At 43.9% G+C, this 144179-nt stretch overlaps 4 protein-coding genes across 10 annotated transcripts in view; 2 read left to right on the top strand and 2 right to left on the bottom strand.

The window, feature by feature from the left end:
• LOC122923891 (zinc finger protein 432-like) overlaps nucleotides 1-55447 on the top strand; it is a 66917-nt gene extending 11470 nt beyond the window's left edge. The window contains exons 5-8 of the mRNA XM_044274744.1: nucleotides 1-78; nucleotides 191-279; nucleotides 587-698; nucleotides 52113-55447. The exon at nucleotides 1-78 is cut by the window's left edge and continues 43 nt beyond it. Coding sequence (XP_044130679.1) covers nucleotides 1-78; nucleotides 191-279; nucleotides 587-698; nucleotides 52113-54055 — 2222 coding nt within the window. The 3' untranslated portion in view covers nucleotides 54056-55447. The remainder of the gene's footprint in view (nucleotides 79-190; nucleotides 280-586; nucleotides 699-52112) is intronic.
• A 12968-nt stretch (nucleotides 55448-68415) lies between these two features.
• On the bottom strand, nucleotides 68416-91328 carry LOC122923890 (zinc finger protein 420-like). The gene is made up of 12 exons (XM_044274743.1): nucleotides 90977-91328; nucleotides 81775-81884; nucleotides 81460-81651; nucleotides 80974-81097; nucleotides 80188-80282; nucleotides 78739-78796; nucleotides 76674-76840; nucleotides 76226-76345; nucleotides 76016-76139; nucleotides 75821-75918; nucleotides 75467-75578; nucleotides 68416-70598 (listed from the first exon to the last, which is right to left on the bottom strand). Exons 2-12 carry the CDS (start codon nucleotides 81850-81852, stop codon nucleotides 68683-68685), a joined length of 3084 nt encoding a protein of 1027 aa, XP_044130678.1. The 5' UTR covers nucleotides 81853-81884; nucleotides 90977-91328; the 3' UTR covers nucleotides 68416-68682.
• Nucleotides 91279-98822, top strand: LOC122923892 (zinc finger protein 345-like). Of its 6 annotated transcripts, XM_044274746.1 has the most exons (6): nucleotides 91279-91338; nucleotides 91419-91530; nucleotides 92598-93566; nucleotides 95382-95473; nucleotides 95564-95732; nucleotides 96139-98822. In XM_044274746.1, the coding sequence occupies exon 6, from the start codon at nucleotides 96205-96207 to the stop codon at nucleotides 98659-98661; it is 2457 nt and encodes an 818-aa protein (XP_044130681.1). In that variant the 5' UTR covers nucleotides 91279-91338; nucleotides 91419-91530; nucleotides 92598-93566; nucleotides 95382-95473; nucleotides 95564-95732; nucleotides 96139-96204; the 3' UTR covers nucleotides 98662-98822. The 6 variants fall into 6 exon arrangements, with proteins under 6 accessions (XP_044130681.1, XP_044130684.1, XP_044130685.1 ...); XM_044274749.1 differs by lacking the exon at nucleotides 95382-95473 and having other exon boundaries at nucleotides 92598-92731; XM_044274750.1 differs by having other exon boundaries at nucleotides 92598-92731; nucleotides 95382-95732.
• Nucleotides 98823-131029: 32207 nt separating this feature from the next.
• On the bottom strand, nucleotides 131030-136045 carry LOC122923888 (gastrula zinc finger protein XlCGF8.2DB-like). 2 transcript variants are annotated; one of them, XM_044274739.1, is made up of 2 exons: nucleotides 135942-136045; nucleotides 131030-132757 (listed from the first exon to the last, which is right to left on the bottom strand). In XM_044274739.1, the coding sequence occupies exon 2, from the start codon at nucleotides 132648-132650 to the stop codon at nucleotides 131511-131513; it is 1140 nt and encodes a 379-aa protein (XP_044130674.1). In that variant the 5' UTR covers nucleotides 132651-132757; nucleotides 135942-136045; the 3' UTR covers nucleotides 131030-131510. The 2 variants fall into 2 exon arrangements, with proteins under 2 accessions (XP_044130674.1, XP_044130675.1); XM_044274740.1 differs by lacking the exon at nucleotides 135942-136045 and adding an exon at nucleotides 135408-135784.
• Between the last annotated feature and the right edge of the window lie 8134 nt (nucleotides 136046-144179).

The following is a 144179-nucleotide window of genomic DNA, read 5'->3' as shown; positions in this document are numbered from 1 at the left end:
AGGAGTGGGAGTATTTGGCAGGACACAGTGATCTGTATAAGGATGTTATTTTGAGCCACTACCTGTCTACATCACCGGGTAAGAGAAGACTTTCACTCAGTAAAGAAGCAGATTTAAGGGTAATACAGATACCTCCATCATCTGATCATTAATATAAAGGATTTGTTCAGACACTGTGTGTATCCTACAGATGGATCCAGTGAAATAAATCCACCAGAGATCTGTCCCAATCGGCTATATTCACAGAACTGTCCAGAGGAAAATCATTGTGTCTCAAAGGTAGATGGAGCTGAGTCATCCTAAACTTTATATGATCTGTAGAGCAGCTGTTTCAAGCTGAGTTTCAGCTTCTACTTCTGCCTTTTGATTCTGTTTTGGGTGTTTTTGTATTGCTAATGTTTACCCAGACCTTAGTCTATCACACATGTAGTTTTTGATCCTGTTTTATAATGAAAGGACTGCAAAATTAACTTCAGACTTTTGCTCATAAAACTACAACAAAAACAGCAGCAAAAACTGCGTGTGTAATTCCAGCGTCAAACTTTTGTGTCTAAATATATATATTTTTTTCCACATCTTGGATTAGGGTGAAGATATTATTGATCTTAAAGTTGAAATTATAGAAGAAGAAGAAGAAATGTTTGTCAATTGTGATGAGCAGTCAGTGGAGGAGAAAATTCCTACAGATATTAGCGCTGGTGAGTAATAACCTAAATACTGAATGACAACATGAGGCTTAAAAGAAAGCTGAGAGGTCTTAAAAATCCTTTTGTTTTTGGGTCAAGCTTTACAAAGAGTGTGTTATCCATGAAGCTGTATAATAGAGAGATTTCTTAGGCCTGGTTCACACGTCATTGTTTGATCAGTGAAGCCTACACAGAGATAAGGTATAAGAAAAAGATCTGCACCTGCTCTGTGGTTTTGACCCAAACCTGGTTTTGGCTCACAAATCACTGATGAAAATCACTGACCAAACACTGAAGTGTGAACAATGCCATAGTCTCCATATACAGCTGGTCTCCTTAACCCCTTATTGACCAGCCTGTTGTAGGCCTTAGTGACCAAGTGGATTATTTTTTTGGTCATTATCACATTCGCATAGCTATAACTCTTTTATTTTTCCATTAATATAGCTGACAAGTAGTTATAATGTAGCTTTTAATGGCACCATTTTTTGCTGCACATATCTTACTGATTAACTTTTATTAACCCTTTCTGGGGGGATGAGAAAAAAGGCAATACCACCATTGAGTTTTTATGTTATAACTTTTGCAGCGTTCATTTTCAGCATAAATAACAATTTTATTCTCTGGGTCAGTATGATTACAGTGATGCCAAATACATTAAAGGGGTTGTCCGAGTTATGAAAAAAAAATAATATAGCACTGAAAATCTGATATATAACTGAGCTAAGCAAGTTTTATGCAAAAAAAAAAATATATATATATATTTCCTAATTTTCCTGGTTCTTTTCTGGCCCTTTGTTTACATGCAATAAAAACAATCTCTGCCCCTCCCCCTGCACTGCTAAGGGAGTGGATACAAGAGCTGCCCTGAGTTACATGTCTACCTGCTGGGAGACTCTGCAGCATGTTGTATGTGTAGGACTACAAGTCCAAGCTGTATAATGACACTGCTAAAGGAGTGGATACAAGAGCTGCCCTGAGTGCTGGGAGAAACAGCAACTTGTAAGTGTAGAACTACAAGTCCCACTTGTATAATGACACAGGATCTTCCCCCTACCTTCTTGTGCAATACTCTCTCTAGTATGTCAGCTCCAGTGCCCAGCATTGTTTCCTCACTGCCTACAGAGCTAGCCAGTGTGTGCAGCTGAAGGGGTTAAGAATCCTAGCAGAGAGTAGACGGCAGTGAAGGGGGGGCGTGGCCAGCACAGTGAAGTCTTGTTTACAGGCTTGTAAACGACCTTTATCAGAGCAGGGAGAGAAGCTGACCTCACAGGTCATGTGACCCTCAGTGAAATCCGAGGAACCAGGCATTGCAGATAATTTTAAAGTGAGTTAATTGGAAAGCTGTTACATTTGCTTAGTTAGGAACATAGAAAGAACAAAAAAATAACTCGGAAAACCCCTTTAAGTGTTTTATTTTTTTTTTTATTTTTTTTTTTACGTTTTACTACATTTGCACAATTAACCACCTTTTCTCGCCCATTTTCCTTGGGGGACACAGACCTTGGGTATAGCTCAGCTCCCTAGGAGGCGTGACACTAAGTAAAACTGTTAAGCCCCTCCTCCATCAGCTATACCCTCAGCCTGGAGATAGAGGCTACCAGTTTTAGCTTAGTGTCCAAGGAGGCAAGACACCCCCTGCTACTGCAGGGCTGTTTTCTCCTTGTTTTAATTTTTTCTCTAATTTTGTTATCCCGATCTTACGCTTAAAAGATAGCCCCTGCTTCTTACTACCTCCCCGCCGCCGCCCGCTCCGTACCGTGATCGAGGGGGCGGGGCTTAGGCCCGGCATCGGCGGTTCGGTTCGGCGGGACGGGGGTCAGGTGACCACCTTACCTTCCGACGTCCGGTTATACCGCCGCGCTTTTGGGGCCTGCGGGCCCTTCTTTGACAACATATGCCTGGGAATCTCGGGCAGCACGGGGTGCGGGTGTTTTTTCGCGCGCGCGCGCGTCATGGGGGCGGAGTTTCGTTATGAAACATTCAAGCGTGGAGGGGGCGGAGCTTGTTCCCGCGTCTCTGCTCAAGCTTGCCGCGCTTCCTCACTCCGGACTGAAGTGGAGACACGTGGGAGACACCGGTGCATCGCTGGGGACGCACGCTGGTTTTCTGGCTGCCTCGCGGCTGCTGATCTGGACCTTCGCTCCTAGGGATCTGACCTGACGTTCTTCTGAGGCACTGGTAGGGCTGTTAACCCTCTCCTAACCCCACTGGTCATAGCCGCTGCAATCCCTTGTCCCTGTATCAAGGTACGACCACTTGTCAGCATGTCTGATCCCACGGGTGCCCCCAAACCCTGGTACCACGCCTGTACCGCCTGCAAGGCACTTTTTCCAAGTGGGCAATCTGAGCAGCATTGCCTTGCATGTCAGGCCCCGGTGCAGGGCCCGCTTTCTGCTGTGCCCCCTGTTGTTTCTGAACCCCCTGACTGGGCTAGGTCTCTGTCTCTGGCGGTGGAGAGCCTTACACACGTGGTGGGCCGTCTCGTGGATAGACCGCCTCTCCCGCAGACTGCCGAAATCCCTGTCGCACCTGCTGGGAATGCCGTTTCTGCCGCCCCCACTGATTCCCTGCCTCCCAGTGAATCTTCCAGGGCCCGGCGTACTCAGAAACGTTCAAGGGTTGAGCGCACATCTTCTCCTGATGTTTCGCTCTCTCCGCCATGCGTGCGAGCTCAGTCAAGCCTATCCTCTCAAAGGGATACGCCTTCTGAGGGAGAACTGGCGGATTCGGATGTGGACATGGACTCAGAGCTTCCGTCAAAATTGTCATCCGCGGTGGGGCATCTTATCACTAGTATCCGCGATACCTTTCAGATACACGATGACCCCCCCAGCTCTGAACAGGCCGGCGTGTCCTTTCTCCGACCCAGACAGGCCTCCAAGGTCTTTCCCATACATGCAGATTTTTCTTCTGTGGTATCCAAGGCTTGGACTCGGCCAAACGTCCGCTTTGTTACACCAAAAAAGCTGGACATTTGTTATCCCTTTCCGGCGGAGTCTGTGACCACCTGGACATCTCCGCCCAAGGTGGATCCTCCTGTGGCTCGCCTGTCCAAAAGCACTGCTATTCCTGTACAGGACGGATCTTCCCTCCAGTCCGCTGAGGACCGTCGGACGGAATCCCTTTCCAAGGCAATATTTTCTGCCTCTGGTTCAGCCCTTAGACCGGTTTTTGCCTCCGCCTGGGTTGGCAAAGCGGTCTCTGAATGGGGTTTGCAGCTGGAGCAGGAGTTGGGGTCGGACGTTCCTGTTCAGGACCTCCGTTCCTTAGCCCAGCTAATTATCCAGGCTGGAAAATTTATTTGTGAGGCCTCCCTGGATGCGGGGGCCCTCATTGCCCGTTCCTCTGCCCTGGCGGTTTCTGTCAGGAGGGAACTCTGGCTGAAGGTTTGGGCGGCGGACGCCGCTTCCAAACGCTCCTTGGCCGGTCTACCGTTCACGGGTTCCCGCTTGTTCGGGACCCGCCTGGACGAGCTTATATCAGAGGCCACGGGTGGGAAAAGTACTCTCCTTCCCCAGTCCAGGCCAAAGGGCGCCCCACGGGGTCGCGCGGGTTCGTCCCGTTTTCGGTCCTTTCGTAAGCCCTCCGGATCTAGACCCGGGGCCGGTTCTTCTTCCTCTGGCCCAACCCAGGATAGACGCAAGAAGCCGTTTTTTCGGGCGCAACCTACCTGGCGCAAGACCCAGCCTGCACGGGCTACCACAGGCCAGCAGCCCTCTGCCTGAAGGTGCGCCCCCACCCACCCGGGTGGGGGGCCGCCTTCTCCTTTTCAGGAACGTTTGGCGGAACCACATCTCAGATGCATGGGCGCTCGAGATTGTATCTTGCGGGTACAAGATCGAATTTGCGGCCATTCCGCCAGACCGTTTCTTCCGGTCCCGTCCTCCGCGGGACCCCGTACGAGCGGCCTCTTTCTTCGCGGCCGTTCGCTCACTCATGGACAAGGGTGTCATCGCCCCGGTGCCTCCGACGGAAAGGTTCAGGGGGTTCTACTCGAACCTCTTCGTGATCCCCAAAAAGGAAGGCTCGGTGCGACCGATCTTGGACCTGAAGCGCCTGAACCGCTTCCTCCGCCTGCAGAGATTCCGGATGGAGTCTCTCCGGTCCGCAGTGGCCTCCCTGGAAAAGGGGGATTTCATGGCCTCCATCGACGTTCAGGATGCATACCTCCACGTTCCGGTTGCTCCATGTCATCACCGCTTCCTACGCTTCGCGGTGGGGGACGATCACTTCCAGTTCGTTGCCCTTCCCTTTGGTCTAGCAACGGCTCCTCGGGTGTTCACCAAGGTCCTGGCCCCTGTCTTGGCCCTTCTACGTTCAAGAAGTGTTTTTCTTCTTCCGTACTTGGACGACATCTTGGTCAAGGCACCCTCCCTTTCACAGGCATCCGGCAGTGTGGATCTCACTCTGGAGACCCTGACGCGGTTTGGTTGGATTATCAACCACCCCAAGTCTTCCCTTACCCCCTCCAGACGGCTGATCTTCCTGGGGATGCTCCTGGATACGGAACTGGCAGAGGTCCGTCTTCCGTCGGACAAGCGTCTGGCCCTTCGCGGGTCGGTTCGCAGCCTTCTCCGTCATCACCGGCCTTCCCTCAGATCCGGCATGCGGTTGCTGGGGAAGATGGTTGCCTGTTTCGAGGCAGTGCCGTTCGCACAATTCCATTCCCGCACCTTTCAGAGGGCGATTCTGTCGGCCTGGGACAAATCACCGAGGAGTCTGGACAGGACCTTCCTTCTGCCTCCCCTGGCTCGGGCTTCCCTCAACTGGTGGTTGCATCTCCCTCTGAGGGGGAGGTCCTTCCTTCCACTGAACTGGCTGGTGATTACCACCGACGCCAGCTTACGGGGGTGGGGGGGGGTTTTCCCTCCCCGATCCGTCCAGGGCGGTTGGTCTCTATCGGAGTCCAGACTTCCGATCAACATTCTGGAGCTGAGGGCAGTTCTTTTGTCCCTCAGACACTGGACCCATCTACTGAGGGGCCGCCCTGTTCGGATCCAATCGGACAATGCCACGGCGGTGGCGTACATAAACCATCAGGGAGGCACCCGCAGCGCTGCGGCGATGCAAGAGGTGTCCCTCATTCTCCTCTGGGCGGAGACGCACGTGCCAGCCTTGTCTGCGATTTACATCCCGGGGGTAGACAACTGGGCGGCAGATTTCCTCAGCCGGTCCACCATCGATCCGGGAGAATGGTCCCTGCACCCAGAGGTGTTCGAGGCCCTTTGTCTTCGCTGGGGTCGCCCCGACGTGGACCTCATGGCCTCCAAATTCAACCGCAAGGTTCCCCTATACGTATCCAGGGCACGGGACCCGGAGGCTTACGGCGCCGACGCGCTTGTCCTTCCGTGGTGCCAATTCTCTCTTCTGTACATCTTTCCTCCTCTTCCCCTCCTGCCACGGGTTCTTCGGAGGATCGCGGCAGAGGGCGTTCCCGCGATTCTGATCGCCCCGGATTGGCCCCGTCGGTCCTGGTACGCCGACCTAATGTTGCTGTTGGCAGACGTTCCGTGGCCACTGCCCTCCAGGGAGGACCTTCTCTCTCAAGGTCCGATCTTCCACGAGCATTTAGGCTCGCTACGTTTGACGGCGTGGCTGTTGAGACCGCCGTCTTAACGCGACGGGGTTTCTCCGCGGACGTTGTCCGCACCATGATCCGTGCTCGTAAACCCGTATCTTCGAGGATCTACTATCGGGTTTGGAGGTCCTATCTGGGGTTCTGTGAGTCCCGGAGCGTCCCACCTCTCCGGTTTTCTCTTCCCACGATCCTGTCCTTCCTCCAGTCAGGCCTGGACCTGGGGCTGGGCCTCAGTTCTCTGAAGGGACAGATTTCGGCGCTGTCTATTCTTCTCCAGCGTCCCCTGGCCCCTCTGGGGCCGATTAAGACCTTTTTGCAAGGGGTGGCTCACTCTGTTCCACCGTATCGCCCTCCGGTTCCTTCCTGGGACCTGAATGTGGTGCTCTCGGCGCTTCAATCTGCCCCCTTCGAGCCCTTGCGGGAGGTCTCCCTTCGCCTTCTGTCCTGCAAGGTCATCTTTCTTGTGGCCATCACGTCTCTCCGGCGGGTGTCTGAGTTGGCGGCTCTTTCTTGTTCCGAACCTTTCCTGATCTTCCACCAGGATAAGGTTGTGCTCCGACCAGTCCCGGCTTTCCTGCCAAAGGTGGTCTCCGCCTTTCACATCAATGAGGACATCGTCCTTCCGTCGCTCTGTCCCTCTCCTTCCCACTCCAGAGAACGGGAACTGCACCGTCTGGATGTGGTCAGGGCATTGAGGATTTACTTGGAGGTCACCGGATCCTTCCGGCGCACGGATTCCCTGTTTGTGGTCCCGGAGGGTTCGCGCAAGGGTTTGGCGGTCTCCAAGGTGGCCATTGCCCGGTTCATTAAACTGGCGGTGTCTGAGGCTTATCGAGCCAAGGGTAGGGCTCCGCCTTTCGGCGTCACTGCTCATTCCACCAGAGCAGTCGGGGCTTCCTGGGCGCAGAGGCATCGAGCCTCGGCTGAGCAGTTGTGCAAAGCGGCCACTTGGTCCTCTTTGCACACTTTCACCAGGTTCTATAGGGTGCATACGCACGCGTCGGCGGATGCTGCTTTGGGCCGCCTGGTCTTGCAGGCTGCGGTTTCCTGATGCTCCGGTGGTCCGCCTTGGGTTATGGTCCCTCCCTTCTTGGACTGCTCTTGAACGTCCCAAGGTCTGTGTCCCCCAAGGAAAATGGGCGAGAAAAGGAGATTTTTGTATAACTTACCAGTTAAATCTCTTTCTCGCTCTTCCTTGGGGGACACAGCACCCACCCTTCTGTGTTTGGTTCTAGGGTTTTGGCTGGCGCCCCGTTGGGTTGTTGGCTGTTGTTTGCATTGTTGGTTGTTTCCTTTCACTACTTGGACACGCAACTGGTAGCCTCTATCTCCAGGCTGAGGGTATAGCTGATGGAGGAGGGGCTTAACAGTTTTACTTAGTGTCACGCCTCCTAGGGAGCTGAGCTATACCCAAGGTCTGTGTCCCCCAAGGAAGAGCGAGAAAGAGATTTAACTGGTAAGTTATACAAAAATCTCCTTTTTTCTATCATATCTTTAGTTGCTTATGCAGTGTATTAGTCTGTCAGTTCTATATAACATCCACCACAGGATTGGCTGGGGCCTTTATTAGGTTCCAGCCTGCCGTACAGAGACATCAGTACCCCACAATCTCTTTCCCATATGCAGCATCTAAGAAGTTAAACGACCCAGATCTGCGCTTCTGCTGCGCGGTTACAGTGAGAGCCGAGCCCCCACACTCTGCTGCACGGTAGACCTGTGCAGCGTTTACACTAGACCACGATAAAAGGGCCCAGCCTAAGGCCCTTTACTGATCGCCATAAAAATGAATAATAGTGGGATTAAAGGGGTTGTCCAGTATTTTTATATTGATAGCCTATACTCAGGATAGGCCATCAATGTGTGATCGGTGGGAGTTTGACACCCAGCAACCCCTGCCGATCAGCTGTTCTGGAATAGCTCTGGTGCCAAAACTACACAGCTCTGTTCATTGTGTACTGGACAGAATTTATTAGTGCACCTCTGCTCCCATTGAAGTAGATTGAATCAGAACAGTGCTGCAGTAATTGGCTTTATCCGCTACACAGTGGATGGATCTGTGTAGTTTTAGTGACAGCTGGCTGTGGGGTGTTGGACCCCTGCCAATCAGATATTGATGACCTATCCTGAGGATAGGCCAACAATATAAAAATACTGGACAACCCTTTTAAGATGAGTCATTACCTCCCCTAAGCTGCATCTAATGCATCACACTCAGCTAGTCAGAATCCTTTTCTTAACCACTTCAGCCCCGCTAGGTGAAACCCCCTTCATGACCAGAGCACTTTTTACACTTCGGCACTACACTACTTTCACCGTTTATCGCTCGGTCATGCAACTTACCATACAAATGAATTTTACCTCCTTTTCTTCTCACTAATAGAGCTTTCATTTGGTGGTATTTCATTGCTGCTGGCATTTTTACTTTTTTTGTTATTAATCAAAATGTAACGATTTTTTTGCAAAAAAATGACATTTTTCACTTTCAGCTGTAAAATTTTGCAAAAAAAACGACATCCATATATAAATTTTTCGCCAAATTTATTGTTCTACATGTCTTTGATAAAAAAAAAATGTTTGGGAAAAAAAAAAAAATGGTTTGGGTAAAAGTTATAGCATTTACAAACTATGGTACAAAAATGTGAATTTCCGCTTTTTGAAACAGCTCTGACTTTCTGAGCACCTGTCATGATTCCTGAGGTTCTACAATGCCCAAACAGTAGAAAACCCCCACAAATGACCCCATTTCGGAAAGTAGACACCCTAAGGTATTCGCTGATGGGCATAGTGAGTTCATAGAACTTTTTATTTTTTGTCACAAGTTAGCGGAAAATGATGATGATTTTATTTTTTTTATTTTTTCTTACAAAGTCTCATATTCCACTAACTTGCGACAAAAAATAAAAAATTCTAGGAACTCGCCATGCCCCTCACGGAATACCTTGGGGTGTCTTCTTTCCAAAATGGGGTCACTTGTGGGGTAGTTATACTGCCCTGGCAATTTAGGGGCCCAAATGTGTGAGAAGAACTTTGCAATCAAAATGTGTAAAAAATGACCGGTGAAATCCAAAAGGTGCACTTTGGAATATGTGCCCCTTTGCCCACCTTGGCAGCAAAAAAGTGTCACACATCTGGTATCGCCATACTCAGGAGAAGTTGGGGAATGTGTTTTGGGGTGTCATTTTACATATACCCATGCTGGGTGAGAAAAATATCTTGGTCAAATGCCAACTTTGTATAAAAAAATGGGAAAAGTTGTCTTTTGCCAAGATATTTCTCTCATCCAGCATGGGTATATGTAAAATAACACCCCAAAACACATTCCCCAACTTCTCCTGAGTACGGCGATACCAGATGTGTCACACTTTTTTGCTGCCAAGGTGGGCAAAGGGGCACATATTCCAAAGAGCACCTTTCGGATTTCGCAGGCCATTTTTTACACATTTTGATTGCAAGGTACTTCTCACACATTTGGGCCCCTAAATTGCCAGGGCAGTATAACTACGCCACAAGTGACCCCATTTTGGAAAGAAGACACCCCAAGGTATTCCATGAGGGGCATGGCGAGTTCCTAGAATTTTTTATTTTTTGTCACAAGTTAGCGGAAAATGATGATTCTTTTTTTTTCTCTTTTTTCCTTACAAAGTCTCATATTCCACTAACTTGCGACAAAAAATAAAAAATTCTAGGAACTCGCCATGCCCCTCACGGAATACCTTGGGGTGTCTTCTTTCCAAAATGGGGTCACTTGTGGCGTAGATTATACTGCCCTGGCAATTTAGGGGCCCATATGTGTGAGAAGTACTTTGCAATCAAAATCTGTAAAAAATGACCGGTGAAATCCGAAAGGTGCACTTTGGAATATGTGCCCCTTTGCCCACCTTGGCAGCAAAAAAGTGTGACACATCTGGTATCGCCGTACTCAGGAGAAGTTGGGGAATGTGTTTTGGGGTGTCATTTTACATATACCCATGCTGGGTGAGAAAAATATCTTGGTCAAATGCCAACTTTGTATAAAAAAAATGGGAAAAGTTGTCTTTTGCCAAGATATTTCTCTCATCCAGCATGGGTATATGTAAAATGACACCCCAAAACACATTCCCCAACTTCTCCTGAGTACGGCGATACCAGATGTGTCGCACTTTTTTGCTGCCAAGGTGGGCAAAGGGGCACATATTCCAAAGTGCACCTTTCAGATTTTGCAGGCCATTTTTTACACATTTTGATTGCAAGGTACTTCTCACACATTTGGGCCCCTAAATTGCCAGGGCAGTATAACTACGCCACAAGTGACCCCATTTTGGAAAGAAGACACCCCAAGGTATTCCGTGAGGGGCACTGCGAGTTCCTAGAATTTTTTATTTTTTGTCACAAGTTAGCGGAATATGATGATTTTTTTTTTTTCTCTTTTTTCCTTACAAAGTCTCATATTCCACTAACTTGCGACAAAAAATAAAAAATTCTAGGAACTCGCCATGCCCCTCACGGAATACCTTGGGGTGTCTTCTTTCCAAAATGGGGTCACTTGTGGCGTAGTTATACTGCCCTGGCAATTTAGGGGCCCATATGTGTGAGAAGTACTTTGCAATCAAAATCTGTAAAAAATGACCGGTGAAATCCGAAAGGTGCACTTTGGAATATGTGCCCCTTTGCCCACCTTGGCATCAAAAAAGTGTCACACATCTGGTATCGCCGTACTCAGGAGAAGTTGGGGAATGTGTTTTGGGGTGTCATTTTACATATACCCATGCTGGGTGAGAGAAATATCTTGGCAAAAGACAACTTTTCCCATTTTTTTTATACAAAGTTGGCATTTGACCAAGATATTTTTCTCACCCAGCATGGGTATATGTAAAATGACACCCCGAAACACATTCCCCAACTTCTCCTGAGTACGGCGATACCAGATGTGTGACACTTTTTTGCAGCCTAGATGCGCAAAGGGGCCCAAATTCCTTTTAGGAGGGCATTTTTAGACATTTGGATCCCAGACTTCTTCTCACGCTTTAGGGCCCCTAAAAAGCCAGGGCAGTATAAATACCCCACATGTGACCCCACTTTGGAAAGAAGACACCCCAAGGTATCCAATGAGGGGCCTGGCAAGTTCATAGAATTTTTTTTTTTTTTGCATAAGTTAGCGGAAATTGATTATTTATTTTTTTCTCACAAAGTCTCACTTTCCGCTAACTTAGGACAAAAATTTAAATCTTTCATGGACTCAATATGCCCCTCAGCAAATACCTTGGGGTGTCTTCTTTCCAAAATGGGGTCAGTTGTGGGGTGTTTGTACTGCCCTGGCATTTGAGGGTCTCCGCAATCATTACATGTATGGCCAGCATTAGGAGTTTCTGCTATTCTCCTTATATTGAGCATACAGGTAATGAGATTTTTTTTTCCGTTCAGCCTCTGGGCTGAAAGAAAAAAATGAACGGCACAGATTTCTTCATTCGCATCGATCAATGTGGATGAAAAAATCTCTGCCAAAAAAAAAAAATGGAGGGGAAAGGCGTCTGCCAGGACATAGGAGCTCCGCCCTACATCCATACCCACTTAGCTCGTATGCCCTGGCAAACCAGATTTCTCCATTCACATCAATCGATGTGGATGAATAAATCATTGCCGGGATTTTTTATTTATATATATATATATATATATATATATATATATATATATACAAAGTGCTTGCCAAAGCATAGGAACGCCGCCTCCTCCTCAGCTCGTATGCCTCGGCAAACGTATCTGTCACTGCAGAGGAGAAAATCCCGTCTTGCAGCGCCGCATACACCGACTTGCGTGTAATCTGACAGCAGCGCAATGCTTCTGTCAGAATGCACATCGGTGCTGCAGCTGGTCGATCGGTTGGTCCACCTGGAAGGTAAAAAAAGAAAAAAAAAAAAGAAAAAACCAGGCCACAACGCAATAATTTTATTAACTTTGGAACAGAACATGTAACTTTAACTTTTGGAACTAAACATTAACCTGTTTGCTTACCTGTTTTTTTTTTTTTTGTTTTTTTTTTGTTTTTTTACCTTTATAGAACAAACCTCTCCTTCCCCATGGGACAATGTGCAAAGCGCAAATCGCCCAAAGATGTGGCGAAGTGCGTTATGCACTTTGTCCCATGTGAAAGGAGACGTTTGCAGCAGCAGTGAGTGAATGGGCCCTAATAGCCCTGTGTGCCTATCCTGGTGAGATGATCCCTATGCTAATAGTGTACCTGTGAGCGGTACTTCCGGAAACACTCTCCAAAGCATAGGGCAGGGTGGTCCGGACAGTCAGGACAGAAATAGCGGGTGTCACGCCTTATTCCACTCCTGCTACAGACACGACATCTTTTTCGGGGTGACGGTTGGGTTGAGGTACCAGGAACGACATTGGGGAAATGTCGCTCGTGTAGACGGCTAACTACACTGGTGGTTGGGGCCACGGAACCTCCTGGATACAGGAGGTTCTCGATGATCTCTTCCTGAAATTTGAGGAAGGATCCAGTTCTCCCAGCCTTACTGTAGAGAACAAAACTATTGTACAGAGCCAATTGAATTAAATATACAGACACCTTCTTATACCAGCGTCTGGTGCGTCGGGAAACTAAATACGGAGACAACATCTGGTCATTGAAGTCGACCCCTCCCATGTGGAGGTTATAGTCGTGGACTGAGAGGGGCTTTTCAATGACACGGGTTGCTCGCTCAATTTGTATTGTCGTGTCTGCGTGAATGGAGGAGAGCATGTAAACGTCACGCTTGTCTCTCCATTTCACCGCGAGCAGTTCTTCGTTACACAGTGCGGCCCTATGCCCCCTTGCAAGACGGGTGGTAACGAGCCAGTTCGCGCGGTACCACAGGCGCCAATCCGTTCTAGAAACAAATGCCTAAAGAGGGCCACACTTGTAAAAAAATTGTCCACATAAAGATGGTACCCCTTGCCGAATAAGGGTGACACCAAGTCCCAAACTGTCTTCCCACTGCTCCCCAGGTAGTCAGGGCAACCGACCGGCTCCAGGGTCTGATCTTTTCCCTCATAGACCCGAAATTTGTGGGTATAGCCTGTGGCCCTTTCACAGAGCTTATACAATTTGACCCCATACCGGGCGCGCTTGCTTGGGATGTATTGTTTGAAGCCAAGGCGCCCGGTAAAATGTATCAGGGACTCGTCTATGCAGATGTTTTGCTCTGGGGTATAAATATCTGCAAATTTCTGGTTGAAATGGTCTATGAGGGGCCGAATTTTGTGGAGCCGGTCAAAAGCAGGGTGGCCCCTGGGACGGGAGGCGGTGTTGTCACTAAAGTGCAGGAACCGCAGGATGGCCTCAAAACGTGCCCTGGACATGGCAGCAGAGAACATGGGCATGTGATGAATCGGGTTCGTGGACCAATATGACCGCAATTCATGCTTTTTTGTCAGGCCCATGTTGAGGAGGAGGCCCAGAAAAGTTTTAAAGGGGTTGTCCGGGTTCAGAGCTGAACCCGGACATACCCTTATTTTCACCCCGGCAGCCCTCCTGAGCCTGGCATCGGAGCATCTCATGCTCCGATGCGCTCCCGTGCCCTGCGCTACATCGCGCAGGGCACAGGCTCTTGTGTTTACAATAACACACTGCCGGGCGGTAACTTCCGCCCAGCAGTGTGTTCGGTGACGTCACCGGCTCTGAGGGGCGGGCTTTAGCTCTGCCCTAGCCGTTTTACTGGCTAGGGCAGAGCCAAATCCCGCCCATCAGTGCCGGTGACGTCACCGGGGTTCCTGTCAGCCCCATAGAGAGCCCCGGTACGTCACCGGAACTCAGAAAAATGCCTTTGCCCTGCGCAATTTAGCGCAGGGCAAAGGAGAGCATCGGAGCATGAACTGCTCCGATGCTCATGTCAGGGGGGCTGCCGGGGTGAAAATGGAGGGATGTCCAGGTTCATCTCTGAACCTGGACAACCCCTTTAAGTTCGGAAACTTGGACTGGTTTGCACCGGAAAGGCTGGGCATAAAAGCTTCCCGGGTTAGCGGTGATAAATTGTGTGGCATACCTGTTTGTTTCGGCCACAACTATGTCTAAAAGCTCCGCAGTCAAGAACAGCTCAAAAAATCCCAGGGCCGAACCGATCTGAGCCGTCTCAACCCGAACTCCAGACTGGGCAGTGAAAGGGAAAACTACAGGTGCGGCTGAAGTTGGGGACTGCCAATCAGGGTTTGCCAGCACCTCTGGGATTCTAGGGGCTCTACGGGCACGTCTTTGCGGTGGCTGCGACGGGGTCACTACTGCACGTGCCACCGTACCAGCTTCAACTGCCCTTCTGGTGCTCGCTACTTCACCAGGTTGTACGGCAGTGCTGGTACTAGGTCCAGGGAGGGCTGGGCTGCTGGTGTATGCCTCACCACGTAATCCGACAGCACCAGCCCCACTCTGCTGCTCTTGAAGCGGATCCTGCGCAACCTGCGGTCTAGCGACACGGGGCCGGGTACGCCTGGTGGTATCAGGGACCTCAGCCTCCTCGTCCGAACTTTGGGTCAGAGAGCCACTGCTTTCTACAGGTTCGTATTCTGACCCGCTGGATTCATCAGATGAGGGTTCCCACTCCTCATCCGACTGGGTCAGAAGCCTGTAGGCCTCTTCAGAGGAATACCCCCTGTTAGACATGTGGGCAACTAAATTTAGGGGTATTCCCTGAGACTACCCAAGAAAAAAAAAGCAAGCCTGTCTTACAAAGGGGAGGCTAGCGAAGTACCGGAGGCCGCTGCGGTTGATAAAAAATATCAAAACTGATTTTTTTATCGCCGCAGTGCGTGTAAAGTGAATGTGCAGTGATCAAAAAAAAATTTTTTTTTTGTCACTGCGGTGGGGCGGGTGTGGGCGAACGCACGTGTGGGCGACCGATCAGGCCTGATCGGGCAAACACTGCGTTTTGGGTGGAGGGCGAACTAAAGTGACACTAATACAATTATAGATCTGACCGTGATCAGTTTTGATCACTTCCAGATACTATAAAAGTACAAATGCTGATTAGCGATACGCTAATCAGCGAATAACGGACTGCGGTGCGGTGGGCTGGGCGCTAACTGATCGCTAACTACCTAACCAAGGGACCTAAACTATACCTAAAACCTAACGGTCAATGACAGTGAAAAAAAAAAGTAACAGTTTGCACTGATCACTTTTTTCTTTTCACTTGTGATTGACAGGGGGTGATCAAAGAGGTGATCAAAGGGTTAATTGGGGTTCAGGGGGGTGATCAGGGGCTATAGTGTAGTGTTTGGTGTACTCACTGTGAAGCCTGCTCCTCTGCTGGATCCAACCGACGAAAAGAACCAGCAGAGGAGCAGGCAGCCATATAACAGATCATATTTACAAATATGATCTGCTATATGGCTCTGTGATTGGCTTTTTTAAAAATCAGCAACCTGCCAGCCACGATCATTGGCTGGCAGGTTGCTGACGAAATGGTCCTGAACGAAATGCCGGCGCGAACTGCGCACGCGCGGGCGCATACTCGCGTCATCTCGCGTCTCGCGAGATGACGCGTATATGCGTGACTGTGCGCAGCGCTGCCACCTCCGGAACGCACATGTGCGTTAGGCGGTCCGGAGGTGGTTAAAGGGGTTGTGTCACTTCAGCAAGTGGCATTTATTATGTAGAGAAAGTTTATACAAGGCACTTACTAATGTATTGTTAGTATACATATTGCCTCCTTTGATGGCTGGATTCATTTTTCCATTACATTATACTCTGCTCGTTTCCATAGTTACGACTATGTACACCTTCTGGGACAATTTTATTATAGATTTAAATTTTACTCATTTAAATCTAAAAATAATTTTTTCTATTGGTCTATATTTAAAATATTGAGCTGTTCTGTTACAAAGGGTTAACTTTTTCTAACTGTGTAAATGGTACTGTTTACTTTCACTTTGTGCCGGTCATCTAATAAACCTTATCTCTAAATTGCTGGTCATATTGCTTAGGCTGGTTTCTCATCTGTGCTGTGAACTCTGACAGCCTGTTCCGGCAGAGGAACAGACTACTGAGTTCACCGCATCTGGCAGAGCCAGATACCACAGTGCACCGCTGGATCCCCATTCACTGCAATGGGATCCGGCAATAATCTGACCGCTTTCTGGCATATATGCTCTTTAGCCGGACAATTTTTTTTAGCATGTAGCATTGTTTTGTCAGAGATAAGGAGGGGAACAGAGTAAAAATTCAGATCCTTCTACTAGATAAATTCAAGGCTGCACAAAGATAGTGGTTCAATATTTTTAATAAAGACAAATTGAAGAAAGGATTTTAGCTCAAAATGAGTACAATGCAATAATAAAAATAAAAAAATTGCCCCCAAAGGTGTACATAGCCTTTAATCCTACAAGAACGTTCAATCTCTTTACCTCAAGATCTTTATTGCTTTCCAGTAGGGCATCAATGGGGTTGTCACATGACAACCAATTTCCCTATCCAAAGGGGATAAATTGTTCTTATGGGACAATGGGTTCTTTAACCACTTCAACCCCGCTAGCTGAAACCCCCTTAATGACCAGGCAACTTTTTACACTTCTGCACTACACTACTTTCACCGTTTATTGCTCGGTCATGCAACTTACCACCCAAATGAATTTTACCTCCTTTTCTTCTCACTAATAGAGCTTTCATTTGGTGGTATTTCATTGCTGCTGACATTTTTACTTTTTTGTTATTAATCGAAATTTAACGATTTCTTTGCAAAAAAATGAAATTTTTCACTTTCAGTTGTAAAATTTTGCAAAAAAAAAAAACGACATCCATATATAAATTTTTCGCTAAATTTATTGTTCTACATGTCTTTGATAAAAAAAAATGTTTGGGTAAAAAAAAAATGGTTTGGGTAAAAGTTATAGCATTTACAAACTATGGTACAAAAATGTGAATTTCCGCTTTTTGAAGCAGCTCTGACTTTCTGAGCACCTGTCATGTTTCCTGAGGTTCTACAATGCCCAGACAGTAGAAACACCCCACAAATAACCCCATTTCGGAAAGTAGACACCCTAAGGTATTCACTGATGGGCATAGTGAGTTCATAGAACTTTTTATTTTTTGTCACAAGTTAGCGGAAAATGCTGATTATTTTTATTTTATTTTTTTCTTACAAAGTCTCATATTCCACTAACTTGTGACAAAAAATAAAAACTTCCATGAACTCACTATGCCCATCACAAAATACCTTGGGGTGTCTTCTTTCCAAAATGGGGTCACTTGTGGGGTAGTTATACTGCCCTGGCATTCTAGGGGCCCAGATGTGTGAGAAGAAGTTTGCAATCAAAATCTGTAAAAAATGACCGGTGAAATCCGAAAGGTGCACTTTGGAATGTGTGCCCCTTTGCCCACCTAGGCTGCAAAAAAGTGTCACACATCTGGTATCGCCAGAAGTTGGGGAATGTGTTTTGGGGTGTCATTTTACATATACCCATGCTGGGTGAGAGAAATATCTTGGCAAAAGACAACTTTTCCCATTTTTTTATACAAAGTTAGCATTTGACCAAGATATTTATCTCACCCAGCATGGGTATATGTAAAATGACACCCCAAAACGCATTCCCCAACTTCTCCTGAGTACGGCGATACCACATGTGTGACACTTTTTTGCAGCCTAGATGCGCAAAGCGGCCCAAATTCCTTTTAGGAGGGCATTTTTAGACATTTGGATCCCAGACTTCTTCTCACGCTTTAGGGCCCCTAAAAAGCCAGGGCAGTATAAATACCCCACATGTGACCCCACTTTGGAAAGAAGACACCCCAAGGTATTCAATGAGGGGCCTGGCGAGTTCATAGAATATTTTTTTTTGGGCATAAGTTAGCGGAAATTGATTATTTTTTTTTTTTTCTCACAAAGTCTCACTTTCCGCTAACTTGGGACAAAAATGTCAATCTTTCATGGACTCAATATGCCCCTCAGCGAATACCTTGGGGTGTCTTCTTTCCAAAATGGGGTCATTTGTGGGGTGTTTGTACTGCCCTGGCATTTGAGGGTCTCCGCAATCATTACATGTATGGCCAGCATTAGGAGTTTCTGCTATTCTCCTTATATTGAGCATACAGGTAATGAGATTTTTTTTTCCGTTCAGCCTCTGGGCTGAAAGAAAAAAAATGAACGGCACAGATTTCTTCATTCGCATCGATCAATGTGGATGAAAAAATCTCTGCCAAAAAAAAAAAAAAAAAGGAGGGGAAAGGCGTCTGCCAGGACATAGGAGCTCCGCCCAACATCCATACCCACTTAGCTCGTATGCCCTGGCAAACCAGATTTCTCCATTCACATCAATCGATGTGGCTGAATAAATCATTGCCGGGATTTTTTTTTTATATACAAAGTGTTTGCCAAAGCATAGGAACACCGCCACCTCCTCAGCTCATATGCCTCGGCAAACGTATCTTTTACTGCAGAGGAGAAATCTCGTCTTGCAGCGCCGCATACACCGACTTGTGTGTAATCTGACAGCAGCGCAATGCTTCTGTCAGAATGCACATCAGTGCTGCAGCTAGTCGATCGGTTGGTCCACCTGGAAGGTAAAAAAAAAAGAAAAAACCAGGCCGCAACTCAACAATTTTATTAACTTTTGAACAGAACATATAAACTTTAACTTTTTGAACTGAACATTAACCTTTTTGCTTACTGGTGATTTTTTATTTTTTTAAGTTTTTTACCTTTATAGGACAAACCTCTCTTTCCCCATGGGACAATGTGCAAAGCGCAAATCGCCCAAAGATGTGGCAAAGTACATTATGCACTTTATCCCAGGTGAAAGGAGAGGTTTGCAGCAGCTCTGTGTGTAAATGGGCCCTAATAGCCCTGTGTGCCTGTCCTGGTGAGATGTGATCCCTATGCTAGTTGTACCTGTGTGTGGTACTTCCGGAAACACTCTCCAAAGCATAGGGCAGGGTGGTCAGGGCAGTCAGGACAGAAATAGCGGGTGTCACGCCTTATTCCACTCCTGCTACAGACACGACATCTTTTTCGGGGGGACAGTTGGGTTGAGGTACCAGTAACGACATTGGGGAAATGTTGCTCGTGTAGACGGCTAACTACACTGGTGGATGGGGTCACGGAACCTCCTGGATACAGGAGGTTCTCGATGATCTCTTCCTGAAATTTGAGGAAGGATCCTGTTCTCCCAGCCTTACTGTAGAGAACAAAACTATTATACAGAGCCAATTGAATCAAATATACAGACACCTTCTTATACCAGCGTCTGGTGCATCGGGAAACTAAATACAGAGACAACATCTGGTCATTGAAGTCCACCCCTCCCATGAGCGCATTATAGTCGTGGACACAGAGGGGCTTTTCATCAATGACACGGGTTGCTCGCTCAATTTGTATTGTCGTGTCTGCGTGAATGGAAGAGAGCATGTAAACGTCACGCTTGTCTCTCCATTTCACCGCGAGCAGTTCTTGGTTACACAAAGCAGCCCTCTCCCCCCTTGCAAGATGGGTGGTAACGAGCCGTTGGGGGAAGCCCGCGCGACTAGTTCGCGCGGTGCCACAGCAGCCAATTTGTTCTAGAAACAAATGCCTGAAGAGGGCCACACTTGTGTAGAAATTGTCCACATAAAGATGGTACCCCTTGCCGAATAAGGGTGACACCAAGTCCCAGACTGTCTTCCCACTGCTCCCCAGGTAGTCAGGGCAACCGACCGGCTCCAGAGTCTGATCTTTTCCCTCATAGACACAAAATTTGTGGGTATAGCCTGTGGCCCTTTCACAGAGCTTATACAATTTGACCCCATACCGGGCGCGCTTGCTTGGGATGTATTGTTTGAAGCCAAAGCGCCCGGTAAAATGTATTAGGGACTCGTCTACGCAGATGTTTTGCTCTGGGGTATACAAATCTGCAAATTTCTGGTTGAAATGGTCTATGAGGGGCCGAATTTTGTGGAGCCGGTCAAAAGCTGGGTGGCCTCTGGGACGGGAGGTGGTGTTGTCGCTAAAGTGCAGGAAACGCAGGATGGCCTCAAAACGTGCCCTGGACATAGCAGCAGAGAACGTGGGCATGTGATGAATTGGGTTCGTGGACCAATATGACCGCAATTCATGCTTTTTAGTTAGACCCATGTTGAGGAGAAGGCCCAGAAAAATTTTAATTTCGGAAACTTGGACTGGTTTCCACCGGAAAGGCTGGGCATAATAGCTTCCCGGGTTGGCGGTTATAAATTGTGTGGCATACCGGTTTGTTTTGGCCACGACTATGTCTTAAGAGCTCCGCAGTCAAGAACAGCTCAAAAAATCCCAGGGCCGAACCGATCTGAGCTGTCTCAACCCGAACACCAGACTGGGCGGTGAAAGGGGGAACTACAGGTGCGGCTGAAGTTGGGGACTGCCATTCAGGGTTTGCCAGCACCCCAGGGATTCTAGGGGGTCTACGGGCCCGTCTTTGCGGTGGCTGCGACGGGGTAACTAATGCACGTACCACCGTACCAGCTTCAACTGCCCTTCTGGTGCTCGCCACTTCACCGGGTTGTACGGCAGTGCTGGTACTAGGTCCAGGGAGGGCTGCGCTGCTGGTGTATGCCTCACCACGTAATCCGACAGAGCCAGCCCCACTCTGCTGCCCTTTAAGCGGATCCTGCGCAACCTGTGGTCTAGCGACATGGGGCCGGGTACGCCTGGTGCTATCAGGGACCTCAGCCTCCTCGACCGAACTTTGGGTCAGAGTGCCACTGCTTTCTACAGGTTCATATTCTGACCCACTAGATTCGTCAGATGAGGGTTCCCATTCCTCATCCGACTGGGTCAGAAGCCTGTAGGCCTCTTCAGAAGAATACCCCCTGTTTGACATTTGGGCAACTAAATTTAGGGGTATTCCCTGAGACTACCCATGAAAAAAAAGCAAGCCTGTCTTACAAATGGGAGGCTAGCGAAGTACCGGTGGCCGCTGCGGTTAATAAAAAATATCAAAACTGATTTTTTTTTTATCGCCGCAGCGCGTGTAAAGTGAATGTGTAGTGATCAAAAAAAAAATTATTTTGGTCACTGCGGTGGGGCGGGTGTGGGCGAACGCACGTGTGGGCGACCGATCAGGCCTGATCGGGCAAACACTGCGTTTTGGGTGGAGGGCGAACTAAAGTGACGCTAATACTATTATAGATCTGACCGTGATCAGTTTTGATCACTTCCAGATACTATAAAAGTACAAATGCTGATTAGCGATACGCTAATCAGCGAATAAGGGACTGCGGTGCGGTGGTCTGGGCGCTAACTGATCCCTAAACTACCTAACCAAGGGGCCTAAACTATCCCTAAAACCTAACAGTCAATACCAGTGGAAAAAAAAAGTGACAGTTTGCACTGATCACTTTTTTCCTTTCACTAGTGATTGACAGGGGCGATCAAAGGGGTGATCAAAGGGTTAATTGGGGTGCAGGGGGTGATCTGGGGCTAAAGTGTAGTGTTGGTGCTACTCACTGTGAAGCCTGCTCCTCTGTTGGATCCAACCTAAGAAAAGGACCAGCAGAGGAGCAGGGAAGCCATTTAACAGATCATATTTATGAATATGATGTGTTATATGGCTTCTGATTGGATTTTTTAAAAATCAGCAACCTGCCAGCGACGATCATTGGCTGGCAGGTTGCTGACGTGACCCCCCTCTAACTTTTGCCGGTCCGCGATGCACATGCGCGGGCCGGCAAAGCGCGTCATCTCGCGTTTCGCGAGATGACGCATATATGCGTGACTCTGCGCAGCGCTGCCACCTCCGGAACGCGAATCTGCGTTAGGCGGTCCGGAGGTGGTTAAAGGGAACTTCCGGTTATCTCCTATCCACGGAAGAGAGGATAATTATTAGAACGGTGTGGGTGTGACTGGTGGGACCCTGACCAATCACAAAAATGGGTCCCTATATCCCGGTACCACTTACTGATATACAAAAAGAAGGTGAAAAGAGAGTTGATTTATGTAGAAAGGATGAAATCTTTGAGCACTTGGGTATAGCGGGAGTCAGGGATTATTTAGAGCTGAATGTAGCTCAGACTTTGAAATTGACTAGTGAGAAGAAACAAATACGTTTTTCCTTAGCAGCAAGAAATATGATGGTAAATATAAATATTCTTCCCATGCTGTTAGAGTGTACAGAATAGTTCAATTTCAATATCCGATAATATTTTATTTCTATGTCCGAAATTAATGGTGCAGCAGGTGGATCATGCTGTCTATGCCATTTCTTGCAGACCCATAGAGATGAATGAAGAGGCAGTGCACATACTTGACCTGCTGCTCTGTTCATTTCAGGGGGGACCTGTTCTCATGATTGGTGGATAAGAGATACGGACGTAGCAGAGTTAACACACACACTTGGTGACGTAACATGGTACAGCCAGCATACATCTTTAAGTGCTTCAAATAGGACCGCTATATTAAATACATAATTTAATTAATCAGTAACTTGGACCCAGTAGCCATGGAGCTTAGGACATCTTCCTGTCATTTAAATCAAACCAGCATTAGAATTTTTACATCTTGGACAATCGTTGTCATTCCTGATACCAAATCAGTCGTTTTGGTGTATAATAAACCCGAAGCACAATAAAAAGTTGTAAAACTCTATAAGGGAGAGTTCACATCAACGTGTATTTTTCTGTCCTTCTGATCCTTCAGAAAAATTAAAGAAAAAAAAAAGTATCCTGAAAAAAACGATCCTGTCCATTCGTCATGCACAGTTGGCATCCGTTTGAGCCATTTCCATCTGAGATCAGTTTTTTAGACGGAAAAAAAAGGACTGCATGCAGCTCAAATGGATGGCAGATGTTCATAACGGATGCACAGGACCATTTTTTTTTTTTAAAGAATGGAAAAATAATGGTGATGTAAACTTAGCCTAAGATTTTTTTTTGGTTCTTGTTGTCTCACCCACCTTTCTAAGGTACTCCAAATCCCCTTGCCACATTTTAAATAGTGGACGCTTTCCTTCCACATCCAATGACTTCCTAGAGTCACACATAACCTAGAAGTCTTAACCTCAGTATCTGAGGAAAGGGATTTGAGGGTAGGCAGACAATGTCATAGAGCAGCAGGAAATGCTAGCAGAATGCTTGGGTTCTTCAGACCTGCTGTTCGCGGCTTTTACATGTTGCGATGTCCGGCGGGCAGCGGTGCCATCGGGTCCCCATGCGGCTGTAGGGGGGACCCGATGGCATGGAAGGCAGCGCGTTGCCTTCCTTAGGCATCAGCGCTGCCTTCCGGTGACGAGCCTATGAGATCCAGCCTCCTGGATCTCACAGGCAGGAAGCTGTATGAGTAATACACAGCTAATGCATTCCAATACAGAAGTATTGGAATGCATTGTAAAGGGGATTAGACCCCCAAAAGTTGAAGTCCCAAAGTGGGACAAAAAATAAAGTAAAAATAAAGTTATCCGCCCCCCCCCCCCCCAATTTTTTTTTTAAGTTTTAAGTAAAAATAAACAAAAAAAAAATAATTATAAAAAAATAAACAAAAAGGTAATTTTCCCCAAATAAAGTAAAAAAAACATATTGGGTATCGCCACATCCGTATCGACCGGCTCCATAAACATATCACATGACCTAACCCCTCAGACGAACACCGTAAAAAATAAAAACTGCTAAATAAAAATAAAATTGTCACCTTACATCACAAGAAGTACAACAGCAAGCAATCAAAAAGGCGTATGCCCACCAAAATAGTACCAATCTAACCGTCATCTCATCCCGCAAAAAATGAGCCCCTACCTAAGACAATCGCCCAAAAAAAAAAAAAAAGTATGGCTCAGAATATGGAGACACTAAAACATCATTTTTTTTTTTGTTTTAGAAAAGCTGTTATTGTGTAAAACTTACATAAATAAAATAAAAAAGTATACATATTAGGTATCGCCGTGTCCGTAAGAACCTGCTCTATAAAAATATCACATGATCTAACCCCTCAGGTGAACACCGTAAAAATAAAAACAGTGTAAAAAAAGCAATTTTTTGTCACTTTTCATCACAAAAAGTGTAATAGCAAGCGATCAAAAAGTCATATGCACCCCAAAATAGTGCCAATCAAACAGTCATCTCATCCCGCAAAAAACTGAGATCCTATCTAAAATAATCACCCAAAAACTGAAAAAACTATGGCTCTCAGACTATAGAGACACTAAAACATTATTATTATTTTTTGGTTAAAAAATGAAATCATTGTGTAAAACTTACATAAATAAAAAATAGTATACATATTAGGTATCACCGCGTCCGTGACAACCTGGTCTATAAAAATACCACATGATCTAACCTGTCAGATGAATGTTGTAAATAATAAAAAAAAAAAACGGTGGCAAAACAGCTATTTCTTGTTACCTTGCCTCACAAAAAGTGTAATGTAGAGCAACCAAAAATCATATGTACCCAAAACTGCCACCCTATCCCGTAGTTTCTAAAATGGGGTCACTTTTTTGTAGTTTCTACTAGGGATCGACCGATTATCGGATTTACCGATATTATCGGCCGATATTTAGGATTTTGAACGCTATCGGTATCGGCATCTATTTTGCCGATATTCCGATAGCGTATGGGGAACACAGATCTCGCTGCTGACAGCGCTCTCCGTGTTCCCCTTAGCAGCACAAAGGAGAAGGAAGCAGTGTCTCCTCCCCCTGTGCTGCTGCTGCTGCCGCTGCCGCCAATAAGAGGAGGGAGGAGAAGAGAAGGGGCGGCACCAATGAAGCTTAATCTCTCATTTAGTCATATACAGGAGGCGGGAGCTGGCTGCAGAATCACATAGCCGGCTCCCAACCTCTATGAGCAATAGCTGCGATCCGCGGCTTCTGAGGGGTTAACTACCACAGATCGCAGCTAGTAAGTATTAAGCATTGGTGGCGCAGTGCGCCCCCCACCCCAGTATTAAAAACATTGGTGGCGCAGTGCCCCCCCCCCCCCACAGGATCCCCTCTCCCCTGCTCCTCCGATCGGAGCCCCAGCAGTGTAATGCTGGGGCACCGATCGGTTACCATGGCAGCCATGACGCTATTGAAGCCCTGGCTGTCATAGTAAGCTCCATGCTGCTCTGTGCACAAAGCACAGAGCAGCAGGGACAGTGTGAGCTCCTATTCACCATGATAGATAGTTAGTAAAAAAAAAAAAAAAAGTTACAAAAATAAAAATAAAACACCAAAATACTAAGTATAAATGAAAAAGAAAGATTTTTTTAAAAAAAATACACATTAACAATAAACATTAATTTTCAGAAGATTTGTGTAGGAATTGTTTTTTTTTTTTTTTTTTTTAATGAAAATTCCCAGAATATCGGTATAAATTATCGGCTATCGGCCTGAAAGTTCACAAATTATCGGTATCGGCCCTAAAAAATCTATATCGGTCGATCCCTAGTTTCTACTCTAAGGGTGCATCAGGGGGGCTTCAAATGGGACATGGTGTCAAAAACCCAGTCCAGCAAAATCTGCCTTCCAAAAACCGTATTGCATTCCTTTCGCGCCCTGCCGTATGCCCGTACAGCGGTTTACGACAACATATGGGGTGTTTCTGTAAAGTACAGAATCAGAGCCATAAATATTGAGTTTTGTTTGGCTGTTAACCCTTGCTTTGTAACTGGAAAAAAAAAATTAAAATGGAAAATCTGCCAAAAGAGTGAATTTTTTTTATTGTATCTCTATTTTCCATTAATTCTTGTGGAACACCTAAAGGGTTAACAAAGTTTGTAAAATCAGTTTTGAATACCTTGAGGGTGTATTTTCTAGAATGGGTGGTTTCTATTATGTAAACCTCACAAAGTGACTTCCGAACTGAACTGGTCCTTAAAAAGTATCTTTTTTAAAATTTCTGAGAAATTTCAAGATTTGCTTCTAAACTTCTAAGCCTTGTAACGTCCCCCAAAAATTTTATGTAATTCCCAAAATGATCCTAACATGAAGTAGACATATGGGGAATGTAAAGTAATAACTATTTTTGTAGGTATTACTATGTATTATAAAAGTAGAGAAATTGAAAATTTGAAATTTGCAAGTTTTCCCAAATTTTTGCAAATTTGGTATTTTTTTTATAAATAGAAATAGAAATCTCAGAATGGCCTGGATAAGTCAAAGCGTTTTAAAGTTAGCACCACATAAAGTAACACTCGTCAGCTTTTTAAAAAATTGCCTGGTCCTTAACCACTTCAGCCCCGCTAGGTGAAACCCCCTTCATGACCAGGCCACTTTTTACACTTCGGCACTACACTCCTTTCACCGTTTATCGCTCGGTCATGCAACTTACCACCCAAATGAATTTTACCTCCTTTTCTTCTCACTAATGGAGCTTTCATTTGGTGGTATTTTATTGCTGCTGACATTTTTACTTTTTTTGTTATTAATCAAAATGTAACGATTTTTTTGCAAAAAAATGACATTTTTCACTTTCAGCTGTGAAATTTTGCAAAAAAAACGACATCCATATATAAATTTTTCGCTAAATTTATAGTTCTACATGTCTTTGATTAAAAAAAAATGTTTGGGCAAAAAAAAAATGGTTTGGGTAAAAGTTATAGCATTTACAAACTATGGTACAAAAATGTGAATTTCCGCTTTTTGAAACGGCTCTGATTTTCTGAGCACCTGTCATGTTTCCTGAGGTTCTACAATGCCCAAACAGTATAACTACCCCACAAATGACCCCATTTCGGAAAGTAGACACCCTAAGGTATTCGCTGATGGGCATAGTGAGTTCATAGAACTTTTTATTTTTTGTCACAAGTTAGCGGAAAATGATGATGATTTTATTATTTTTTTTTTTTCTTACAAAGTCTCATATTCCACTAACTTGCGACAAAAAATAAAAAATTCTAGGAACTCGCCATGCCCCTCACGGAATACCTTGGGGTGTCTTCTTTCCAAAATGGGGTCACTTGTGGGGTAGTTATACTGCCCTGGCAATTTAGGGGCCCATATGTGTGAGAAGTACTTTGCAATCAAAATCTGTAAAAAATGACCGGTGAAATCCGAAAGGTGCACTTTGGCATATGCTGCCCCTTTGCCCACCTTGGCAGCAAAAAAGTGTCACACATCTGGTATCGCCGTACTCAGGAGAAGTTGGGGAATGTGTTTTGGGGTGTCATTTTACATATACCCATGCTGGGTGAGAAAAATATCTTGGTCAAATGCCAACTTTGTATAAAAAAATGGGAAAAGTTGTCGTTTGCCAAGATATTTCTCTCACCCAGCATGGGTATATGTAAAATGACACCCCAAAACACATTCCCCAACTTCTCCTGAGTACGGCGATACCAGATGTGTCACACTTTTTTGCTGCCAAGGTGGGCAAAGGGGCACATATTCCAAAGTGCACCTTTCAGATTTTGCAGGGCATTTTTTACACATTTTGATTGCAAGGTACTTCTCACACATTTGGGCCCCTAAATTGCCAGGGCAGTATAACTACGCCACAAGTGACCCCATTTTGGAAAGAAGACACCCTAAGGTATTCCGTGAGGGGCACTGCGAGTTCCTAGAATTTTTTATTTTTTGTCACAAGTTAGCAGAAAATGATGATTTTTTTTTCTTTCTCTTTTTTCCTTACAAAGTCTCATATTCCACTAACTTGCGACAAAAAATAAAAAATTCTAGGAACTCGCCATGCCCCTCACGGAATACCTTGGGGTGTCTTCTTTCCAAAATGGGGTCACTTGTGGCGTAGTTATACTGCCCTGGCAATTTAGGGGCCCATATGTGTGAGAAGTACTTTGCAATCAAAATCTGTAAAAAATGACCGGTGAAATCCGAAAGGTGCACTTTGGAATATGCGCCCCTTTGCCCACCTTGGCATCAAAAAAGTGTCACACATCTGGTATCGCCGTACTCAGGAGAAGTTGGGGAATGTGTTTTGGGGTGTCATTTTACATATACCCATGCTGGGTGAGAGAAATATGTTGGCAAAAGACAACTTTTCCCATTTTTTTATACAAAGTTGGCATTTGACCAAGATATTTATCTCACCCAGCATGGGTATATGTAAAATGACACCCCAAAACACATTCCCCAACTTCTTCTGAGTACGGCGATACCAGATGTGTCACACTTTTTTGCAGCCTAGATGCGCAAAGGGGCCCAAATTCCTTTTAGGAGGGCATTTTTAGACATTTGGATCCCAGACTTCTTCTCACGCTTTAGGGCCCCTAAAAAGCCAGGGCAGTATAAATACCCCACATGTGACCCCACTTTGGAAAGAAGACACCCCAAGGTATCCAATGAGGGGCCTGGCAAGTTCAAAGAAATTTTTTTTTTTTCGCATAAGTTAGCGGAAATTGATTTTTTTTTGTTTTTTCTCACAAAGTCTCACTTTCCGCTAACTTAGGACAAAAATTTCAATCTTTCATGGACTCAATATGCCCCTCAGCAAATACCTTGGGGTGTCTTCTTTCCAAAATGGGGTCAGTTGTGGGGTGTTTGTACTGCCCTGGCATTTGAGGGTCTCCGCAATCATTACATGTATGGCCAGCATTAGGAGTTTCTGCTATTCTCCTTATATTGAGCATACAGGTAATGAGATTTTTTTTTCCGTTCAGCCTCTGGGCTGAAAGAAAAAAATGAACGGCACAGATTTCTTCATTCGCATCGATCAATGTGGATGAAAAAATCTCTGCCAAAAAAAAAAAATGGAGGGGAAAGGCGTCTGCCAGGACATAGGAGCTCCGCCCTACATCCATACCCACTTAGCTCGTATGCCCTGGCAAACCAGATTTCTCCATTCGCATCAATCGATGTGGATGAATAAATCATTGCCGGGATTTTTTTTTTATATATATATATATATATATACAAAGTGCTTGCCAAAGCATAGGAACGCCGCCTCCTCCTCAGCTCATATGCCTTGGCAAACGTATCTGTCACTGCAGAGGAGAAAATCCCGTCTTGCAGCGCCGCATACACCGACTTGCGTGTAATCTGACAGCAGCGCAATGCTTCTGTCAGAATGCACATCGGTGCTGCAGCTAGTAGATCGGTTGGTCCACCTGGAAGGTAAAAAGACAAAAAAAAAAAAAAAGAAAAAAACAGGCCACAACGCAATAATTTTATTAACTTTGGAACAGAACATGTAACTTTAACTTTTGGAACTAAACATTAACCTGTTTGCTTACCTGTTTTTTTTTTTTGTTTTTTTTAGTTTTTTTACCTTTATAGAACAAACCTCTCCTTCCCCATGGGTCAATGTGCAAAGCGCAAATCGCCCAAAGATGTGGCGAAGTGCGTTATGCACTTTGTCCCATGTGAAAGGAGACGTTTGCAGCAGCAGTGAGTGAATGGGCCCTAATAGCCCTGTGTGCCTGTCCTGGTGAGATGATCCCTATGCTAATAGTGTACCTGTGAGTGGTACTTCCGGAAACACTCTCCAAAGCATAGGGCAGGGTGGTCCGGACAGTCAGGACAGAAATAGCGGGTGTCACGCCTTATTCCACTCCTGCTACAGACACGACATCTTTTTCGGGGTGACGGTTGGGTTGAGGTACCAGGAACGACATTGGGGAAATGTCGCTCGTGTAGACGGCTAACTACACTGGTGGTTGGGGCCACGGAACCTCCTGGATACAGGAGGTTCTCGATGATCTCTTCCTGAAATTTGAGGAAGGATCCAGTTCTCCCAGCCTTACTGTAGAGAACAAAACTATTGTACAGAGCCAATTGAATTAAATATACAGACACCTTCTTATACCAGCGTCTGGTGCGTCGGGAAACTAAATACGGAGACAACATCTGGTCATTGAAGTCGACCCCTCCCATGTGGAGGTTATAGTCGTGGACTGAGAGGGGCTTTTCAATGACACGGGTTGCTCGCTCAATTTGTATTGTCGTGTCTGCGTGAATGGAGGAGAGCATGTAAACGTCACGCTTGTCTCTCCATTTCACCGCGAGCAGTTCTTCGTTACACAGTGCGGCCCTCTGCCCCCTTGCAAGACGGGTGGTAACGAGCCGTTGGGGGAAGCCCGCGCGACTAGTTCGCGCGGTACCACAGGCGCCAATCCGTTCTAGAAACAAATGCCTAAAGAGGGCCACACTTGTGTAAAAATTGTCCACATAAAGATGGTACCCCTTGCCGAATAAGGGTGACACCAAGTCCCAAACTGTCTTCCCACTGCTCCCCAGGTAGTCAGGGCAACCGACCGGCTCCAGGGTCTGATCTTTTCCCTCATAGACCCGAAATTTGTGGGTATAGCCTGTGGCCCTTTCACAGAGCTTATACAATTTGACCCCATACCGGGCGCGCTTGCTTGGGATGTATTGTTTGAAGCCAAGGCGCCCGGTAAAATGTATCAGGGACTCGTCTATGCAGATGTTTTGCTCTGGGGTATAAATATCTGCAAATTTCTGGTTGAAATGGTCTATGAGGGGCTGAATTTTGTGGAGCCGGTCAAAAGCAGGGTGGCCCCTGGGACGGGAGGCGGTGTTGTCACTAAAGTGCAGGAACCGCAGGATGGCCTCAAAACGTGCCCTGGACATGGCAGCAGAGAACATGGGCATGTGATGAATCGGGTTCGTGGACCAATATGACCTCAATTCATGCTTTTTTGTCAGGCCCATGTTGAGGAGGAGGCCCAGAAAAGTTTTAAGTTCGGAAACTTGGACTGGTTTCCACCGGAAAGGCTGGGCATAAAAGCTTCCCGGGTTAGCGGTGATAAATTGTGTGGCATACCTGTTTGTTTCGGCCACAACTATGTCTAAAAGCTCCGCAGTCAAGAACAGCTCAAAAAATCCCAGGGCCGAACCGATCTGAGCCGTCTCAACCCGAACTCCAGACTGGGCAGTGAAAGGGAAAACTACAGGTGCGGCTGAAGTTGGGGACTGCCAATCAGGGTTTGCCAGCACCTCTGGGATTCTAGGGGCTCTACGGGCACGTCTTTGCGGTGGCTGCGACGGGGTCACTACTGCACGTGCCACCGTACCAGCTTCAACTGCCCTTCTGGTGCTCGCTACTTCACCAGGTTGTACGGCAGTGCTGGTACTAGGTCCAGGGAGGGCTGGGCTGCTGGTGTATGCCTCACCACGTAATCCGACAGCACCAGCCCCACTCTGCTGCTCTTGAAGCGGATCCTGCGCAACCTGCGGTCTAGCGACACGGGGCCGGGTACGCCTGGTGGTATCAGGGACCTCAGCCTCCTCGTCCGAACTTTGGGTCAGAGAGCCACTGCTTTCTACAGGTTCGTATTCTGACCCGCTGGATTCATCAGATGAGGGTTCCCACTCCTCATCCGACTGGGTCAGAAGCCTGTAGGCCTCTTCAGAGGAATACCCCCTGTTTGACATGTGGGCAACTAAATTTAGGGGTATTCCCTGAGACTACCCAAGAAAAAAAAAGCAAGCCTGTCTTACAAAGGGGAGGCTAGCGAAGTACCGGAGGCCGCTGCGGTTGATAAAAAATATCAAAACTGATTTTTTTATCGCCGCAGTGCGTGTAAAGTGAATGTGCAGTGATCAAAAAAAAATTTTTTTTTGTCACTGCGGTGGGGCGGGTGTGGGCGAACGCACGTGTGGGCGACCGATCAGGCCTGATCGGGCAAACACTGCGTTTTGGGTGGAGGGCGAACTAAAGTGACACTAGTACTATTATAGATCTGACCGTGATCAGTTTTGATCACTTCCAGATACTATAAAAGTACAAATGCTGATTAGCGATACGCTAATCAGCGAATAACGGACTGCGGTGCGGTGGGCTGGGCGCTAACTGATCGCTAACTACCTAACCAAGGGACCTAAACTATACCTAAAACCTAACGGTCAATAACAGTGAAAAAAAAAAGTGACAGTTTGCACTGATCACTTTTTTCTTTTCACTTGTGATTGACAGGGGTGATCAAAGAGGTGATCAAAGGGTTAATAGGGGTTCAGGGGGGTGATCAGGGGCTATAGTGTAGTGTTTGGTGTACTCACTGTGAAGCCTGCTCCTCTGCTGGATCCAACCGACGAAAAGAACCAGCAGAGGAGCAGGCAGCCATATAACAGATCATATTTACAAATATGATCTGCTATCTGGCACTTTGATTGGATTTTTTAAAAATCAGCAACCTGCCAGCCACGATCATTGGCTGGCAGGTTGCTGACGAAATACCTCTCGATGAAATGCCGCCGCGAACTGCGCACGCGCGGGCGCATACTCGCGTCATCTCGCGTCTCGCGAGATGACGCGTATATGCGTGACTGTGCGCAGCGCTGCCACCTCCGGAACGCACATGTGCGTTAGGCGGTCCGGAGGTGGTTAAAGGGGTATTCTCATCTTCCCTTTTCATATTTGCCTTCCTTGAGCGCGACGTTCACTTCCTGGATTATTCTCCCGGCCGGGCCGCGCTTACGCAGAAGACTGAAGATTTTCTCCCGGCCGGGCCGCGCAATGTCCTGAACGCGCATGCCGCTGTGCATGCGCCATGGTGACTTATTCCTGGCCTGTATAGTGCAGAGCCGGCGTGCGCGTTCGCAGCTCTGTACTATACTGGCCAGGAAGAAGTCATCATGGCGCGTGTGCGGTCAGGACATTGCCCGGCCAGGAGAGAATCTTCAGTCTTCTGCGCAAGCGCAGCCCAACATCAGGTAAGAGGGGACTTATTTTCTAAAAAAGGATGGGAATTGGGTAATAACATACTGTCAAATCAACTGTCAATGTAACAATGATCATTAAGATGAGAATACCCCTTTAAGGTGAAAATGAGCCCGGTCCTTAACCCCTTAAGGACACATGACGTACCGGTACGGCATGTTTCCCGAGTCCATAAGGACACATGACGTACCGGTATGTCATGGGTTTAAAACGCGATTGCGGCACGGCGGGGGTTAATCGGAACAGGATGCCCGCTGAAATCATTCAGCGGGCATCCTGTCACAACGCCGGGGGGGAGTCATGTGACCCCCCGTATTGGCGATCACAGCAAACCGCAAATTGGTGACCACAGCAAATTGGCGATCAATTCAGACCTGCGGTTTGCAGCGCTTTCTGCAGTCAGGGACCGCGGGGATCAGAAACTTTAAAATGCCAAAAATAAAAAAAAAATCACCCCCCCTGCACACCTGAATGATTTTATGCCGGCGGGTGGTGCGGGGGGGTTTGCAGGCGAGATCGCGATCCCCCGCCCGCCTCCTCTTGAATATTTATTGGCGTCCATTGAATATTCATTGGCGTCCAGTGGGTATACCAGAGAGTCAGCACATTGCTGACACTCTGGTATAAATGGCTGACATCTGTGCTGTGACGAGGAAGGTTCCCATGGCAACAGGACGCCATCTCAGGCATCCTGCTGTCCATGGTGCTGAACAGATCTGTGCTAAAGGCATAGATCTGTTCAGATAAAGTGTAAGTAAAATACAGTACAATACAATATATATCAAACCGTTATCTCATCCCACAAAAAACGAGACCCTACCTAAGATAATTGCCCCAAAACTGAAAAAACTATGGCTCTCTATGGAGACACTAAAACATTATTTTTTTGTTTCACAAATGAAATCATTGTGTAAAACTTACATAAATAAAATTATATACATATTCGTTATCGCCACGTCCGTGACAACCTGCTCTATAAAAAAACCACATGATCTAACCTGTCAGATGAAATGTTGTAAATAACAAAAAAAAATTACGGTGCCAAAATTGCTATTTCTTGTTACCTTGCCTCACAAAAAATCATATGTACCCTAAACTAGTACCAAAAAAATAAAAAATCTACCTTATCCCGTAGTTTCTAAAATGTGGTCACTTTTTTGGAGTTTCTACTCTAGGGGTGCATCAGGGGGGCTTCAAATGGGACATGGTGTCCCAAAAAAACAGTCTAGCAAAATCTGCCTTCCAAAAACCGTATTGCATTCTTTTCCTTCTGCGCCCTGCTGTGCATAACTAATCTTTTATTGGTCGGATGCACTCAATACTTGGTCGGGAATCCTTTTGCAGAAATGACTGCTTCAATGCGGCGTGGCATGGAGGCAATCAGCCTGTGGCACTGCTGAGGTGTTATGGAGGCCCAGGATGCTTCGATAGCGGCCTTAAGCTCATCCAGAGTGTTGGGTCTTGCGTCTCTCAACTTTCTCTTCCCAATATCCCACAGATTCTCTATGGGGTTCAGGTCAGGAGAGTTGGCAGGCCAATTGAGCACAGTAATACCATGGTCAGTAAACCATTTACCAGTGGTTTTGGCACTGTGAGCAGGTGCCAGGTCGTGCTGAAAAATGAAATCTTCATCTCCATAAAGCTTTTCAGCAGATGGAAGCATGAAGTGCTCCAAAATCTCCTGATAGCTAGCTGCATTGACCCTGCCCTTGATAAAACACAGTGGACCAACACCAGCAGCTGACATGGCACCCCAGACCATCACTGACTGTGGGTACTTGACACTGGACTTCAGGCATTTTGGCATTTCCCTCTCCCCAGTCTTCCTCCAGACTCTGGCACCTTGATTTCCGAATGACACGCAAAATTTGCTTTTATCCGAAAAAACTACTTTGGACCACTGAGCAACAGTCCAGTCCTGGTTCAAAAGTGGCTTGACCTGGGGAATGCGGCACCTGTAGCCCATTTCCTGCACACGCCTGTACACGGTGGCTCTGGATGTTTCTACTCCAGACTCAGTCCACTGCTTCTGCAGGTCCCCCAAAGTCTGGAATCGGTCCTTCTCCACAATCTTCCTCAGGGTCCGGTCATCTCTTCTCGTTGTGCAGAGTGTTTTCTGCCACACTTTTTCCTTCCCACAGACTTCCCACTGAGGTGCCTTGATACAGCACTCTGGGAACAGCCTATTCGTTCAGAAATTTCTTTCTGTGTCAATGATGGCCTTCTGGACAGCAGTCAGGTCGGCAGTCTTAGGCTGGTTTCACACGGGCGTTGCGGAAAAATGTGCGGGTGCGTTGCGGAAACACCCGCGATTTTTCCGCGCGAGTGCAAAACATTGTAATGCGTTTTGCACTCGCGTGAGAAAAATCGCGCATGTTTGGTACCCAAACCCGAACTTCTTCAAAGAAGTTCGGGCTTGGGATTGATGTTCTGAAGATTCTATTATTTTCCCTTATAACATGGTTATAAGGGAAAATAATAGCATTCTGAATACAGAATGCATAGTACAATAGCGCTGGAAGGGTTAAAAAAAAATAAAAACGTTAACTCACCTTATCCCCATGATCGTGTAGTTCCCGGTCGGTCTCTTCTTTAGCTGTGGGCTTGGGCTGAATGACCTTTGGTGATGTCAGATCACATGCTCCAATCACATGGTCCATCACCATGGTGATGGAGCATGTGATCTGACATCACCACAGGTCCTTTAGTCACAGCTAAAGAAGAGACCGACCGGGAACTAGGCGATCATGGGGATAAGGTGAGTTAACTTTTTTATTTTTTTTAACCCTCCCAGCACTATTATACTATGCATTCTGTATTCAGAATGCTATTATTTTCCCTTATAACCATGTTATAAGGGAAAATAATACAGTGAATAGACTGTCACCTAGAACCCATGCGTGAAAATCGCACCGCATCCGCACTTGCTTGCGGATGCTTGCGATTTTCACGCAACCCCATTCATTTCTATGGGACCTGCGTTACGTGAAAAACGCAGAATATAGAACATGCTGCGATTTTCACGCAACGCATAAGTGTTGCGTGAAAATCACCGCTCATGTGAACAGCCCCATAGAAATGAATGGGTCAGGATTCAGTGCGGGTGCAATGCGTTCAACTCACGCATCGCACCCGCACGGAAATCTCGCCCGTGTGAAAGGGGCCTTACCCATGATTGCGGTTTTGAGTAATGAACCAGGCTGGGAGTTTTTAAAAGCCTCAGGAATCTTTTGCAGGTGTTTAGAGTTAATTAGTTGATTCAGATGATTAGGATAATAGCTCGTTTAGAGAACCTTTTCATGATATGCTAATTTTTTTAGATAGGAATTTGGGGTTTTCATGAGCTGTATGCCAAAATCATCAATATTAAAACAATAAAAGGCTTGAACTACTTCAGTTGGTGTGTAATGAATCTAAAATATATGAAAGTCTAATGTTTATCAGTACATTACAGAAAATAATGAACTTTATCACAATATGCTAATTTTTTGAGAAGGACCTGTAGATCAATCAAAGAATGATGCAGTGAATTACATATCTCATAATACAGGGAGTGCAGAATTATTAGGCAAGTTGTATTTTTGAGGATTAATTTTATTATTGAACAACAACCATGTTCTCAATGAACCCAAAAAAACTCATTAATATCAAAGCTGAATATTTTTGGAAGTAGTTTTTAGTTTGTTTTTAGTTTTAGCTATTTTAGGGGGATATCTGTGTGTGCAGGTGACTATTACTGTGCATAATTATTAGGCAACTTAACAAAAAACAAATATATACCCATTTCAATTATTTATTTTTACCAGTGAAACCAATATAACATTTCAACATTCACAAATATACATTTCTGACATTCAAAAACAAAACAAAAACAAATCAGTGACCAATATAGCCACCTTTCTTTGCAAGGACACTCAAAAGCCTGCCATCCATGGATTCTGTCAGTGTTTTGATCTGTTCACCATCAACATTGCGTGCAGCAGCAACCACAGCCTCCCAGACACTGTTCAGAGAGGTGTACTGTTTTCCCTCCTTGTAAATCTCACATTTGATGATGGACCACAGGTTCTCATTGGGGTTCAGATCAGGTGAACAAGGAGGCCATGTCATTAGATTTTCTTCTTTTATACCCTTTCTTGCCAGCCACGCTGTGGAGTACTTGGATGCGTGTGATGGAGCATTGTCCTGCATGAAAATAATGTTTTTCTTGAAGGATGCAGACTTCTTCCTGTACCACTGCTTGAAGAAGGTGTCTTCCAGAAACCGGCAGTAGGACTGGGAGTTGAGCTTGACTCCATCCTCAACCCGAAAAGGCCCCACAAGCTCATCTTTGATGATACCAGCCCAAACCAGTACTCCACCTCCACCTTGCTGGCGTCTGAGTCGGACTGGAGCTCTCTGCCCTTTACCAATCCAGCCACGGGCCCATCCATCTGGCCCATCAAGACTCACTCTCATTTCATCAGTCCATAAAACCTTAGAAAAATCAGTCTTGAGATATTTCTTGGCCCAGTCTTGACGTTTCAGCTTGTGTGTCTTGTTCAGTGGTGGTCGTCTTTCAGCCTTTCTTACCTTGGCCATGTATCTGAGTATTGCACACCTTGTGCTTTTGGGCACTCCAGTGATGTTGCAGCTCTGAAATATGGCCAAACTGGTGGCAAGTGGCATCTTGGCAGCTGCACGCTTGACTTTTCTCAGTCCATGGGCAGTTATTTTGCGCCTTGGTTTTTCCACACGCTTCTTGCGACCCTGTTGACTATTTTGAATGAAACGCTTGATTGTTCGATGATCACGCTTCAGAAGCTTGGCAATTTTAAGAGTGCTGCATCCCTCTGCAAGATATCTCACTATTTTTGACTTTTCTGAGCCTGTCAAGTCCTTCTTTTGACCCATTTTGCCAAAGGAAAGGAAGTTGCCTAATAATTATGCACACCTGATATAGGGTGTTGATGTCATTAGACCACACCCCTTCTCATTACAGAGATGCACATCACCTAATATGCTTAATTGGTAGTAGGCTTTCGAGCCTATACAGCTTGGAGTAAGACAACATGCATAAAGAGGATGATGTGGTCAAAATACTAATTTGCCTAATAATTCTGCACTCCCTGTACATAGTAGAATTCTTCAGCATTATGACAAGTAATAGTTAAGACATATCAAAAAAATACAGCATGTCAATAAACATCCACATCCATGTTAACAGTCTTACATTGTGTAATTACTCCTTTAATTAAGCATTTTCCTATATTCCTGAATACTGTGTGGTGAGCTATACAGGGTTGCTAGACCATAGAGTGTAAGTGGGCCGTCGTGGCAGTCAGTGGAGAAGCACACCACGGTCCCCATATCTTTTGGAATTTCTGAGGGCATCCCCTGCGGGAATAGATAATCCTCTCAAAGGGAATAATATTATTGACAAGGACTTTCCATTGGCCAACCGAACCGTAGGAGGCCTGTCCGCCATCCATCTAAGAGCGATAGCTTTTCTGGCTAGAAAAGGGGCCTCCCTGATGAAAGTAAGTGTATAGCGTGAACGCAAATCCTCTTCGATAATTCCCAGAAGGCAAGCTTTTGGGCAAACCTCTAAAGTATCCGGTATCAAGGAGGAAATGACATCAACTACTGCCTTCCAGTATGGTCGGATATGACTACAGTCCCACATTAGGTGTCAGAAATCCACATTCGACTGTGCACATCTATGGCATCCCGTGTGGGGCCGTCTACCCATTATGTAAAGTCTAGTTGGAGTGAGGTAACACTTATGTAATATAAAGAGTTGTATCAGTCTATTAGTGAGGGATGGTGAAACAGCTACCGGAGTTTCCAGAGCCTCGCTCCATTCGCCATCCGTTAAAGTAGGTATGTTACCTCTCCATTTACTCTCCGCTCCCAATGAAGAAGCTGAGATCTTGAGATTGAGCAAATGTGTGTAGAGGGCAGATATCAGTCCTCTTAGCCCCTGAGTTCTAAAAACCCCAATGAGTGGATACGCCAACACTGGCCCTTTAAGAGCCCGTATCTGAGCCTGGAGGGCATGTCTCAACTGTAAATATCTAAAGAAGTGTGGTCTCAAAATTCCCACTTTGGTCTGTAACTGAGAGAAGTAAAATGGGATACCATGCCAGAAGAGGCCAGTAGCACAAAGGTTAAGAAATGACAAGCTCAGAGTCTTGTCTACAAATGCTCGCAGTCTAGGGAATAAGATCAATGAACTTGAGGCTATAATGGCATCTGAGAATATAGATGTAGTGGCTGTTGCTGAGACGTTGTTGAAGGGGAGTAATGACTGGGATATATCAATACCAGGGTTCTCTCTATAAAGGAAAGACAGAGAAGGCAAGAAGGGGGAGGGGTGGCCCTGTATGTAAAAGATAGCATAAAATCTAATTTGATACAAGTTAGCAAGAACAATTTAGAGTCAGTTTGGGTTACCTTGCATCTTGATAATCATAAGGTAACTCGTGTAGGTGTGATATACAGACCACCTAGCCAAGTCAAAGAATTAGATGATCTACTAGTTGAGGAAATAGCTAAAATGACATTGAAGGGGGAAGTTATCATTATGGGAGACTTCAATCTTCCAGATGTAAACTGGAAAACCAAAATAGCTAGTTCTGCCAGGAGTACAGATATTCACAAATGGGAATTTGGTATCTGATATTACTGTAGGGGAAAGCTTGGGATCTAGTGATCACCAGTCAGTGTGGTTTACTATAAGTACAGTGACTCAGTGAAACCACACAAAAGCAAAAGTTTTAAATTTTAGAAAAACTGACTTTTCTAAAATTAGATTAGTGGTATACGAGTCCCTATCAGACTGGAACAGTTTCATTGGAGTCCAGGAGAAATGGGACTACTTAAAGGGAACCTGTCACCGGGATTTTGTGTATGGAGCTGAGGACATGGGTTGCTAGATGGACGTTAGCACTTCCGCAATATCCAGTCCCCATAGCTCCGTGTGCTTTTATTGTGTAAAAAAAACTATTTGATACATATGCAAATTAACCTGAGATGAGTCCTGTCCCTGACTCATCTCAGGGACAGGACTCATCTCAGGGTAATTTGCATATGTATCAAATAGTTTTTTTTTACACAATAAAAGCACACAGAGCTATGGGGACTGGATATTGCAGATGTGCTAACGTCCATCTAGCAACCCATGTCCTCAGCTCCCAAAATCCAGGTGACAGGTTCCCTTTAAAAGTGGCACTATTGAAGGCAACAGAAAATTGCATTAGGCTTGTCAGTAAAAGCAAAAAAAGGAAAAGACCACTATGGTATTCAGCAGAAGTGGCCAAAATAATTAAAAACTAAAAGATAGCATTTAGGAATTATAAAAAAAAAATATATATATATTTTTTTTTATATGATTAGGCAGAGAGAGGCCAAACAAGTTATAAGAGCTTCTAAAGCACAGGCAGAAGAGAAATTAGCTCAGTCAGGGAAAAAAGGCGATAAGGCATTCTTCAGATACATACAGGAAACTAAAACAAGGAATTACCAAATTAAAAACAAAAGAAGGAATGTATATGGAAGAAGATAAAGAACTAGCTGACTGCCTCAATGAATACTTCTGTTCAGTTTTTACAAAGGAAAATGAAGGAGAAGGACCTCAGTTAGGAAAGAAGACTAATGAATCTTTTGATGCATGTGTCTTTACAGAGGAAGAGGTTCTAAGTCAACTGTCTAAAATTAATACAAATAAGTCACAGGGGCCTGATGGGATACACCCAAAGCTATTAAAAGAGCTCAGCGGTGAACTAGCAAAACCATTAACAGATTTATTTAACCAATCACTGGCAACAGGAGTCGTCCCAGAAGATTGGAAATTAGCAAATGTTGTGCCCATTCACAAGAAAGGTAGTAGGGAGGAATCGGGCAACTATAGGCCAGTAAGCCTGACATCAATAGTTGGGAAATTAATGGAAACCATACTTAAGGAGAGGATTGTGGAACATCTAGAATCCCATGGATTGAAAGATGAAAAACAGCATGGGTTTACTTCAGGGAGATCATGTCAAACTAATCTTATAAATTTTTTTGATTGGGTGAATAAAATAATAGATGGAGGAGGTGCAGTAGACATCACTTATGTAGACTTTAGTAAGGCTTTTGATACTGTCCCACGTAGAAGGCTTATCAATAAAGTGCAGTCTTTGGGCTTGGACTCCCATATTGTTGAATGGACTAGGCAGTGGCTGAGGGACAGGCAACAGAGCATTGTAGTCAATGAAGTATATTCAGACCAAGGTCTTGTTACCAGTGGGTACCTCAGGGATCTGTTCTGGGACCCATATTGTTTAATATCTTTATCAGCGAAATTGCAGAAGGCCTCAATGGTAAGGTGTGCCTTTTTGCTGATGACACAAAGATTTGTAACAGGGTTGATGTTCCTGGAGGGATACACCAAATGGAAAAGGACTTGGGAAAACTAGAGGAATGGTCAAAAATCTGGCAAATAAAATTTAATGTTGATAAGTGCAAGATAATGCACCTGGGATGTAAAAACCCAAGAGCAGAATATAAAATCAGTGATATAGTCCTAACCTCAGTATCTAAGGAAAGGGATTTAGGGATCATTATTTCAGAAGACTTAAAGGTAGGCAGACAATGTCATAGAGCAGCAGGAAATGCTAGCAGAATGCTTGGGTGTATAGGGAGAGGAATTACCAGTAGAAAGAGGGAGGTGCTCATGCCGCTCTACAGAGCACTAGTAAAACCTAATTTGGAGTATTGTGCTCAGTACTGGAGACCATATCTCCAGAAGGATACTTTGATACTTTGGAGAGAGTTCAGAAAAGAGCTACTAAACTGGTACATGGATTGCAGGATAAAACTTACCAGGAAAGATTAAAGGACCTTAACATGTATAGCTTGGAAGAAAGACGAGACAGAGGGGATCTGATAGAAACTTTTAAATACATAAAGGGAATCAACAAGGTAAAAGAGGAGAGAATATTTAAAAGAAGATTAAAAAGAAGAAGATTTAAATTAGAGGGGCAAAGGTTTAAAAGTAATATCAGGAAGTATTACTTTACTGAGAGAGTAGTGGAAGCATGGAATAGCCTTCCTGCAGAAGTGGTAGCTGTAAATACAGTGGAGGAGTTTAAGCATGCATGGGATAGGCATAAGGCCATCCTTCATATAAGATAGGGCCAGGGGCTATCCATAGTATTTAATATATTGGGCAGACTAGATGGGCCAAATGGTTCTTATCTGCCGACTTATTCTATGTTTCCTAGAGGTCTTTAAAGTAATGTATCCCGTATCCTTTCCATACCATCTCCCCTTCACAATGTAGCAGATGAGGAAACAATTGATTGTTCCACAGCGGAATATCATCCGGTAAATCATTGTATTGCTGCAACTTTGCAGCCCTCCACACCTGATTCGCTAGTCTATATATCAATATGTCAATATCGGTAAAAGCGAACCTGATACAGATGCCAGGCCTTCAAGGACGGGCCATAGAGTGGAGAGCTGCAAGTACTCCTGCAAGTAATATTCAGAATTAGGAAGCACATCCCGGGTCACCCATGGCACCAAATATCACAGTTGACCAGCAAGAAAATACAGGAATAGGTCCGGTAAAGCCCGCCCCACCTGTATCCCAGCTCCTCTGTAGGGATTTAATGGCTAATTTCCGCCTGTTCTTACCCCATATGAATGTCGCCACGAGTGAATGCAAACTATCAAAGAATGTGCGTGGAATAGGTACACAGGCATGTTCCAGCAGGTATAGAGCTTTGGGTTGGAGAATCATTTTGATGATGTTTATGCGGCCCATAGTGGACAGCGTTAAGGTGTTCCAAGATTTAAATTTATCCACAAAATATGACACCAAGGGGTTTATGTTTAGGTCATGTGAGATAGCTGGATCTTTCGTGATAATGACACCTAAATACTTAAATCTATCTACCACCATCAAATTATGATACACTGACGGCCAGTCCGAGGCCCATAAAGGCATAATGGCCGACTTTCGTTAATTTCTAACGATAATTTGTTTCCCTTAGTCCTAACAGCAGCACAGATGGGGTTAACTGCCCCCCGTGGACTGGTAGGACCGGCGGAATTTTTAATGAGCCCAAAGAATAACCAATGAAAGAACTCCAGCTCCCCTAAAGGGAGGGGTTTGCCCCCCAGCCCACCGTGTCTATAGCAAGAAAAGTACTTAGGGCGGGAACATTTGTGTGCTGCTGTTAGGACTAAGGGAAAACAAATTATCGTTAGAAATTAACGATTCCCTTACGTCCTACCAGCATCACAGATTGGGAGATAGCAAGAAGAATCCCCTAGGGAGGGTCCTCATGCCCGGCAGAAGTAAGAACTGTCTGCCCAAAGGCCGAAAACTCTGCTACCTTAGCATCTATTGTATAATGAGAGATGAAGGTTGATTCAGAGCTTCAGGAAGCTGCCCTACAGATCAACTCTAGGGGGAGAGGACTTCTCTCCGCGTCAGAGGTAGCTACGGCCCTAGTGGAATGGGCCCTCACAAACTCCGGAGGATCTAAGGATTGGGAGGTGAAATCTTCCCTAATGGCTTCCTTGACCCAGCGACTTACGGCCTTTAGACTTACCGGCAAACAGGATGAAGAGGTTCTCATCTATCCTGAATTCTCTGGATCTATCCACGTAGATCTGGAGGCATCTCGATATGTCCAGTGGATGTCTAACTGGAATATCAGACGAGGAGGCGGAGAATAATACAGGTAGAGAAATTACCTGATTAATATTTTGGAAAGTTGGAACCTTAGGTCTGAAATAAGGTAGAAATTTTAGAAGGACTCTGTCCTGTAAAAAAATTATGTATGGGTGTAAAGCGGTGAAAGCTTGCAGCTCAGAAATTCTTTTGGCTGAGGTTATAGCCAGAAGAAAGGTCACCTTGAGTGTTAGAAACTTAAAGCTTGCCTCCTCCAAGGGTTCAAAGGGGGGAGATGCTAACCCCTTTAGAACTACTGACAAGTCCCATTGGGGAACGGGTTTCAGTATTGTAGGCTTCAATCTTTCTGCTCCCTTAAGGAAGCGTTTGATGAGCGGGTCCCGAGAATATGGTCTGTTGAGACAGGCCGAGATGGCAAAAACTTGAACCTTCAGGTTAGATGGGGAGAGACCTCTGTCTAACCCATCCTGGAGGAATTGTAAGATTGCAGAGAGGAGCGGATCTGCAGACGCCACCTGGTTGGAACTACACCATGAGGTGAAGATCCTCATGATCCGGGAGTAGGCCTTCTTGGTAGACTCTGCTCTGGAATGCGACAGGGTTCTCAGGACCGACTCAGAGAGCCCATCCACTCTGGGAAGGGACTGATCAACCTCCAGGCTGTAAGGTTGAATCTGGGCAGAGATGAGTGTCCCGCGACACCAGGGTCTGCTCCGGGGGCAGTCTCCAATATTGTCCCCGACTCATCTGAATAAGCTGGGTAAACCAGGATCTCCTGGGCCAAAATGGTATGATGGCTATTACCGAGGCCTGATCCTGACGGATTTTCAACAATACCCTCGGAATCATGGAAAAAGGAGGGAGGATGTAAGCCAGCCTGAACCTCCACCGTATTGTCAGAGCATCTATCGCCAGGGGGTTGTCCTCCTTGTATATAGAATAAATATTGCGGCACTCAGATTTTGGGTTGTTGCATTTCAGACTTTTATTTTTTCAAGTATTAGCAGTGGTTCCATCCAAAAAGTGGTCACATATTTTTTTATCTGCTCTAGTAGGGTCTGGACATCTGGGCATGATGCATCCAAGCCCAGATGTCTGGACCCTACTAGAGCAGATAAAAAAAATATGTTTGCAGTCCTTGATTGGCACCAGAGACATTTGACTTGAGTGCGGTTCTTCACTCTACTACTTGTCCTCCCTGTATAAGGAACAGAACCTCTGCACCTTGGCGTTGAACCTGGTTGCCATGAGATCCATCTCTGGCATACCCCATCTGAGGACTAGCTGCCTGAAGATCTCCGGGTGCAGTGACCACTCCGTGGTCGGTAAGCCGCGACTTAGGCGATCCGCAATGATGTTGAGGGAGCCTCGGATGTGAGTGGCAGATAGATGGGATATGTTCAGCTCTGCCCACCGCAGAATTACCCCGATCTCTGAGAGAAGGGGTAAGGATCTTGTGCCTCCCTGCTTGTTTATATAAAGCATGGCAGTCATGTTGTCTGACTGGACTTTCACTGCTTTGCCCCAAATCTGAGGGGCGAAGTGAAGGACGGCTAGCCGGATAGCACGCATCTCGCGGAGATTTGAAAAAAAATGCTGCTCCCGAGGAGACCAAGATCCCCGAACTGGGGATCCGTCTAGATGGGTGCCCCAGCCTACAAGGGACATGTCTGTAGTCAATATGAGCCAAACTGGTTGGGTCATAGACTTCCCTGCTGGTAGATGGAACCACCATCTAAAGGGAATTCCGGGTTTGGTTGGACAGGGAGCACAGGGAATCTAGCCCTGTAGGGCTGCCGTTCCATTTGTCTAAGACCTCCGACTGAAGAGGTCGGAGGTGCCATAAAGCCCAAGGGGCTGCATCCACAGCCGCTGACATGAGCCCCAACATCTTCATGAGAAAGTAATAGGAACAAAGAGGCTAAAAGAAGCCAATCATCCAGGTAAGGAACAATGGTCAGTCCCTGGAGTCTCAGAGCTGCTACCACCGATACTACCACCTTTGTAAAGATAAGGGGGGCAGATGAGATTCCGAAGGTGAGGGCGGCAAATTGAAAATGCCTGCGCATTCCTGAAATCTGGACCGCGATCCTGAGAAATTTCCGGGAGGTAAGCATCCTTGAGGTCCAGAGTAGCCATCACGTCCCCAGGGCTGAGGAGGTGGCTGACTGACCTTACGGTTTGCATCCGGAACCTGGTTCGACTTACGAACCGATTGAGGAATCTCAAATCTATGATCATCCGGAGATCTCCTGTCTTCTTGGGTACCAGGAATACTGGAGAATAAATCCCTAGACCCCTCTCCCCTGCCGGTACCTCCTCCAGGGCTCCCTTGGAAATGTAATCCTGAATATAGGTTTCCAGGATCTTTTGTCTGGCCGGCAAAAAACTGCGTGTGGCGATAAATCTTTCTGGGGGGGGAGAACGAGGTCTATTAGATAGCCAGTAGCTACTAAAAAACAAACAAAGGGAGTTTAACCTAATAGGTTAGCGGCACGAACCAGAGGAAAAAAGTCAAGCACTTTGAAAAGTTAGAAGCAATTCAGAAGATAAAAAAAACTCTCAACTGAACACAGGAGACTCTGGAGCTAGCTTGTTAAAGCAGCGCAGCCAGAGACAGACTGAAGCTAACAGGGAGTTTAAAAAGGGAAAGCTCCACCCAGGGGAGGGAGCCAGAAACAGGCCCTCCCCCAGAAGTCCCTGCCACAGTTATTATGTTTTGAAAACCATTACTGTGGAACAAAGAAATTCACTTTCCCCACCCCCGCTGTGGGACAAAAAAACGCCGGCTGGCAACCTAGTTTGTTTTATCTAACAAAAAAAAACCACGCCATGAGCCAAGAGACCAGAAGTGACGCCGCAGACGGCTGTGCGTCACTTCCGGTCATGGTGGCGCCCATGCCACGCCGGAATCGAAGCGCAGCCAACATATCCAGGAGGGGAGAGCCAGTGAAGCAACACATTACCCCCAGGTATCGCTAACCAAGGCCAGCTAAATGGGGGGAATACAAAAATAAGCGCATGAATAAGCGCTTAATCCTACAAAGAACAAGAGATCAAAATGAACTCAGAGTAAAAACAGTCTCTAATTCCCAGAGAGGGAGAGACTCGCCAGTCCACCTGTCCAAAGGACAGAAAAAAACACGGTGGGCTGGGGGGCGAACCCCTCCCTTTAGGGGAGCTGGAGTTCTTTCATTGGTTATTCTTTGGGCTCATTAAAAATTCCGCCGTTCCTACCAGTCCACGGGGGGCAGTTAACCCCATCTGTGCTGCTGGTAGGACGTAAGGGAATGCCCAATTTATACATAGTCCAGAGAACGAACTGAACTTCTCAATTAGGGTTATTGCTCTATATTCCACTGAGTCCATGTATAAAATGAGATCATCAGCATACAAACCTAACCGATCTTCCCTATTTCCCAGAGCTATACCTTTAAAAATATTATCCTGATGGATCCTTAATGCCAAATGTTCAATAGCTACCGCAAATAAAAGGGGAGACAGTGGGCACCCCTACCTGGTACCTCTGTATAATTTAAATGTTAATTACAGGGATCCATTAATCATAATATTCGCAGACGGGGAACTATACAGGATATTGACCCATCTGATGAACGCAGGACCAAAGCCAAAAAGCCTGAGGACTTGTACCAAGTAAGGCCATTCTACTGAATCGAACGCTTTGGCAGTATCTAACGCGGCCAAAGCCCATAATTTCCGGTCCGCACATCCCAGCTGAGCAATAACCTGTGCCCTTCGTATGTTGCTAGAGGTGGATCAGCCAGGAATGAAGTCAGACTGGTTTTCGTGTATAATAGATGATAGAGCTCTATTCAGTCTGTTCGCTAATAATTTGGTGAGAATTTTGTAGTCTAGGTTTAACAGCGAAATAGGACGATATGACCTGCACTTTAAGGGATCCTTATCGGGCTTTAGCAGGACTACAATGGAGGCCTCATACAGCGATTCCGGAAGCGCATCACCACCCAGGGATGTATTGTACATGCGCAGAAGCTGTGGTCCCAGGATATCCACATATCTAGAATACACCTCCAACGGTATCCCATCCGGTCCAGGGGCCTTGCCTAAATTTAACCCCGAGATCGCCTCGCTCACCTCCTCCAATGTAATCTCCCCATCCAACATCTCTCTATCCATTGCAGACAACTGCGGGTAGGAAACCTCCTGGAGGTAGTCCTCCAATGCTTGAGTAGAATACTGAGCGCGAGAACTATATAGGTCCTGGTAAAATTCCCTAAATCGGTCTAATATACCCTCTGGTTCAGATATCACTACCCCATTAGTGTCTGCAATGCGCAGTATTGGTGGAGACATATTGTTCCTTCTTACTACCCGTGCCAACACTTTGCCTACTCTGCTACCCTGTTCAAAGGTTTGCTGCTGCAAGAATAGCATCTTGCAATCGCTTTTCTCCTGTAGGTGGGTCATATAATGTCTTCCCTTCAGCATCCAGTCCCTCCTGTTCTCTTCAGTAGGATTAGTGATATATGCAAGTTCTGCATTTCTGCACTGCATGCCCAAATCCTCCTCCTTACGACGGGAACATTTCTTAATGTAAGAGATGGACGATTTAAGGCACCCGCGCAGGAAGGTCTTCAAAGTCTCCCACAGCAAGCCGGGGTCTGTGTCAGGTAAATTAACTGCAAGAAAGGTATGGAGCTGGTCAGGCACCCTATCATTTAGGGACATTAGAGATAGCCAGAACGGGTGTATGTGTTGCTTGGGTATGCGAGCAGCAGTGTAGGGGTTAGTGATCAAAGCCATTGTGGGTGCATGGTCAGACGGACCCTGAGGCCCATAATGTATCTCCCGCATTGCCATAAAGGTGCCAGGGGTGCCCAGGAGGTAGTCAATCCTAGATAAGGCTTCCCTAGAGGGAGTAAAGCAAGAGAATTCTATTCGATCCGGATACCTCTCCCTCCATATGTCAATCCATCCCACCTCAGACAGTAGGCGCTTCAAGGCCGTTTTAGATGAAAACCACTGGTCAGAGTTATTTGACGGGTTGCGGAATCTGTCTTTTGAGTCATCCATGAGCATATTAAGATCTCCCATGCTGAGAATCCCGGCTGATGGAAATTGCGCCGCAAACCCCGACGCTGTCTGAAGCAGCGAGAGATTAGCCGGAGGAGGGTTATACATGTTTAGTATCACATACGGCATTCCATTAATATGAGCATATACGAAAACATATTTCCCCTCTGGGTCAATACTTGTGTGATGTGGTTCCCAAAGAACTGCCCGGTGGATCAATAATGACACCCCTTTAGAATAAGAGTTACCATACGCACTTTCCACTCACTGAGCCCAGGGTTTCCTGACTCTCCCATTTCCATGGTAAGGTGTGTTTCCTGCAGCCCTAGAATATGTGGAGCATTACTACGGATATGTGAAAACACAGCCATTCGCTTCCTTGGCCTTCCCAAACCTCTGACATTCTAGGACAGTGATGGCTAACCTTGGCACTCCAGCTATGGTGAAACTACGACTCCCAGCATGCTCCATTTATTTCTATAGAGTTCTGAGAGCAGCCAAGCAAGGGGGGCATCTTGGGAGTTGTAGTTTTACCACAGCTGGAGTGCCAAGGTTAGCCATCACTGTTCTAGGACATCACTCTAAGATCCGCCATAGTGAATACCAGACATAGTAATAAGGATAGACACCCGGCTCCTGGGGTCCACTATGGCGAGGATGGTGGATGTTGTCATTAACACTCATTACTTGACTATTAGACATTTCAATAATAGTGTGTAACATAAGATATACTCTTAACCACCCAAACATTGGGTTAACTGTTAGGACATAATCACGTCTAGAATAATAAATGTGCATGGGGGACCTGCACGGTATATACAGGTGGAATCCCAGTGCAGGTGGAGTAGCTGGCTCCCCCCAATCGCAGTGATACTTGCCGGTTGCATGGGTACTGTCACAGCATAACGCCATATGGTTAACCCTCAGCGTCCTTGAGTCCACATAAAATGATGCAATATGTTACCGAACCATGAACTAGGGTAACCATGAGAAATGGGGGGAAAAAAAGGGGGTGTTCATAGTGCAGTCCTTGCAGGAACCTTTTCATCTCCCTTACGCATAACAATGGAGGCCTCATCTTCAAGCCCAATCATTTGGGAGGGGGTCGGCGGGGTCTCCCGGATAACCGGGCTCAGCAGGGTTGGAGAAGAAAAGTGATTTGTCGTCGTCCACGACCCTTAAACGTGCTGGATACGCCATTGAATACTTGAAGTTCAGCTCCCGAAGGCGCCTTTTAATGGAGACAAAGGTAGCTCGTTTCTTTCTGCAGGTCAGCGGAAAAATCTGGATACAGAGAAATATTCGCTGAACCCAGCGAGATGGTTTGTGCGACTCTGGCCTGCGCCAGAATAAGATCTCTGTCACGCCAGTTTAGCATGCGGGCTAGAAGGGGTCTTGGAGGGGCACCAGTGGGAAGTGGTCTGGCGGGAACTCGATGCACCCTTTCAACTGTGTATGCGGACGAAGAAACTGCATTGGGAAACACCTCCTTAAACCATCCTTCCAGGAAAGCTGCTGGATCTGGGCCCTCTGCCCGCTCTGGTATGCCAGTGATGCGCACATTATTGCGCCGCGCGCGGTTTTCAAGATCGTAAAATTTCTGGCAGTACAGCTCCACAGATGCCTCCACGGCGGCAATCCTTGCCGGTAATGGGCTGGTCAGATCCTCCAAGTCCGACACTCGAGTCTCGGTGAGCCGAACCCTTTCGCGCAGCTGATGCACGTCCTGGCGCAATAGGCCCAAGTCCACCCTAACCTCCTCTTTCTTCCCTGTCAGGGAGACCTGGCAGCCGGTTATGGCCGCCATTAGTTGTTGATGTGAGGTTTGCAGGGTAAATTCCGGTTCAGGCTCTGCATCAGATTGTGGCTCTGTGTCACCTGACTCCTGGTGCTGGCCGCTGAACCGAATGCATTCTGTTGCATTCCGTTCGGTTCAGTTTTGTCTGTATTGACATTGAATGGGGTCAAAATGGAAGCGTTTTCCCTGGCTATTGAGATCCTATGACGGATCTCAATAGAAGAATGGGAAAGCGCAAGTGTGAAAGTAGCCTTATGGAAAAAAAATATATAGCACTATATATCTGTCAGCAATATATAACTAAGCTAAGCAATTTTAAGGCCAAAAAATTATATTTCCTCATTTCCCTGGTTCTCTTCTGGCCCTTTGTTTACCTGCAACCATAACCATCTCTGAGGTTTTCCTCATGAATGTTTGTGCCCCTCCCCCTGCTCTGCAAAGGTAGTGCATACAAATGCTGTCCTAAGTGACATGTCTGCCTGATGGGATACTCAGCAGCATGTTGTATGAGTAGGACTACATGTCCCAGCTTTACAAGGACACTGCTGATACACACAGGATCTTCCCCCTACCTGTTTTTGTGCAATGCTCTGCAGAACTCCTACAGTCTGTCAGCTCTGTGTCTGCAGGATGAGAAGGGAAGATCCTGTGTCTCTTCACTGCCTGCAGCTACTCAGGAAAGCCTCCAGTCCTCTCTGCTGCTGAAGGGGTTAATGTTTCCTGAAGAAGAGAGAGCAAACACAGCAGCAGATGGAAGTGCAGGGGTGTGTGGCTAGCACAGTGACCTCTCGTGTACAGGCACATATCTGCTCTCTTAGGCTTGTGCACAAAACATCATCAGAGCAGGGAGTTAAAGGGCTTCTGTCACTCCACTAAACTCATTATTTTTTTTTTGGTCTCCCTACAATCCTTATGCTGCGATTTCTCAATATATATGGCTATTACACTGTTTGGTTTAGTAGTTCTATTAAAAAAAAAATGACTTTTATATTATGCAAATTACCTCTCTAGCAGCAGGTAGGGCCCCCTCCTCATGATGATTGACAGGGCCAGCGGACGCGCTCGTCCTCTGACTGGCCCTGTCTGCGTTTTAAATCTCGCACCGGTCTTCAGTTGGCGCAGGCACACTCAGAGGAGGACGCTCGCTCGGCCGCTCCATCCTCAGTGCGCCTGCGCTGGGTGTACATGTGACGTCATCGGCGCAGGCGCACTGAGGATGGAGCGACCGAGCGAGCGTCCTCCTCTGAGTGCGCCTGTGCCAACTGAAGACCGGCGTGAGATTTAAAACGCAGACAGGGCCAGTCAGAGGACGAGCGCGTCTTCTGGCCCTGTCAATCAACATGAGGAGGGGGCGTCATTATGAATGGAGGATGCGGCTGCTAGCAGCAGGTAGCCGCCCTACCTGCTGCTAGAGAGGTAATTTGCATAATATAAAAGTCAGTTTTTTTATAGAACTACTGAACCAAACAGTGTAATAGCCATATATATTGAGAAATCGCAGCATAAGGATTGTAGGGAGACCAAAAAAAAAAATGTGTTTAGTGGAGTGACAGAAGCCCTTTAAGCTGACATCACCGGTCATGTGACCCTCAGTGAAATCTGAGAATGGAGCCACTGCAGATAAAGTAGGTGCATTGTAAAGCTCTTACATTTACCTAGTTAGAAACAAAGAACAAAAAAAATAACTCGGACAGCCACTTTAATGTTTCAGCACATGTCCGTCTATGTAAAGATTTTAGAGTTTCAACATTATGAAATATAAACTGTATTCTGTGCATAATTTAATAAAAATCTATATCTTTTTTTATTTCCTACAGTTGATCAGAACACGTTGTTACAGGAACATTTGTTTTTATCACCAGATTGTGAAACTGAAGAGAATATCAAACATTTTACAGAAGAAATCCTTTTTGTTCCTAATGTACCCCCAGGACTTCTGAGTGTACATAAGTTCTCTGAGCTCTGTTATGGAGAGGAACCTTCACCTATTAATTCATGTAATGTTACACAAAGTAAGGGACATAGAAGTGATAAACTGTTTTCATGTTCTGAATGTGGAAAATGTTTTACCCAGAAGTCCAATCTTTTTAGACATGAGAGAACGCACACAGGAGAGAAGCCATTTCCCTGTGATAAGTGCGGCAAATCTTTTACTCAGAAGTCACATCTCATAGAACATCAGGTGTTTCACACTGGGGAAAAGCCATTTTCGTGTTCCACATGTGGAAAATCTTTTACACATAGGGCTATTCTTTATAGACATCGGCGAATTCACACTGGTGAAAGGCCGTTTACATGTGGCGAATGCGGTAAATCATTTTCTTATAGATCCTACTTGGTAGAACATCAGAGGTTTCACATGAGTGAGAAACCATACTCCTGTTCAGAATGTGGGAAATCTTTTGTCAAGAAATCTGTTCTTGTTAAACATCTTAGACTTCACTCAGAGCAGAATCAGTTTGCATGTTCAGAATGTGGAAAATGTTTTACCAAGAAATCCATGTTTGTTAACCATCAACGAATTCACACCGGGGAGAAACCACATATGTGCTTAGAATGTGGGAAATGTTTTGCCAAGAAGTCAGTTCTTGTTGACCACCAGAGAACTCATACAGGAGAAAGACCATATCCATGTTTGGAATGCGGGAAATGTTTTTCTAAGAAATCAGGTCTTGTGAAGCATCATCGGACTCACACAGGGGAGAAGCCTTTTCAATGTCCGGAATGTGGGAAATGTTTTTCTCAAAAATCGGGTCTTGTTAAACATCAGAAAATTCACACAGTAGGAAAGACAGTTTTGTGTTTGGAATGTGATAAAGGTAATGCATGTATCCATCCCGAGAGACATCATGGGATAGATGAAGAAGAAAGGCCATTTTCATGTTCAGAATGTGGGAAAGCATTTACCCAGAAAGCATATCTCGTTAAACATCAGAAAATTCATACTGGGGAGAAGCCATTTTCATGTTCAGAATGTGAGAAATGTTTTATGTTAAAAGATCATCTTGAGCGACATCAGAGAATTCACACAGGGGAGAAGCCATTCTCATGTTCAGAATGTGGGAAAAGCTTTACCCAGAAAAAATCTCTTGTTGAACATCACAAAACTCACACTGGTGAGAAACCATTTTCATGTTCAGAATGTGGAAAATGTTTTACACGGAAATGTCAGCTGGAGATACACCAGAGGAGTCACACAGGGGAGAAGCCATTTTTATGTTCAGAATGTGGAAAGTTTTTTATTCAGAAATCTGATCTCGTCAGACATCAGAAAATTCACCCAGAAGGGAGATCTTCAAAAACTGGCAATGGTGAAATTCATCGGCTACATGACCAAGATGAACGGCCATTTTTATGTTCAGAATGTGGGAAATGCTTTACCCACAAATCATATCTTGTTAAGCATCAAAAATTTCATACAGGTGAAAAACCATATTCTTGTTCAGAATGCGGGAAATGTTTTACCATGAAATCAGGTCTTGCTGAGCATCAGAAAATTCACACAGGAGTGAAGCCGTTTTCATGTCCAGATTGTGGAAAATGTTTTACACGCAAATCTCAACTTGAGATGCATCAACGAACTCATACAGGAGAGAAGCCTTTTTCATGTTCAGAATGTGGGAAGTGTTTTATCCAGAGATCAGATCTTATTAGACATCACAGGATTCACACATCTTCATGTGTCTCTAAAGTTCCCAATATCACCGTCTTGGATGGATTTACCATTGATCCTCTACACTCTCAAATGATAGCTACATAAAAACACAATTTTTGGGGGGGGTTTTAGGAAGAAACCAGACAACACCTGGGCTTACAGACCATTGCTTGACTAGCAGATTGCCAATCCAGTTCTCCCATTCGGGCTCTATTGGCCTGGCTGCTGCAGTGATGTCAGATCAACACCACATGACCGCTGCAGCCAATCTCTGGCCTCAAGCAGTGCATTGCTGAAGGCAGTGATTGGCTGCAGTGGTCATGTGTTGTTCAGATGACGTCACCACTGCAACCCAGTCAACAAAGCCCGGCTAATAGAACTGGAGCAATGATGCAGCATCTGCTAGATAAGTAATTCCCTATATCAGGGATGCTCAACCTGCTCAAACAGCCCTCCAGCTGTTGCAAAACTACACGTCCCAGCATGCCCTAAAAGCTTTAGGTTGTCCAAGCATGCTGGGAGTTGAAGTTTTGCAACAACTGGAAGGCCGCAGGTTGAGCATCCCTGGTCTATATTTTATTACAGGCATGCCCTGAGTGTTGTCCATTTTCTTCCTGAAATCAAACAACCCATTAAATATGGTTTGTTCACATGGTCGTTTTTTGATCCGAAGACGCAAGATAAAAATATCAATTATTGCGGCTGTTTCCAGATGGAAACTGAGATGCCATACATAGATCTGCGGCATGTACAACTAGAAGTCCAAGAGCCTCAGATTTCTTCTGTGGATTCCACCGGCATGTACCCGTTTGGATTTTTCTTTTGTGTGAACATATCCTAAGCGGGAAAAAGGATGTTAAGAATTAAAGGCTATGTACACCATTGGAGGCAATTTTTGTTTATGATTACATTTTTGTCATTTTCAGCTACAAATCATATTTTCTATTGGCCTTTATATAAAAAATATTGAGCCGTTCTGTCACAAAGGGTTAGCTGTTTTTCTTACTGTGTGACTGGTACTTTCACTTTGTGTAGATCATCTTATAAAATAAGAGCTAAGCAATAATGAGTGTTTATAATTTCAGAGAGGAGAGATAAGGAGCCTGTTGGCTCCTGAACTGACGGAAAAAAAGAGAAAATCCAGAGGCTGCTACAAAAAGGACTCCATATTTTTAAGGGCCAATTGAAAAAGATTATTTTTAGCTCCAAATGAGTTCAGTGTAATAATAGAAAAATGCCTTTAAGCTTGATTGACCTTTATCAAATCTGTAAAAGAGGAAAAACTGGTCTTATTGCTTGTAGCATCCACTGAGATAGCGGGCATCATGTCTTAAACTACTCTGGAATGAAAAAATTAGTGAAACTTTTTTTTCACAGTTTGATATTTTAATGGTCACTAACATTTCACACAACTCTGCATAAATCAGTAGTAGAGGTGAATTTAAAGGGAATCTGTTACCTGCTTTTACCATTTTAAGCTGTCACCATCGCTATGTTCAGAGGGGCGTTTTTTTCCTTCTTCGGTGCCCAGTGACGCCCCCCTGCAGTGCCCAAGAACGCCTCCTGATGCTCAAATAACCTCCCACAGCCCGGCAAAGCCCAGTGAGACTTTTGAGGCTGTTGCCCTTAGGAGCTTGATGATCGCGCAGGCCGCAGGCGGTACTGCACCAGCACAAGTTTTCTGGCCGCCGACAGGAAGAAGGACCGGGCGTTTCTAGAAGGTAGACGATGACATGGGGAGGGGACGGAACCGTTTGCCGGGCTGTGGGAGGTTATTTGAGCATCTTGGGCACTGCAGGGGGGGCGTCACTGGGCACCGGAGAAGGAAAAAAAACGCCCCTCTGGGCACCTTGGAGCTTCATTAGCATATCATAAAAAGCGCTTTTATATCAAAAGGACAAAATGAAATAAAGTAAAAAGAAGACTGCTGGAAATAAGGTACTTTAGTGAACATAGCGAATAGCGATGGTGACAGCTTAAAATGGTAAAAGCAGGTAACAGATTCCCTTTAAGAAACTATAATATCTGAAGAAAATGTTTGTTTCTCAACTTAACAGCTCTTTTACTACCTCCTAAACTAACATGGTCCAAGACCGAGAGACGGATTGTCAGCTCACTCATCTTCCCCTCTCCACAGACTTCTATGGTCAATATGTAATAGGATCTATTAATGAAATGACAAGCTACCCCTTGTTCTGCTCATCTTTGGGGGGTCTTGGGTGTTGAGCTCTCGGCAATCACACATTGATGGTGAAATCCTAGGGATATGGAGTAACATATACAGTATGTTGTGTGGTATAGATGCATTATTACAAATGAAAAGCACTTATGTCATTTTTTTTTCGTAGGGACTTTGGGGCAGTCGTTGCTGCCCATAGTGACTGACCTCGGTGTAGATTTTGTTTTACCAAAGTAGCTTAAAGGGGTTGTCTCAGTTCAGCAAATAGTATTCATCATGTAGAGAAAGTTAATACAAGCCACTTAATAATGTATTGTGATTGTCCATATTGTTTCCTTTGCTGGCTGGATTCATTTTTCCATCACATTATACACTTCTCTTTTCCATAGTTACAGACCACCCTGCAATCCATCAGTGGTGCTCGTGTTTGCACACTATAAGAAAAAGCGTCCGCCTCTCTGGTGGCCAGGACCGTGGGAGTGCACATAGGCTAGTTTTTTTTCCTATATTGTACAAGCACAGCCATCGCTGCTGGATGATAGGGTGGTTGTAACCATGGAAATGAGCAGTGTATAATCTGATGGAAAAATGAATCCAGCCAGCAATGGAAGCAATATGGATAATAATGCAAAAATTAGTAAGTGCCTTGTATTAACTTTCTTTACATAATAAATTCTATTTGCTGAAGTAAGACAACCCCTTTAAGAAATAAATTGGTTGCTATAGGTAACAATAACAGTTTTTCTTTCAGACTTTTTGGACAGATGAGGCCCCTTATGTTTTTTTCTTATGTTTATTTCATCTATTACTTGTATTTTAAGGAAGCTAAAATATCATGACCAGTTATGCACGCACTAATCTTCCATAAAAATGTATCACATATTAACACATATGTCTCTATACTATGTATTTTTTGCTATACAAATGTGCTATTGTTTTATGTAATCATACTCACCCGGAGAATGAAGGTAACGGGTCAATTTTACCGCAACAACAAAACCTATAAAACTGTGGCAGAATTGCATTTTTGTTCGAATTCCACCCATTTGGATCTTTTTTCCAGAGTTCCCACTGTCATATGCAATATTAAATGGTGCTATTAGAAAGTACAACTTATCCTACAAAAAACAAGCCCTCAAACGGCTATGTGACAAACAAGTTATGGTTCTGGGAAGGCAGGAAGTGAAAAATCACCGGGACCTCGAGGGATTAAAAGGGTTTTCTGAGACCCTTAAAACCCAGCTTGATTGTCACACATTACAGAAAGACCTAGATACACTGGCAGCATGGGCAAGAATGTGGAAGATGAATTTTAATGTAGATAAATGTAAAGTAATGCACCTAGGCACATTAATTGTATGGCTGTGTACACATTAAGGCCTCTTTCACACTACAGTTTTTTTTTTTTTCCTGTTTGCTGGCCGTTTTCTGCGTTCAGTATTCAGTCTGTATACGGAACTATTCATTTCAATGGTTCCGTAAAAAAAAAAAAAAAAACAGAATGTACTCCGTATGCATTCGGTTTCCGTATTTCTGTTTAGTTGAAAGATAGAACATGTCCTATTATTGCCCGCAAATCACGTCTGTGGCTCCATTCAAGTCAATGGGTCCGCAAAAAAAACTGAACACATACGGAATGTTCTCCGTATGTCTACCGTATCTGTTCCATTTTTGCGGAACCATCCATTGAAAACTTTATGCCCAGCCCAATTTTTTCAATGAAATTACTGTATATGCCATACGGAACAACGGATCTGTGAAAAACGGACCGCAAAATACAAAAAAGCCATACTGTCGTGTGAAAGAGGCTGAAATTGAATAAAACTGGGGACAGGAGAACATTTTTGGTAAATTTGGGATTTTTTCATTAATAAAGGTGAAGTATATTGACTCAAATTAAGTCATGAAGTACAATGGGTCACGAGAAAACACTCAGAATGACTTGGATAAGTAAAAGTGTTCCAAAGTTATTACCACTTAAAGTGATGCATGTCAAAATAATCCTGGTCACTAAGGTGCACAATGGCCCGGTCATTAAGGGGTTAACAGCAAAATTTACAACAGGTGTTTAATCCATGAAGTACCTAATTAATTTCCTGGTTCAATTAAAATTTGTATTTAAACAGTCCTCCTTATCATGTTCACATTTGGACATCATGAGACCAAGATGACCCCTAACCATTGATCAACAGTACCTCGCCATTGCAAGGCTTCAAGCAGGATGTTCTCAGACAGAAGTGGCCACTGAGCTTAGAGTGTCACAGAGTGTTATCAGCAAGTTGCAACAGAGAGACTGGAAGAATCACAAAAAGGTATAGAAGTGGACGTTCTTTGGCCACATCCCACACTGATGACTGCTTCATTGTGAAGAATGACCTGCGGAACCGGATGATGAATGGCAAACAACTCCAGGCACATTTAAGGGAGGTGAGAGGTTCCCAAGTGTCACGTCAGGCCATTTGAAACTGTTTACATCAGCGTAGTCTGCGTTCTAGACGACCTGCAAAGGTACCTGACCACACCACCAGGCACAGGCGCCGTCTTGAATGGATGAAAGTCAGTTCACACTGTGCCTAAATGATGGCTGCCAGTCATGTTGGAGATGTCAAGGAGAACGCTACTGTTGTCACCAGACGAGCCTTTGGTGGTGGTGGTATTACATTGTGGACAGGTGTGTCTAGTCAATACCGAACTGCCCTACACTTTGTGAATAGTACAGTGAGCCCATACTACATCAATCCAGTCATTGTGCCTCTGCATGAACAACATAGGCCTAATTTCCTCTTCATGGACAACAATGCGCCAGCTCATCGAGGTCGCATCATTAGGGAATGGCTGCTGGAGACTGGGGTACCTCAAATAGAGTGGCCTGCACTTTCTCCTTACCTGAATCCCATTAAAAATCTATGTGATCAGCTGAGTTGCTGTGTAGAGGCTTTTAACTTTACAAACTGCGAAGAAAAAAAAGGGGGGGGGGGGTCAGTCAGCACATCCCAATGTGCAGGTGCACGTTGCCATGGCTGAAAACACGAAGTAAAAAATACAATGCAATAGCACTCTGCAAACCAAATAAAGTACCAAAAAGTATTCTAATGCTATGCGTATTATGTAAATTAGAGATGTTTGGCAAATACATTTTGTACAAAATTATTTGGGCCCGTCTGCCACACGTCAAGGTAATCTCTGTAAGACGGGAACCTAACAGTAAATTCTACCTGTTATGTGCCATGATGGCTACTATACAATTCAGGGAGTGTAGGTTCCACATGCATGCTGGGTCCACCTTAATTTTTGTCATCTTTGGTGCAAAAATGGCCTCCATTAAATCCAGGGAAAGCAGGTACCAACATGCATGTCGAGCCCACTCCACACCTCTCCTGGTGCCAAATGGCCACCAATTTATGCAATGAGAGTCCACCCTTTACCTCCTGCATGCATGTTGGTACCTGCATTCCCTGGATTTAATGGAGGCTATTTTGGCACCAAAGATGACAAAAATTAAGGTGGGCCCAGCATGCATGTGGAACCTACACTCCCTGAATTGTATGGTAGCCATCATGGCACATAACAGGTAGAATTTAGTGTTAGGTTCCCGTCTTACAGAGATTGCCTCGACGTGTGACAGACGGACCCAAATAATTTTGTACAAAATGTATTGGCCAAGCAATTTACATAAGCATGGCATTGGCGTTAGAATACTTTTTTTCTCCCTTATTTAGTTTGCAGAGTGCTGTTGCGTTGTAAGTTTTACCCTTAACTCTGTACCTCAGAACCTCAATGACCTGAGAGCCACCCTTCAAGAAGAGTAGGATGCCATGCCTCAGCAGACAATAAGTCGACTTGTGAACAGCATGAGATGTTGTCAAGCTGTAATTGATGATCAAGGTCACGACAAGTTTTTGAGACATTGACATTTTTGTGGGGGGTTTTCCATGGCCCTCAGCCCCATGATCTTAACATTGACAATCAGTAGCTAGAACTCAAAATAGTAGTGCATGCAAGATGGCCCAAGAATCTCACAGAAATTGAAGAATTTTGCAAGGAAGAATGGATGAAAATCCCTCAAACAAGAATTGAAACACTCCTTACTGGCTACAAAAAGCATTTACAAAATGTTACTTGCCAAAGGGGATGCTACTAAGCACTAACCATGCAGGGTGCCCAATGTTTTCCTTTGGCCCTTTTCCTTTTTTATTTTGAAAATGTAAAGGATGAACATAAAAAATAGTTTTTACTTAAAATACAAAGTGAATGTGTCATCTTTAACTTTCTGAATTTTCAAGATCATTTCATCTTCAACTTGCTTTACTGTTCACAGTAACAGTAATTTTGACTGGCATGCTCAAACTTTTGCATTCCACTGTATGTACTAGTGTACCTCTGTTGCAGTTGTTGCCCAGCTTTCTCAGACTGTTGGATCCCAAATTTGTCTAGTTAATTTAGTGCTAAAGCCATTTCTAAAAACTAACCTCAGTGGCGCCCCAGTACTAATCATGGAGCTCACAGGGTAGACAATGAGGATCTGTTTTCTTTCAACCCAGCTACTAGTGTGTGAAAGTGACTGACAATCACTGATGATTATGCAAGTATAGCTGTGTCCATGTGATCACCATGATGTATGTGTATGGCATTTTTGTACCAATAAATACCAGGTATTACAGCTACTAACTTTTTTCCACTGATGGAAATGGCGTATCTGTATTTAAAAAAATTTTTGTTTAAAAGGATTTTTTTCTGAAACATTTATATGAATGCCAATGGATTGTGCAGATCAGCACCATTCAGAGGCATATGCTTTCTTTAAGCTAGTTTCACACTAGCAGCAAGGAACTCTGGCCTGCCCCCATTGTAGTCAATGGGGCCAAAGCGGTAGTCCGGGGGCACGTGTGCACTGGCGGCAGGATGGATCCGACAGGCTGTTCACCTGCCAGAGTTCCTTGCCGCTAGTGTGAAAGTACCCTTACAAGGACAGAAGGGCACACAGATTAGGCTAAGTACACATCTTCGGTAACCTGTTCTGGCCGAGAACAGCCTGCCAGAGTTCAAAGATACTGATGTCCAAAAACCAGCACTCATGCCGGAAAGCAATCGTATCACATTATAGTCTATTGGGTCTAGCAGTATTCGGCAATGCCGGATCTGTTGAACTCCAGCACGCTTTTCTCTGCCACATTAGGTTACTGGAGATGTGAACGTAGGCCTCATGGACATGACCGTATGTATTTTGTGTTCAGCAAATTGCAGACATTGACTTCAATGGGTCGGTAGTCAAAGGTTTTTAGCCAAATATATATTCTATGTTTTTGCAGAACAGATATATGGATGTGGAAAACACATGGATCATCCATGTGCTCTTCGCCTATGTATGTCTGTTCCGCATACAGATAGAATCAATGAAGAAATGCGGATAGCACATGGACCACATCCATATTTTGTGTATCCACAAGCGGACATGGTTTTGTGCATGAAGCCTCTGCCTTATTTAGAAATCAATTAGTATAATTAGGTCCCCTATAAACTCCCCTGGACACACAAACTAGTCATGTTTATTCTTCTTTGAAGCTATATGTTTCTATTATGCAGCATCTGAAGTGTCCAGGTGTAGCTGTGGTCCCCATCCCCCTTATTATGTCAGACTCGGGCGCCAGTAATCAGGTGCTGGTTTACAGTTGTTCCTGTCATTTACTTTATGGACCAACTGAGTTGGCCTCTCTGGGAATGCCGTTTCTGCCACTTCTCAGTGTGCATTGGTGGACAGGCTGAAATACTTGGAAACAAAGTTGTCTGTTGGTGAGCACTGGCATATTGATGACCTCGTCTCAGGACAAGGGGTGGACCTTTACAGGTGGTTATTACTCTATTTTGTGACAAAATTGTGCCACAATTCTGGCATAAAAATCTGTATCGAGGACTTCCGGTTCCGGCCCCAGAGATGTAGGAGTGTGGTGCAGGACGGTCCATGCCAATCCAAGCCCATCCTCAGCTTATCACACATACATCTGTTCCCAATCTTCCACACCGGAGGAAACCTGACTATAAGAAACTATCTGAACCGGTAGCCTGCTGCATGGCCCCAGATATTTCAGAGACCCTAGCCCGCACAGTGGCGAGCACGCAGAAAGAAATGCAAGAACAGGGGCAGCGAATAACGGAACTGGAATGGTGAGTTTTAACAGCTGAGAATGATGCAGAATATGCACGCATCAAGGTGCAAGACACTCGAAAAGAGAATCAGGCACTGTGGGCAAAAGTGGATGATCTGGAAAATAGGTCTCGCCGTATACATTTGAGGATTTTAAACATATAAACTACAAATTTGTAGTTCATATATAGAATTGTTTGGAGGTGTGAAATCTCCTAGTCTGAATGTGATTTTATTTCCATCTACAGGCAACATTCTGGTCCACATGTGAGGCCTGGGCTTTATCAGCCAGTCTTGGGTGGGGCTCAGAGCTCTGTCCCTCCTCCCATTGTAAGCATGGCTGCATGCTGGAGGTAACTGGGAGTTTGCTGTGAGTCAGACCTTGCGCTCCTGTAATTTGCCCACTGTATTGCCTATAAGGCACAGGTAGGTTTAGCGTTAGGTCCCGAGCTACTTGAGAAACCTTTGTGCGGCGCTCAGGCTCAGACATGTCCTCCACAGTAGAATATGTTGGCTAATCTCTCAATTTTACATCAGTATGAGGGTTTAGTAAGACCACAGAGTGCACCTGTCTTTGTAAAAGTTATTGTTATTTTAGATTTTAAACATACCAGAATCAGTATCGCCTTCAGAGCTGTGGCATGTGTGCGACTCCTTGCTGCCTTCATTGCTGGGTCTAGAGTATAAATGTAGAGTAGAGCAGGCACACCAGGTGTGGCCTTATCGCCCACAAGGACCCTCAGAGGAGAACTTGACAGCTTCTGGGACTAAAGCCACTGGGAGACCGCGACAGGTGATGGTCCAGTACTTAGATTACACAGACAAAACAGTTATACTCAGAGTGTACCAACAGCGCAAGACCCCAGTGTTCCTATATAATGCCCGAATCCTGCTGTTTGCTGATACCAGTCCAAATGCCAATGTGTCATGTATTGCCACATCAGGTTTTTCTCATATTTATTTTGCGAGCATGCGGATTGTTTCCTGGAACGTGAAGGGGCTGAGGTTCCCACAGAAGCTCACACTGGCCTTGCAACATTTGAAACGAGTAAAAGCAGATATTGCAATGCTCCAGGAGACTCATCGGAATACTAATGATTTTGTGCATATGCAAAAGTTGTGGGTGGGAAAGGTATTGGGGTCTCCAGTGATTCAGGGCAAAGCGGGAGTATTAATTCTCTTGCACAAATAAGCTAAATTGCATGTTTAAGGGGAAGATCGTGATGCGGAGGACCGCATGGCAAAAGTTCTGATATCCACCCCAATGGGAAATTCTAGTCTCTATAACCTGTATGGTCCTAACGGATCTAACCAATCTTTATTTTCTATGGTGACAAGGAGGGTGGCGGCATTCCCAATCCCTCTTAAAGTGGTAGGAGGAGACCTGAACACTGTACTTCATGCTAGGGAGGATAGAAGGGGGATTCTGAGAGCCAATATGGTACTGAGTGCAAGAGATACAGTTATGCCCACATTTTTGGCCACCAACCACCTGATAGATATATGGAGGAGGGATCACCCTGACAATAGAGAATATACTCATTTCTCTCACGCAGCTAACTCGTGGTCAAGAATAGATTATTTGTTTTCTAGCTCGCAGTTGGAGCGAAGGGTAGCATCTACCTCTATAGAGTATTTGATCATATCTGATCATGCCCCAGTGAATATGGATCTGTGGGACCAGGTACCCACAGGTTTAGAGTATGTTTGTCATTTCCCAGGTGGTTACATGAAAATGAGGAATTTCTTCATATTATCCGGGGATGGTGGTTGGAATATGCATCTGACAATGCAGCCCATAGTAACCAAGCGACCTTATTCTGGGAGACCTCTAAAGCGGTCCTGCAAGGTCGCTTAATATCCTATGCAACTCTCCAGATGCAGTATGCGCAAGCTAGTAATGCATTGAGGGAGGCTCAAATAACCAAATGACCCTACATCAGCTCATAAAACTTCTTGGGTCACGACAAAGGAGACATTTGAGCAAATTTTGACGGATAAACAGCAGTACAAGGGATCTATTAGAAAAGCAAAATACTTTCCGTTTGGGAACAAAATGGGTAGGATGATGTCACATCTGGCAAAGGGAGCATGTGGTATTAGACCAGTGACCAGCTTGAGGTCGAAAGAGTGTCACTTGACCTCCAACCCTAAAGATTAACAACCTCTGTCATTCTTATTTCCAGGCCCTATATTCAGGAGACTCTTTTGACTCACAGAGGGTGACTGGCTTTTTGGACCGTCTCTCCCTCCAGACACTTACTCCTGAACAGACGGCATCCTTGAATAAACTGATCACACTGGTGGAGGTACAAGAGGTAATCAAGGAACTACCAGCGGTCAAGGTCCAGATGGGTTCTCAGGGGAGTAGTATAAAATCTTAAATGAGTAAATTGTCCCTAATTTAGTGAATTAGTACAATGACTTGCTACAGAGCCAGCCCCTCTCAGAAGCAGTTAACATGGCACACATCCAACTGTTGCCAAAACCAGATTAAGGCTTATTATCCTCAGAATCATACTGTCCAATATCTTTAATTAACGTGGACGTGAAAATACTTTCTAAGATAATGGCTAACCATCTTGCTCCAATCCCCCCCCCCCCCCCCCAGTGGGAGCTCACCAAGGCTTTGTTCAGTGAAGATCTGCATTGGTCAACATTAGGAAAGTGTTGACTGTTGGATGAGGTGAAATTGCATCCTGAGTGTCACTCCCGCCCATCCCTGCTCACACTGGATGCGGAAAAAGCTTTTGACAACATCTGGTGGGGGTGGATGGGAGTGATATTGGACTTCATGAAATACATGGGTATCTTCCGTCAGGTTGTGAGTGTCCTTTACCAATCTCCTAGAGCTTGAGTGTGCACGAGTAGTATCCTCTTGGATACTATTTTTACCTGGGAATAGAACACGTCAGGACTGCCCTCTTTCACCGCTTTTGTTCAATCCAGTATTGGAACCCCTGGACGGTGTCTGTTCAGGGAGATCTCTCTATCGGGTGTAGCAGGTGGGGAGGAGGTAGTCCGATTGGCAGTTTTTGCAGATTATATCCTTATATTTCTGGAGGACCCGTTTAGTGATTTGGAAAGGATATTTAGGATCTTGGAGGAATTTGGGCAAGTGGCTGGTTTTAAAGTGAACGCCTCAAAAAGCGAGCTTCTATGTTTAAAGGCTAACATCACAGCAGATGAGTTGTCACAAACAGGAATTTCGGTCTCCCTAGCTAAGAACCATATTTGATATTTGGGGATATTGGTGGGCAAGACGCCAGAGTCTCTTTATCATCTCAATTATTCCCCTCTAATCAGGAAGATAGTGATGGAACTCAAAGGTTAGGGCAAGCTGACATTATCATTTCTGGGGGAGAATTTATTTAGTTAGGATGATATCTTTTGCCTGACTGCTTTATCCTCTCCAGACGATCCCTTTACTCACACACAAGGATGTTTCTAGCTTACAGGAGGCTTTTTCGGCATTTATATAAAGAGTGAAAAGACCTCGTATCTCTATAGCAAAGCTATAACTTCCAACATCTCAGGGAGGCATAGGATATCTACATTGCAGGAGCTATAATCTGGCATGCCTTATGCAACATGAAAACAGATTTACATGTAGAAAGAAATCTAGTAATTACTGGGGCTGGTTCTATCCACAGTTTAAGGCTTCTTTCACACTAGCGTTCGGGTGTCCGCTTATGAGCTCCGTTTGAAGGGGCTCACAGGCGGCCCCGAACGCATCCGTCCAGCACTAATGCATTCTGAGTGGACGCGGATCCGCTCAGAATGCATCAGTTTGGCAGTGTTCAGCCTCCGCGCCGCTCAGCAGGCGGACACCTGAACAGCGTTGCAGCGTTCGGGTGTCCGCCTGGCCGTGCGGATCCGTCCAGACTTACAATGTAAGTCAATGGGGACGGACCGTTTGAAGATGACACACTATGGCTCAATCTTCAAACGGATCCGTCCCCCATTGACTTTCAATGTAAAAGTCTTGACGGATCCGTTCAGGCTACTTTCACACTTAAATTTTTTTTTACAATATAATGCAGACGGATCCGTTCTGAACGGAGCCACCGTCTGCATTATATGAGCGGATCCGTCTGCGGATCCGCTCTGAACGCTAGTGTGAAAGTAGCCTAAACTGGTAGTCTGGTTGTAGCAAGTTATTCCCTATCCAGAGGATAGGGAGTAATGTTGATGATTATGACTTACAGCTAATGAAAACCCAAAAGTCAGTATCTTAGAAAACTTGATTATATAAGACCAATAAAAAAAAAAAATTTACTATGTAGAGTATATGCACTATTACTAGGTCAGGGCTCCTTTTGCACAAATTGCTGCATCAATGCCTGTGGCACTGCTGAGGTGTTATGCAAGCCCAGGTTTCCATGATAATTGTCTTCAGCTTGTTTGTTGGGTCTGGTGTCTCTCAACTTTCTTTTGACATCCTGCTACCAGATAAGGAAGGCAACAGTTGTCCAAGTCCTGGATACGTCTGTGATGACTCTTGGAGCATTGACTTCAACTGCAGTACGCTCCTTGTGAATCTCCCCCAAATTCTTGAATGGTCTTTTTTTTTACAATCCTTTCAAGGCTGTGGTTATCCCTGTTGCTTGAATGACTTTTTCTACTAGCTTGCTTATAACAGTGACCTTTTGTGGCTTGTAGGATGTCAATGACTGTCTTCTGGACAACTGTCAAGTTAGCAGTCTTCCCCATGAGTGTGTAGCCTACTGAACCAGAATGAGGGACCATTTAAGGGCTTAAGATCCCTTTGCAGGTATTCTGTGATGACTAGCTGATTAGAGTGTGACACCATGAGTCTACAATATTGAACTTTTTCACCATATTAGAATTTTCTGAGATACTGACTTTTGGGTTTTCATTAGCTGTAAGCCATAATCATCAACATTAAAAGTAATAAACAGATAAACAGATCAGTCTGTATGTAATGAATCTATAACATTTATGTGGTTCACTTTTTTAATTGAATTACTGAATTAAATTAACCTTAAATATTCCAATTTATTAAGATGTACCTGTACAAGTAAAAAGATACTTACCAACGACCCCCTTCATCCCATTAGAAGTATATTTAACAGTAAATAGCTAAAAGGGCTGCATAATGTTAACACAGTCCTTAGATTTTCAGATTTTTACTGTCCCGAAGAAAAATGATCTCACAACGTGGAAGTCAAATAACTTCACTAGGGGAAAAGCATTGATATTCTATGATGGAGCATGCTATGATTTTTACACTCCTACCTACATACAATCAAGGTGTCTGGGGTGCTTCACCTCATATTCATGTATCAGATACCAATAATTTATTTAAACCACAATCACAAACAAATGTTCATACTTCTTTTTAATTAATATTTGGATAATATACATGCAAACTCTGTAACTCAAAACTCACATAAATTATCTTCCCAGCCCCTACCTTCTCTAATGTCTACAATAAATATACTTATAGACAAATTATTTGCATTACAGATCTCACATATCAGATAGAGTAGGAGATACAAAGGAATTAATATAAGGATCTTTGTTCTCATGGTGACTATGTATTTTGCCCAAAAACACATTCTACTGTAATATACATTTTTGAAAACGAATATTAATTTACATAACAAATTTTGAAGTAAGATACCAGTCATCCTTTGGTACCGGTAAGTATGAAAAAAAAAAAAAAAAAAACATTGGGCAAATGTATAAAAAATGAACCTAATATTCTACAGTTTTCAAACCACCACATTTTTTTATTGCATGTAATTAAAAATTTAGCATAGTCACTCAAATGAATCTGTATGGTGCCACCTGCTGATCAGCTGTTTAAAGTGGCCGCTCTGTATGGTCCCACTCGTGCAAGTGCTGGAGTCCATATCGTTGTAGGGGCACTTTTAAGGCTACTTTCACACTAGCGTTTTAGTTTTCCGGTATTGAGACCCATTATAGGGGCTCAATACCGAAAAAAGTAAACATTTCAGTTTTGTCCCCATTCATTGTCAATTGCTCCAAAATGCATTATGTTCCTATACCAGAGAGCAAACCGCAACATGTTGTAGTTTGCTTTCCATCCTGGGATGCAGAGCAAGACCGATCCGGCATGACTCCCAATGCAAGTCAATGGGGACTGATCAGTTTTCTCTGACACAATCTGTCTCTATAGAAAACAGATCGGATGCAGATGGTTGTATTATCGGTAACGGAAGCGTTTTTGCTGAACCCTGCTGGATCCAGCAAAAACGCTAGTGTGAAAGTATGTGTAACTATAGATTTATATCTACATAGTGTATCTGGATATTTTAAGACATGAATCAGCTCAGAATTTTGAACCTACTGAGATAATAAGGGGTGGACAGTCACTTACATTGTTAGCTCTTTTCCCCTCTCATATTATACTTGCTATACTCTTCATGTAACTATGATCTGGGGTTGTACTAGGTCAATGATAAATCCATCCAAGACAGTGGGGGCTCGTGTGTGAATTCTGTGATGTCTAAGAAGATCAGATCTCTGGATAAAACCTTTTCCACATTCTGAACATGAAAATGGCCTCTCTCCTGTGTGAGTTTTCATGTGCATTGTGAGTGGAGATTTACGTGTAAAACATTTCCCACATTCGGAACATGAAAATGGCTTCATGCCTGTGTGAATTTTTTTATGTGTGACAAGACTGGATTTCATGTTAAAACATTTCCCACATTCTGAACATGAAAACAGCTGCTCATCGCGGTCATTTCTCTGAAGAACTTCATAGGTACCACCATATTCAGTTTCTGATGGTTTTCTCTCTGGGTGAATTTTCTGATGTCTGACAAGATCCCATTTCTGAATAAAAAATTTACCGCATACTAAACATAAAAATGGCTTCTCCCCTGTGTGACTCCTCTGGTGTATCTCCAGCTGACATTTACGTGTAAATGATTTCCAACATTCTGAACATGAAAATGGTTTCTCACCAGTGTGAGTTGTGTGATGTTGAACAAGAGTTTTTTTCTGGGTAAAGCTTTTCCCACATTCTGAACATGAGAATGGCTTCTCCCCTGTGTGAATTCTCTGATGTCGCTCAAGATGGTCTTTCTGCATAAAGCTTTTCCCACATTCTGAACATGAAAACGGCTTCTCGCCAGTATGAATTTTCTGATGTTTAACAAGATATGCTTTCTGGGTGAACCGCTTCCCACATTCTGAACATGGAAAAGGCCTATACTCTTTGTCAAGTCCATGATGTCTGTCAGGAAGGATACATGTACCTTTCTCACATTCCAAACATGAAAACGACTTCCCCGTTGTGTGAATATTCTGATGTTTATCGAGACCTGATTTCTGGAAAAAACATTTCCCACATTCAGAGCACTGAAATGGCCTCTCCCCTGTGTGAGTCCGATGATGTTTATCAAGACCTGATTTCTTTGAAAACCGTTTCCCACATTCCAAACATGGATACGGCCTTTCTCCTGTGTGAGTTCTCTGATGGACAACAAGAATTGACTTCTTTGCAAAACATTTCCCACATTCCAAACAATGGAACGGTTTCTCCCCTGTGTGAGTCTGATAATGTTTTTCAAGTGCTGACTTTTTTGAAAAGGACTTCCCACATTCCAAACATGGATATGGCCTTTTTCCTGTATGAGTTCTCTCATGATCAACAAGAACTGATTTCTTAAAAAAGCATTTCCCACATTCTAAGCACAAATATGGTTTCTCCCCTGTGTGAAGGCCTTGGTGATTAACAAGAACAGATTTATTTGCAAATAATTCCCAACCTTCTGAACAGGAGTATAGTTTCTCTCTCATGTGAAATTTCTGATGTTCTAACAGGTAGCATTTATAAGTAAAAGATTTATCACATTTGCCACATGTAAACGGCCTTTCACCAGTGTAAATTCTCTGATGTCTGTAAAGACTGGCCCTCTGCGTAAAACATTTTCCACCTCTGGAGCAAGAAAACTGCTTTTCTCCAGTGTGATATACTTGATGCTCTACAAGATGTGCCTTCTGAGTATAAGATTTGCCACACGTATTGCACACAAAAGGTCTCTGTCCCGTGTGTGTTATCTCATGTCTAAAAAGATTGGACTTACGTGTAAAACATTTCCCACATTCAGAACATGAAAACAGTTTATCATCTTTATGTTGAGAACTTTGTGTAACATTAGTTGAAGGTTCCTCTTGAAAACCGGGCTCAGACAATTGATGTGTATGTAGAAGTCCTGGGGATACATTTAGGGCACTGGAAATTTCTTCTGGATAATCTTGTATCATATATTCAATTTCACAGTCTGGAGATGAAAGTTGAAGTCCCTCTGGTAACAAATTGTGGTCAGCTGTTGGGAAATAGGATTTTGTTTTTACTTTTTATTAGACATGCAGTATATGTGTTAATCACATGATAAATGACCTGTAACTCCAGTGGTCCACACTGGTCTCTACTGATTTTCCTGCAGCAATGAAGTGCCAAATACTCATGTGACTGCTGTAGCCAATCACTGGTCATGGTGGTCTTTTGACGTATATGTCAGCATCATTGCTGAGGCCGGGTATTGGCTGCAGTGATCACAGAGGTGTAAAGTATATCACTTCTGCAAGAATATCAACTGTCACAGACAGGCCTTCATTAAGACATAGGGATTTTAGAAATTGTGGTGCAGAGGAAAACTGGCTTAGTTGCCCATAGCAACCAGTCAATTGATCCTTTCATTTACAAAAGTAGTTCTGAAAAATGAAAGGTGGAATCTTATTGGTTACTATGAGAGACAGTTTTCCTTTGCACCACTTTTTATCTCTTTAACCCCTTAAAGCTCGATGACGTATGTGTAATGTACGTCATATCTGGACGTGACTTAAAGTCCAGTGACAAACGGTGGATATAAAAAGTCTACACACCCCTGTTAACATGTCAGGTTTCTGTGATGTAAAAAAATGAGACAAAGATAAATCATTTCAGAACTTTTTCCACCTTTAATGTGACCTATAAACTGTACAACTCAATAAAAAAAAAAAGTAGAGGTAAGAAAAAATATAAAAATAAAATAATACGGTTGCATAAGTGTGCACACCCTTAAACTAATACTTTGTTGAAGCACCTTTTGATTTTATTACAGCACTCTGTCTGTCAGCATGACTTGGCAAAATTTGCCCACTCTTCTTTGCAAAAACACTCCAAATCTATCAGATTGCGGGGGCATCTCCTGTCCACAGCCCTCTTCAGATCACCCCACAGATTTTCAATCGGACTCAGGTCTGGGCTCTGGCTGGGCCATTCCAAAACTTTAATCTTCTTCTGGTGAAGCCATTCCTTTGTTGATTTGGATATATGCTTTGGGTCGTTGTCATGCTGAAAGATGAAGTTCCTCTTCATGTTCAGCTTTCTAGCAGAAGCCTGAAAGTTTTGTGCCAATATTGACTGGTATTTGGAACTGTTCATAATTCCCTCTAGCTTAACTAAGACCCCAGTTCCAGCTGAAGAAAAACAGCCCCAAAACATGATGCTGCCACCACCATGCTTCACTGTGGGTATGGTGTTCTTTTGGTTATGTGCAGAGTTGTTTTTGCACCAAACATATCTCCTGGAATTATGGCCCAAAAATTCAACCTTGGTTTCATCAGACCATAACACCTTTTGCCACATGCATTTGGGAGACTTTAGGTGTGTTTTTGCAAAATGTAGCCCGGCTTAGATGTTTTTCTTCGTAAGAAAAAGCTTTCATCTTGCTACGCCACCCCATAGCCCAGACATATGAAGAATACGGCAGATTGTCACATGTACAACACAGCCAGTACTTGCCAGATATTCCTGCAGCTCCTTTAATGTTTCTGTAGCCCTCTTGGTAGCCTTCCAGACCAGTTTTCTTCTCGTCTTTTCATCAATTTTGGAGGGACGTCCAGTTCTTGGTAATGTTACTGTTGTGCCATATTTTCTCCACTTGATGATGACTGTCTTTACTGTGTTCCATGGTATATCTAATGCCTTGGAAATTCTTTTGTACCCTTCTCCTGACTGATGCCTTTTAACAGTGAGATCCCTCTGATGCTTTGGAAGCTCTCTGTGGACCATGGCTTTTGCTGTGGGATGCGACTAAGAAAATGTCAGGAAAGACCAACTAGAGCAGCTGAACTTTATTTGGGGTTAATCAGAGGCACTTTAAATGATGGCAGGTGTATGCTGACTCCTATTTAACATGATTTTGAATGTGATTGCTTAATTGTAAACACAGCTACATCCCCAGTTATAAGAAGGTGTGGACACTTATGCAACCACATAATTTTTTTTTTGTTTTGTTTTCTTCCCTCCACCTAAAATATTTCAGTTTGTTTTTCAATTGAGTGGTACAGTTTATAGATCACATTAAAGGTGGAAAAAGTTCAGAAATTATTTATCTTTGTCTAATTTGTTTACATTACAGAAACCTGACATTTTAACAGGGGTGTGTAGACTTTTTATATCCACTGTACATGTACATCATGATGATCGGGTGGGTGCAGGAGTCCAGCAGTCACTGATAGCCGGACCCCTGCTGTATGCACGATGATGCATTACAATACAGAAGGGGATCAGACCCCCAAAAGTTGAAGTCTACGAGTGGGACAAAAAAAAAGTATTAAAAAAAATGTCCCCCAAAATTTAAAGTTTCAAGTAAAAAAGAAAAAGCATCCTTTTCCCCAAAAAATGAAAAAAAAATAAAAAATAGGGAAACAAAGAAAAGTAGACATATTAGGTATCGCCGCATCCGTATCGACCAGCTCTATAAAAATATTACATGACCTAACCCCTCAGGTGAATACCGTCAAAAAATAAAATAAAAACTGTGCTAAATAAAATAAAAATTTTCACCGTACATCACTAAAAGTGCATCACCAAGTGATCAAAAAGGCAAATACCCCCAAAATAGTACCAATCTAACTGTCAACTCATCCCCCAAAAAATTAGCCCCTACCTGAGACAATCGCCCAAAAAAATAAACAACCTGCACTATAAAAATACCACATGACCTAACCCCTCAGGTGGGTAAAAATCATTAAAAAAAATGTATAAATAAAAAAACCAGTGTCAAAAAAGCCATTTTTTGTCACCTTACATCACAAAAAGTGTAATAGCAAGCGATCAAAAAGTCCTTTGCACCCCAAAATAGTGCCAATCAAACTGTAATCTCATCCTGCAAGAATAATACCCTACCTAAGACAATCACCCAAAAAAAAAATTATATGGCTTTCAGACTATAGAGACACTAAAATATAATTTTTTTTTTGTTTCAAAAATTATATCATTGTGTAAAACTTAAATAAAATAAAAAAAGTATACATATTAGGTATTGCCACGTCCCTCAGGTGAACACCGTAAAAAAAAAAAAATCGGTGTAAATTTTTTTGGGGGGCACCTTACATCACAAAAAGTCATACCAAGCGATTAAAAAGTCATACGCACCCCAAAATTATACCAATCGAACCGTCATCTCATGCCGCAAAAAATGAGATCTTACCGAAGACAATCGCCCCAAAAAATATAAAAAAAACTATGGCTCTAAGCATAACTTGGGCCTCTTTCACACTTGCGTTGTCCGGATCCGGCGTGTACTCCACTTGCCGGAATTACACGCCGGATCCGGAAAAACGCAAGTGTACTGAAAGCATTTGAAGACGGATCCGTCTTCAAAATGCTTTCAGTGTTACTATGGCACCCAGGACGCTATTAAAGTCCTGGTTGCTATAGTAGGAGCGGGGGAGCGGTATACTTACAGTCTGCGCGGCTCCCGGGGCGCTCACGAGTGATGTCAGAGCGCCCCATGCGCATGGATGACGTGCCATGCGATCACGTCATCCATGTGCGTGGGGCGCCCTGACGTCACTCTGGAGCGCCCCGGGAGCCGCACGGACGGTAAGTATGCTGCTCCCCCGCTACACTTTACCATGGCTACCAGGACTTTAGCGTCCCGGCAACCATGGTAACCACTCTAAAAAAGCTAAACATCGGATCCGGCAATGCACGGAAACAACGTTTAGCTTAAGGCCGGATCCGGATCAATGCCTTTTAATGGGCATTCATTCCGGATCCGGCCTTGCGGCAAGTCTTCAGGATTTTTGGCCGGAGCAAAAAGCGCAGCATGCTGCAGTATTTTCTCCGGCCAAAAAATGTTCCGTTCCGGAACTGAAGACATCCTGATGCATCCTGAACGGATTTCACTCCATTCAGAATGCATGGGGATAATCCTGATCAGGATTCTTCCGGCATAGAGCCCCGACGACGGAACTCTATGCCGGAAGACAAGAACGCAGGTGTGAAAGAGCCCTTAAAGGGCCGAACATAAATCTGACTTGGCTAAAACTGACTTTAGCCATATGTGAAAGTGAAGTGAGCTGTCAGAGTAATGATAAATCTGGCCCCTGGTGTAGACCTGTGTGGATGTCAAGACTGAAGGACCTGCGAGCCTCTATTGAATAATAAGGGTCATATGACTGTGAATGGCATTTAGGATAGGAATAAAGCTGCAAGCTCCTATTGGCTAATACATTTTTTTGAGAATATCTCAAGAATCGTACGTCCTAGAGAGCTGAGACCTTTACAAAAACATTCCCAGACAGACACCCAATGTTCCTATGTGCCAAATTTGGTGTAGTTCGGTCCAGTCGTTTGGCCGTGTATAAAGAACACTCAACAGACAGAAATTCAGTTTTATATATAAACAGTACTAGCAGTCAAAATATACCTGTGCAAAGCAAGGTCACCCTATTTCATTTAATGTTTGTGTATGAGATTAAAGATATCCATAGTGTTCCCTATAACAGTGACCTGTACAGCACCCCTCCCCCTTAACATTGACCTCCACAGTACCCCACCCCCTTAACATTGACCTCCACAGCAGCCCGCCTCCTTAACAGTGAAACCACCACAGCGGTCCACCCCCTTAACAGCGACCTCTGTGACCACTCCCCTTTAACAGTGAACCCACCCACTGAACCATGCCCTCTTAATATAAGACCTCCACAGCACCCAATCCCCTTAATATAAGACTACCATAGTACCCTGCCCTCTTAAAATGTGACCTCCATAGCACCTCGCCCTTTAACAGTGACCTCCACAGCACTATGCTCACTTAACTTTGACCTTTAACAGTGAAGAAAAATGGCCGAGTTGTTATGGAAACCTGTTGTAACTGTGTGTGTCAAGACTGAAGGACCTGAGAGAAAGATTACTCACCAGTGCCAATGTCTGTAGAAAATTCCTCCTCCATGGACTGCTGATCACTGTTCATATACATCTCCTCTTCTCTCTCTATAATTTCAACTTTAAGATCAATGATATCTTCACCCTTTCACAAGAAGTGAAAAAGTAATGTCAAAGTTGGGGAAGTTTGGCAGAAGTTACAGTTGAAGTTAAAGCACCAGGAATCTAAATTTTTAACAACCACCTAAACCAAAATTCTTTACATTATCCAACTATATGCCTATTTAAATAGAAAAAATAAAATAATGTTGAAAAAAACTGAAACTTAGCTGCAAAGAGCTTCTCTAAGACTTGTATAAAGGATATGATGATGGCTCAACTATCTACCTGGTAATTCTGTGGGACACTGTGATTTTCCTTGAAACAATCCTGGGAATTTAGCCGACTGGGATATATATCTGGCAGATTCTCTTTACTGGATCCATCTGCAGGAAAAACACATACTGAATAAATCCTATGTGATCAGATGATAGAGGCATCTGGATGATCCTTCTTTTCATTATAATAAAATTCTCATCTTACCTGGTGACATGGGAGGCTGGTGGTCCTCCATCATGACATTGTTGTAAAGATCCTTATGTCCTTCTAAATACTCCCACTCTTCTATGAATAAATGGACAGCAACATCCTTGCACCTTACCAGAACCTGACACACACAATGATAGTCATTATCTAGCCTTATTTTTTCTTGGTATCACTGTATAATGTCCCAGCATTCGTGGCAGCCCTCACCTCTCCAGTTAGCAGCTCAACTATCTTATTGATGAGTGCTAAGATCTTCGGCTCATTGGTCCTCTCATGTAGGAGTGAGTGAGATGAGTCCGTAGATGCTTTCTTCACTACTGTAAAATTCTGTGTATGACGAGATGATCACAACCATCATCATATATAATCCCAAAATCCCTCATGTCTGCAATAATGTTCATGTGTTATTAAAGAGGATTTTCAGCTAAAACACCATAACTGACCATATACTGTACTACTATTGAATATAAGGTTAGCATGATGGACAAAGTTTACAAATCATTTATGGATACATATGAGAGAAGTCTTTGACTGGTAATTTTATTTTTATTGCATCCTCTCTTGGCTTTCGTGGAGGAAACTGCAACAAAAATTGCATGCAAGAAAACAGCCAAACCCGGGTCATGTTATATATGTTACCCGAGAAGTCCCTCACCTCTCGGGCAAGCAGGTAGATGATCTCCAAGGAAAGATTTAGCACTCTTTCTGTCATCAGCTCCTTGTGCCTCTCCATTTTTGAATGGTCAGTATGGTAGAGGAGTGCTGTCTTGTGGAGGACACTATGAGGAAAATTCAACTCAGAGGATTTTGAACAGTAAGCACCTGAATGTAATAAACATATACAAATATAGTATTACACAAAAAGTTGTGTTATGAGCTCAGCTTATATTTAGGTATAACCATGAAATGAGAATATAAGTCATACTAGAGAAATTTTGAAATGATTAGGCAAGTTCTTATGTTCAGAGCTTTTTCTATAGCAGTCAGAATTTAGGATGCCCTAGTAATGGTCACATAACATTTCACTGGCACCAGAATATCTACCTCTCTACCACCCTGAGTGTGAGTCAACATTAGTTACAGGATATAAAATACACATAGCTAATTGCAACAATTAATGCACATAGCATACATGTTTCTAAATGAACTTCACCGCTGCTTCAAAACTGGTCTATTACTGGTACTAGAATTTGTATAGGATGTCCCTACAAACACTACTCATGGTACTACCAAAACATCAGCTTATATATAGGATGTGACTACTTATAAAATCAGTAAAAGTGTGTGTGCGCATATGTTTTGTGTGGATATTTCTGTCTATGTATGACTCTGCAGGTATGAAATACACTCTGCTGGCTAGAAAGCAGTCCTAAGGACAATTTTCATACAAAGATCATTTTACCTCATATCGGTTTGCCATTAGAAACACACATATAAAGTGGGATACATTCCTTAACCTTCTAGTGTTCTGCTCTGTTTGGCACCAGTTTTACAGTTACATAAGCCCGAATGGTTATCCCTATCATAAGAGATCACAAAGCTTAATCTAGAGCTTTAGTTTGAACCCATCAAGTAGATATACTGATCAGCCGTAACATGAAAGCCAAGTAATGTTGTTTGGGTTCTCTGTGTGCTGCCAAAGAGGCCCTGACTCATTGAGGCATGGATGGACTCAAGCAAGATCTCTGAAGATGTCCTATGATATTTGTCACCAAGACCAAACAGCAGATTCATTAAGTCTTATAAGATGCAAAGTGGAGCCTTAATGGATTGGACTTGTTTATCTGCCAATTCAAATTTAGAGTCAACACCTTAGACTCTTTGTCATGTTCCTCAAACCATTCCTGAACTATTATTGCATGTTCACTTCCCGTCTAATATATCCCAGCTCTTGACACGTTCTATAGTCACAACATGTCAATGCTATTCAATTTATGGCTTATCTGTAAATTATAGGTATGGCGCACACTAAAACTATATATTTAACTAGATTTTTTAACTATATTTCAAAAATCCACAAGACCAATCATATACAATATTAATTCAGGCTGTGTAACGATTAATATTAGCAATTGTAAAGGGTTTGTCTGACTTCAGCAAGTGGCATTTCTCATGTAGAGATAATACAAGCCACTTAGTGTTCAAGCCACATAGTGTGCAAGCACAGCTGCTGGATTGCAGGGTGGTCGACACCATTGAAATAAGAAGTGGAAAAATTAATCAAGCCAGCAAGGAGGCAATAAGGACAATCATAATACATTAGTAAGTGTCTTGTATTAACTTTCTCTACATGATAAATGCCATTTGCTTGAAGTGAGACAGTCCCTTTAAAATTGCTAATGTTAATTGTTAGAATTTATAGTTATAAATGCAGAGAAAGTAAGATGTCAAAAGAAAAGAAAACTATAGCAGTTGACCCCATGATGTACAATAAATGGTGATGTTAGCTGTACTCTATTATTAAACAAATAAAGGAACAGTCTTATTAGAATTGCTTGGTCCTTATACCTTGTCCTTCTCCCTTAGCTCCAGCTTGAATGTTGTGCATGATTGGCCCTTTTGGATTCTAAATTGTTAATACTGAAATATTTATTCACCCTTGCATTAATAGCTATTGGATGTGTTGATTGTAGTTAACAGACTGCAGAGGGAGCATGACCAGACTGTATTAGTGAGTCCACGTGTCACATAGCCCTGACAACCCACCAGGCATTACTCACCTAAGCTGACACCTTTGGAGGTTTCCCCTTTCTTACACTGCTGGTCAACCTTCACACCCTTAAACAAATTCAACAGACAGTTGGTCAGGGCATGCAAGTTTTAATGTTTCTAAAAGACTAAAACAATGCACATAAAAAAAAAGTGAATATATATATATATACACACACACATATATACAGGTGAAACTCTGAAAATTTGAATATTGTGCAAAAGTCCATTTATTTCAGTAATGCAAATTAAAAGGAATTGCATTAATGCAGCTTAAAATTGGAATTTTGTGAAAAGGTTCAATATTCTAGGCTCAAAGTGTCACACTCTAGTCAGCTAACTAATCCATACCCCCTGAGCAAAGAGTCCCTCAAAATTGTGACTTTGGGGTTTCATAAGCTGTAAGCCATAATTATCCAAATTATAACAAATAAAGGCTTGAAATATCTCGCTTTGCATGTAATGAGTCTCTCTCATAAGTTAGTTTCACCTTTTAAGTTGCATTACTGAAATAAATGAACTTTGCACAATATTCAAATTTTTCGAGTTTCACCTGTATATTAGTATCAGTTTTGTGATTGCTTTTTAGAATTAATTTTACAGCCTTCACTGTACTGTATACTGGGCAGGTGAAAGAGGTTGGGGCATAAGGGTAAGTGTCACTCAAGGAACAACAAACTTGGAGCCAGCATTATGCAGTACAATGTTTTCTGTCACCACATATGTCCAAACAAAACTGCCCGACCTCTGAGATGTGTGCTGGTCGGCTGATCGCCATGGTCATCTTCCTCGGTACCTGCATTGTCAAGAAAACTGCTGTTTTATAACATGTAAATGAGCCCCTAGGGCTTTGCTCACTGCCATTAATGCCAAGCCCCCACCACTAAGACTGACAGGCCACTCAGTGAAAACATATCCACGCCTAGCACAGAAGTATTGCGGGAAGGCGTTCTGCACATGCGCAGTGAAGGGATGGAGACTTCTGGGCAATCATCATCCCTTTACTGTGCCCATGCCAAATGCGATCCCGTAATACTTCCGGACCAGGCGTAAATATGTTTTCACTGCGTGGCCTGTTAGTCTTACCGGTGGGGACACAGCATGAAGGGCAATCAGTGGAACCACTGGGAGCAACAAGGTGCAGTGGCACTGACCTCATTGCTCCCAGGGGCCTACTTGCAGAGAATAAAACAGCAGTTTTCTTGGCAATGTGGGCACCGAGGAAGATGGGACCAGCGCACATCTCAAAGGTCAGCCAGTATTATTTGGGCATATATGGTGACAGATGCCCTTTAAGGAAACAAACAATACTAACTGCAGTCAATAATAGTAGAATAGCATAAAGGATACCTAAATTCTGATGATTTTCCCTCCCTATACACTGTGATATAAAAGGTATAAACCAGGTCCACACCACTTTTCTACATATAAGATCTCTGGAAAGTTAAAGTTCTAACTACCTGATGATTATGAAAGATGCTGTTATTTTCCTCATGATATTCTTGGGAATACAGCCGACTGGGACTCTCTGGTGAATTTCTGTTACTGGATCCATCTGTTGGAAACAGGCAGTGGCTAAAAATACAGGTCAAAACTTGCAGGATACTGTTTTATTTCATAAATGGAAGGGAAAAGGAAATATCTTAATACCCAAGCAAGTTATGGGTGAGGGGGCCTATCTTTTAGGCTATGTCCGGAACATGGCCACCATATTGGATCAAGGTCAAATATTTCCAATTGGGAAGGGGTCATGTAGCTTATTAAAGAAGACCAGAATCTCTTGTGGTTCAAAAGTTATTAACACAGAAAGCTGCAACAACTACCGGGAATGTTACCTGTGATGCACAGCTATTTGACGTGTTCAATATGTTGTCCCTGGTGCTGAACACAGAACTTTGACGTTTTGAAATGTCTGTGTTGATAACTTTTAAACCACAAGATATATCCGATTGCAGCAATCGATTACTTGAAAACTTGTCTTCTTTGATACATTACATGACTCCCTTCCCATTGGAAATATTTGCCCTTGATCCAATATGGTGGCTTTCAAGATGGCAGCCATGTTTTGGACATAGCCTCAAAGACAGGCCCCCTCACCCATTACATGCTTTCCTTTCTGAAATAAAAGGGTGCCCTGAGACTTTTGACTCATCCTGTACATTGTATATATCTGAATAATCAGATGATGGAGGGAGGTATCTAGATGATCCTCAAAACTGCTCCATTCAATGAGAGGCTACTCTTACCCGGTGATGTGAAGGTTTCATGGTTCTCCATCACGATGTCCTTGTAGTTATCCTTGTGTCCCTCTATGTACTCCCACTCCTCCATAGAGAAATAGACAGTGACATCCTGACATCTTATAGGAACCTGACATACAATCATACTGTTATCATCCAGACACATTAGGGCAGATTTAATAACCCTACAGGCGACAGCTGTCTAGACCAAATTACGGTGGCTCATGCTGGATGACACATTTGGTGCATGGCTAATCATTTTGTCTGACACCTAATAATTAGCTTCATTAGAGATAGAATTTTAAGCCAGAATTGTGAACTAACTTTGGACCAAAATGTTGTATACTAGGCTGTGCCACTTTGTCAGGCTTGGCGCCGAAAATTTCTTTGAACCTAGATGAGCAATTTATGCCAAAATCTAGGTGTGCACACATTAGTAAATGTCAGCCAGTATCCCCTGGTGTTATTGTAGAAGGTCATGTCAATGCTCACCTCTCCAGTCAGCAGCTCAATCATCTTGTTGGTGAGTTTTAGAATCTTCTGAGCATTGTTTCTATCATATATCAGTCTATGAAGTTGATGCATTCTGCCTGAGCTCTGGGTCCTCCTGCTCCATCCCCCTGACCCTCTGTGATGGCCGAGGGGGGTCACACACTTACTAGATGTTTTCAGTAAGGTGTAATCCTGTGTTGAGAGAGACACCGATAGGATTATATATATTCCTAGAGTCACAAGTCCAATCACACTGTTGCTTTATTAATAAATATGGATGAGATGTCATGTGAAATAACTGCTACATTTCCTCACCTCTCCAGTCAGCAAGTTGATGATCTCCTGAGTGAGGTTAAATATACTGTAGAATATTCTGATTTGGCCAATTTCCATCCTGAGAGGCTCACCAATAGTGAGGATCAAGCCTTAAGGACAGAATATGAAGCTTCAACATAGATGCTTAGATGCAAAAAAAAAGAAAGAAAAAAAAAGAAAAAGAAAATGAAGAACTGCATATTTAATGTTTATACTCACTTGACATGTTATTTTCCCATTTTAGGGTTTGGCCACACGTGTCAAGCCCAATGCAGATTATCCACAGTGGATCTGCCGGTATTCTTCTGCAGAAAGATCTGCACTGAACTACTGTGGATACACTGTGGGTTACCCACAGATTTCACCCTCTGTATTGCAAAGGGTAAATCTGCTGCAAATCTCTGCAACATAAATTGACATGCAGTGGACTTACAGGGGTTGTCCGCTTTTTTTCTATTGATGACCTATCTTCAGGATAGTTAATCAATATCAGATCGGGGGGTCCGACACCCGATACCATTGATGATCAGCTGTTTGAAGAGAAAGCAGCACTCTTCTCTGTTTACCGGCTTGCTGCAATAGTTGCAGTGGCGAGCTGTCTAATTACAACTATGGCATCACCATTTGCTTCTATGGGACGGCACGTGCACTGCTGCAGCAGTCACATGCCACTTGGTGAATACATTACTGCTGCAGCCAGACATTGTCCGCTGTCAAGCCTCAGGCTGGGTCTCCTAGGCAACCTGTTTGTGTACTACTCACTGTAGTACACGAACAGGCAATGCATTACAATACAGATGTATTGTAATGCATTGCAGAGGGGATCAGACCCCCAAAAGTGAACATCAGAAATAAAATAATAAAAATAAAGTAAAAAAATAAAAATTAAAAACGCCCCTTTCCCCTTATTTTATAATTAAAAAACTAAACAAAAACTCATACATATTAGGTATCGCCGCATCCGTAATGACCGGCTCTATAAATATATCACATGATCCACCCAGTCCAATAAACAAACAAATCTATTTTTGTCACCTTACATCACAAAAAGTGCAACACCAAGCGATCCAAAAGTTGTATGTCCCATAAAATGGTATCAATAAAACAGTCACCTCCTCCCGCAAAGAATGAGCCCCTACCTAAGACAATCGCCCAAAAAAATAAATAAAATATAGCTCTCAGAACATAGAGACACTAAAACATTTTTTTGTTTCAAAACTGCTATTATTGTGCTAATACATAACAAAAATATATACATATTAGGTATCGGCACGTCTGTAACAACCAGCTCTATAAAAATATCACATGACCTAACCCCTCAGAATGGCTTGGATAAGTAAAAGTGTTCCAAAGCTATTACCACATAAAGTGACACACAAAAAATGGCCTGGGCAGAAGAGCGAAAACTGGCCTGGGGTAGAAGGGGTTAAAGTTGTCCAAAAAGCGTAGCCATATATTTATGTCGTCTTTTATCTGTTTTGACAAACGAATGTGGTCGAAAGGTGAGTTTTTTCCTCTAGTAGCTGCGTACATAGGTTTTGAAAAAACTCTTCCCATTGGGATAACTCTGGCTATGAAATTTAAAGAACCCAGAGCCTATTGTAATCTTTTTAATGTAGTTTTATTTGACGATAGTAAATTCTTTAATAAAATTCTAGATGAGACAATTTTTTCTTCTGGTATCTTAAATTCCATATTTACCGTATCTATCTATTGTGATACCTAAAAAAGTGATGATATTAGTGGGAAGAGCTGTATTTTCTACTGCTAATGGCATATTGAAATAATGTAATATTTTTGAAAGTTTTTAGTAAGGCTACTTTCACACCTGCGTTAGGTGCGGATCCGTCTGGTATCTGCACAGACGGATCCGCATCTATAACGCAAACGCTTGTATCCGTTCAGAACGGATCCGTTTGCATTGCCATGAACAAAAAATAAATAAATGATAATGCAAACGAATCCGTTTTGACTTAGACTAAAAGTCAGGCCTAGTTCACACGAACGTATGGATTTTGAAGTTTTTTGCGGTCTGTTTTTCACAGATCCGTTGTTCCGTTTTTGAGTTCCGTTGTGTTTCCGTTCTGTTTTTCCGTTCCGTTTTTCAGGGACCCCCCATGTGGCCAGTCATCATCCCACATGGGTCTCCATCCCCAGGGACAGCCCTTGGATCGTTACCAAAGGTCCCCTGACCACCCCACACTTCACGTCCCTTCTCCTCTCGCTATGCAAGACCCCCCTCACCCCCCTTTCCGCTCCCCTGGACCCTCCCTGGCAGCATCTCCATGTTGGTCCACTGGCTCTTCATGGGACGACCACATGGAGCAATCCCACTTAGTCCCAAGTACCTACAGTTATGCCTCTTTAGGGATCTCCCCTGTACCCCTCATTGAGACTTCTTCCCTTTGCAGACCTATTTGATGAAGATACCAGACCATCAACTATGACAGACCTGCGTACCCCTATTTGCTCTCTACCTTCTAAAGCAGACCTATCCAGTTTTTCTATCAGCATCCTACAAGAATGTAAAAGGGAATTCTCTCAGGTCTGTTTTGAGCTGGCTGCACTTAACACCAGAATTGACTCTGTCATTCAAGACTATGCAACTCTGTCTGCAACCGTCTAAGCTCTACAAGATAAGGCCCAAACTCATGACACGCAACTCTATATTTTACAATAACATCTGGACGATATAGAAAACCGTAGTCGCCGTAACAACATACGGATTAGACGCTTTCCAGAATCAATAACGACAGCAGACCTACTGCCCACGATCGTGATAATATTTAATGGAATCCTAGGACGTCTGCCAAGTTCTCATATAGAGATCGACAGAGCCCTTTGGCCTCCTAACCCTTATGGCGCCCTTTAATTATGCTGCAGAGTTCTGGAAATTCAACACTGTATTGTGCCACAAAAGTGCTTTGGGGCTTATTCACTGGAGGCATAAGAGATTCCATGTTTTCTGGTTTATTCTGAGGGTATACTAGTGACTTTCTATCAAGTTCCAGTGTCTGATGCATACAGCTGGTGACATGTTTCACTGAATAAGCCCTCTGAGATAACCTACTGGTTATATCTCTCGCATCCTGTACAAATGTCTTCATATCTGAGCAATTCCGTCTCGCACAGATCATCTCGCCTTTCGGTATATTCCATGTGGATGGAAAGATGATCCGTGCAATATTGTATTGCCTGCCAGAGGTTTCCTATAGGTGGGCATGTGAATAATGGAGGTGGTGGAGTCACCCCTCAGGCGCAAATCCAAGAAATGAACCTCCTTTCCATGATGGACATCAAAAGATATGGTCTCCAAACATGAATTGTGGTATAGGGTGAAGTGTGGTATGGCCGCCACATCGCCAGACCATATAAACAACAGGTCGTCGATGTAGCGACCATACCATCTTATGCATTCCCAGTAGGGGTGGGTGTCGATGAGGAGAAAGCTCCTCTCCCACCATGCCATAAAAATATTAGCAATGGAGAGAGAGAACTTAGCCCCCATCGACACCCCTGACATCTGACATTTTGGTCAATTTAGTTACTAATGCCTCTTTTTTTTCCTTTATTCTTTTCTAGTTATCTGTTTTGCCCCCCCCCCCCCCCTTATTCCTTGTGTTTTTTCCCCTCCACAGGCATGATGTCACTCAAGATAGTGTCCTTCAACACGAAGGCCCTCAACACCCCAGAAACGAGAGCACCATTTCCATTGCCAGAAGGTAAACATATGCATTCAGGAAAAACATTTTAGGCTGGGTTCACACTTGAGCGTTTTTGACGCGCATTTTTATGCGCGTTTTTGTAATAGTAAACGCGCGTTTGACGCGCGTTTGTGTGATTCACTACAGTGTCCTATGGCCACAAACGCCCCAAAAGTCGCTCATGTACTTTTTGGAGCGTCGGGCGTTTTACAGCGCGATCGTACGCGCTGTAAAACGCCCAAGTGTGAACCATTCCCATAGGGAATCATTGGTTTCTCCTTGTTGAGCGTTTTACAGCGCGTAGGAACGCGCTGTAAAACGCTCAGGTGTGAACCCAGCCTTAAGAAGGGAGGGTCTCCTGACATTCGCTATTGGCACTATACCACCTGACACCTTGCAAATAATCCGGTGAATAAGACGAAAGGAGTCGCCATAGCAATCCAAAAAATCTTTGCCCCACCAGGTGCTAGGCTGTACTGTCGATCTTGGGGCCAGATACCTGATTCTTTCACTTTTGATTGGTAAATGTGAATTCACATTTATTAATGCCTACGCTCCCAATAAAAATCAGGCCTCCTTTATTCTGGACTTAGTTGATATGGCATTTCCCCTCATTCGCGGAATGGTTGTATTTTGCTGCAACTTTAATCTAACACTGGACCCTACGCTGGACAATTCAACTGGATGCGCTTCCCTTCCCTACTCGACTATTAAAAAAGTTAAAAGAGCATTGCTCTTGGCGCCTCCAACACCCAGCAGATAAAGACTACACTTTTTATTCCGCTCCCCATTCCTCCTATAGTAAACTAGATTATATTTTGCTTCAACAACAAGCCCTCTCATGGTTGGACTCCACACAAATAAGCAATATTCTGTGGTCCGACCACACCCCGTTATACTGCTCTTTAAACCTCCCTTTCCTTACAAAACGTGAGTAGACTTGGAGCTTGAATGAATCTCTCCTTCTTGACCCAGTGTGCGCTGCTGATCTGACTACCACTGTAACAAACTTTTTCTCTGACCACAGCGCAGACCCCACTCCTCTTCCAATACAATGGGAAGCACTGAAATGTGTTCGGTGCGGGGTTCTCATTAAACATGGCTCCCGTCTCAAGAAGGAGAGAGCACATTGCCTCAAGCTTGCTCTACAGAAGGTCGAATCTTTGGAGCTTGCCCACAAGCGAGCACTCTCCTTGACGACTCTCCTGGAGACGTCTTACAAGTGTGTGATCCAAGCATGTCGTAGCAAATTCTATGAATATGGAAACAAGAGCACATTCCCGCTATCAAAAACTCTGCAGATCGCTTGGAACACACCACCTCAGAAATTGCCTCCTCCTTCCGCTCTTTCTATTCTGAACTATACAACCTGCCTTGCTCCTCCCCAGCGCGACCTGACTATATGCCCGAACCCCTCCTTCAACATCCAAACTACATGAGTTGGAATCTGCTAGCTTGGAGGCGCCATTCACGGAAACCGAACTTCAAGCGGTCCTCAAGTGCCTGCCAGGTGGCAAGAGCCCAAGTCCTGACGGGTTCACGGCCAAGTCCTTCTTGTCATCCCTCTCCCCTTTCTTGTTCCAGGCTTTCCTTCCCAGCACAGACCACTGAAGCACATATTGCAGTTAGCCCCAAACCTGGGAAGAGTCTGCACTTATGCGCCAGTTATCGTCTTATCTCTCTCCTAAATGTAGATCTTAAAATATTAACCAAACTTCTGGCCAATAGACTGAACGCCTTTCTACCCTCGATCATCCACCGTGACCAGATGGGGTTCTTGCCGGGGAGGGAGGCAACACACCGCAAAACATTGCATATCATCCACCATGCAAAAACAAACAATATCCCCCTCATGATCCTGTCCTTAGACGCTGAAAAGGCCTTTGACCTTGACCATCTCTTGGCACTCTATTCACACGGTACTTTCTCAACTGGGTATAGATGTCTTGGATGTTATAGGGGAGAACACCAAAAGACAACAAGAAGGAAGGAGAAAGACACTAGGCCTCACCGCTAGGGAAGGAAAAGGGTCACCACCTATAAAACCCTGCTTCTAGCCCTAACTTCTATCTGTATGGGCACCTCTCAATGGTAGAGATGCCCATACACAGGAACCTAGAAAACCCTGGTGACCCTCGGATGCCCGAAAGGTAATGACAGGGCAGAGACAACCCGTTCCTTCCCTGGTGAAGGAACCAGCATCTCACTGAGGCCTAGTAAACAACCAGGAGGGGGGAATACAATACACAACAAGCAGAACACTTAACTTCTGAGGATGATGGATGAATAGGACTTCAACACGAACCACACTCCAGCTCTTCCAAAACCAAATGAAGCTATCCAGAGCAAGGAGTGATGGGTAAAGTCAGACTAAATAGGGATGGGTAAAGGTCACATGATCCACACCTGAACAGGAGGTGTGGACATACCAGCAACACACAAAGTGAAACCAAAAGAGGCAGTCATATCACTAATGTGCAGATAATCTTTCAGACCTTCTAAGACCTGTCACAGGAGTGACAATAGGTCCGGGATTCCTATCAAAGATTTTCAGTATGTACCAACAACCCCTTAGCACAAGTCAAAATCAATGTCACTCTTTCTTCAAGGCTGTCAATTGTCCCCCCTGCTCTACATCCTAGTTATGGAGCATCTTATGTCCTCTATACGCACCAACCCGGACATCTCTGGAGAAAAAATTGGAGATCATAATCAATAAAAAACTGTAAAAAAATGTTTTTTTTACTGTAAAAATTAATCTATGAAGTTATTATGTGAAGTCACAGGAGACTTTGAGAAGTAATAACTTTGCCTCATCTGAGCTAATGCTCGCTCCATACAGTATTGGACCGAAGTTTTATGCAAATCGACTTCGGATGTTTCATCTGAAGTCAATTCGCTCCTCCCTACTCACAACATTCAAACAAATGTGCATAGCCCCCTCAGCGGTGTTTAGAAGCATATCAACTATATACAAACTACTAATACAGTCCTGATCAAAAGTTTAAGACCACTTGAAAAATGGCAAAATATCATATTTAGTATGGCTGGATCTTAACAAGGTTCCAAGTAGAGCTTCAACATGCAACAAGAAGAAATGGGAGTGAGACCAAACATTTTTTGAGCATTCAATTTAATGAAAATAACGAATAAACTGAAACAGGCTGTTTTTCAGCTGATCAAAAGTTTAGGACCATGCCTCCCAAAAAAAACTAAACCCCCCAAAACAGAAATCTAACTTCCAAACATGAACTTAGTAATGAGTAGCTCTGCCATTATTGTTTATCACTTCAAAAATTTGTTTTGGCATGCTTGATGCAAGCGTTTCCATGAGGTGAGTGGGAACATTTCTCCAAGTGGTGAAGACGGCCGCACGAAGGCCATCTATTGTCTGGAACTGTTGTCCATTTTTGTAAACATCCCTTGCCATCCATCCCCAAAGGTTCTCAATTGGATTTAGATCAGGGGAAAAAGCAGGATGGGCCAAAAGAGTGATGTTATTCTCCTGGAAGAAGTCCCTTGTCCTGCGGGCATTGTGTACTGTAGAGTTGTCCTGTTGAAAAACCCAGTCGTTACCTCACACACGAGGGCCCTCAGTCATGAGGAATGCTCTCTGCAACATCTGGACATAGCCAGCGGCCGTTTGACGCCCCTACACTTCCTGAAGCTTCATTGTTCCACTGAAGGAAAAAGCACCCCAGACCATTATGGTGCCCCTTCCACTGTGGCGCGTAGAAAACATCTCAGGTAGGATCTGCTTGTCATGCCAGTAACGTTGGAAACCATCAGGACCATCAAGGTAAAAAAAATTATCATCAGAGAATAAAACTTTCTTCCACCTTTGAATGTTCCATGTTTGGTGCTCTCTTGCAAAGTCCAAACAAGCAGTTCTGTGGCATTCAATGAGACGAGGTCTTTGAAGACGTTTTATGTTTTTGAAGCCCTTCAGTTTCAGATGCCGTCTGATGGTTATGGGGCTGCAGTCAGCACCAGTAAGGGCCTTAATTTGGGTCGAGGATCGTCCAGTGTCTTGACGGACAGCCAATTGGATCCTCCGGCTCAGTACTGATGACATTTTTTTGGGTCTTCCACTTGACTTTTTTGTTCCATAACCCTCAGGATCATTTAAGAAATTCCAAATGACTGTCTTACTGCGTCCCACCTCAGCAGCGATGGCGCGCTGTGAGAGACCCTGCAGTTCAACAACCAGACCACATTCAAAAAGGGAGAGTTTTTTTGCCTTTGCCATCACAATGTGTGACTACCTGACAAAAAATAACAATGAATCCACATCTTTGCACAGATTTGGCCTTTTAAAGGAATGTGGTCCTAAAATTGGGATCAGCTGAAAAACAGCCTGTTTCAGTTTAATCGTTATTTTCAATTTATTGAATGCTCAAAAAATGTTTTGTCTCACTCTCATTTCTTCTTGTTGCATGTTGAAGCTCTACTTGGAACCTTGTTAAGATCCAACAATGTAAAATATGATTTTTTGCCATTTTTCAAGTGGTCTTAAACTTTTAATCAGGACTGTACATCAACGCTCCTCACACCTCCTCCACTTTTGTCAGGCATGGGAGCGGGATATAGGTGCCCATTTCCCCCTATCTCAGCGGAATAAGAGTTTCCTCTTGTCTCATAAAGCGCTGATTTCTACTAAGGCCCAGGAAACGAGTTATAAAATCCTGTCCAGATAGTATAGGGTACCCACGTATCTCCATAAATGGTTTCCCAAAGTGTCAGACTGCTGCTGGAGATGTCACACAGAGGAAGGTACGATTATCCTTATTTGGAGTAACTGTACTGTCCTGTGCCCCTTTTGGGACTTTGTACACAAAACCATCAGAGAAGTGACGGGCATCCCTGTCCAGAACTCCCCTGAAGCTCTCCTACTTTTTGTGCTTGACCTAAATATTCCTGCCTACAAAAACTCACTTCTGAAATACATTATTCAAGCAGCTAAAGCAGTCATTCCTCGACTCTGGAAATCCCCCTACCCTACCTCACCAGAAGAATGGTTTGAGGAAATCACTCTATACCAGAGAATGGAGGACCTAATTAGTGTGACACCCTTAGACGCTTCAAGATTCTTGAAGACTTAGGGCCCTTGGGACGAGTTTCGCTCTTCTGAGATGTTCCGGAATATACAAATGTAACTTTCTTTGCTTAACTCCTTATCCCCCCTTACCCCCCTCCCCTTCCATACTGTCTTTGTCTGTCCCTCTTTTTCTTTAAGTTATTTCATCAGTTGTTATACTCCATGTTTTCTTAATTGTCCCTATCCATGCCGTTGCGTGGCTTATTACTTTTTGAGCACTGTTTGTTATGCGTGCTTCTTCATAAAGCATCTTTATTATAAGCATGTATGTTACACCAAAAACATAAATAAAAAATTGAATTAAAAGAAGTGTCATTAATAGAAGTGTCATTAATAAAAGTGTCAGTGCACTGCAAATTGCAGTCACTATGATCTGTGGGTGTAGTGTATGTAATCTCACCCTCCTGTGGATTAATTGCGGTCCTGTCACGGTTGGAAACATGTGCATTCCTGGCATTTAAAGCTGAAGACCGTTGGTGAAGAGAAGATGAATTCCTGAAACTGTCCCTTGTGCTGGCTGATGCAGGATAATTTTCTGAATCTAGAGGGGGTGAGTAGCTCCTCTTTTCTTTCCTAGCTCTTTCTGCTGGCAGGGGAGAGAGCGGTGCATTGCTGTGCTGAGGCACAGTGATGATGTCATCCTCTGTGTCGCTCTGTGCTCCTGCATAAGGCTGGTGCACAGACCGGATTAGTTGATTGCAGAGCAGGCTCAGCTCTGGATCGTTCCTGTTGAAGACAGCTGCAGAGTCACTGTTCCCCACCGTAAGTGTCTGCCTTTTTAATGAATTGTTGCAGTAAATCTTCAATTTTCTTGTAAGTGCAGGTTATGTTTCTTCCTCCAGGTTTCTTTTCTCTTCTTTTATAGGTACCTTCACGTGATCATCCGTTGCTGTCTCCTCCAATCAAGTTTCTCCAGTGGTGGCCCCTGCCAGTACCATCCCTATCTGAATCCAGGTGAGTAATAAAAATAACTGTAATATTTGCGCATGTAAATAGTGGGTTCAAGACACCATGTCACCCCTATTTGCATCTGCAAATATGGATTAGTCAGACTATAGCATAATAACATAGTCAGTGGCGTAGATAGAAATGACTGTGCCCCACAGTAAATTTTGGAATGGGGCCCCCCTCCCTCAGTAATTTTTTCGCAACCACTTCCTTTCATGTCGCCCCCATTCCTGTGGCTAGTAAAGATCGCTCTCTCAGACCAGGCCCAGCAGCTGTTCCATCCGTTTTCTACACTGTCTATATTGTCACTGTAATACTGTTGAGGGGGCCCTGACAAAATCTTTTAGTCCTCCTCCTCTTGGATGGGTAACCGCTTCCCCTATAGCTACAGCCCTGAACATAGTACAGCAATGGTGCAGAAGCTGCTGCAGCAGGTGCTGCCGGGCATAAGTGGCTCAACTCCTCAACCAGACACTGTAGAAAGTAGGACGAGACAAGACGTTATGGAGGACGGGTCTCTCGCAATTGCACTGAGCACACACTGTGCCGCCACCGACCATCTCAATAATCCTCTGTCCTTATTTGAGACTTCCGCTTTGCGCAACCCAAATGCTACCAGTTCCTGACTGGCTTCAGAGAGCACTCAAGAACAGTCCGGGTTCCTGCCCAATTCCACAATAGCGACTGAATTCGACTTTACTAACGCGCATGATCGAAGAGTAAGCAATGGAGTGGCCATTTTCTTGTAGTGTTATGTAATGCACAACGGAGGCCATTTTGTTATGGTTCAACTTGAAGTAAAAGCAGGACAAATTCCGATTGATTTATGAAGCTGTCAATATCTGTCTGACCGTGGCTCTGTTATACTGTACTTTCACCATCTGAGTACTGTACAGCATAAATTGCCGCGGTCAGTCTGGAAAATGCGGCCGACACCCATCTAAGTTAAATAATTCCTTTGCATCCATATGTAAATGTAGCCGGGCTGCAGCGCCCCTTATAGTCTGGTTTATTAATGTGTGCAGACATCATGAGAACAATAAAGTTTGTTTAACGTTACGCTCGCCATTTAGGACTGGAAGTTGAAAACAAAGCATCTGGAACGCAGAACCGGGGTAACCCACAGGTGGAGCGCATCAAGAAGAAGTGGACTGGAAGCGCTTCCGGTGTGCGGCTTCTCTTTCATGTGTTTAGGGATGTGCAGCAGGTTAGTGACTCTTTCTCTTCTTAGGCCACGCCCACTGCATGTATTATATACTGTTCCTGCGGTTGAATGGCTTCTATGGGGCTCACATCAATACACCTTATATTTGGAGTGAAAAACGCCAATAATGGAGCCAAATAAACGGTACCACTTGAAACCTGTCACAACTTGGTGGTAGTTTGCTGTGACAAAGTTCGCCAGGCATGATTGTTGCCAGTGGCAACGTGTTGTTTGTTATGCATGAGTGTGCACTTCCCCTTTAAGGCGTCTTCCTTCCCATTCTGGTTTGCACAGGGTTAAGAGGTGTGTTAGGTGGAGCTGGGTGTAGCCTCTTGGCGCTTATTGTTTGGAGTTGTGAGCCTGAGTTGAGATTGTCTTGAGGAGCTGGTGCTTTTCCATCTGCCCAGTCCTTGAGGGCCACCTTATGGGACAGCGATGTCACCTGATGTCACCACTTTGTGTTTGTTTCTGTCACCCCACCTAACTTGTATGTTTGGTATGGGTTTATGTTTGGGTTTGTTGTTATGTCTGGTTTGGTGTTTCATGTCTGGCCTGTTTGGTGTTTCAGATCAGCACGGATGCCTGATGCCAGACATATCCTTTGTATGTCCTATACCTCTGGAAGGGGGTCCCTGGAGTTCCCCGGAGGGGGAACTACAAGCAGCTCGGCCTAGTGCACCATGATACTTGCCTCATGGTGGTCCAGGTTGTTTCTACTGGATTCTGTGTTTGGTGTTTGTGCTGGGTCCTGCCTGGTGTGTGTGTTTGGGCCTATGCGCATTTCCAGGATCCAGTGGTAGCGGCGTGGATGGCTCGAGTTCCTGTTCAGCTGTGTCAGGTAGGTGTTTATGTTGGTCCTGTTGACAGTGGTGTTTTCTGCCTCTGGACACTTACCTGTTGTGTCGTCAACTGCTGGCTGTTTTTTTCCCCTTTGTTGCTAAGCCTGTTGGAGACTCCAGTTCCTTTGTGTCTTGAAGGAATCGGTTGTCTACACCTTCTGATGCCATGTTGCAGGGACCGTTAGGATCATTAGGGCCCAGGTTTGAGAGTATGAGCCCCCCTAACATCGAGGGCAGCTCATATAGTGAGGAGATCAGGGATAGGATTTAGGGATGCTTAGTTGGTTTCCAGCTCCATTTTCCCTGTTTCCAGGCCTAGCTGCTACCTTATATTCCCCATATTGTACTGTGGGGGGTTTCTCCCGCTCCCCACCGTGACAGAACTGAACCAGAGTATGGGAAATGTTTTTTTACAGTAGAAATCAATTTATGAAGTTATAACTTCGGTTCATCAGAGCCAACGCTACTGTACAGAGCGCTCGCTTCGGATGTTTCACAGAACGACTCCCATTATTACTAGAATTGCCAAAAATAATTTTTATTTTTTTATTTTCAGTTTTGGGGTCGTGGTTGCCGCACTGCAACCCCATTTCTATGTCTACCCTGAGATCTTTGGTCACACCCAAAATTGTTGTATAGCCCTAGCCTAAAGGCTCATCTCAGTGACAGACAGTAGTCATCAAGGCAGCTCCTGGCCTGCATGCTGCTATATGGAAGTAAGGATTTGTTGTACATTAATATTTTGAGGTGAGGTCCTCCTGGCTTCAGTTGTGACATGCTGCTTGTGGCCCTGTCACCGCTGAGGCCAGTCATTGGCTGCATTGGATCATGAGATCGTACCCTTGCTTTGACGGATGTAAACACCACACGGGGACTGGAACATGGACATGCAACAGGGAGCAGGTAAGTATGAATCTTCAGTTTTTGGAGGCACTGTATAGATATATCCCATATGTGGCCCTAGTATGCTATTAAACATAAATATCTGCCTCAGAATTGAAGGAGTACAATAACAAATTACATATTAAAACAATTAAATGTCGTTTGTCGCTCAAAATATTTAGTTTTAAGAAGGTTTAACTGGAGAAAAGGCATCCCAAAAATTGTTATGCCATTTCTCTCGAGTACAGCTGTTTGGGTATGCAGCTGGTCTCAGAAGGGATGGAGCACCATTTGGCTTCTGAAATTCAGATTTTATTGCAACACCTCTGAAGTACTAGTACAGTAGAAACTCCATGAAGTAGCCCTGTTTCTGAAGCTACACCCACCCCCAAACAATTCAGCTAGGGATGTAGTGATGGTTTTGACACCACAGGCATTTCATAAACTTAATTAACATTGGATCATGAAAATTCAGAATTATTTTTTCCAATAGAAATTGGTTTAGCCCACATTTTCATTTTTGCAAGGTTTAAAAGGAGAAAATACCCCATACGTTGTCATAAACTGCTGTTTTGTAATACAGCAGCACTCAGAAGGAAAGGAGCCACATCAGGATTTTGAAACATGGAATTTGCTGAAAGGTTTTTTAATATTTTTGTTTACATTGCTGTTTGACTTCTTTTTTTTTTTTCAAATAATATTTTATTGTTAATAACAACAGCAGTGTACGCGGACCCTAAACAATATCTCATACAATTAGGGTACACAAATACCATCTCATATAAGTACAAGCAATATCTAGTTATAGCACATCCTTTAAGGTACACTTTCATTAATATCCTTCTGTACCTCAGTGTGCTCGAATTTATTAAACATAACTGAACAAGACATATTCTTATTCTCAAGTTTCTCCCTGGTTTGTTCCTATACAGGTTCTTTGCAAAAGCAATATACCCAGCGTCCCCCTTATCTCGGCTTGTTTTGTTGTGGGACAAGCTGTAGTTTTTATTGGTTCCATTTTGGGGTACATATGACCCTTTGATCACTTTTTACTTAATTTTTTTGGGAGGTGAGCAAAAAGTTTAATTCTGTCAATGTTTTTTTATTTTTACAGCATTCATTATGAAGTATATATGATATGAAAACTTTACGTGCCAGACGAAGCACATACGGACACCCTATAGGCAGAGTGAGAGAAGCTTAGCCGGTAAGCAGGCCGCAGCCTATGGGGGGAAGAGCTATCCCGGAAACTAGGCTCGCCAGGAAGGAGAGGAGAGCAGGAGGTGAGTCCACGCTACAGGGACTCTGAGTAAGTGAGCATAGCAGCAGCAGCAGCAGCCACTGTAACAAAATATTGGACCATCAAGTCTTGTCCTAGCAATTGCTGATGCCATGATGATAAATACTCATTGTCAACAGTTAAGGATCGGCCACACAGAGTTTTTTGGACAGGGTTTTGAGGCTGAAGTGGATCTACCAGGAAGAAGTATAAATTCTTCCTTTATATTTCTGATTCCTCTCAAATCCACTTCTGACTTTGGCAAAAAATCTTTTACGCAAATCTGCCTCAAACCTTGTCTAAAATAACTGTGGCCGCACCCTTATGGTATACTGAATTTTCTCTGTGTAAAGAGATTATGCAAGACTATTCCCTATCAACTTTTATTTCTTTTATTTTCTGTCTTTTAGATCTGTCAAAAACCGATTAGAGGATTTGGTACAATCCTTTTTCTGTTTTCTAAGGATCAAAGTGTTATGGAACCAACTAACCAGAACTCAAACGTAGACAGACAACAATGGAACAATGAGGGGAGTCAGGAGTCCGCCTCATCTGTTGAGAGCAACATCCCACCAATAAATCATGGACAGACACAATATCTATCTAGCCATTTTAAGGAGGAACAATTCTTGTGTGATGGAGGAAATGAATCAGCCCCCAATATTTATACACCAACCGATCCTACACAAGAAAATCAGCTTGATCATATTAAGGAGGAACCAGTCGCTTCTGATGGAACAGCCCTCAGAAATCCTAATACACCCATAGATGACATTGAATATCCATCTGCTCATATTAAGGAGGAATCTTGTGATGGAAGAAAGCTCATGGTCTCTGACATTGATGTGTTTAAAAGCCATACACATGGGTCATCTACTTGTGTTAAAGAGGAACCATTCTTAAATGATAAAAGAGAACACACTAACACTTGCACTCTCACAGATAATATACAATATCCATCTACTCTCATTAAAGACGAATCAGCCGCAGGTAAAGAAAACAATGATACTGACTCACCTATAGTTATTACACAATATTCATTATGTCATATTAAAGACAAATTAGACACAACTGAGGAAGACACTGATATTGATATGCCAACAGATAATACTCATATTAAGGCTGAAACAGGGTCAGGCGATGGAGAAAACCACACAGATGCTTCCTCATGTCGTACAGAAACACCTCTTTATACTGTTCATGTTAAAGAGAAATCACTTTCATATGAAGAAGATAATCTGTCAGAGTATAAACTAGTGTGTATCAAAGAAGAGTCGGTTTCTGGTGACGATGACAGCACTACAGACAATGATAATTATTTGTCCACTGAATGTATAGATTCACAGTTAAATGAAGAATGGTCACAAAGTGACGATGGAAACTTGAGTCAATCAGAAACAAAATCATTTTCTTGCTCAGTGTGCGACAAGCAATTTAGTCGTAAATCACATCTTTGTAGACACAATAAAGCCCACAGTGGTTTGAAACCATTCTCTTGCACTTATTGTGGGAAGTGTTTTTCACGTCTAGAACAGTGCATAACACATGAAAAGATCCATACTGGTGAAAAACCATTTTCATGTTCGTATTGTGACAAGAGATTTTCTCAGAAGTCCCATGCGACTGTTCACGAGAGGTCCCACACAGGAGACAAACCATTCGCTTGTTTCTATTGTGGAAAAAGGTTTTCTCAAAAGGCAAGACTGGTTGTCCATGAAAAATACCACACGGACGATAAAAGATTTTCATGCTCTTTCTGTGGGAGATGTTTCCTACGTCAAGAACAGTGTGAGGCTCATCAAAGAACGCACAGTGGAGAGAAGCCATATCCATGCACATACTGTGATAAAGGCTTTAATCAAAGAGCACAGCTTATTATACATGAGAGAGTCCACACAGGGGAGAAACCAGTCTCCTGTCCGGACTGTGGAAAATGTTTCTCCCAAAGATCTAACCTTATTACCCACCAAAGAATTCACACTGGAGAAAAACCCTACTCTTGTTCTTACTGTGAGAAATGTTTCAACACCCAAACAAGTCTGATTCTACACATGAGAGGGCACACAGGAGAGAAACCATATTCTTGTGCAGAATGTGGGAAATGCTTTACCCACAAATCAGTCTATAGCAAGCATCAAAGAGTTCATACAGGCGAGAAGCCATTTTCATGCACTGTATGTGACAGGCGGTTTTCTCAGAAGGCTCCACTTATAGCACATCAGCGGACGCACACAGGAGAGAAGCCTTTCTCATGTTCTGATTGTGGAAAGAAGTTTTCTCAGAAAGGACATCTTGTGACCCATCAAAGAATTCACACTGGGGAGAAGCCATTTTCATGTTCAGAATGTGGGAATAGTTTTAACACTCAGTCTAGTCTTGTTTTTCATCAAAGACTACATACTGGAGAGAAACCATACCCTTGTACTGTATGTGAAAAAAGTTATACCAATAAGTCTCAGTTGGTAAAACATCTGAAGATCCACTCAGGAGAAAAACCATTTGAGTGTCCCGAATGTGGTAAATGTTTTACCCGTAAGGCAGACTTTGTTGTTCATCAGCGGGTCCACACTGGGGAGAAACCCTACCCATGCTCCGAATGTGGAAAACGATTTACCATCCACCAAAACCTTGTCCTACACCAACGTATCCACACCGGAGAGAAACTTTGTTTTTGTTCAGAATGTGGAAAATGTTTTACTCGGAAGTCTGATTTTGTGATCCACCAAAGGGTACACACAGGGGAGAGGCCATACTCATGTTCGGAATGCGGCAAGAGTTTTAGCATTCATCAAAATCTCATTTTGCACCAGAGAATTCATACAGGAGAAAAACCATATTTGTGTTCCGAGTGCGGTAAAACTTTTGGTCAGAAATGCACATTGAATAGACATGTGAAAATACATAAGGGGGAAAAACGACATTCTTCCAAATAAAAGATGAACATTTTGCTGTACAGATTTATATTACTGAGTTTATATTATAATGTTCCTAAACATATTATATGTCAGGCTGTAAACACGTTTCTGAAATATCACAACCATTTTTTTAGATGTTGTAAAAGATTGAAGTGGGGCACTCTTTATAAGTAAAGGGATCTTTTATTAAACATAATACGCAATAAAATTAGCAGTAATTTTCACAGTAAAAATCGACAATATTATAAAAATCAGCAGAGGATAAATAGTTAGTACTAGTGGTGAACTTTCAAAATAGACTAAAATATAAACAGTAAAATCAACATCAATAGGATCCCAATATACGAATATTTAAAAATAATAAGTTTGAATATTCGATGATAATCGAAAAAACGATGTTATTCACTGGTGGTAAGTCAATGCGTTTTTCCAATGCGAAATATTAAAAATAATCGCTTGCTGACGATTATAATGATCGACTTGTGGTCAATCCTTTGTCATACAGGAATACATTTTCAATGCGAAATACTAGTAGTGTAGATAATCGCTTGCTGCCGAATATAATAATCGACTTATGGCCAGTCCTTTAGTGCACATGAATAATTATAGTCGAAATCGCAAGCATATACAGCCTTGAACAATCTACGTAGACAAAGTTTCGACTACTTGTACGCACAGCGGCGTCCCGCTGTATTGGTTTGGAAAGCGATCGCTTGAATAGGATATGCGCTGTCTTACCAGAAGGTCTTTGTACTGGACAGTGAGCCCTCGACTCGGCGTGTTTCCTTTAAAATCCCGGTCTCAAGGGCTGTTTGTTCGAACTTGAATTTCGCGCCAATAAATTATTTGGCTATACGTGGGATTGATACCTTTTGTGTAATAGCGGTTTCTCACTTTAGCAATTCGTTGTTCTTATAATGGTGTCCAGGCCTCCTCAGTCTGGCAATATCCTTTTTCTTGATGAGGGCATTAATACAGACGCGTTTCGGGGATTTAAGACAATGACCCCTTCCTCAGTGTCAGTACCACTGAGGAAGGGGTCATTGTCTTAAATCCCCAAAACGCGTCTGGTATTAATCCCCCATCAAGAAAAAGGATATTGCCAGACTGAGGAGGCCTGGACACCGTTATAAGAACAACGAATTGCTAAAGCGAGAAACCGCTATTACACAAAAGGTATCAATCCCACGTGTAGCCAAATAACTTATTGGCGCGAAATTCAAGTTCGAACAAACAGCCCTTGAGACCGGGATTTTAAAGGAAACACGCCGAGTCGAGGGCTCACTGTCCAGTACAAAGACCTTCTGGTAAGACGGCGCATATCCTATTCAAGCGATCGCTTTCCAAACCAATACAGCGGGACGCCGCTGTGCGTACAAGTAGTCGAAACTTTGTCTACATAGATTGTTCAAGGCTGTATATGCTTGCGATTTCGACTATAATTATTCATGTGCACTAAAGGACTGTCCATAAGTCGATTATTATATTCGGCAGCAAGCGATTATTTTTAATATTTCGCATTGGAAAAACGCATTGACTTACCACCAGTGAGTAACATCGTTTTTTCGATTATCATCGAATATTCAAACTTATTATTTTTAAATATTCGTATTTTGGGAACCTATTGATGTTGATTTTACTGTTTATATTTTAGTCTATTTTGAAAGTTCACCACTAGTACTAACTATTTATCCTCTGCTGATTTTTATAATATTGTCGATTTTTACTGTGAAAATTACTGCTAATTTTATTGCGTATTATGTTTAATAAAAGATCCCTTTACTTATAGAGAGTGCCCCACTTCAATCTTTTACTGTATTTATTTCCTATCAGACTGGGTGTTGTCTGTTAGTGGGAGCACCTCTGCTGGATCAACACCCCATTCTAGTGCGACATTACTCTATATTTATTTTTTTAGATGTGCCATCTGACTGAGAATTGGCCCATATGACTAAGGGTTAATCCCAAGGAATCCAAGCAGCTGGACCCTTTGCAATCAACTTATTAACAGTAACTTTTCAAATGAAAAAAAGTTGTCAAAAATTGACAAACCCTTAAAGAGCTGGTAAGAGCTTACACAGTTATGCCAAGACTAGATAGCAGTATTTAGAACAGATCTACAGTCGTGCTGTAGTGTCCTATAATATTTACCACTGTTTCACCTTTGAAAAATATCTTTTAACTAATTGGGACATTCACATCTTATGTACAACCAATAACGTATATTGTGTATATTTTATAGCCTGAAAAAGATCACTGAAGACCCGTATGTACTCAAGGTTTATGAAACCTTTTTAAAATCTAGACCCGTTGATATGGGTAAAAAGCATAAACTTTTGGTGTTGCACAAATGTCGTTGACCATGTCTTTTGCCTGTAGTTTAAGATGCTTGGTGGGAGAATGGATAGAGTTTCACAGTAGAGACCTCAGGCATTGTATGGCTGCCTAAGCTATCTGACTGCCTTTACTGTGGGCCACATCCCCCATCGGCATTTTTTTACTTCTATCTTGAGACGCAATCAGCTGCATAATTGGAGATACTTTTTAGTACTCTGTTATTACAATTTTAGTTATTTTATTTAAAAAAATGTTTCAGCACACCTTAATGGGGTTGTCCAAGAGAATTACATCCCAGACAAGCCCTGCAATAGCTTACAATAAAAAAAAAATCTTCTTATACTCACTTTCTCCTGTGCCATTCTATCGGTGCTGGTCGAGTCCTTCTACTACTGCTTGTCTACAGGATGTTCCAGTGAGACCACTGAGGAATGTGATTGGCGGCAGAGGTGACATTTATTTTATTTATCATACTCGCTTATCGCTGACATATTCCAACGCTTTACACACATTAGCATCACACTGTCCCCAATGGGGCTCTCAATCTAAGGTCCCTGTCAGTATGTCTTTGGAGTATGGGAGGAAACCCATGCAAACACGTGCAGAGCACACAAACTCCATGAAGATGTTGTCCTTGGTCTTATTGGAACCAAGGACCCCAGCGCTGCAAGACAACAGTGCTAACCACTGATTCATTGTGCTACCAAATGCCCTATACCAGCAAACCCCCGCTTAGTAAAGTAGAAGATGATTTTTTATTTTAAACCCTTAGCACAATATGATGGACCTGTACATGCAGTAGTATTCTATTTCAGTCTATTGGACAAGCTATCAGAAGATAGCATGCACAAGTCCAGTCATGTCCCATGTCTTCATAGTTCATTATCATTAATGTCATCTCTGTATTGCACTGTATTGCTTCTTAAAGAGGACCTTTCACTAGAATAAAAAATCTAAACGAAGCATACAGACATGGAGAGCGGCGCCCAGGGATCTCCCTGCACTTACTATTATCCCTGGGCGCCGCTCCGTTCTCCCGGTATAGGCTCTGCTATCTTCATATGTTCGGCTCAACTGGGTGGAGCCTGCCGGCGTCTCCTTCTCCCAGGCTGTAGCGCTGGCCAATCGCAGCGCTCAGCTCATAGCCTGAGAGTTTTTTTTCTCTCAGGAGAGAAAGGAGATGCTGGCAGGCTCCACCCAGTTGAGCCGAACATATGAAGACACCGTAGCCTATACCGGGAGAACGGAGCGGCGCCCAGGGATAATAGTAAGTGCAGGGAGATCCCTGGGCGCCGCTCTCCATGTAGTTTAGATTTTTTATTCTAGTGAAAGGTCCTCTTTAAGTTTGCCCCCCCTTGTCTCCCTGAATGTGTGCTCTATGTTTTCAGCCCCTCCTTCCTTATTGTTTGTAGTAGCCATTTTGGTTATGAGCTTGCACTGATGTCTCATGTTCTGCTGATCTCTGCCAAGTTATCATCTTTTCACCTACTGTTTTGGTGTATAACTACAAGATTTCAGCTGGGAATAAATTCATCTGGATTCTTCATATATGCCTGAGCAGTTGAGTTGATCACTGTTTGATGAGAGTCTGACGTAATTACATTGTTCAATATATACTGCCATTGTTAGATGGAGCAATTGAGCACAACACTTATTGTCAGGATATCAATCAGAACAAGTCCCCTGAAAAATACAGTAAAAAGTTAAAATATATAAATACAACCCTCACAAAAGTATAAAAAAATTCAAATCACCCCCTCTTTGGCAATTTTACACATACAAATAAGTAATAAAAAAATAAACTTAGTTGGTGTCACCGCATCTGAAAATGCCCAAACTATTAAAATATACCAATATGTAATTTGCTGTTTTTTGGTCACCCTGCCCACTCCCCAAAAAAAATAGTGATTAAAAAGTCGTATGTATCCCCAAAAATTTGCCAAAATATGCCAATGCAAAGAAAAAATTAATTTTTAAAGATTTTGATTTTTCTGTAAAATAGCAACTACCGTAGACACACTGTGCAAAGTAACCAGTTTGACTTTGGGCTAAACCTAAGGGCATTGTCCTGGCTGTTCCCTGGTATTCACCCTTTAACCCCTGTACAGGGATGTGGCCCTCACTGCAGATAATCAACCAGGCCTCCTGGAGTAGTCCTGGTGAAGTTGGAAGCTGACCCTTGGAGGTCAGAGACACCAGGGCGAAGTACCAAGGGATCAAGCAAAAGGCGTAGTCTGAATACAATCCTAGGTCATGGCAGGCTTAATATGTGTACATTCCAGATAGCAATTACAAGCTGAGTGTGTACATAATCCAGATAGCATTGCCATGGTCGTGGTAGGCAGTAAAAAGTAGAATCAGGACTTTCGGTTCCAGCGCCGCCATGTGAGGAAGCAACGCCCGTAGCTCCCGCTTACAGCCGATTCCAGCAATCATTTAGCAGCGCGGGGAGGCGATCATACCCCCGAGGGAAGTGTGGCTGACATTAGTTACCTACTCCTGGACGCCGATGGAACGATACTTACTTTGGAATGGACAGAAACTTACAGGTGCGCAGCAGGCAGCTTCAGAGGACGTCGCAAAGATGGCGGATAGCCAGCCGCTGCTGTTTCAAGATGAGAGCTCCCAGAATCTCCAGGGAGATATGACTCCCCGGGGTAGCCCTGACCCCCTGGATTACAAAAAGCTGGCCATAGAAGTGGCACTGCGCATTATGCCGGACATCCAGAAGACACTGGAGACGACTATAATGGCCTCCTTTAACTCCCTGAGAGAGGAGGTGAATCAGACCAGTCTTCAAGTGGGGAACTTGGAAAAAGAGCTGTGCTCTCTCCAGCAACAAATTGGGGACTCTGATTCTGTCATTCAATTGCAGCAGCATGCCCTGGAATACTTGCGCTCAAAGGTGGATGACCTAGAGAACAGGTCCCGCCGCAATAATTCGAGGGTGGTGGGTCTGCCCGAATCTATCAAGCAACCTGAGCTTCTGGACTTATGTGAAAGGGAACTACCTGAGGCCCTCGGCCTAAATTTTTTCTGCAGGGTGGAACGCGCCCACAGGATAGGCCTGGAAAAAAGCCCGGCCGGGGACTCTGTAGCGGCGGAGATGGACGACCGCGTCAAGTCATCTTTAAGCTGCTGGACTTCAACGATAAGGTGGCCCTGCTACACAGCTTTCGTAAGAGACAACACCAAATCACTATCAAGGGCCACAGAATCTTGCTCTTTGAGGTTTTTTCGGCAGATGTTGTGAAAAAACGCAAGGCTTTCAGCCCTATTTGCACCAAGCTTTATCACAAGGACATTCGCTTTCAGCTCCTTTTTCCGGCGGTGCTGAGGCTCCACCGTGCACAAGGAGGTACAGTCACTTTTAGATCCCCCTCTGAGGTGGAGGAGGCTATCGGTGGGATCTTAGACTCGGAGCTTCGTGACGTCGCCCTATCTCCTCAGTGGTCTACACCAAAGCCGTCAGCGGAACCAAAGACCCGCAGGGGAAGTGACCGTTCACGGAACGGCTCGGGAAGGCACTCCAGAAGGGGACGCTGAAGTGCATTAGACTCAAGCGAGACTCAACCTCAGGGACTACTACGGGGGCGGCACCCGGACCTGAGCAGTTCTTGTCTTTCTGGCCCATGCACGGTACGCATCCAGGTACTTTTGGCCAGGAGTTTATCTAATTTACGGGGTTTTGATAATTTAGCCTTACTGGTTGTTATTGTTTAGGCAGTGTATACGGGAGTTCTGCCATGGCGGAAAAAAAGAAAAGTCAACAACCAGATTTAGAGAAGGCAAACACCATCTAGCCTTGGTGCCTGGCGGGTATCATCTGCTATATTTACAGGCAGTGTTATATATTGTTTTTCATTTTTTTTGTGTGTTCTTCCCCCTTTTCCTCCCTTCCTTTTCCCCTACCCACCCGCTGCTCTCTCTGCCCGGGGATCCGTGAAAATCAGAGCTGAAAATGCGAATCATCTCCTGGAACTTCAAGGGGTAACCCCTCACCACAGAAGCGCTCCAAAATTTTGCTTCATTTAAAACGCCTCCAGCCTGACATAGTTCTCCTACAGAATTTCTTTCGATTGAAAAAGTTTTGGGGGGGGCTTTGTTTACGGATCCTCAGCCAGGGAGCGCAGGGCAGGAGTGCTTACACTGCTCCACAAGAATTTATCATGGACAGTGTTATCAGAATCCCATGATAGCGAGGGCAGATGGCATAGGTTGCTGCTTGAATTTGAGGGGACATCATATAGTATCCATAATGTATATGCCCCGAATGACACTAATGCGCCTTTTTATGCTCTTCTTGAGAACAGAGTACATGCGGACGGAACCCATAATAGAATTGTGGGTGGCGACTTTAACTCAATTGCCTCTGTTCTGGAAGATCGGAAAAGAGCTGAGGGGTTTGTGGGTGCACAGAGGCCTCTCTTGGCCTCTACGGGCTTATATGATACCTGGCGCTCTCTACACCCCGATGATAGGTAATACACGCACTTCTCCCATGCGCACAATGCTTGGTCTCATATAGACTATCTCTTTGTGTCATCACATATGTCTTCTAAGGTAGTCTCCTTTGAAATTCATGACTTACTTATCTCTGATCACTCACCCGTTTCCAGCTGCTTGCAGAATACATACCCTAGAGGGACAGATTTCCTGTGGCGTTTTCCTTCGTTCCTGGCCAAAGATGACAACTTCAGAGATACAATACGAGGTTGGTGCATCAGATGTTTCGATCCATTGAGAGACCGCTAAAGCAGTCCTGAGGGGTCGGGTACTTAGCTATGTGAGCAACTTGCGCAAAGTGGTGGCTAAACAATATCAGGAAGCTAGCACGGCCCTCCGACTAGCATACACTTGATTTATTCAGGTGGCCTCAGGTCAGCAAAAAGATGCCTGGATGGCAGCTAGAAGCAATTTTTAATTATGGGTTGATAGGCGGGAAGCCATGTATCGATCAGAATATCAGTCGGATCTTTTCCGATTTGGGAATAAGTTGGCCAAAATGCTAGCAAATTTAGCTAAGGGAAGGAGGGCTCCCACGGTCATTACATCATTGAAAGGTGATGACGGAGCTATTCACACAAACCCCAGGCTGATAAATGAACTGCTAGGAAAGTATTATGAGCGGCTTTATAGGGACACCCGAGGGGAACAGGAGGAGGGCGAATGTTTTTTATCAGCAATCAAACTACCGTCCCTGATGGAGAAACAGCGGGGGAGCCTGAATGTTGAAATATCGGCTGAGGAAGTCCTACATATTATACGTTCCTTACATAACGGGAAAGCGCCAGGCCCTGACGGGTTTTCAGGGGCATTCTATAAGATGCTACAAGATCACCTCGCCCCCACCCTAGTTCAATACTTCAATCGCCTCCTGCATACGGGTGGTTTCCCCGCCCACATCAATGTAGCCTACATTAAATTGATACTAAAGCCCAATAAGGACCTTCAGGATCCGGGTTTATATCGCCCGATCTCGCTTATCAACCAGGATCTTAAGATTTTGACCAAAATCCTGGCTGATAGACTGAGCCTCCTAATGCCTGCCCTGATAGGCCCCTCGCAAGTGGGTTTCATAAAGGGGAGGCTCCATTCAGACGTCCGTATGTGTTTTGCGGATCCATGGATCCGCAAAACACATACGGACGTCTGAATGGAGCCTTACAGGGGGGTGATCAATGACAGGGGGGTGATCAGGGAGTCTATATGGGGTGATCACCCCCCTGTAAGGCTCCATTCAGACGTCCGTATGTGTTTTGCAGATCCATGGATCCGTCGATCCGCAAAACACATACGGATGTCTGAATGGAGCCTTACATGGGGGGTGATTAGGGATTCTATATGGGGTGATCATCCCCCTGTCATTGATCACCCCCCTGTAAGGCTCCATTCAGACGTCCGTATGTGTTTTGTGGATCCGCAAAACACATACGGACGTCTGAATGGAGCCTTACAGGGGGGTGATCAATGACAGTGGGGTGATCAGGGAGTCTATACAGCGTTAACAAAACAGCGTCTGATATACCTTTCAAGGGTTAAAAAAATCGCATCTACAGCCTGCCAGCGAATGATCGCCGCTGGCAGACTGTAGATGAACTCGTTTACCTGTCCTTTGCGCGCGTTCACAGGAAATCTTGCGAGATGACGCGCCGGCGCGTCGAAGAGGAACAAACCGTCTGCCTCCGGACCGCAATCCTACGTTAGGCGGTCCGGAGGCGGTTAAGGCATATGGTGACAGCTTGGAAGGCAATTAGGAAAACAGTTGGCCTGTCTTATTCGATCTCTAAGTGGATGCCGCTGTGGGGACATCCCGAGTTCCCCCAGGGGAATCGCACAGGACTCTCTGAGCTATGGGAGTCTAGAGGGTTGGTCAGGGCGGAACATCTGATGCACCGAGAGGAGAAACGATGGCTGACCCCTAAGAAACTGAAGGAATAATATGCCCTGCCTGATTCCCATTTTTTGCTGATTATGCAGACTCTGGGTTTCTGTACACACAGGTTACGAGACTTGTCAAGGGAGGCGACTAAGAACTCCTTTGACGATATTCTCAGTTTCTCTCCTCAAACAGTATCTCTCTCGTGGTTATATAAGGCACTCCCAGGTAATTTCCCGAAGCCATCCACTCTGTTTAAGAAATGGGAACGCATTACCATGGATGATGAGATTGGGGGAAAAATCCTGGAGGGCTGGGGCAAGGTCCGCCAGTGTGTGATAAATGAAACGTGGCGTGAAACATACTTTAAAATTATGCACCACGCAATTTTTGGTTTTAATTTTCCAGCCTCTCCCCAATTCCTGAGCAAAGTGGCTTAGTGGTTAGCACTGTTGACTTGCAGTGCTGGGGTCCTTGGTTCGAATCCAACCAAGGACAACATCTGTATGGAGTTTGTATGTTCTCCCCGTGTTTGTGTGGGTTTCCTCTGGGTTCTCCGGTTTCCTCCCACACTCCAAAGACATACTGATAGGGACCTTAGATTGTGAGCCCCATTGGGGACAGTTGGATGCTAATGTCTGAAGTGGTGCGGAATATAGTAGTGCTTTAGTGCATAAAATGTCTGTGAAGTGCTGCGGAATATAGTAGCGCTTTAGTGCATGAAATAAATATTAAAGGATGTTGATGTTAAAAAGGAAAAAGTGACAGAAGAAAACACCATCCTGGTAGCACACACAATATAGGGATATGCGTAGAATTATGTAAATACATATTAAAACATGATGCAGCAAATATAGTGATCTATAGTTGCATAAACAATCATTATAAATGCAAACCAGGATGACATTACCCTGACGCACATTTTGGTGTGCCTTCGTCCGCACGCCGAAATGTGCATTGGGGTTAACGCCATCCTTGATATTCTGGTCAATTTAACCGCCTCCGGACCGCCTAACGCAGGATCGCGTTCCGGTGGCGGCAGTCCCAGGCACAGTCACGCATATACGCGTCATCTCGCGAGACGCGAGATGACGCGCTTAGCCGGCCCGCGCATGCGCATCGCGGGCCGGCAAAAGTTAGAGGGGGGTCACATCATCAGCTTGCCCGCCAATGATCGTGGCTGGCAAGCTGATGATTTTTAAAAAAACGAATCAGAAGCCAGATAACACATTATATTTGTAAATATGATGTGTTAAATGGCTTCCCTGCTCCTCTGCTGGTCCTTTTCGTCGGTTGGTCTCAGCAGAGGAGCAGGCATCACAGTGAGTACACAAGACACAACACTTAGCCCCCAGATCACCCCCTATCACCCCAATTAACCCCATGATCACCCCTTCTTGCCCCTGTCAATCACTAGTGAAAGGGAAAAAACTGATCAGTGTAAACTGTCACTTTTTTTTTTCACTGGTATTGACTGTTAGGTTTTAGGGATAGTTTAGGCCCCTTGGTTAGGTAGTTTAGCGATCGTTTAGCGCCCAGCCCACCGCACCGCAGTCACTTATTCGCTGATTAGTGTATCGCTAATCAGCTTTTGTACTTTTATAGTATCTGTAAGTGATCAAAACTGATCACAGTCAGATCTATAATAGTATTAGTGTCACCTTAGTTCGCCCTCCACCCAAAATGCAGTGTTTGCCCGATCAGGCCTGATCGGTCGCCCACACGGGCGTGCACCCACGCCCCCGCCCCGCCGCAGTGACAAAAAAATTATTTTTTTTGATCACTGCACAATCACTTTACAAGCGCTGCGGCGATAAAAAAATCTGTTTTGATATTTTTTATCAACCGCAGCGGCCTCCGGTACTTCGCTAGACTCCCATTTGTAAGACAGGCTTGCTTTTTTTCTTGGGTAGTCTTAGGGAATACCCCTAAATTTAGTAGCCCAAATGTCAAACAGGGGGTATTCTTCTGAAGAGGCCTACAGGCTTCTGACCCAGTCGGATGAGGAATGGGAACCCTCATCTGATGAATCTAGCAGGTCAGAATATGAACCTGTAGAAAGCAGTGGCAGTCTGACCCAAAGTTCGGACGAGGAGGTTGAGGTCCCTGATACCACCAGGCGTACCCGGCCCCGTGTCGCTAGACCACAGGTTGCGCAGAGTCCGCTTCAAGGGCAGCAGGCATACACCAGCAGCGCAGCCCTCCCTGGACCTACAAACCGGATTCCAAAAAAGTTAGGACACTATACAAATCGTGAATAAAAACTGAATGCAATGATGTGGAGGTGCCAACTTCTAATATTTTATTCAGAATAGAACATAAATCACGGAACAAAAGTTTAAACTGAGAAAATGTACCATTTTAAGGGAAAAATATGTTGAATCAGAATTTCATGGTGTCAGCAAATCCCGAAAAAGTTGGGACAAGGCCATTTTTACCACTGTGTGGCATCTCCCCTTCTTCTTACAACACTCAACAGACGTCTGGGGACCGAGGAGACCAGTTCCTCAAGTTTAGAAATAGGAATGCTCTCCCATTCTTGTCTAATACAGGCCTCTAACTGTTCAATCGTCTTGGGCCTTCTTTGTTGCACCTTCCTCTTTATGATGCACCAAATGTTCTCTATAGGTGAAAGATCTGGACTGCAGACTGGCCATTTCAGTACCCGGATCCTTCTCCTACGCAGCCATGATGTTGTGATTGATGCAGAATGTGGTCTGGCATTATCTTGTTGAAAAATGCAGGGTCTTCCCTGAAAGAGATGACGTCTGGATGGGAGCATATGTTGTTCTAGAACCTGAATATATTTTTCTGCATTGATGGTGCCTTTCCAGACATGCAAGCTGCCCATGCCACACACACTCATGCAACCCCATACCATCAGAGATGCAGGCTTCTGAACTGAGCGTTGATAACAACTTGGGTTGTTCTTGTCCTCTTTGGTTGGGATGACATGGCGTCCCAGATTTCCAAAAAGAACTTCGAATCGTGACTCGTCTGACCACAGAACAGTCTTCCATTTTGCCACACTCCATTTTAAATGATCCCTGGCCCAGTGAAAACGCCTGAGCTTGTGGATCTTGCTTAGAAATGGCTTCTTCTTTGCACTGTAGAGTTTCAGCTGGCAACGGCGGATGGCACGGTGGATTGTGTTCACTGGCAATGGTTTCTGGAAGTATTCCTGAGCCCATTCTGTGATTTCCTTTACAGTAGCATTCCTGTTTGTGGTGCAGTGTCGTTTAAGGGCCCGGAGATCACGGGCATCCAGTATGGTTTTACGTCCTTGACCCTTACGCACAGAGATTGTTCCAGATTCTCTGAATCTTCGGATGATGTTATGCACAGTTGATGATGATAGATGCAAAGTCTTTGCAATTTTTTGCTGGGTAATAACACCTTTCTGATATTGCTCCACTATCTTTCTGCGCAACATTGTGGGAATTGGTGATCCTCTACCCATCTTGGCTTCTGAGAGACACTGCCACTCTGAGAAGCTCTTTTTATACCCAATCATGTTGCCAATTATTGACCTAATTAGTGTTAATTGGTCTTCCAGCTCTTCGTTATGCTCAAATTTACTTTTTCCAGCCTCTTATTGCTACTTGTCCCAACTTTTGGGGGATTTGTTGACACCGTGAAAATTGGAATCAACGTATTTTTCCTTTAAAATGATACATTTACTCGGATTAAACGTTTCATCTGTTCTATTACAAATAAAATATTGACATTTGCCATCTCCACATCATTGCATTCAGTTTTTATTCACAATTTGTTTAGTGTCCCAACTTTTTGGGAATCCGGTTTGTAGTACCAGCACTGCCGTACAACATGGTGACGTGGCGAGCACCAGAAGGGCAGTTGAAGCTGGTACGGTGGCACGTGCAGTAGTTACCCCGTCGCAGCCACCGCACAGACAGGCCCGTAGACCCCCTAGAATCCCTGAGGTGCTGGCAAATCCTGATTGGCAGTCCCCAACTTCAGCCGCACCATTAGTTCCCCCTTTCACCGCCCAGTCTGGAGTTCGGGTTGAGACAGCTCAGATCAGTTCGGCCCTGGGATTTTTTGAGCTGTTCTTGACTGCGGAGCTCTTGGACTTAGTTGTGGCAGAAACAAACCGGTATGCCACTCAATTTATATCCGCCAACCCGGGAAGCTTTTATGCCCAGCCTTTCCGGTGGAGTTTCCGAATTAAAAAAAATTCTGGGCTGTCTCCTCAACATGGGTCTAACCAAAAAGCATGAATTGCGGTCATATTGGTCCACGAACCCAATTCATCACATGCCCATGTTCTCTGCTGTCATGTCCAGGGCACGATTTGAGGCCATCCTGCGTTTCCTGCACTTTAGTGATAACACCACCTCCCGTCCCAGAGGCCACCCAGCTTTTGACCGGCTCCACAAAATTCGGCCCCTCATAGACCACTTCAACCAGAAATTTGCAGATTTGTATACCCCTGAGCAAAACATCTGCGTAGACGAGTCCCTAATACATTTTACCGGGCGCCTTGGCTTCAAACAATACATCCCAAGCAAGCGCGCCCGGTATGGGGTCAAATTGTGTAAGCTCTGTGAAAGGGCCACAGGCTATACCCACAAATTTCGGATCTATGAGGGAAAAGATCAGACCCTGGAGCCGGTCAGTTGCCCTGACTACCTGGGGAGCAGTGGGAAGGCAGTCTGTGACTTGGTGTCACCCTTATTTGGCAAGGGGTGCCATCTTTATGTGGACAATTTCTACACAAGTGTGGCCCTCTTCAGGCATTTGTTCCTAGAACAGATTGGCTGCTGTGGCACCGCGTGAACTAGTCACGCGGGCTTCCCCCAACGGCTCGTTACCAGCCGTCTTGCAAGGGGGGAGAGGGCTGCCTTGTGTAACGAAGAACTGCTCGCAGTGAAATGGAGAGATAAGTGTGACGTTTACATGCTCTCCTCCATTCACGCAGACACAACAATCCAAATTGAGCGAGCAACCAGAGTCATTGAAAAGCCCCTCTGTGTCCACGACTATAATTTGCTCATGGGAGGGGTGGACTTCAATGACCAGATGTTGTCTCCGTATTTAGTTTCCCGACGCACCAGACGCTGGTATAAGAAGGTGTCTGTATATTTAATTCAATTAGCTGCATATAATAGTTTTGTTCTCTACAGTAAGGCTGGGAGAACAGGATCCTTCCTCAAATTTCAGGAAGAGATCATCGAGAACCTCCTGTATCCAGGAGGTTCCGTGGCCCCATCCACCAGTGTAGTTAGCCGTCTACACGAGCGACATTTCCCCAATGTCAGTGCTGGTACCTCAACCCAACCGTCACCCCGAAAAAGATGTCGTGTCTGTAGCAGGAGTGGAATAAGGCGTGACACCCGCTATTTCTGTCCTGACTTCCCTGACCACCCTGCCCTATGCTTTGGAGACTGTTTCCGGAAGTACCACACACAGGTACACTTAGCATAGGGATTGCATCTCAGAGGACAGGCACACAGGGCTATTAGGGCCCATTCACACACAGCTGCTGCAAACCTCTCCTTTCACCTGGGACAAAGTGCATAAGTTAACGTTCAGTTTCAAAAGTTAAATAAAGTTTATATGTTCTGTTCTAAAGTTATTATAAAGTTAATAAAATTGCATTGCGCTGCTGTCAGATTACACACAAGTCGGTGTATGCGGCGCTGCAAGACGAGATTTCTCCTCTGCAGTAAAAGATACGTTTACCAAGACATATGCGCTGAGGAGGTGGCGGTGTTCATATGCTTTAGCAAACACTTTGTATATATAAAAAAAATAAAAAATCCCGGCAATGATTTATTCATCCACATCGATTGATGTGAATGGAGAAATCGTGTTTGCCAGGGCATACGAGCTAAGTGGGTATGGATGTTGGGCGGAGCTCCATGTCCTGGCAGACGCCTTTCCCCTCCTTTTTTTTTTTTGGGCAGAGATTTTTTCATCCACATTGATCGATGCAAATGAAGAAATCTGTGCCGTTCATTTTTTCTTTCAGCCCAGCGGCTGAACGGAAAAAAAAAATCTCATTACCCGTATGCTCAATATAAGGAGAATAGCAGAAACTCCTAATGGTGGCCATACATGTAATGATTGCGGAGACCCTCAAATGCCAGGGCAGTACAAACACCCCACAAATAACACCGTCTTGGAAAGAAGACACCCCAAGGTATTCGCTGAGGGGCATATTGAGTCCATGAAAGATTAAAATTTTGGTCTCAAGTTAGCAGGAAAGCCCCTCATTGAATACCTTGGGGTGTCTTCTTTCCAAAATGGGGTCACATGTGGGGTATTTATACTGCCCTGGCTTTTAGGGGCCCTAAAGCGTGAGAAGAAGTCTGGGATCCAAATGTCTAAAAATGCCCTCCTAAAAGGAATTTGGGCACCTTTGCGCATCTCGGCTGCAAAAAAGTCTCACACATGTGGTATCGCCGTACTCAGGAGAAGTTGGGGAATGTGTTTTGGGGTGTCATTTTACATATACCCATGCTGGGTGAGAGAAATATCTTGGTCAAATGCCAACTTTGTATAAAAAAATGGGAAAAGTTGACTTTTGCTGAGATATTTATCTCACCCAGCATGGGTATATGTAAAATGACACGCCAAAACACATTCCCCAACTTCTCCTGAGTACGGCGATACCACATGTGTGACACTTTTTTGCAGCCTAGGTGGGCAAATGGGCCCACATTCCAAAGAGCACCTTTCTGATTTCACAGGCCATTTTTTACAGATTTTGATTTCAAACTACTTCTCACGCATCTGGGCCCCTAAAATGCCATGGCTGTATAACTATCCCACAAGTGACCCGATTTTGGAAAGAAGACACCCCAAGGTATTCCGTGAGGGGCATGGCAAGTTCCTAGAATTTTTTATTTTTTGTCACAAGTTAGCGGAAAATTATGATTTTTTCTTTTTTTCTTTTTCTTACAAACTCTCATATTCCACTAACTTGTGACAAAAAATTAAAACTTCCATGAACTCACTATGCCCATCACGAAATACCTTGGGGTGTCTTCTTTCCAAAATGGGGTCACTTGTGGGGTAGTTATACTGCCCTGGCATTTTAGGGTCCCAAATGCGTGCGAAGTAGTTTGAAATCAAAATCTGTAAAAAATGGCCTGTGAAATCTGAAAGGTGCTCTTTGGAATGTGGGCCCCTTTGCCCACCTAGGCTGCAAAAAAGTGTCACACATGTGGAATCGCCGTACTCAGGAGAAGTTGGGGAATGTGTTTTGGGGTGTATTTTTACATATACCCATGCTGGGTATGAGAAATATCTTGGTCAAATGCCAACTTTGTATAAAAAAATTGTAAAAGTTGTCTTTTGCCAAGATATTTATCTCACCCAGCATGGGTATATGTAAAATGACACCCCAAAAAACATGTTTTAGTGTTTCCATAGTCTGAGAGCCATAGTTTTTTCAGTTTTTGGGTGATTATCTTGGGCAGGGTATGAATTTTGCGGGATGATATGACAGTTTGATTGGCACTATTTTGGGGTGCGTATGACTTTTTGATCGCTTGCTATTACAGTTTTTGTGATGTAAGGTGACCAAAAATTGTTTTTTTTACACTTTTTTTTAACGGTATTCACCTGAGGGGTTAGGTCATGTGATATTTTTATAGAGCAGGTTATTATGGATGCGCGATACCTAATATGTATACTTTTTTTATTTATGTAAGTTTTACACAATAATATCATTTTTGAAACAAAAAATAATAATCGTGTTTTAGTGTCTCCATATTCTGAGAGCCATAGTTTTTTCATTTTGTGGGCAATTATCTTATCTGGGTCTCATTTTTTGCAGGATGAGATGACTGTTTGATTGGCACTATTTTGGGGTGCATATGACTCTTTGATCGCTTGCTATTGCACTTTTTGTGATGTAAGGTGACAAAAAAATTGTTTATTTAGCACAGTTTTTATTTTTTACAGTGTTCATCTGAGGAGTTAGGTCATGTGATATGTTTATAGAGTCGGTCGATACAGACGCAGCGATACCTAATATGTCTATTCTATTGTTTATTTTTACTTGAAACTTTTAATTTTGGGGGGGGAAACTTTATTTTTTCAACATTTTTTTCACTTTATTTTTTGTCCCACTTTGGGACTTAAATTTTTCGGGGTCTAATCCTTTACAATGCATTCCAATACTTCTGTATTGGAATGCATTGGCTGTATGAGTAATACAGTGTGTATTACTCATACAGCTTCCGGCCTGTGAGATCCAGGAGGCTGGATCTCACAGGCTCGTCACAGGAAGGCAGCGCTGATGCCTCAGGAAGGCATTGCGCTGCCTTTCATGCCATCAGGTCCCCCCTACAGCCTACAGCCCCACGGGAACCCGATGCCACCTGCGCCCGCCGCCGCACCATAAAAAGCCGCAAACCGCAGGTCTGAATTGAATCGCCGACACGGGGGGGGGGGGGAGTCACGGGACCGCCCCGTGCATTTAGCCAAGGTGCCTGCTCAATGATTTGAGCAGGCACCTTGTTCCGATCACCGCTAATCGGGAATACGCATGATGTACCGGTACGTCATGTGTCCTTAAGTACCAGGATAACATGCCGTACCGGAACGTCATGTGTCCCAAACAGGTTACGATTGAGTGGATACATTTCTACTAACTGATTCCACCCAAAACTAGCTTCGACTCCGACTCCACAGCCCTGCCTGGCATGCTACTGGTCCTATTACACCCTGCCTCTGGCAGAGTGTACTAGAATGCCGGTATAATTGCTATTCACAACAAATAGCTGTGAATAGTACAAGCAAAGTTAAAGTACACTCTGCATACATTATTTATTTTATATAGCGCAATTTAACCCATTATAACATTAATTTAAAATAGGGAACAGACACAGGAGGTCAAGAAAGAAGTAGCTCTAGGCTTGTCAATTGGAGGAGGTGGAAAACTGGATAAGGGAAACTTTTAGGCCAGGTTATATGCTTTTCAGAAGAGATATTCTTTGACTTAGATTGATTCTTTTGAGGATTGGAAAGTGTCAGATACATGAAGCACGTTACAAGAGTAGTAGAGAGAGGTTGCTATATACGAGACCGGGGCCTGTGTTGCAGTTCCTGGAGTTGTATGTTTAGTGTGTCTAACTTTACAGTATTTTTATAAACAACCCGTTAGAAACAACCAGTGCAAATGTGAACTTTATCCAAAGATTAATCAAGAGTTTCACACTGATCTATCCTTCACCCTCCATATTCAACTGCTTGCCCGGTCATGCCGCCTGCACCTCAAAAACATCTCTAGAATCCGCCCCTTTCTTACTGTTGAAAGAACAAAAGCTCTCATTGTGACTGCCTGTCTGGATTAGGCTGGCAGTCGGATCCGCTGACCCCATTCACTGTAATTGGATCCGGCATGTAGCATGTTGCATGTAGCATTTTTTGTCCTGCTGAAAGCCAGCATGTTTGCTGGATACAGTGACCAGATTGCAGCGCCGGAGCAGTGAGTGTAGTAGTGCTGGCTTTACTCACCACTCCATGGTCTTCTTTCCTGGGCTGGAAGGACATGTTGATGTCCTCTCGTTGGGAGTGCAGGTGATGACATGCGAGTCCTCATCATGGCCGCCGGTCAGGTACAGATCAATCTGCCAGTCTTAGCATTAATTAACACTAGGAGCATCAGGTACTTATGTTCCTGGCCTGTGGCCACAAGTTCCCTCCCGAAAGAGGAATATTTTTTTTTTCCTTTCTTCGACTACTGGGTCTACTATAGGGGACAATTTATGATCAATAGTTTTTTATTAGAGTATATGCTCTGTCACATGGACATGTACAATAAGCATATGGTATCATTCGAGTCCTGAATTGAGAGGATTACATCTGAGCAATATTCTCCTATTTTTTTTTCCAGCATAATAAACAAAAAGAAATAAACAGGAAGGAACAAAAACATATAGAGCAGTGCCATCAACAAATCCTTAATAATCTGTGAGATGTATAATAATCCTAAACTGTGATTATAGAGTCCGTTGGCTCTGTCATGTCCCTCACCACCTCCCGAGAATCCCTGCCTTCAGAGCCTGATGCAGTGGTTGATGTTGGATACAGACAGCTCCAGGATGACCAATCCCTTTCATACTTGCTGATTGTAAAATTTTTGGGAGCTAACCTTTGTTCGTACAATCTGGTTACTTCTACAGCTCTCACTATCTCCTGATAATCAGGGGTAGTTGTGCTTTTCCACTTTGTTGTGATTGCAAGCTCGGTGGCGAGGAATAAGTGCATCGCGATTGTCCTAAATCTGTAAGGTATTTTTGTGAGGTCAATCAGCAATAGAGCCAGGGCAGGGTCTGGGGCCATCTGACATCCAGCCGCATCAGAAACAGCATTAAACACCTGGGACCACAATGCAGATATCTGAGAACATTCCCATAGTATATGAACAAGTGACGCTTTGCCACCATATTCCCTCCAGCAAATACAAGACGAACCTGGAAATATTGCACTAAGTCTCATTGGGGTGAAATACCCCCGGAGCACTGTTTTCATGTAAGATTCAAAGTTTGATGTACATTTAAGGTTGGATTCTGCAAATCTGATTGTGTGGATCATTGAGCTAGGGAGAAATTCTGTTTCAGGTCTGCTTCCTACGCTAAGAAAGGGGCCGTTTTGGTAAAGGACTCTTTATCGTCCAAATATGAGTAGATTGGTTTGATCCCTGATTGATCAGCACCTGTCAGGGACCATTGTGTTAGGAGTTGCAGGTTCCCCTTAGTTTTGAATGAGGGGTTATCTGTCAAAAGATGCCTAATTCTTAGGTATTTGTAGAATTCTTGGTGTAGAATATTATATGTCCTTTGTATTTCTTCAAAGGACTGTAAGGAGGAGTGAGTCAGCACGTCACCCACTTTACTGATTCCTCTGTCCCTCCAGGACTTCAAAGACAGGTCCGGGACAATGCATTGTAGGGATTCGATTGGTGTAAGGTGGGCCAAAGAAACTGTTGTGCCTTTACCTCTTTCATGATAGGTCTTCCATAGGGGCACAGAGGTCAATATGAAGTAGGCGGGGTGAGACTAGAAAAAACGTTGTGCATAGAGGCCATGAGAAGTGCCTGCATGTTCCGCACTGGGGCTTGTGACTGCTCAAAGTGTACCCAGTGTTTGCCCGTATCACCCACCCACCAGTCCCTCAGTTGGTTTATTCTTGAGGCTAAATAGTAATCAAAAATATTGGGTAGACTCAGACCACCATTCCTTTTATATTTACACATAAGGGATTTTGTGTATAGAGCTGAGGACATGGGTTGCTAGATGGCCGCTAGCACATCCGCAATACCCAGTCCCCATAGCTCTGTGTGCTTTTATTGTGTAAAAAAAAAACGATTTGATACATATGCAAACTTATCTGAGATGAGTCCAGCGTGAAGGAGCCCAGCACCGCCCCGCATCCTCAGAATCTTCTCCTTGCTCCCCGACATCAAAAAAGCTAGAGCGCCGTAATCTTGCGATGCGTGAGCTAGCGTATGCTCAGTTCCTTCCCTGAGGCTGATGCCAGCACAGGGAAGGAACACTATGACGCATCGCGAGATTGCGGCGCTCTAGCTTTCTGACGTTGGGGAGCAAGGAGGAGATTCTGAGGATGCGGGGCGGTGCTGGGCTCCTTCACGCTGGACTCATCTCGGGTTAATTTGCATATGTATCAAATAGTTTTTTTACACAATAAAAGCACACAGAGCTATGGGGACTGGGTATTGCGGATGTGCTAGTGGCCACCTAGCAACCCATGTCCTCAGCTCTATACACAAAATCCCGGTGACAGGTTTCCTTTAACATCCTATTGGTTGCGTTAAAAAAGGAAGAAGGGATCGGTATGAGTATGGTCCTAAATAAGTACAACAGCTTCAGGAGCGTATGCTGTTGGAAAGCAGCAATGCATCCCATCCTTGACATTTCAGTCTTAGCCATATTGTCTAGCTCTGCTTGCAGTAACCGAAGGATAGGAAGGAAATTAGCTTTATATAAACTCTGGGGAGTAGCAGTTACTTTAAATCCCAAGTATTGCACTTCAGACTCCTGCCAATCTAAGGGGAATTGTTTCTTTAAGTGTGCCAAGGATCTGCTCGAAAGCCATAAGGGAAGGGCTTGAGATTTACCCTCATTAACCTTGTAGTATGAGAGAGTCCCATATGAGTGAATAATTCTCATCACTGATTCCAAGGATGAAGCGAGGCTGGTTAAGGTAAGGATGATATCATCCACGTACAATGACAGACGGTGTTGTCTGTTTCCAATCTGTACCCCTTCTATTTCAGATGTCTGGCGAATTGCTTGAGCTAAAGGTTCAAGTGATAGTATAAATATGAGAGGTGATAGAAGACACCCCTGCATGGTGCCGTTGGACAAGATAAACAGGTCAGACAAAACCCCATTAGCCAGGACTCGGGCAGACTGTCCGGTGTACAGCGCTTTTATCGCCGTTACCGTGTGTTCCGGGAATCCTATCTTGTGGAGCACCGAGAAGACAAAAGACCAATTAACGCGGTCAAATGCCTTCTCAGCGTCCGTCCAGAGTAACAAACACTGAGGCATCCCGGCCCGGCCGACGAAGTCTATTAAGTTTAATACTCTTCTAGAATTATCTGTGACGCTGTACGAATCCCACTTGATCAGGGGCCACTAGGGATGGTATGATTTTTGCTAGTCTATTCGCAAGTAGTTTCACGTAAATCTTGAGGTCTGTATTCAATAGGGAGATTGGTCAGAATTTTTGGGGGACTGATGGTCCTGATTTTGGCAAAGTTACAATGACTGCCTCTAGCATTTCGCTAGGCATTCTCCCCTCTGTCATGGCGCGAGACAGGGATGCGTGGAGGTGAGGGGTTAAAACTTTTGAGAAAATGTTATAATATGAGTTAGCGAGACCGTCTGGGCCAGTACTTTTATGGTGAGGCAGCTGAGTTATTTTTCGAATGATCTCCTCCATAATGAATCTTGATGCTGTTTATCAAGGGATGGTAGTGCTAGGGACTCTAGAAAATCCTCTATCTCTTGAGATGATACTGGGTTAAAGCCCAGTTCCTCTGATAGGTTGTATAGTTGGGAGTAATAGGACATAAATCTATTGGCGATAGCCTTAGGGTCGTAGATCTTTTGGGTTTTAGAGGGGTCCCAAAGATACGCGATGCGTGGTTTTAGGGCTTTGAATTTAATTCTCTTTGCTAGTAAGCTGCCAGCCTTATTGGCTTAGGAGTAGTACATAGCTTTTACTTTCTTCAGTGAAAGTTCATATTTATGTAGAAAACTTTCCCTAAGCTGCAGTCTAAGGGATCTCAGCTTTTCTGAAAGCTCCGATGATGGAGAGGCTTAATTTAGATATTCAGTGATTTGGATTTGAGAGTACCGTATTTTTCGCCCTATAAGATGCACCGGCATATAAGACGCACCTAGGTTTTTGAGGAGGAAAAAAAATAAAATAATTTTTAACCAAAAGGTGTGCTTTTGGTGGGTTTTGAATTAATGGTGGTCTGTGCATGACACTATTATGGGGGATCTGTGGATGACGCACTGTCATGTGGGGGATCTGTGGATGGCACCATTATGGGGGACCTGTGAATGGCACTGTTATGGGGGATCTGTGGATGGCACATGTTATAATATGAGTTAGCGAGACCGTCTGGGCCAGTACTTTTATGGTGAGGCAGCTGAGTTATTTTTCGAGTGATCTCCTCCATAATGAATCTTGATGCTGTTTATCAAGGGATGGTAGTGCTAGGGACTCTAGAAAATCCTCTATCTCTTGAGATGATACTGGGTTAAAGCCCAGTTCCTCTGATAGGTTGTATAGTTGGGAGTAATAGGACATAAATCTATTGGCGATAGCCTTAGGGTCGTAGATCTTTTGGGTTTTAGAGGGGTCCCAAAGATACGCGATGCGTGGTTTTAGGGCTTTGAATTTAATTCTCTTTGCTAGTAAGCTGCCAGCCTTATTGGCTTAGGAGTAGTACATAGCTTTTACTTTCTTCAGTGAAAGTTCATATTTATGTAGAAAACTTTCCCTAAGCTGCAGTCTAAGGGATCTCAGCTTTTCTGAAAGCTCCGATGATGGAGAGGCTTAATTTAGATATTCAGTGATTTGGATTTGAGAGTACCGTATTTTTCGCCCTATAAGATGCACCGGCATATAAGACGCACCTAGGTTTTTGAGGAGGAAAAAAAATAAAATAATTTTTAACCAAAAGGTGTGCTTTTGGTGGGTTTTGAATTAATGGTGGTCTGTGCATGACACTATTATGGGGGATCTGTGGATGACGCACTGTCATGTGGGGGATCTGTGGATGGCACCATTATGGGGGACCTGTGAATGGCACTGTTATGGGGGATCTGTGGATGGCACTGTTATGGGGGATCCGTGGATGGCACTGTTATGGGGGATCTGTGGATGACGCTGTTATGGGGGATCTGTGGATGGTACTGCTATGTGGTGGGAGATCTGTGGATGGCATTGTTATGGGGTGGGGGGATCTTTGGATGGCATTGTTATGGGGTGGGGGATCTGTGGATGTAACTGTTATGGGGGGGATCTGTGGATGACACTGCTATATCTTATCCACAGATCCCACTCATAACAGTGTACCCCAAAATACACTGGCTCTCTGCTTCATTCATAAAGTGGGCGGAGCAGGCGCTCGACGTCAGTGAGTGTCGTTACTGCTGCCGTCTGCTCTGCCTGCTATGGAAGCTTGTTCGTAAGTGCTGTGGGGATACAGGGGAACATGGCAACATGGGAGAGCACAGCATTAGTTAAACTTAATAACAGGATAAGGATTCATGTTTTCAAATACTGCTGTGAGCGGCGGGCCTGGTGTAAGAGTACAGTGACTGCACCGGTCCCCGCCCCTAGTTCCGGACTCCAACCCCTCCTCTCTCCCGGCTCATACATCGCAGTCTGCGATGCTGCAGCGTCGCAGACTGCGATGTAAAATGGAAGCATTCGCCCCATAAGACGCAGGGGCATTTCCCCCCCACGCTTAGAACCTCTTCCTGAGTTTTTTTTATCCCTGTGCCCTATTTTAATGAGGATTTTTCGGATGAAGGCCTTATGAGCCACCCAGACTACTGCCGGGTTTGACACTGAGCCGGCATTAAACTGGAAGTATTCTTCCAGGGCTGGGGTCACCTCAGCCTGGTATAGTGTATTGGCCAATACATACTCTCCAGAGCGGGTTTGGTGGAGTTGTAAATTGCTCAGTGATGTCTAGTGCTACGGGCGCATGATCCGACCAGGTAATCTGGCCTATACTGGAATTTATCGCAGCCGAAAGGGTCTCTCTATCCACTAGGATCAGGTCAATGCTTGAATAGGAATGGTGGGCGGGCGAATAGTAAGAGTAGTCTCTTTCGGAAGCGTGGTGAATATGCCAAACGTTATATAAAGATTGTGTTAAAAAGTTTTGGGCTAGTCCTAGCTGAGGTGGAGGAGTCTTGGGAGGGGTCTGGGACCATATTGAAGTCCCCGCATATGATGATACTACATTTCCGCACTGACTGCACCTTGTTGAGTAGTCTATTTAGAAAGTGTTGTGGTCTCACATTTGGGGAATAAATCCCTAATAACGTGTATAACACATTATATAAAGAACAGACATGTATAATATACCGCCCTCCTGGGTCGATGGTAGAGGAAACAGCAGTGTGAGCACAGAATTCCTGATTGCCATGAGGACCCCACGCTTTTTCCACTTCCCATGGGCCTGAAGTATAACTGGGAAGCAATGGTGTTTTATCCTTTCGGCTTCTGTAGCAATAATATGTGTCTCTTGGGCACAAAAGATATCACATGTCAGAGGGCCTCCTTCCACATTATCCGACGCTTGTAAGGGCTATTAAGGCTGCGTACATTTAGAGAACCTATTTTCAGCACCATGGTGATAGAAATATTGCTGTAACAGATAAGCTCTCGTCTGAGGTGGAAGGGGGTGTACCCTTCTTTGCAAGGCAGTACATGGACATACATTTTTGTATAGACAAGGCTCTATCAAACATTAGATACAAAAGGTGAACCGGAGAAGAAAACATGAAAAACAGAAAAAAAACTGAAACGCTCTACCCAAAGAAAGGGGTAGATGTGGAAAAGAACAAGAGGCTTGTGAAAATGCCCCTTTTGTACTTGCGGGGGAAGTTTAGTTATGCACACCGAGGGAGGGGATACTCATCCACTCTAGTAGTGTACAGGTAGCTAGAGTTATTGAACCCTTCCACAATTCTTCTTCTTTCGTCTGCTATCCACCAGGTGCCACTCGTTGTCATCTGTAATGCGTGGGAGAGTCTTAGAGATTTGCGAATCCTCCGCATCAATGTTCCATGAGGCCAGCACGCCTTTCCTTCATCCACTGATCGGATCACCACGAAGGAGCCATTCTTATGGACTAGAAGCTTAACTGGGAAACCCCAGCGGTAGGCAATGGAGTGTGCTCTCAGGGTGGAAGTTATCGGGGCCAGATTGCGGCGTAGTTGTAAAGTAGCCACTGAAAGGTAGGAAACAATTTGATTGTCTGATAAGATGCCGGTAAGGTTTCCAGTTTCCTAGCATTGGTCAGGACACCCTCCTTAATGTGGTAGAAGTAGATTCTAGCCAATACGTCCCTTGGAACGTCCTCAGACAGGTGTTTTGGCTTAGTTATCCTGTGGGCTCTATCTAAGATTAAGTCTTGCTCGGTACATGTTGGTAAGAGCAGTTTAATTAGCCCTTGTAATCTTGGAGGCCCGCAGGTGGAATACGCTCTGGCACCCCTCAGGTTATTTCTGCGGAACTGATCCTCCAGGTCAGCCACTTTTGCTCAAAGTTTTGCCCTCTCCTCAGTCAGGAGGTCATGAGAGTCTATAAGGTTATTGTGGAAAGCTGCAAACTCCCCCATCTTGACTTCCACATGTTGTACCCTGTTCCCCAATTCAGCAACAGATGATTGGTTCGGTACAATTAGCTGGGATAGATGTGTTGACATAAAGTGATGAAATGCTATTAGCCTATCTTTTAAAAGAATACTTGACGCTGGTTTATCATTAGTGGGGAACTTTTGCAGTACCTCTGTTAGCGTAGTGGACATAGGCGTGCGCAGCCTAATGCATTATAAGCCCCCATTATGCCTCTCTTCGGCCCCCATCATCAGCCCTTATGCCTCATAGCCCCATCATCAGCCCTTATGCCTCATTAGCCCCCATTATCAGCCCTTATGCCTCATTAGCCCCATTATCAGAACTTATGCCTCTCATTAGCCCCCATTATGCCTCTCATTAGCCTCCATTATGCCCTCAGCAGCCTCATTTTTTATAAAATAAAAAAACACCTCTCTGCTCCTGAACGACGACGCTCCTCGCCGCCCGCGATCCTCTTTCTCCTGCTGTCGGCTGTGCTCTGAACTGGCGCGCACAGCGTGATGTCACAAAGCGCCTCACGCTGTGCGCAGCCCTGCACAGCCGACAGACGAGGACCAGGAATCTGTAAGTACATAGCGTTCACTGCTTCCTGGTCCTCCTTCCAAAATGGAGGTGCTTCATTAGTATTCGCCAGCCAGCAGGCTTGATTAGGGTGTGCCCAGGCACACCCTGGACACCCTGTGCGTATGCCTATGGTAGTGGAGTCCATCTGACTAAGGCGCAGTTCACCGCCATTATTCTCCTCGGAAGGCTCCTGTCTGGGGGAGTCCTGCACTCTGGTTCCCGCTGGTAATGAGCTTAGACCAGCAGTGCTTCCCCTTCCCTGTTCCACTGCAACCCCGCCTGATGTAATTTGCCGCGGGGAGCTGTCTGGGTGTTAAGGACTGCCACTGACTGAGAAGCTCAGAGAGCGGGAATCAGAGGAGAAGGTAGGGCTGGAATCAGGTGCGGCAGGTGAGCTGTTGCCGCCGGCGCCATCTTTTCCCCGTTCTTGGCCAAAGAAGAAATCCAGCTTTAAAGAAGAAATCCAGCTTTTCTTGTGGCTTTGAACTTCTCTTCCCTCTCGTCATCATGAGGATAGGTTGGTAGCACTGGTGAATGCTTTTTCAGCTGAAATAGCGCTATTTGAAGGGATCTTGCAGGGCTGAAACGCTATACAAGAGCAGGAGCTCTGAATCAGGCTGCCATCTCCCTCGGCTGCACAGCCACGCCTCCTATAGGGGACAATTTAGGGACCACAGTAGGAGGAATTATTGCACAATAGGGGCATTATTACTGTAGGCATTATTGGGGGTCATCAGGGGCATTATTACTACTTGGGGGACACTATAGGGAACTGTATGTCAAGACATTGCTAAAACAAGCCATCCTTGTAGAAGAAGATGAGAAAAGATAACATCTACATCAGAGGAAACATCACTGAATATAATAGGTATGTTGAGCTGTATTATTCTGTATGTTTAGTAGTGCTGAAAGACCGGGCAGCATGCTGAAGGTAGGGATGACTCTCAGCCCCTTGCTTCATATCTTAATTAAAGACAACTGGAGAAGGATGAAAAGGACAGAATGAGGCAGGTGGTGCTGGCCACAACAGAAGAGCAGCTTCTGGGGAGGTACTTGGTTCTGCTGGGGCAGTTTTTTATGCTTCACTGTGGTTTTTGGTTCTCATGGAGTGGCATTTTATGCTATGCTATGGTGTTGCTGGCCCTACCTACTTGTGTTATCCCCGCTTTTTGTCAATTTGGACCCACATACAACATGGGACCAATTTAAGTTCCCAGTCCGCCCCTGGCACTGACCCTTTAAGAACCGGCTCACTCCCTTGAATGCCTACATATTAGACCTTGTTTTGAATGAATACCTACATATTGGCCACAGCTCATCTTCCTAGGGGAACGCATGATTTTGCTATAACACACTGACACCAATGACTGTCAATCAAAGGGGAGGAGAGAGTGTACTTAATACTGAGGGGTGTAGCAGTGGTGCTCCAAGAGCTATGCCGGCCCCTCAGTGCTCAAACTGCTTAATTTAAATAAAGATAAAAGTAATAATATCTCCACAATGATGCAAACTACAGAGAAAAATAAAGATATTGGTTTCATCAGCATGATCAACCCTACAGGGCAATATGGTTTAATAGGGTTGATCATGCTGACAGAGGCTCTTGAACACAATGAGGTAATCGTAGATGCACAAAATGTGTTCAGATTAGATGATTTAATATAAAACATACAGAGCCCATATAGGTTACAAGAGATTTTGGTGGAGAGTTATCAAAACTGGCATAAAGGAAAATTGGCTTAGTTGCCCATAGCAACCAATCAGATTCCACCTAATCAATCTGATTGGTTGCTATGGGAAACTAAGCCAGTTTTCCTTTTCACCAGTTTTGATAGATCTCCCCCATTATATACAGTTGCAAGAAAAAGTATGTGAACACTTTGGAATGATATGGATTTCTGCACAAATTGGTCATAAAATGTGATCTGATCTTCATCTAAGTCACAACAATAGACAATCACAGTCTGCTTAAAGGATAACTGACACATTTAGACCCTAATTTCAATTTTCATATATGTAGTTACTAATAACATGATATTCCAGAATCAGTTACTATTAGATTGACTTACTCCATATTTAATAAGATTCAGACCTTGGCAACCAGTCTGCATAAAACTGCAATTTCTCTATTCAGTTAAGATGGCCGCCACTGCCCTCACCCTGAGGCTAATCCCGCCTGCCCTCACTAGTCAGTAACAATAGCCCCCCAAAAGTGTCAGTAACCAGAGCCCTCCCCCCTAAAGGGTTAATCTCCTGCAGCACAAAGGGGTCCTCTTACCACATGTTGCTTTCATTTATACACTGAGCAGATGGCAGATCTCCCTTCCCTGCTCTGCGCTGCTTCCACTCTACATCAGGGGTGCACAACCTTTTCTGGTTGGGGGCCACATTGTCAACCTGAAACAATTCCAAGGGCCGAAAATAATCTTTAAAGGGGTATTACCAAGTGAAATACTATATTTATGGCATATTGAACATACAGTATATATTCTAAATGTCTAGTTACACTTCTAGTACTCCCATCTAATGGGACAATACATGAAAGATTCATGTGAGCAGCCACAAGACATAGACATACATGTCTGCTACCAGATGGCTGAGGGCCGCATAGAATGGTATTGAGGGCCGCATGTGGCCCCTGGGCCGCAGGTTGTGCACCCCTGCTCTACATTGTCCCAGCTCTGCTGAGTGAGGGAGCGTCTGCCAAGCGCAGGGACAGGGGGAAGTGCACACAGCCCAGGCACTGTTATCAGCTGCTGGGGAGGACCTGGCTCTAATCATTTACTTACAGTCCCTGGCTGTCAGTAATGTGACCTTGCACACTGCGTGCTTCTGCATGCTCCTTCCTTCAACACATAGACGGACCATGCCTAGCAACCCTATTTTAAGCACAGGTAAAAGTAGACAGCACAGGGAACCAAACTGTGGAATTAAGGGGTAATTGAATACACGGTGAAAAGTTGAAATAGGACCAAGGAGATATTAATCACCACAATCCAATACTCAAAAAAAAAATATTATAATACGACAGTTACCCTTTAAACTAATAACACACAAAGAATTAAATGTTACCATGTTTTTATTGAACACACCATGTAAACATTCACAGTGTAGGTGGAAAAAGTATGTGAACCCTTGGATTTAATAACTGGTTGAACCTCCTTTGGCAGCAATAACTTCAACCAAACGTTTCCTGTAGTTGCAGATCAGACGTGCACAACGGTCAGGAGTAATTCTTGACCATTCCTCTTTACAGAACTGTTTCAGTTCAGCAATATTCTTGGGATGTCTGATGTGAATCACTTTCTTGAGGTCATGCCACAGCATCTCAATCGGGTTGAGGTCAGGACTCTGACTAGGCCACTCCAGAAGGTGTATTCTCTTCTGTTTAAGCCATTCTGTTGTTGATTTACTTCTATGATTTGGGTCGTTGTCCTGTTGCAACATCTATCTTCTGTTGAGCTTTAGCTGGTGGACAGATGGCCTTAAAGGGAACCTGTCACCAGGATTTTGGGGATAGAGCTGAGGACATGGGTTCCTAGATGGCCGCTAGCACATCCGTAATACCCAGTCCCCATGGCTCTGTGTACTTTTAATGTGTAAAAATACCGATTTGATACATATGCAAATTAACCTGAGATGAGTCCTGTCCCTGACTCATCTCACGTACAGGACTCATCTCAGGTTAATTTGCATATGTATCAAATCAGGTTTTTTACACAATAAAAGTACACAGAGCTATGGGGACTGGGTATTGCGGATGTGCTAGCGGCCATCTAGCAACCCATGTCATCAGCTCTATACACAAAATCCTGGTGACAGGTTCCCTTTAAGTTCCCCTGCAAAATGTCTTGATAAACTTGGGAATTCATTTTTCCTTCAATGATAGCAATCCGTCCAGGCCCTGACGCAGCAAAGCAGCCCCAAACCATGATGCCCCACCACCATACTTTACAGTTGGGATGAGGTTTTGATGTTGGTGTGCTGTGCCTCTTTTTCTCCAAATTTAGTGTTGTGTGTTTCTTCCAAACAACTTAACTTTGGTTTCATCTGTCCACAGAATATTTTGCCAGCACTGCTGTGGAACATCCAGGTGCTCTTGTGCAAACTGTAAATGTGCAGCAATGTTTTTTTAGGACAGCAGTGGCTTCCTCTGTGGTATCCTCCCATAAAATCCATTCTCGTTTAGTGTTTTACGTATCGTAGATTCGCTAACAGGAATGTTAGCATATGCCAGAGACTTTTGTAAGTCTTTAGCTGACACTCTAGGATTCTTCTTCACCTCATTCTGCAGTCTGCACTGTGCTCTTGCAGTCATCCTTACAGGACGGCCACTCCTAGGGAGAGTAGCAGCAGTGCTGAACTTTCTCTATTTATAGACAATTTGTCTTACCGTGGACTGATGAACAGCAAGGCTTTTGGAGATACCTTTTATAACCCTTTCCAGCTTTATGCAAGTCAACAATTCTTAATCGTAGGTCTTCTGAGAGCTCTTTTGTGTGAGGCATCATTCACATCAGGCAATGCTTCTTGTGAAAAGCAAACCCAGAACAGGTGTATGTTTTTATAGGGCAGGGCAGCTGTAACTAATCTCCAATCTCATCTCATTGATTGGATTCCAGTTGGCTGACACCTCACTCCAATTAGCTCTTGGAGATGTCATTAGTCTAGGGGTTCACATACTTTTTCCACCTGCACTGTGAATGTTTACATGGTGTGTTCAATAAAAACATGGTAACATTTAATTCTTTGTGTGTTATTAGTTTAAGCAGACTGTGATTGTCTATTGTTGTGACTTAGATGAAGATCAGATCACATTTTATGACCAATTTGTGCAGAAATCCATATCATTCCAAAGGGTTCACATACTTTTTATTGCAACTGTACATGACACATAAACATGCACAACAATTACAAAGCAATATATGGGGAGTGTATAATCCAAATAACAAGAAAAACACAACTGAATCAGTTATTTCAGTAATAAATGATCCCTTATCCTGATTCTGATGTCACTACAGTTCAACCTAAGTAAAGGGGTAGCTGTGTAACTTCCATTCCTGACAGGAGTATTTACAGTGGCATACACCTTTAAATAATGGGATCATAACCTTTTACAATAAAGGAAGACACTATTAAGAAATGAAAAATTGCCTATAACCTAGAAACTCCTATGTACATTATAAAAGATATGTGCCCCCTCTTTCACATCAGTAATTTCCATTATTCTGCTCAGTTATAGGAGCAGAACAACGAAAATAATGGAAGTGTTGAACTCGGCACATACTGTAAATGACAGGAAAGGAGATGAACAGATCCCATGATTACAATGGCATTTGGGAAAAAGCTTTTTTTAGCAGAGAAAAAATTCCTGCATGTATTCTTAACAAATTCCGCAATGGAGACGCTGAACAGAGCATCCAGTGCAGATGTGAACATACCCTGTTACAACGGTTTCTAACTTCATACCAAGCAATGTATCAACTGTGTGTTCATTATCTCTCTGTGAGGATGATTTCATAAGTCAATTAAACTAACAATGGTTTTGCAGGTTAGAGGTATTAAAAACAAGTTCGGGGTGGGGGGTAGATTTATTAAGACTTGATTCCCTGTGCACTGGAGGAAGACGTGCCTAATTTATTAAGAGACAGAAGCCTCGTAATGCCAGCTTCTGGAGTAAATGATAGTAAATCTAGGGAGCAGGGATAGGCTTCACTTCTCCCACTAAACCTCACCCTTTTTTGTCAGTGTCAAGAAACTCAAAACGTTGCAGATGATGGCGCAAATATAGCGTCATATAACATCATTTGTGACTTTTTAATGCCTAAAAGTGGCGTACATACATTGATAACTGCCCCTCACTGTTCCCTCCATGGCACAGGCATAGCTTCACTAGTACTACAGTGTGAGACCCCACGATCATCTCCCTATATCTCAGCATCATAGAGGCTTGTAAGCGGTGCATTCAAGGAAGAGGGATATTGGAGTTGAAATGAGAGGAGTTAGCCTTGAATGTATTCTCAAAATCTTAAAGGGGTTGTCCGGGTTCAGAAATGAACCCGGACATCCCTTCATTTTCACCCAGGCAGCCCCACTGACTTGAGCTAAATCGCGCAGGACAAAGGCATTTTTTGGAGACCTACCTGGGCTCTCCATGGGGCTGACAGGAACCCCGGTGACGTCACCGGCACTGATGGGCAGGATTTAGCGCTGCTCTAGCCAGTAAAACGGCTAGGGCAGCGCTGTAGCCCGCCCATCAGAGCCGGTAACGTCACCAAACACACTGCCAGGCGGAAGTTTCCGCCCGGCAGTGTGTTATTGAAAACAAAAGAACCCGTGCCCTGCAAGGTAGCGCATGCAAGGTAGCACATTGGAGCATGAGCCTCAGGGGGGCTGCCTGGGTGAAAATAAGGGTATATCCGGGTTCAGCTCTGAACCCGGACATTCCCTTTAAGCTTCAGAAGATTCATAAATAGGAATCCAACTGTAGTCAAGCAGTGTCCTAATAAATACTGTCTTGGTTTATCATTTACACTTAATTCTTCTAAATTGAAAAGGACATTTCGGTAGGTTCATTCATGTACCAGAATTTTTTTTTAACACAGACATGTTCAATATTGATTAGATGCATGTACACCAGTAAATTGCTCAATTGTGTATATGAAAGAAGCACCTTTCATCATTAGAATAAGCTATGATCCGTAAAAGCTAATGGCTGGAGTTGAGTGTAGTCTCTGATGGACCACCAGATTATGGTGAGTACTAAAACATGCTCCACAATCAGAACATGGAAATGGCTTTTCACCAGTGTGAACTCTCTGGTGAGCTGCAAAATGTCCATGATGGATAAAACTTTTGTCACAGTAGGAACATGAAAAACTTTTCTCTTCTGTATGGATTCTTTGATGAGCAACAAAATGTCCATGATGAATGAAGACCTTTTCACAGAAAGGACAGGAGAATCTCGTCTCTTCCATGTGAATCCTCTGATGGGCCACAAAATGTCCCTTGTGGATAAAGGTTTTCTTGCACAGAGGGCAAATATATGGATTGTCAAGTTTATGAGTCCTCAAATGCTTGCTCAAGCTACTCTTTATTCGAAAACTTTTACTGCACTTGATGCAAAAGAAGGGTCGTTCCCCCGTGTGTATTCTCTGATGTGAAAGAAAATAGGACATTTGGGAAAAGCCTTTCCCACAGTAAGAACAAGAGAATGGCTTTTCTCCAGTGTGAATTGTTTGATGGGTGATATAGTGGGTTCTACCAGTAAAACCATTCCCACACTCGCTTAAAAATGACTTCTGCTGAGTGTAGATGTTCTGATGGGTGTCAATGTTTATCTTCTGTGCAAAATGTTCATCTTTCCTAACATGAGTAGATGGGTATTGTTGGTTCTGCTTTGTGGTTGTATAAATGTAGTGATCACTGATTTCTCCATCACATAAGGTTGGTTCTTTCTTAATATAATAAAATGGATATGGTGGATGATCTGTAGGAATAAACATGCCTGGGTTAGTGGACTGTCCTCCATTACATGAGACTAGCTCTTTCTTAATATGAATAGGGGAAGGCTTTAAATAATCTGTGAATTCTGTGAGATTTCCTTTATCACATGAGATTGGTTCCTCCTTAATACAAACATATGTATATGGTACACGATCTGTAAAAAAGTTATCACCAGTGTCTGAAAGGTTTCCTCTGTCATATGGGACTGGTTTTCCCTTAATATGAACTGAACCAATTTGTGATTCTGTGGGTATGTGTGTCGCCTTCAGATGAGTTTCTTCTCGAAATGAAATCTTCTCAGTCATGTCTTCTATGACATAGTGCATTATGTTCTGTATATTTTATACCCACTACTGTTCACTTATCTGTAGCTTTCAGTTTTAATAACATAGATTCAGGACATTTTCCCAGGAACATTTCAAGAATCTGGAAACTGGGGAAGGAAACACATACAGTGACAACTTCATATTAATTCAGATAAATAAGAATACTAAATCACTAACATGATGTATATTCCTACAAATTAATCAAGTTCAGATGTTGTGGGACTTTATCTTACATTTTTTTGGGGGGACTCTTATTTTTCTACATGTATTTCTAGCAAATGTAGGGTCCTATGTGCATGTCTCTACATCACACAACATGTGATAATCATTGATGGCATGTTGGTCCTCTACGACTGTACTGTGTCAGGGCTAAGATGTTCATACAGGGCCGGCAGTCTCCTGCAAACTGCCAGAACCGCATGGCTTAAATACTAAGATGAATGCTTGTGTAAGGCATAAATGGCGGCTGTCGGACAGAAATAAACCATGCTATTATAGTCATAAGGGATACGGCTATTGAATCCGGCAATGCCGGATCCGGTGAACGCCAACAGGCTCGTCTCTCTGCCGGAACAGTCTGCTGAAAACTTTCACTAGAGATGTGAACATAGCCTTAGTCAGTCATGGGCTTGTGGAGGTGGGCTACATAAAGGTTTCCTGCACTTTATTCCCTGCCATATGCAGGAGACCTTTTCAGGGGCCATGCTGCAAATTCCATATGTCTTTGCAAGAGTCAAAGGTAAACATAGAATGTGTCGACAGATAAGAACCATTTGGCCCATCTAGTCTGCCCAATATACTAAATACTATGAATAGCCCCTGTCCCTATCTCATATGAAGGATGGCCTTATGCCTATCCCATGCATGCTTAAACTCCTCCACTGTATTTGCAGCTACCACTTCTGCAGGAAGGCTATTCCATGCATCCACTACTCTCTCAGTAAAGTAATACTTACTGATATTACTGTTAAACCATTGCCCCTCTAATTTAAAACTATGTCCTCTTGTAGCAGTTTTTCTTCTTTTAAATATTCTCTCCTCTTTTACCGAGTTGATTCCCTTTATGTATTTAAAAAGTTTCTATCATATCCCCTCTGTCTCGTCTTTCTTCCAAGCTATACATGTTAAGTGCCTTTAACCTTTCCTGGTAAGTTTTATCCTGCAATCCATGTACCAGTTTAGTAGCTCTTCTCTGAACTCTCTCCAAAGTATCAATATCCTTCTGGAGATATGGTCTCCAGTACTGAGCACAATACTCCTAATGAGGTCTCACTAGTGCTCTGTAGAGCGGCATGAGCACCTCCCTCTTTCTACTGGTAATGCCTCTCCCTATACACCCAAGCAATCTGCTAGCATTTCCTGCTGCTCTGTGACATTGTCTGCCTACCTTTAAAGGGAGTCTGTCAGCACATTTACCCCTTTTTAACAGTTCCCATAGCGCTGTAGCCGCAACACAGATGATTAAAACGGTACCTTTATATGCTTTTGTGGACTTTTAAAACTGCCAAAAACGAACTTTGATGCATATGTAAATGAGGGCTCGCAAGTGCCCAGGGCGGCGTCCACCGCGTTGGAGCCCAGGCAGCTCTGCCTCTTTGGCTCTTATCCCTGCCCAGCCTCTTCCTCTGCCCACTCATCTGTTTTCTCTCCCCCTCAGCGAGATCCCGCGCCTACACGATGACTTCCTTGGTCGGGGCATGCACATAAGCTACTGCGATGTCGTTAAAAAGGGGTAAATGTGCTGACAGACTCCCTTTAAGTCTTCTGAAATAATGACCCCTAAATCCCTTTCCTCAGATACTGAAGTTAGGACTATATCACTGATTTTATATTCTGCTCTTGGGTTTTTACATCCCAGGTGCATTATCTTGCACTTATCAACATTACATTTTAGTTGCCAGATTTTTGACCGTTCCTCTAGTTTTCCTAAGTCCTTTTCCATTTGGTGTATCCCTCCAGGAACATCAACCCTGTTACAAATCTTTGTGTCATCAGCAAAAAGACCCACCTTACCATCGAGGCCTTCTGCAATTTCGCTGATAAAGATATTAAACAATATGGGTCCCAGAACAGATCCCTGAGGTACCCCACTGGTAACAAGACCATGGTCTGAATATACTACCATTGACTACAACCCTCTGTTGTCTGTCCCTCAGCCACTTGCCTAATCCATTCAACAATATGGGAGTCCAAGCCCAAAGACTGCAATTTATTGATAAGCCTTCTACTGTGGGACAGTATCAAAAGCCGTACTAAAGTCTAGATAAGCGATGTCTACTGCACCTCCGCAATCTATTGTTTTAGTCACCCAATCAAACAAATCTATAAGATTAGTTTGACATGATCTCCCTGAAGTAAACCCATGCTGTTTTTCATCTTTCAATCCATAGGATTTTAGATGTTCCACAATCCTCTCCTTCCGTATGGTTTCCATTAATTTCCTAGGTAAAAGGCTAGGTTACTTTTACTATCGTTAAATGTTATGCTATGGCATTTTACTATGATCTTCTATAACATTCTGACGGGGGGAAATTTAGGAATCCAAAAGAAAAACTCTCTTTTGCCCAAAGCAACTAATCATCACAGGTTTCATTTCATATGCTGCCCCTGCCCCTGAGGTTGGTTGCTATGAGCAACAAAGATAGCTTTTTTATTTATTTATTTTTTTAAAGGTTTCATAAATCTGCTCTAATGTCTCTAACGACCATATCTGTACCCTTCACGTCTACCTAATGTAAGTACATATCTGCCACCTACCTTATATGTGCTTGTGATGTCTGTATCCATGACTGCCATGTCTCTCTTTACCTGCTACTGTCCTGGACTACAGTCCCCTTTGCACTGCTCAATAGCCTGTTTGTCAGTAGAGGAGACTGTTGCATTTACATGCAGTGATCTCCTCCACAGTATAGGTTGCTGTGAATGTTAATGCCATCGCTCATCCCCATACAGAATCATTGTTTGCAGGCGGCAGAGGCTGTTCAGACATCATGATCTGCTGCTGGCAAACGAAGATTTAGGTGTCCCCACGAACAATCCTATTATCTGATGAACGAGCGTTTTGCTCATTCATCGGGTAATCAGCGGCACCTTTACAACAGCAGATAAACGCTACTGAGCTTCTGTACAAATGCTCGTTAGCGATAATCTGCCCGAACACTGGGCAGTGTAAAGGGGCCTTACGTATGCATTAAACACTGACCAGGATATTATTATTATATGTGTTATCACCCTCCAGACACAAAAGTCCGCTCTGTGGTTACAGAGGTAGCTGCATATGACAGCACTTACCTTAGAAGGAGGCCATTTCTTGTAAAGACCACACCTACAGCAATCACTTCCCGTCTACTTCTGTATTTGCGTTCCAGCTGTCACCCGCTCTGTGTGTTCACTTGTATGGCACACGCTGCGCTCTGCTGCCATCTAGTGTGCCAATCCTGTAACTGAAGACCTTACGAAAATACAATGGTTTACCATTATCACCTGCTCCATAGATATTAACCCATAAGGACACCACAATGTCAGAGCCTTCCCCAATAATGTCATTTAGCCCTCCCCCTCTTTTTTCTTTTCTGTCCTTTATAAATACTGTATAACTCTCCACATTTATTACCCAGTCAAGGTTTTTGTCCAGCTAGGTATCTGTGCACTATATCTATGGCTGTCATTAAAAGTTCCAGTTCACCCATTTTATTTTGCGTTCCCCAGCAGACATTTCATGTTACGAACAGCGCTGCTTTTTTGGGAGATACACTTTATTCCTGGTCACCTCCCTACTTTCCTAGCTAAACAGGAAAGAAAAAAACCGAAAGCAGACAAATGAAAATTGCAAATAAGATAATGGATTGCATCAAAAGGGGGCATAGATGCCCGTGATGAGAACATAGTCCTACCACTTTACACATCACTAGTCAGACCACACATGGAGTACTGTGTACAGTTCTGGGCTCCTGTAAACAAGGCAGACATAGCAGAGCTGGAGAAGGGTCCAGAGGAGGGCAATCTAAAGTAATAACTGGAATGGGGGGACTACAATACCCATAAAGATTATCAAAATTAGGGTTATTCACTTTAGAAAAAAAGATGACTAAGGGGAAATCTAACAACCATGTATACATATATAAGGGGTCATTACAGAGATCTATTTCATCATCTCTTTATCCCCAGGACTGTGACGAGGGGACACCCCCCGCGTCTGGAGGAAAGAAGGTTTGTACACAAACATAGAAGAGGATTCTTTACGGTAAGAGCAGTGAGACTATGGAACTCTCTGCCTGAGGAGGTGGTGAGTACAATAAAGGAATTCAAGAGGGGCCTGGATGTATTTCTGGAGTGTAATAATATTACAGACTATAGCTACTAGAGAGGGGTCGTTGATCCAGGGATTTATTCAGATTGCCTGATTGGAGTCGGGAAGGAATATTTTCCCCCTAAGAATGAAGAAAATTGGCTTCTACCTCACAGTTTTTTTTTTTTTGCCTTCCTCTGGATCAACTTGCAGGATAACAGGCCGAACTGGATGGACAAATGTCTTTTTTCAGCCTTATAAACTATGTTACTATGTTGACAATGTCAATGGGGTCCAAAGGATTTGAGAAATTTCTTCCCCCCTAGATACTCCATGATCTACTGTTAGGCCCCTTTCACGCGGGCTAGAATTCTGTGTGGGTGCAATGCATGAGGTGAACGCATTGTACCCGCACTGAATCCGGACCCATTCACTCCAATGAGCAGTGATTTTCACGCATCACTGGTACAATGCGTGAAAATCGCAGCAAGCTCTATATTGTGTGTTTTTCACGCAACGCAGGCCCTATAGACGTGAATGAGGCTGCGTGAAAATTGAAAGCATCCGCAAGCAAGTGCGGATGCGGTGCGATTTTCACGCATAGTTGCTAGGAAACGATCAGGATGGGTACCCGATCATTATTATTTTCCCTTATAACATGGTTATAAGGGAAAATAATAGCATTCTGAATACAGAATGCTAAGTAAATTAGGGATGGAGGGGTTAAAAAATAAATTATTAACCTCACCTCATCCACTTGTTCGCGCCTCCCAGCTTGTCTTCGTTCTTTTTTGAGGACCTGGGAGGAAAAGGACCTTTGGTGACGTCACTGCGTTCATCACATGGTCCATCACCATGGTGATGGACCATGTTATGAGCGCAGTGACGTCCCCAAAGGTCCTTTTCCTCCCAGGTCCTCAAAGAAGAAGAAAGAAGACAAGCCCGGCTGCACGAACAAGTGGATGAGGTGAGTTTACTTATAATTTTTTTAATTTTTTAACCCCTCCATCCCAAATTTGCTTAGCATTCTGTATTAAGAATGCTATTATTTTCCTTTATAACCATGTTATAAGGGAAAATAATAAAATCTACAGAACACCTAACCCAAGCTGGGTTCGGGTCTGGGTACCAAACATGCCAATTTTTCTCACACGCTTTGCACTCGCACGGAAAAATTGCGCATTTTCCACAACACACCCGCATCTTGCCCGGCCCTCACACGCGACACCCGAGTGAAAGAGGCCTTAATCATTCAGGAACCAAAGTGACACAGCCATGAAGTGGAGACCACGTGAAGTTACACAGCGAGGTCACTGAGGTACATGGTGCATAAAAGTCATGAAAGCTCTGCTGACTCAATAACTGCAGAGCGCCAAATCTCCACTGGCATAAACATCAGCACAAAAATGGTGCACCGGGAGCTTCATGCAAGCCTTACATCACCAAGCACAATAACCAGCGTTAGATGGAGTGGAGTAAAGCACATTACCACTGGACTCCGGAGCAGTGGTAACATTTTCTGTGTAGTAACAAGTCACACTTCTTTATCTGGCGAATGGCAAGACTAAGTTACCTGCCTGACTGCATTATGCCAGCTGTAAAGTTTGGCGGAGGATTGATAATGGTATTATCTAAACAGCACTATGCTGCCCAGAAACAATGATTCTGTATGGGGGTGAACAATGGCATTAGCAATTGCTTAACCTCATACTGTGGAGGAGATCTCTGTATGTAAATGCAGCTTTCTCCTCCACTGACAAGCAGACGATTGTCGTGAAGAAATGCTTCCTTCCTGAAAATCGTTGGCTCTATTAAGCAGTGTAAAGAGGCCCTTAGTTCCAGTGAAGGGAACACTTAAAGGGGTCCTCTCACTTTAGCAAATGGCATATATCATGTAGAGAAAGTTAATACAAGGCACTTACTAATGTATTGTGATTGTCAATATTGCCTCCTTTGCTGGCTGGATTCCTTTTTACACCCTGCAATCCATCAGTGGTGGTCGTAATTGCACATTGTAGGTTAAAACACTGGTCTATGCTCACTCCTGTGGTCTCGGCCACCAGAAAGGCCTACAGTTTTTTCCATAGTGTGCAAGCATGGCCACAGCTGCTGGATTGCAGAGTGGAGAAGTGTATAATGCAATGGAAAAATGAATTAAGCCAGCAAAGGAAGCAAAATAGACAATCATAAAACATAAGAAAGTGGCTTGTATTAACTTTCTCTACATGATAAATGCCACTTGCTGAAGTGCTTCAGCATACCAAGACAGTATGGGCAATTATATGCTTCCATAGTAATGCTTATGGATTTAGATTGGGATGTCAAGTGTAGGAGTCCCAATACTTTTGTCCATATAGAGTATCTAACTGTGTATTAAACTAACTTTGTGGGATTAAACCTGCAATTTTGCCATTATTTTCTGGGTTTTGCTTTTACTTTGTTCACTGTGTATTTTACTCACAGTATTTATTTTTATATATAAAATTGTGAGAGGGGTGAATTTAATTTTAATACTTTTTTATATTTTCTAAAAACATTTTTTTTTATTTCATATTTTTTTTGCCCCCCAGAACATTGTTTAGTCGCTTATACCGTAGACTGCAATTGTTTGCTATTGCAGTCTATAGAGACTATGCGGTCTTCCTATTAAAGGTGTTGTCTGATTTCTCAAGAAAACCAGACAACACAGTGCATCCGCCTGCAATTCAGAAGTGATAATTACTTACTGGGTAGATCACACGCCGCCCTCCTGGTCAAGATCTGTTTACCTGGCTGTAGCAGTAATATCATGGCAATAATGTATGACCACTGCAGCAAAGGTTACATTTTGCAAAGTGACATCACTGCCACAGGCATGGCTAAAGGGTTTGTGCAGCTTTAGTATATCGATGACCTCAATATCAGATCGGCAGGGGTCCAACTTGTGGCACTCCCGTCAATCAGATATTTGAAGAGGCCATAGCGCTCCTGTGTTTAACTGCATGCTGTCTAACTTGTAGCAGAGGTACATCTGCTTGTCCCATTTAAGCACCTCTTCAAACAGCTGATTGGTGGGGGTACCGGGAGCCAGACCCCTGCCAATCTCTTATTAATAACCTATGAGTAACTTTGCCATGGGGCAATCAGAGGTAAGAGAGAGTCCATTATAGTTATTCTGACAGGCAATATCTAGTGGCGGCCAAGACATCGCAGGCCCTTGGCTGGGATTTCAAATACATGGTTGCATTCCCCTGTGTTCCGCAATTGGGCTCCCTTTGTCTAACCAGTCAGAAGCTCAGTCACTATTGGCCGCAGTATCTGAGGGGGTTAAGGATCCAAAATTTAAGTTATCTCCAAACCTGTGGGTTTCAGCTACATACCACAGCTTTCATCCACCAGCTATGGCACCACCTTTAACCCCTTAAGGACCGGGCTCATTTTCACCTTAAGGACCAGGCCATTTTTTGCAAATCTGACCAGTGTCACTTTAAGTGGTGATAACTTTAAAACGCTTTGACTTATCCAGGCCATTCTGAGATTGTTTTTTCGTCACATATTGTACTTCATGATACTAGTAAAAAAAAGTCAAAAAAATAAATTTTTTTGCATAATAAAATACCTAATTTACCAAAAATTTGGAAAAATTAGCAAATTTCAAAGTTTCAGTTTCTCTACTTCTGTAATACATAGTAATACCCCAAAAAATTGTGATGACTTAACATTCCCCATATGTCTACTTCATGTTTGAATTATTTTGGGAATGATATTTTATTTTTTGGGGATGTTACAAGGCTTAGAAGTTTAGAAGCAAATCTTGAAATTTTTCAGAAATTTACAAAAACCCAATTTTTAGGGACCACTACAGCTCTGAAGTCACTTTGCGAGGCTTACATAATAGAAACCGCCCAAAAATGACCCCATTCTATAAACTACACCCCTCAAGGTATTCAAAACTGATTTTACAAACTCCGTTAACCCTTTAGGTGTTGCACAAGAGTTATTGGCAAATGGGGATGAAATTTGAGAATTTCATTTTTTTGCCTAATTTTCCATTTTAACCCATTTTTTCCACTAACAAAGCAAGGGTTAACAGCCAAACAAGACTGTATCTTTATTGCCCTGACTCTGCTGTTTACAGAAACACCCCATATGTGGCCATAAACTACTGTACGGCCACACAGCGAGGCGTAGAGTGAAAGGTGCGCCGTATGGTTTTTGGAAGCCAGATTTTGCTGGACAGTTTTTTTGACACCATGTCCCATTTGAAGCCCCCTGATGCACCCCTAGAGTAGAAACTCCATAAAAGTGACCCCATCTAAGAAACTACACCCCTCAAGGTATTCAAAACTGATTTTACAAACTCCGTTAACCCTTTAGGTGTTGCACAAGAGTTATTGGCAAATGGGGATGAAATTTGAGAATTTCATTTTTTTGCCTAATTTTCCATTTTAACCCATTTTTTCCACTAACAAAGCAAGGGTTAACAGCCAAACAAGACTGTATCTTTATTGCCCTGACTCTACTGTTTACATTAACACCCCATATGTGGCCATAAACTACTGTACGGCCACACAGCGGGGCGTAGAGTGAAAGGTGCGCCGTATGGTTTTTGGAAGCCAGATTGTGCTGGACAGTTTTTTTGACACCATGTCCCATTTGAAGCCCCCCTGATGCACCCCTAGAGTAGAAACTCCATAAAAGTGACCCCATCTAAGAAACTACACCCCTCAAGGTATTCAAAACTGATTTTACAAACTTTGTTAACCCTTTAGGTGTTGCACAAGATTCAATGGAAAATAGAGATATAATTTCAAAATTTCACTTTTTTGGCAGATTTTCCATTTTAATATTTTTTTTCCAGTAACAAAGCAAGGGTTAACAGCCAAACAAAACTCATTATTTATGGCCCTGATTCTGTAGTTTACAGAAACACCCCATATGTGGTCGTAAACTACTGTACGGGCACACGGCAGGGCGCAGAAGGAAAGGAATGCCATACGGTTTTTGGAAGGCAGATTTTGCTGGACTGGTTTTTTGACACCATGTCCCATTTGGAGCCCCCCTGATGCCCCCCTAGAGTAGAAACTCCATAAAAGTGACCCCATCTAAGAAACTACACCCCTCAAGGTATTCAAAACTGATTTTACAAACTTTGTTAACCCTTTAGGTGTTGCACAAGATTCAATGGAAAATAGAGATACAATTTCAAAATTTCACTTTTTTGGCAGATTTTCCATTTTAATATTTTTTTTCCTGTAACAAAGCAAGGGTTAACAGCCAAACAAAACTCATTATTTATGGCCCTGATTCTGTAGTTTACAGAAACACCCCATATGTGGTCCTAAACTACTGTACGGGCACACGGCAGAGTGCAGAAGAAAAGGAATGCCATACGGTTTTTGGAAGGCAGATTTTGCTGGACTGGTTTTTTGACACCATGTCCCATTTGAAGCCCCCCTGATGCACCCCTAGAGTAGAAACTCCAAAAAAAGTGACCCCATTTTAGAAAGTACGGAATAGGGTGGCAGTATTGTTGGTACTAGTTTAGGGTACATATGATTTTTGGTTGCTTACACTTTTTGTGCGGCAAGGTAACAAGAAATAGCTTTTTTGGCATGTTTTTTTTTTTTTGTTATTTACAACATTCATCTGACAGGTTAGATCACGTGGTAATTTTATAGAGCAGGTTGTCACGGACGCGGCGATACCTAATATGTATACAATTTTTTTTATTTATGTAAGTTTTATACAATAACTTCATTTTGAAAACCAAAAAATTGTTTAGTGTCTCCATAGTCTAAGAGCCATAGTTTTTTCAGTTTTTGGGTGATTATCTTGAGTAGGGTCTAATTTTTTGCGGGGTGAGATGACAGTTTGATTGGCACTATTTTGGGGTGCATATGACTTTTTGATCGCTTGCTATTACACTTTTTGTGACGTAAGATGGCAAAAAATTGCTTTTTTTACACAGTTTTTTTTTTTTTTTTTTTTACGGTGGTCACCTGAGGGGTTAGGTCATGTGATATTTATATAGAGCCGGTCGATACGGACGCGGCGATACCTAATATGTATACTTTATTTTTATTTATGTACATTTTACACAATGATTTTATTTTTGAAACCAAAAAAAATCATGTTTTAGTGTTTCCATAGTCTAAGAGCCATAGTTTTTTCAGTTTTTGGGCGATTATCTTGAGTAGGGTCTCATTTTTTGCGGGATGAGATGACGGTTTGATTGGTACTATTTTGGCGTACATGCGACTTTTTTGATCACTTTTATTACCTTTTTTGGGAAGTAAGGTGGGCAAAATTTCAATTTTCTCATAGTTTTTATTTTTTTATTTTTATGGCGTTCACTGTGCGGGGAAAGTAACATGACCATTTTATAGATCAGGTCGTTACGGACGCGGCGATACCTAATATGTGTAGTGTATTTTATTTTTTTAATTTTTATTCAGTGATAAATGTTTTTTTTTTTTATCTTAACTTTTTTCACTTTTTATTTGATTTTTTTGACCCAGACCCACTTGGTTCTTGAAGATCCAGTGGGTCTGATGTCTGTAAAATACAGAACAGAACCTATATAGGTTTCTGCACTGTATTTTACTTACACTGAACAGGTCTATGCTTTCAGCACAGATCTGTTCAGCACCATGGACAGCAGGACGCCTGATCAGGCGTCCTGTTGCCATGGGAACCTTCCCCGTCTGCTCAGTTATGGTCAGAACTTCGCAGACGGGGAAGGGTAAGGACGGGGTTCTGGGGGGGCTGTCTGGGGGCTCTCTCCTTCTCCCATCGGGGGGCTGCAAAGGCACAGCAGCCCCCCGATCGGAGAGGGAGGGAGCTCCCTCTTACTGTTAACCTTTTCCATACAGCGGTCCGTACGGACCGCTGTATGGAAAGGGTTAAACGGCTGACATCGCATCAACGATGTCAGCCGTTTATACCAGGGTGCCAGCAATGTGCTGGCACCCTGGTATACCCACTGTACACCAACGATTATGCAATGGGACGCCCCGCAACGCCCCCACTGCATGCGACACCCCCCCTGCACCACCCGCCGCCATCAAATCGTGCAGGGGTGCAGGGGGGGGTTAACAATATTGATTTCGGGCACTCTGAAGTTTCTGATCCCCGCGGTCAGGGACCGCGGGGATCAGAAACGGCAAAAAGCGCAGCAAACCGCAGGTCTGAATTGACCTGCGGTTTTCTGCGATCGCCGATACGGGGGGGTCAAATGACCCCCCCCTGCGTTGTTACGG

Source organism: Bufo gargarizans, unplaced genomic scaffold (assembly GCF_014858855.1).
Source record: "Bufo gargarizans isolate SCDJY-AF-19 unplaced genomic scaffold, ASM1485885v1 original_scaffold_2037_pilon, whole genome shotgun sequence".
Taxonomy (NCBI): Eukaryota; Metazoa; Chordata; class Amphibia; order Anura; family Bufonidae; genus Bufo; species Bufo gargarizans.
This window is presented reverse-complemented; position numbering and strand designations above follow the sequence as displayed.

Excerpts from the sequence above, each read along its gene's own strand:
- LOC122923892 (XM_044274749.1), top strand. The coding sequence starts at position 96,205 with ATGGAACCAACTAACCAGAACTCAAACGTAGACAGACAACAATGGAAC.
- LOC122923890 (XM_044274743.1), bottom strand. The coding sequence starts at position 81,852 with ATGGAAATTGGCCAAATCAGAATATTCTACAGTATATTTAACCTCACT. Across the intron at positions 76,841-78,738 it reads CTCCAAAGGTGTCAGCTTAG|GTGCTTACTGTTCAAAATCC; the intron begins GTGAGTAATGCC and ends TATTACATTCAG. Across the intron at positions 70,599-75,466 it reads TTCTACAGACATTGGCACTG|CTGACCACAATTTGTTACCA; the intron begins GTGAGTAATCTT and ends ATTTCCCAACAG.
- LOC122923888 (XM_044274739.1), bottom strand. The coding sequence starts at position 132,650 with ATGCACTATGTCATAGAAGACATGACTGAGAAGATTTCATTTCGAGAA.